The sequence below is a fragment of the Gouania willdenowi genome, chromosome 16, assembly GCF_900634775.1.
Source record: "Gouania willdenowi chromosome 16, fGouWil2.1, whole genome shotgun sequence".
NCBI lineage: Eukaryota > Metazoa > Chordata > Actinopteri > Blenniiformes > Gobiesocidae > Gouania > Gouania willdenowi.
In genome coordinates this window covers 29278846-29412529 of record NC_041059.1, presented here as the reverse complement: position 1 = coordinate 29412529, position 133684 = coordinate 29278846, and the positions used below count along the sequence as shown (strand labels likewise).

Here is a 133684-nt window from a genome sequence, read left to right as displayed (position 1 = left end):
ACAACCACTTCCTTGAAATAAACCAAGCCAATCAGGTCAAGACAGAAATACCGTCATATCTCCTGCGCCAAGCAGTGTGAAAACAAACATGGCGCCCGCCACGGAGAAGACGTTCGGAGCTGCGCTCTGCTCTGTTGGCCTGGAGATATTGTTGAATCCACAACAAGAAGAGGCTTTAAAACTGTAGGTCTGATTGGTTACTCTACGCGTGTTTGTCCGACCCCCCTCTGCCCCCCAGAACTCAAACGCCTTGTGAATACTTCCAGCTTAAACGCCTGTATTTAACATTAAATAAAACAAGGAGATTAGGATGGATTCCAGGCGATAACCCTGATACATGCCTGATACATACCGCTTCCATCACAGCAGGCTGATCTGGATGCAATGAGACCTCTAACATCTGACTCTGTCCCCTTTTATTGTTTTTCTTCAACAGTTCAAAATCCAAGGGGTGTGGAGTGGGCTACAGTAGAGTTCCTTGTCCTGTTGGCTGGTCTTCCTCTTAATAAGTCACAGGCAGGATGATGGTGATTTCGAGGGGCCTCTGTCCTCTCATCTGCTTCCTGCTCCAAAAGTCATTATATTTAATGAGCTCTTTGGACTAGAGTTTAGAGTCTTGGTCCTAGCCTGTCTTGACTTGGGCCTCATTTTCACGTTCAGCTGTCGGGCCGGGCTTCATTTTTTTTTTTTTTTTTAAATCTCTATTACATCAATCTCATTTTTTAAATGAACACAAAAACAATTCTATATTGTTGTGGTATCATTTCTAAAGTGATTTCTGCTAGTAGTGAGACGGGATATTGACGGCATTGTGTTGCATTTTGTTGTTCAGCGTTCACATTCACTGAATATTATTGCTCATTCCTCACTTGAACAAATATGATTGCATGCTTCAGTTAGGTCTGGTCTGCATACTGTAACGGACTGGGTTCTATGTTCTGGTTATGTTCCACTTGTGTGTATTCAATGGTTAACTGATGCTGCGATTTCCCATGGCCCAGAAGGCATCATGGTCACGTGCAGCTTTCTCTGCCAATGTGTGTCTTTGTGTGTTCTGAGTGTTGATTGGCTGGGAGGCTGGGGAAAGAGCGGGCGTAAGCGGGAAAAAGAGTGAACAATTTTTTTCCCACGGTAGTGTGTGTATGTCGGTGTCAGGCGGTTGATTGTTTATTTTTGACGTGTTACTACAACCTCCTTTAAGGCCTGTAAAACTGTGATAACGGCTCGATTTAATCTTTTAGCATACGTGATGGTAAGAGGGGAGGTGTCACAGCATCCATTACCACCAAACCTGTTTTATTTGTTTCTTATATTTCTTTGGATTTTCATGCTTTTATTTTTAACAGTCCTCCAATTTTATTTATCACTGTTTATAGATCCCCAAAAACTGTGCACTGTTTTTATTGACAAGTTTTCTGAGTTTTTATCAATTATTTAAAACAAATTTGATAGGATTCTTTTAATCAGTGATTTTAATCTACATGTGTAGATAAACTTTTTGATTCTTTTGCGAGGGACTTTTTACTTCTTAGTTTTATGGATTTTACCCAGCACGTCATGCAGCCAACTCACATCAGAGGACACCCTCTGGGCCTGGTTGTTGACTTGGCTGTCTCTGACCACTACTGTGTGTTTTTTTTTCATATTACTGGTGTTATCCAGGTGGAGACCTCAGCGAGAACAGTGAGGAGGCACTACATCACACCTGAAGTGGCTACAAATTTTAAGGAGGTTTTAAACAAATAACCAGCACCTGTTTTACCTTCCCCCTGTGATTTTATTGTGGATACTTTTGACAGTAAACTTCAGTCGTTTCTGGATTATGTGGCCCCACGTGTGACAAAAATGTTTCACTTCAGAGGAAAGATTGACACTATCAGATGTAATATTTTATCTAACCGTAACAGGTTTTTAACACTTCTGAGTGTCTATCTTTACCTGAGGAAACACTGAACAGTTTTGCCCTGGTTGATGCTGAGATGCTCATTACAGTCAAACCCACCACATGTATTTTAGATTCAATTCTGACTTTATTTTTTTAAAACATTTTATGGATCTTTCAGGGATGAACTTTTAAACATTATGAATTGCTCTCTTCATACAGGAACCATCCTTGCAGCCTTTAAAGCAGCAGTGGTGAGACCCCTTCTGAAGAAGAGCAATTTAGATTTGAATGATTTGAACAATTACTGACCAATATCCAACTTACCATTTTTAAGCAAAATTTTAGAAAAACTTGTTTTTATTCAACTGAATGACTTTTTAGCTGATTTTAATATTTTTGAAAAGTACAAGTCTGGTTTTAGGGTGAACTACAGCACAGACATTTCCATCCTGAAGATTTTTCATGACATTAGGAATAACCTGGACTTAAAAACAGTTAACAGTGTTGGTTCTACTAGACCTTAGTGCAGCCTATGATACCGTAGACCACACTATTATTTTAAACAGACTAAAGCACCTGGTGGGCCTCTCTGGTGTTGCTCACAAAGTTTTTATCCTACCTCACAGACAGGACTTTTATGGTAAGTTTGGATTTATTCTCCTTTAAGGTCCAAAAATAACATGTGGTGTTCCTCAGGGATCAATTTTAGGCCATTTTATTTCATCTGTATATGCTCCCTCTTGGTGATGTCATCAGGAGGCACGGAGTGAACTTCCACACTTACGCTGACGATACACAGCTGTACATCTGAGTGTTTCCTGATGACACCGGTCCAATGGATGCCATTTTTAACTGTATTTTAGATATAAACTCCTGGATGGCAGAAAACTTTCTCCAGCTCAATCAGGACAAAACTGAAGTTTAAGTTTTTTTTTTTGTTTTTTTGTCTGTGCATGCTGTCGAAGGTCAACACTACAAGGAGTGCAATCATTATGAGACAGCAATGCATGTTTTGTTATTGTAATTAAATAAATGTATTTATTTTTATTACCTAATTGTGACCATCACCAGCCCTCCCTAAGGATGGGTAAGAAACACTTTATCAAAGGGAGGATATAGAAAGAGAGGGCAGTGTTACATCGAGGTGAGGGGGAAGGGAACAGGGAAAAGGGAGTCAAAATAGGAAATGGATGGGGTGGGGAAGAGTTGACTGTTTTGAAGTGAGAGTGAGATGTGATGCTATAGTTGTAATCAAGTAGGTGTGTAATCAAGCCAAACTGGTTACAAGTGTGGAGAAATTGAGGTGGGTGACAAAGTTTTAGTTCTCGGTCCTGAGGCCCAGAGAGAGAAACTTTTACCTAAACTTCGAAAAGCATCTTTGATTCCCTCCACACAAGTTAAAAACCTGGGCATTATCTGACCTCACTTGTATCCCTCACATTATAAATATAACATTAGGTTTTTATCATTTGAAGAACATAGCCAGAGTCTGCCCCATTCTCTCTCAGGCCAACACAGAGACGTTAATGCATGCTTTTATCACCAGTCGAATTGACTACTGTACTGCCCTGCTTTCTGGTCTTCCCAAAAGAGTATTTGAAGTTTACAATTACTACAGAATTCAGGAGCACATGTCCTGATGAAGACAAGGAGGCAGGAACACATTACACCTTTTTCAAAGTTATTTCACTGGTGTCTTAATGGTCTTGGGCCTTCTTATCTTTCAAATCTACTATGAACCTTCCCAGGCCCTGAGGTCCTCCGGTGCTGGCCTTTTAATAATCCCTACAGTCAGGACACGCACACACGGTGAGGCGTCGTTCCAGTTTTACAGCCCTCGTCTGTGGAACGGTTTGCCGGAGAACCTCAGGGCTGCACAGAACGTTCATGTTTTTAAGAAGAGGCTAAAGACCCACCTTTTCAAATTAGCTTTCAACTAATTATTTATTCATTTTAGGATTATCTTTCATGTTTTCATTGTTATCTTTTGTTGTTTTTATTGTTTTAGGGTTGTTATCTTTTATGTTGTTCTTATAGTTTTAGGATTATCTTTTATGTTGTTTAGGATTGCTAACCCAATGTTTCCTCAGATAGAGCCCTCTGCACTAGGGGCTGTGATGGGCCATGGCCCCAGTAACGTGCCCCTTAGTGTTGGTGAATAGCTTTTGCTGTTTTGCTGGATTGGGGGCTCTGTCTCAGTGCCCTGTGCCATTGGTCTGTGTCCTGCTCCTGGTGCAGATGGCTACTTTTGATGTCTCCTTACCACTATCCTCTGTACCCAGCCATATGCCATTGTCCTTATTTTAACTTGTGTGTCTGTGTGTGGTGGACGGGCTTTGTATGGGTGGTTGTATTTTAAACTATGCAAAAGCACTTTGAGCTGCATGTCTACATAAAGAAGAACTCTTGTTTTGAAAGGCAACACATAAGAGTTGGGTTAAACGGACAAAAAAGTTGTGCCATCTGTTGAAATTCACAAGACCTTTCAACTTTCTAAATATTCTTTGTAAATAAGTGTTATATACTTGAAACACTGCACACACAATCAGCAAGTAGCACAAATAATGAGGTGCACGGTGTTAAATGTATCAGATTATATTTCAAAAACTCTCAATTTGGTTTTCAGGCAATCCCTGGAACTCTAAAAACCACCAAACTTGGGTATCAATATTCCTCTGATCACAAAGCCCACAAATTCTATGAACACTGAAAGAGAGGAAATGGTGATCGTCTAGTTCTTTTAGGTTTAAGACAGCAAACTGAATGGGGTGCTGATCAGGGCACAGGAATGAAGAGATGAGACATCCTTTCTCTTTAACTGGGATGTGTTCCAGCTGTATTTTATTCCCATTAACAGCAGATTAAATGCTAGTTGTTGGAGTAGTTCTAATATTGTATAGTCTGTAACAAACATGAGAAAAATAAACAATTATATGTAAAGCAAATACAAAGCTGTGAACAGCTGATATAAGTAACATTCTGTTACATCAACATCAAAAAAAGGTTCAATTACTCCAAATTATCTCTAATTTATAAAACAAAGGGGAAAAAAGTGACCCACATTCACTCTTCTGTATAAATAAAGCTCCACATTTAAACTGAATCAATGTGCAAGGTAATAGCACCCTCTCCTGGCCAAAAATATTATTGAACAGATTTCCCCCAGCAGTTATAACAGCAACGTGAACTCCGACACGGTAAACGGTGTTACATAAGTGGGTTAGCATGACATCATCCTAGCTGTTAGCCTATACACTTATTAACATAGCATGAACTTAAAACATAAATGGTGACTTACTTTCTGGTCATGGACTATAGACAAACTGGAGCACACAGGAACAGGAGTAAGAACTGCACACAACTCGGAAGAACGTTTTAAAGGACAGGAACTAGTTAAACATCCGAATCAGGCTCGTACTTGGACGACTGCCCAAACTAAACTACTGGTCACGTGCCCACTGCTCACTGAAACCGAGTGCCTCTTAAAGAGGCAGGCACTTAAATCAGAGCCTTTTAAACAGCCGCCCCCAAAAGTGCATTGAACTTTTGTTTGAAAGAAAGGCTATTCAACTAACGATAGAGGAGAAGGACTGAGAGGGATCTTCCTCGCTTGATGGAAGAGCTGGTAACACCACCAACCGAGCCACCGGCCGGGTGTAGACGTGTCCTTTAACATCCACTTCAGCAGACCTGATGAACCCATCATCACTGCGGTGAATCTTCACAACATGTCCGATGGGCCATAGGGCCCGAGGTAGCTGTGGATCAACCATCATGACAACTGCCTTTTCCAGGAGTTCGGGAGGAGAGGAATGCCATTTCTGCCTAGTCTGTAGGCTAGGAAGGTAATCTCTGATGAACCTACACCAGAACTGATCGGCGAGAATCTGTGAATGCCTCCAGCGTCTACGGGTCAAGATGTCAGTCCCTGGGTAGACCACTTGTGGAAGAGATCCATCTGGCCGCCCCATCAGCAGACTGTTGGGTGTTACAGGGTCGATATCTGCGATATCAGCAGATACGTAACCTAGGGGCTTCGAGTTCAGGACAGCCTCCACTTCTAGGAGTACTGTTTGGAGGACATCTTCAGGTAGAGGTTGTGATCCCACGCTAGTGTAGAGTGCGGACTTGACTGAGCGAACCTCTCTTTCCCACACTCCACCAAAGTGTGGGGCTGCTGGAGGGTTGAACCTGAACTGGATCCTTTGACGAGCGAGTTGATCTTGCAGGGTTTGTGCCATGCTTTCATAGGCTTCTCTGAGCTCCCGTTCACCTCCCCTAAAGTTCGTTCCATTGTCCGACCATATTTCTGCAGGGGTTCCTCTTCTAGCAATAAAGCGCCTCAGAGCCATCAGGTAGGCGTCTGCATCCATCGTCTTGAGTAGATCCAAATGTACGGCCCTGGTGGTTAAACACTTGAATATAATTCCCCAGCGCTTTTCCTGGCGTCTGCCCACTTTCACCACCATAGGCCCGAAGCAATCCACACCAGTGGAGTAGAAGGCTGGTTTGTGTAATTGAAGACGAGCAGTGGGTAAGTCAGCCATTCTGGGGATTGAGGGCCTAGCTCTCCAGCGCTGACACTCAGGACATGCATGTTGTTATCTTCTGATTGCCTCCCGCCCTCGAAGTACCCAGAATTTTCTACGCAGCTCTGCAAAGACCCGCTCTGGACCAGGGTGATGGAGATCTGCATCATACTTCTGAATGAGCAAGCCTGTAACTCGATGTGAAGGATCGAGGACAACCGGGTGCAGGGTTAAGTCGACTTGACCTTCCAATCGTCGGAGTCTGCCACCCACTCTTATCAGATTGGTGGACTCGTCCCAGTTGGGCGCTAGGGTGAGCAAACGACTTCCTGATGAGACAGGTTTCCCAGCTGCTAGGTGCTTATATTCATCCGGAAAGGATTGTCGTTGGGTTTGTTGGAGAGTGTGTATCTCCGCTTGACGATACTTCTCAGCACTTGGTGACGAAATTGAGGTGGAAGACCCCTGAAGTTTTTGAGCTGTAACATCCAGGAGTTCCTGCCAGGTGTTGCACATTTCTTCAGCCATGAGCGAAGTAGTAGGTGAGGTGGTCGTTAGGCCACAGAAAGCAGCCTTCCGCAACTCAGTCTCATCCTTCAGTGGTTCTGTGCAGGGCTTCTCCGGCCAGGTATCGGGGCTCTGAAGGAGAAACGGAGGTCCTTGTGACCATCGGTTTGGTGCTAGGAGGGCCTTTAAGGTCTTCCCTCGAGTCACGTCATCGGCAGGATTGTTTAAAGAGTCTACATAGCGCCATGTGCAGTTCTCAGTCAACTCCTGTATCTCGGCTACTCTGGCCCCGACGAACACCTTAAATTTGCAGGACTGGGAATGTAGCCAGGTTAACACAGTAGTGGAGTCTGACCACAACACGATGCGCTCAACCTTCAGGGTTAGTTCCTTCTTAAGGACTTGTGCCATCTGTGATGCTGCAAGTGCTGCACAGAGCTCCAAGCGAGGGATAGAATGCAGACGTTTTGGAGCCACTCTGGAACGAGCAAGAATGAAGGAGAGGTGAATGCGGCCTTTGGTCTCCTCTGTTCTCAAGTAGGCTACGGCCCCGTAGGCTTTCTCAGAGGCATCTGCAAAAATGTGCACCTCGCGGACAGCGTTCTTTAGGTTGGAGTCTGTAGGCACATATGCACGTGGAAAGGTGAGGAGAGGGAGGGACTCAAGCTCTTCCTCCCATTCAGACCAGGCCTGCAGGAGTTCTGATGGCAAGTTGCAGTCATCCCAACCACGCTGTTTGTCCCAAAGCTGTCGGACAATAAGCTTTGCTCGGGTAGTGAAGGGTAACAGGTAGCCCAATGGATCATATTGGGATGCTAGCACTCGATAAATGTTTCTCAGGGTGGGTGCCTCATAGGTTATCGGCCGGTGTTTGTAGCCTAAGAAGTCTAGTTCCCAGTTCCAGCTGAGGCCCAATGTTGACTCCAGAGGGTTGGACTTATCTTGTGCTAGCCAGAGGTCAAGGCTTTCTGATCTGGACTCTTGAGGCAGGTGGCTCAGGGCAGTGATTTCATTGCAGGCCCACTGACGTAACTCAAAGCCCGCAGAGGCCAGAAGCTCTCTGAGCCGGTCAACAAGTATCTTGGCTTCCCTTGGTGTAGGCACACTCTGTAGGCAGTTATCCACGTAGAAGCACTTCTCAACCGAAAATCTCAGGTCGTCGAGAGGTTGGGTGTGGTCGAGAACATGGAGCTGTAGGGCATAAGATGCACAGCAGGGGCTGCACGTGGTGCCAAAAGGTAAGACCTGCCACTCAAATATTTTAGGAGGCTCATTCATTTTCAAGTCACGCCACAGGAACCTTAGCAGGGGGCGATCTTCAGCTAAGAGGCGTACTTGGTGAAACATTCCCTTGATGTCTCCACTGACTGCTATCGGATGTTCACGAAACCTCAACAGGACTCCAAGTAGGGAGGAGCCAAGGGTAGGGCCAGGAAGTAGGTACTGGTTCAGGCTCTGTCCAAGGTAGGTGTGAGAACAGTTGAAAACAAGGCGATTCTTTCCATTATGACTGACAAGGTGATGGGGGATGTACCAGACCTCTTTGGGTGGGGAGTCCTCACTGACTTCACGCACCACTCCTGCAGTAATAAGCTTTTGCATTTCCTTCTTATAGGCTTCTGCTTGTTCGGGGCGCTTCTGGAGTCGCCTTTCGGTACTACGCAGCTGTGGCATGACTGACTCTTTTGGTGCGTGAAGCAGGGGCATGTCTGCGTGACGAACTAGTGGTGTAGCATACCTGAGGACACCATCAATCTCCACCCGAACAGTATTGGCTTTAAGACGTGCGACAGCCTGCTGATCCTGCTTAGACCGCGTAACCTCTTTCTCTGGTCTGTAAGTTACTGTATCTACTTGCCATAGCCTTTCGACGTGCTTGTACAGTTCATCTGGTGGTGGCGTTGTTGAGGTGAACAGACACTGCGCAGGGCCAGTTAGCCGCCCCATGCCCTGGATAGGGCCTTGAAGGGTCCACCCAAGTCTGGTGCAGACTGCTGCTGGGCCACCAGGTGGGCCAAGTCTGACGGGCTCCACTGGAGTTGTGAGGTGGGGATGGTCAGACCCGATAAGGAGTGAAGGTTTGGCTTCTCTAAAGGCAGGTATAGGGATGCCACGTAGGTGCTTAAACTTTCTTTGAAGGCGGTCGATAGGGTAGGTGTGGGGAGCTAGGCTGAGGCGACAAGCTGTGAAGGCACGATCAATCTTATAGCTTGTCTGAGGATTGACAGCTGAGGAGATGCTGAAAGACACAGTATGTCCCTTAAGCACCTGAATATCTTGGCGGACAGTCCTTAGTGGAAGATCTTCAGGGATGCCCTTCATACCTAGAGACTTAGCTGCATCTGGTAGAAGCATAGTCCTTTCTGACCCATCGTCGAGGATCGCGAAGGTGTCTAACGTCTGCTCTCCATAATGCACAAGCACCGGAACAATCTTTAACAAGACCCGATTCTCTGCTCCAGGTCGGTCGAGGTACAGCGAGTCGGAGGCTGAGCTGGTTAAGCAGCTCTCTTCCTTTGCTGGTGCGTTACTTTTCTCTGGTCTCAGGTTTATCTCGTGGAGGGCCAGGAGGTGTTTTCCCTGACAGATGTTGCAGGGTTTCTTCAACGTGCACTGGGCTGCCTGATGGGTTCGTGCACAGCGCCAGCACCGTCTGTTAACCTGGATCCACTCTCTGAGCTGGTCTTTGGACAATTTAGCAACATTGTTACACTGACTCAGGTAGTGTTCATTACTATCACAGTAGGCACAGTAGACTTTACTCTTGGCTTTATTATTAGCTGAACTCTCTCTTTGATACAGGGGGGTAGTCTTTGAGGCTTCTTCAGCACCATGCAGGACTGTCACTGTTTGTCGTGGAGGGCGTGAATCCATTCGCACGTTCTGCCTTTGTTTGGTGCATCTTTCCATGACATGGCTGTCGTAATCCTGGCACCATGACTCATAGCGGAGCCATTCTGATAAATCGATTAAGGAGTGGGGAGCCCCAGGCTGCTTGAATTGGTAACGACGGAAGTCAGCACGTTGTTCGGCAGGTAGTTTGCTCAAAAGTCGAGCTACATGTGAACCACACTTCAGTTCAACATTCCCTTCTGGACCTAAGGTTTGCAGCAGTCCCACTAGTGATTGTACTTGGAGAGAGAACCTTTGGAATGCGGTGATGTCACCACGCTTGACCTCGGGGGCTTCAAGGACGTTGGCTATCATAACGGCTACCGGAGCGAGTCTGAGGTGGCTGGAGGGGGGTCATCTGGACCGGACCCTCCCATGCGAGGTGTACTCTTCTCTCAGGGCTAGGAGATGGTAAATCCCACTGAAGCTGTTCTCTTGGATTATATCCTGCATAATCGACTTCAAAATCTTGTAATCTATCAGGTAGACGCGTGCGCCGCTTTGGTCTCACATCAGGGTCCATCTCTCCTTGGGGGTCCATCCTGGGTGCTGTCTATCCGGCTCGAAGGACCATTGAAAGAGAGGAAATGGTGATCGTCTAGTTCTTTTAGGTTTAAGACAGCAAACTGAATGGGGTGCTGATCAGGGCACAGGAATGAAGAGATGAGACGTCCTTTCTCTTTAACTGGGATGTGTTCCAGCTGTATTTTATTCCCATTAACAGCAGATTAAATGCTAGTTGTTGGAGTAGTTCTAATATTGTATAGTCTGTAACAAACATGAGAAAAATAAACAATTATATGTAAAGCAAATACAAAGCTGTGAACAGCTGATATAAGTAACATTCTGTTACATCAACATCAAAAAAAGGTTCAATTACTCCAAATTATCTCTAATTTATAAAACAAAGGGGAAAAAAGTGACCCACATTCACTCTTCTGTATAAATAAAGCTCCACATTTAAACTGAATCAATGTGCAAGGTAATAGCACCCTCTCCTGGCCAAAAATATTATTGAACAGATTTCCCCCAGCAGTTATAACAGCAACGTGAACTCCGACACGGTAAACGGTGTTACATAAGTGGGTTAGCATGACATCATCCTAGCTGTTAGCCTATACACTTATTAACATAGCATGAACTTAAAACATAAATGGTGACTTACTTTCTGGTCATGGACTATAGACAAACTGGAGCACACAGGAACAGGAGTAAGAACTGCACACAACTCGGAAGAACGTTTTAAAGGACAGGAACTAGTTAAACATCCGAATCAGGCTCGTACTTGGACGACTGCCCAAACTAAACTACTGGTCACGTGCCCACTGCTCACTGAAACCGAGTGCCTCTTAAAGAGGCAGGCACTTAAATCAGAGCCTTTTAAACAAACACCAACAACAAAGATGGAGAAGATGTCAGTAATGAAGACAAAGGGAAAAAGAAATCCGACAGTAACAGCCTGGCTGACTTTAAGAGCCCTCCCAGTGCAGGATACACCTGTGTGGACTGTACGAGCGCGTTCAGCACCAGAGGTAATGTCAAAGAGCTTTGAGCGTACATTGGATGTTTTTACTTCCCAAGCCTGTTTTTTTATTATCAAGCATTGATCATATCATCTTTTTTCTTACTGCAAATACTAATGCATCCGTGCCAACTGTCTGACAAGTCTTTCAGGTCCCTGCACAGTCTCTGCAGACACACCCGGCTCAAATGTAAGTGTTGAAAAGACCAGGTTGCCTCTGTTTATGCTGATTTGGCACCCCCTGGTGGCCAGTTTCATTAATATTTTGTTTTGAATTAGACATGTTTACCTAAAGCTTTAGGCCCTCACTTTGCTAATAAAAACGAGACATGCTCAAGTTCTCCATCAAAAAGCCAAGAAAGGAATGGTTTGTGGATGCATTAGAAATTAAGAGTCTCAATAGGACAACTTATTATCAATTGTTGGCTGTTTATGTGTTTAGAAATGTATGCTAGATGTTGTATTTATCTATTACGCATATTACAGCTAATTAGCATAGCACAGATAAGACATGCGTAATACTTGTTTATTGTTTTCTGTATTTCTGTATATTCTGTGTGTCACATAAACATTCAAAGTAAACCCATCAAAGCAACATATTGGCCTGGTCATTTTTCACACGGACGATTTTAGGTTCTAACCAGAAGCACCAGAAGCACTCCCATAATAATCCATATACACCAGCAAATATTTTTCATGGTTCTTCGAACCAGATGATAAATACTGCAGATAAAGATATCTGATCAAGAAGAAGAGCAAACTAGACTTAACCGCTCGACTCATCCTCCTCTCTACTTAAAGGACTATGAGGTGAGACTCGAAAATCATGAGGAAAATATAGAAAGGTTCGATGAAACAGAGGCAAGAAACAATTATGCTGCTGAAGACAGCTCATCAGAAAAATGCTCATCAGAAAACAACATTGTTTCTTGTTCTGCAAATGTGCAATCAACACTGGAAGCAGTGCAAGCCAATGATGAAACCACCGCTAAAGGGAAGTCATTCGGCCAAAGTCACCGTGAGTCTATGCCACCACCGTGAGTCCCATAGTCTACACCCTCACCTTGAGTCTCAGAGTCCACGTCGCCACCGTGACTTCCAGAGACCACGCCAACGCCGTTGTGAGTCTCCAAGTCCACGCCGCCGCCGTGAGTCCTAGAGTCTTCGCCGTCACCGTGAATCCCAGAGTCCACGCCGCCACCGTGAGTGCTAGTGTCCATGCCATCACCTTGAGTTTCAGAGTCCATGCCGCCACCTTGAGTCCCAGAGTCCATGCTGCCACCATGAGTCCCAGCGTCTACACCCTCACCTTGAGTCTCAGAGTCCACGTCGCCACCGTGACTTCCAGAGACCACACCAACGCCGTTGTGAGTCTCCAAGTCCACGCCGCCGCCGTGACTTCCAGAGACCACGCCAACGCCGTTGTGAGTCTCCAAGTCCACGCCGCCGCCGTGAGTCCTAGAGTCTTCGCCGTCACCGTGAATCCCAGAGTCCACGCCGCCACCGTGAGTGCTAGAGTCCATGCCATCACCTTGAGTCCCAGAGTCCATGCTGCCACCGTGAGTCCCAGAGTGCACGTCGCCACCGTGAGTTCCAGAGTCCACGCCAACACCGGCGTGGAGGACTCAGAAGCACTTAAGACACTAGCGGAGAGAACTGTCAGGGTTGAAGTAGATGAGGTCCAAAGATATGCTACACCTTTGCTGTGGAAAAAGAACCAACCTGTGCTTGAAGCCCCCAAAAAAGCTGTACTTCCCCATTTACGTAGTACAGAAAAAAGGCTGGAAAATGACACAAGCAAGATTGTAGCCTAAAAAGACGAAATCAATAAGCTTCTCACTTAGGGATATGTCAAGAAGATCACACCTGCTGAAACTGACTCCAATCCAGGGTGGTACATTCCCAAAAACATGGTAACTCACAATGCCAAGAACCAAATAGTATTTAACTGTTCACTCAAATACAAAGGACTGTCATTGAACAAGCATTTGCTCTCTGGCCCTACGCTCAGCTCAAGTGTTCTTGGAGTTTTGCTGCGATTCAGAGAAAATGTGGTGGCAACCAGTAGCGATGTAAAGGGGATGTCCACCAAGTCCGTCTCTTGCCTGAAGACCAGCCGTACCTGAGGTTTCTCCAGCAGAACAACAATACTGAACCTCCCAAAGTGTACCAGTGGTTAGTCCTGCCATTTGGAACAGTCTCAAGCCCCTGCTGTGCAACGTTTTCAATAGGGGCAGAGAAAAGTGTACACCTGCCCTTGAGTACAGTCACTGTGCAAATTCAGTTTGTATGATAAACACACATGGACTGATTAGGCACACGTCTAAATAAGCAAAATTACATGGGTCAATAACGTGACACCTAAATATTCTGTCCAACTACATTTATTTTAGTTAAAAATAGGTTTAAATGCATAATAAACCAAAAATGTAGTAACTTACTTCTGTATTTTATTCTGCTATTCAAAGTGTTACAATGTCATGTGGTGCGTCTGGCCTTCACTGCTGTTAATTTTGCCATTATTTTAGTTATATTATAGTCCTATAAAAGATTTTAAAGTATTTCTGTATTTATTTCCATCATAACATTCATGTAAACCTTCCCAAAAATGCCCATCTTATCAAATATGCAGCGAACTCCTTCACTCGCGTCATTGACTCATGTACTAAAAGTGTCATTCGACATAAAAGACTCATTGAATATTTGGGAAATATTCAACTATGTGTTGAACTCTAGATTTTGCTCTCTTTAGAGTAAAGAAGAAGTGTGTACAAGTTGTTTTGGAAAACTGTTTGCAAAAGGTTCAATATGCATCTGTCACGGGGCTACCCCGTGCCTTCTAAACTGTTTGTAAGGTTTTAATGTAAAAACAAATGCATTATTAGTAGTATAAGTGTGTCTCACCCATTGCTCCATGTGCTTTGTTTGTGAAACCAGGAAGTGGCAAACGGAATAGAAGCCGGTGGTTGGTTTATATAGTGGTGTGCTTCTTGGAAGGTACCACATGTAATAGAGTTGGAGGGGTGTTTCTTAGCAAATACAAATAACTATTTTTCAAGTATATGTCAAAATTTGCTCACCTCTTAACATTGCTAAAGTTAATATACAATTGTTTGGTAAATGTTAAATGCATTTTTGGTCATTAATTTGTCTGAGATTAATTAATTGATTTCTCCTCAGATCATGTGCTTTGGTACATCCCCCTCAGTACTATATAAGAGGTGGCTGGAGGCCTGGTGGGGAAGTTGGTTTTTGGAGTCAGAGTTGTCAGGTGGTATAACAAAGTTTGAGCTCAATCTTTATTTGTTTCCACTTTTTCCCCCTCTTTTGCAAGTTGGATGTCTTCTATTTTTTTTTCAGGCCTGCACTGTAAATAAATACACTTTGACTGCATTTTTGGGAACCTCGGACTACTTTTTGAGCCTACCCACTAGGCCATTCTTACAGCGTCATTCTGCATTATAGGCCTGCTCTTAGTCAGCCCTTAACCAAAACAGAGATGCTGGATCAGCAACTTAAGCTAATGCACGGAGGAGAGAAGCCTGATAAGGACATGGAAGAAGTACCTGAGAACAAAAAGGTACAGTAGAACCTTTTTTTAAATTATTATTAAGACATTTGGTGATCGTATTTATACCAACATCTAAACCAACCTCGTCACAATCCCTTTTGTAGAATCCCAAAAGGAGGTGAGAAGATGAGGAGTCTCCTGGCTTGAAGTGTAAGGGTTTGGACTTACAACCATTAAAGAGTGTAGCAGGACGAAGTCTGCTCTGTCCTCCCTGCTCCGTCTTTCCATCACGGCTGGTGCGCTGATTAGTGGGCGTTGCCCCTGACAGCACAGCGTATTTAAAGCTCGGCACACACACCTGCTCGGTACTTCCCACTTGGTGGATGCAGCGGCGTGGCTCACCGACGTAAGGCTGCAGTGAATTGTGCTGTGCGAGTTTCTCCGGCACCTGCTGGGAGTCCTGTACTGCTCCAAAGGTGAGCATTGTTTCCGCCTCCTCTTCTGATCACTGGTACACACGGACGCTCATTTCACGTGGTATGTCTGCAGCACGGAGCGCGTCTGAATGCTGATGGTGTGGCGGGCTCCCTGCTCCTGTCTGGCTCAGCACGAGTTTATCATCGTCTCCAAGGTAGGCTTGCTTGTTCTCTGGCAGCTGCTCCCATGTTAAATTAAGTTTTAAGTACCGTTATTGGCTTTCTTTCTATCTAGCTTTCTGTGCAGCTGTGAGCTGCTATCATTGCGGCTCCTGACTCCTCCCACTCCAGCTTGCCGTCTGCTCAAAGCCACGATATGCAGCCTATTAAAGGGGACATATCATGCTAAATCCACTTTTTTAGCCCTTAAATGCATTTTGTTGTATATTTAGAGTGTTTAGAAGTGCAGAAAAAGTTCAAATTAGTCTCTTCAGGTGCTCCGTTGATATCTTTATATTCTGTTTTGGTCATATTTTTCAATCTTTTTCGATTCTCTATTACGTATTTTGAACAATAACGTCACAGTATTTGCAGCAGAACTGCCAAATTAGGACATCAACTCCAGGTCCAACACTTCGAGCAATCCGCCATTTTTATTTCTCGCTTTTATTTTGTAGTCCAAGCTCAAGGATGCCGAAGTTACGAGAGGATAAGTCAAAATGTTCAGTTGTTGGATGTAGTAACCCACACGCTTCATTACACCGTCTCCCAGCATCAGAACCTTTTCAAAGTGCCTGGTTGAGTTTTATTTTTTATGGAAATGTACCCACATCTGTGGGTAAGGTCATTTTTGTGTGCGCGAAGCACTTCAAGGATGACTGCTTCAGCAACCGCCAGTATGAAGAAGGATTTGCCAAAGACTTTGTCTGATTGAGGGGTCAATTCCTTCTATCTTTGGAAACGACGAACAAAGCACTTCGGTAAGCTGTAAATAACGCTAAAAAGTGTGATAAGACGTCCCGGTCATTGTTTTGTTAGCAGTTGCACCGTCTAAATGTTAGCGCTGTGTGCTCGTTTTAGATCCTTGATGATATGACCTACGTGATTTAATTTAAGTCTAAAATTTTCATTAGTCATTTCATTTTGCCGTTTTTGTCTCCGAAAAGACTGTATTAATATGCATTTCGTGATGTTAGCTTGGTGCTTGTGTTAGCTCACTTGTTAGGGTTCTGCAGGTTCATCATCTTCATTTTAATCTCGCTCGGTCGGGTCAGACTCTGGCTCGAACATGTAAGGCTGGATGGACAAGTATTCCATTGTTGACATTTTGTAAACAACGTGTGAATAAACATTTTCTGCGCCGCTAAATAATTGTATCTCTTCTATCAAAATACAAAAATGGCCGAACAGGGTGGAGTTGAACAGAGTGTCACCTCTGCAACCTTGGAGAGGGGGCGGGGTATGAAGTGTCTCATTTGCATTTAAAGAGGCCGCACCAAAACGAGTTGCTCTCAGAAGCACATCAGAAAAGGGGCCTGTGGAGCTATAATAATGAGGAATTCAGACCCAAGCATTGCAAATCCGCTTTATATAGACCACAACTGTATGATGTATATGTAAAAAAAAAAAAAGAAAAAAGGAAGGACTTAAATGCATGATATGTCTCCTTTAAAACCGGCTGCCACTCCCCTCAGACCCGCTGTTTTGCTTCGCCATATTGGTGCTGCTGGAGTTGAACTACTTTCTAGGACTCTGTTATATCCAGCTCCACAAGATCGACTGGTTTTAATACCTGTGTTTTTATTAATGTTGTGGTGCGTTTTGTTTTACGCCCTGTCTTCATTGTCAGTCTGTCCAGGGATCAGCTCACGTCACCTTGCTGCTAGGCTGGGCTGCTCCCTCCAGCGTGCAACAGGCTAAGGTTGACATCGTCGTTGTCCGTGTGTTTTAATTGTATGGTCGTTTATAGTTTAGTGCTCTGTCTAGTTAATTGGATTGTTGGTTTCTTGATTTTTGCTTATTTCTCTGTATAAATGTATTTCTGTATTTTTATTTGATTCTTCCTTTTTCCCTTTGTTTATTTTCCTATTACTGGGGTATTTACTGTTATTTTGTGCCTGACAGGAGCTGTGGGCCTTTGGTGCGCGGCAGCCAGAACCCCTGGTGGCGGTGTCTCCCTCTTCTGTGCAGTACCACTCACATTTGGTGTCCTTGGTTTGGTGTGTCACGTGTTGTTTTAGGTTGGGCCCTTCTCGACTGGCTGCCTCGGTGAGACCAAACCCCTGCTCCATGTACAGTTATTCCTTTTTGTTCCTCCCCAGCAATAGCTAATTCACTGGTTTTAATGATTGATTGTCCTCTTCTTTTATTTAAACATTTTAATGAATAAACTTTGTAGTGTGGGAAATCACATCTCCAGCCCTGGTTTGTGAGCAAATGCGCGAGCCCTTCGAGTGTTTATTTTAGAACTATATGCGGGGGCGAAATTACCCATGTGGCATTGTCTGCTACCTTCTGAATGAACACACCCCTATCACCCCGCCATAAGAGGTTAAAGCTGAACAGCCCAAAAGTTAACAGGTGTACCATCTGCAACTTCAACACTGAAAACACCACAGCATTCCACAAACCGGACAGTTCCTCGGATCAGTGCCGGGAGTGTGGCCCCTGCTACACCTCGCACTGCTCACTGTTTCGACACCCCTTCGTCGTCCTTTAGCTGAAGGAGCCTCAGAGTCTGGGCCAATTCAGCAGGAAGGAAGACAAAGAGTGGAGAAAAACAAGTTGGATATTACCGACGAGAACAGTGAAGGGGCACCAAATGCAAAGTGTGCGGGGAGATGTTTGAAATGGAGGGAAACCTCAATGCCCACGAGGACACATGAGATGGTGTTTTATAAGGGCAAAGAGATGGAGCAATGCTTAAAAAAAAGAAGTATTTTTTATTTTTTTCTCAGCCATTGGTTGTCCCTATGTAACCAATGGGAAGGCAGGGGTTCCCTTTTGTGATTTAAATATCACCGCATTAGTCTGGCAAGAATATGGACAGAGGCCAAAGTGGTAACAAAATATATATTTATCTTAAACAATACATACATGCAACATAATAAAAACACTTTTATTTCATGATATGATTTAAAAGCTTGACATACAAAAATATAGTAAACTTTCAACACCAACAAAACTTTACCAAACAAGGTGAAGTTTAGAAAATGAATATCTTAAGGTTAGTAACTCAACCAAAAACAACCCAAATGTTAGAAAGATTAACAAAATCAAACTAATCAGCTAAACCTTACTTCATTCAGTTAAAGTGCATGGTGCTACGTTTAGTAAACATGATTTGAGAGCTTATTTGAACAGCAGTGGCAAACTTCCACACTTGGAAACCCGGTTTCCACAGGGGCTCAGGGCGCCTCACAAGAGCAGAATTTTCCCCTCAATGCAAACTCCATCGATAGCATTTAGCACCTGATAGTAGAGCCTCGGAGCCCCAAACACGCAGACGCAAAGGCGTGCACACCTGCTTATAGTCCTTCTAATCAGAGGGTGTGGTTAAGAAAGCGTCCGGTAGACGGGGATGATGTGTTCATGGGATATATGACAGTGGGAAACTACCACACTTTAACCGCCTGGTTACATCTACCTCCCCTAAATGAATAGGCGGCCCACCGATTAATAAAACGACCTATGACCATGGGCGAAATATGACAGTCGTTAGGCTGCTAGCACCTTCGGTCCGAGAGGCAGCAACCCCATTTTCCTTGCTCCGGACAGGGGTGTGTTTGAGTGCTTTCATGCAGTCTTCGGCGTTGACTTCCTTGGTAAAGACCCAGAGTGTTTCAACCGGCGTAGATGAAGCACTGACCGTTTCCCTGACCATCAGCCAAGCCCCTGACTCAAACTCATCACTGGCATCCTCATCTGCAGGTAGTCCTTGTGTCCAGACATCCTGGTTAGTGTCTTGAGGAGGGAGCACAGGCTTTAAGGCGGTACGGTGCACTTGCCTTACTTGGTCGAGCCTGTCGACTGGGGCAATGGAGTCGACCACACCTCCAGGGGTAGGAGCCTTTACAACCTGGTAGAACTCCAGGCATCTTGGATTTTTCTGCGTCCTGGGCCCACACCCCGGAGGTACACTCTTTGGCCTTCCACCAGTGACTCACATCCATAGCCACCTGCAAGCGCCTCTGACGCTCCACCACCCAATCACACACCCTTCTGGCTTCCGGCTTTTATTTAGGATGTCAGCTTTATTATAGGCGATACAAGGGTACTCCTAAAGCATTAAAAATGAAAGTGGTCTGTGGGGCTAATGAGGCCAATCAAATCTTTATTGATTTTCATGCAAGTCCCACTGTGGCCAGACGAAAACGAGATATGCTATCTCCAAGAAGTTTTATTGGCCTGGGATGTCAGTGGATATCAAAAAGTGGGTAAGTCAGCCCTAAATTAAAACCTTTTTCTGTTGCTGAAATTGCACAGTTAAAAAAAAAATCATCATAGTGTTAACTATAAATATGGTTATTTAAAAAGTGCTTCTCATGCATAATATGTCATAAGGTTTCCCAGTGCTCAGTGTGTCAGGCAAGCAGTGACTCTATTAAAAATCCCACAGAATGCATTCCCATCAAGGTGAGTTCAGCCAAAGAAGGCAAAAATGTTTTTAATTGATAGAAACCATATAAAAAGTGTTCTCAGTATTTTAAAAAAATGACAGAAAAGATGCTGAGTGCATGTTTTGTATCACAGAATAGTTTTGTTCACAAAGTCATTGTATATGAACTTATAAGACAATATACATTATTGCAATTTGTTGAATATACTGTAACTATAACATGAAAATCTTTTGCTACCAATGGTTTACCGGCCATTCGAGTTAGTGGGAATGGATCTAATTGGCAAACTGACTGAGACAAACAATGGACATAAATACATCTGTGTGATGATAGATTATTACACCAAATGGCCACAGGCTTACCCCCTGACCTCAAAGACAGTCAAGGAAGTGGCCCAGTGTATAATCAAGTTTGTCTATCAGTTTGAATCCCCAAAAATTATTCTGACAGACCAGGGGAAAGAATTTGTCAATGCAGTAAGTATTCAAATCCTTGGCAGAATTTCTCTTTCCTAAATATTAGTCAGCAACAATTTTTACAATTATATTTTAATACATGCAACCTTTCATTTGGTTGCAGATTCATTCTGTTACTGTAATATAGCCGTATTTATGAATTTTTTTTTTTTTTTTTGCCGGATGTTACTATTAATGTCATAATATATTTTGTCAAAAACACTTTTGCTTGTAGATCAACTCAAAAGTGTGTGAAATCCTCCACATCAAAAGAAGCCTCTGCTCTCCCTATCATCCTCAAACAAATGGGTTGGTGGAGAAAATCCAGAGGTGAGTTCTTTGTTATAATATTAAACTGATGACTCTAAATTTGCTTCTGAATTTCCTGTTGACAATAGAATGCTATTTGAGTTACACTCAAAGCTTGATGGCACATTGTGATGTTCCCTTCTGATTTGATCCTTGCTTGTGTTGTATTAATCCAAGATTCATTTCACTTTGAGTGTCGAGTAAATCAAATTGTAACATTTTTAAACTTTGTTACATAAATCATGTATGTACAGTATATACAGTATGTGTTTCATTGTGTGGCTTTCCAAGCCATGTGGAGAAATATGATGTCAAAGTCAGCTTCATAGTTTTGTTCTAAGTGATGAATGTCATTACTTTAAAATCACCTATTTTCTCAGAGCCCTGAGCAAAGTGGTCAGTGAGCATCCAGACACTTGGGATGATCATCTGGATGCAGTGATGTTTGGTCTCAGAACCAAGAAACAGATGACCACCAAATACTCCCCATACTTCTTGATGTTTGGCAGAGAGGCTCGTTACCCTTCACAAGTCCCAGAACACTACATGGTTGGTTTATGATCTACCTATCTATCTCTATGTCAGTCTATGTACACAATCAATCTGTATTTGTCTCTCTATCCATTTGTTAACTGTCCATCTCAATTTCTCTCTCTTTCATTTTTTTTTTTTTTAATTTAATGAGATTTATTGGCAGAACTGTTGATTTACAATATTGTCAGCAGATAGTGCTGGGGACAAGGAGCCCCAAGCCACCACCCCACGGCCGAGCAGCCCCCAGACGCCCCCAAGATCCCAAGCCTAGAGGCAGCCACCGCCCCCCCCCCATATACACGCCCTGATATCATGAGGAAAATATAGAAAGGTTCGATGAAACAGAGGCAAGAAACAATTATGCTGCTGAAGACAGCTCATCAGAAAAATGCTCATCAGAAAACAACATTGTTTCTTGTTCTGCAAATGTGCAATCAACACTGGAAGCAGTGCAAGCCAATGATGAAACCACCGCTAAAGGGAAGTCATTCGGCCAAAGTCACCGTGAGTCTATGCCACCACCGTGAGTCCCATAGTCTACACCCTCACCTTGAGTCTCAGAGTCCACGTCGCCACCGTGACTTCCAGAGACCACGCCAACGCCGTTGTGAGTCTCCAAGTCCACGCCGCCGCCGTGAGTCCTAGAGTCTTCGCCGTCACCGTGAATCCCAGAGTCCACGCCGCCACCGTGAGTGCTAGTGTCCATGCCATCACCTTGAGTTTCAGAGTCCATGCCGCCACCTTGAGTCCCAGAGTCCATGCTGCCACCATGAGTCCCAGCGTCTACACCCTCACCTTGAGTCTCAGAGTCCACGTCGCCACCGTGACTTCCAGAGACCACACCAACGCCGTTGTGAGTCTCCAAGTCCACGCCGCCGCCGTGACTTCCAGAGACCACGCCAACGCCGTTGTGAGTCTCCAAGTCCACGCCGCCGCCGTGAGTCCTAGAGTCTTCGCCGTCACCGTGAATCCCAGAGTCCACGCCGCCACCGTGAGTGCTAGAGTCCATGCCATCACCTTGAGTCCCAGAGTCCATGCTGCCACCGTGAGTCCCAGAGTGCACGTCGCCACCGTGAGTTCCAGAGTCCACGCCAACACCGGCGTGGAGGACTCAGAAGCACTTAAGACACTAGCGGAGAGAACTGTCAGGGTTGAAGTAGATGAGGTCCAAAGATATGCTACACCTTTGCTGTGGAAAAAGAACCAACCTGTGCTTGAAGCCCCCAAAAAAGCTGTACTTCCCCATTTACGTAGTACAGAAAAAAGGCTGGAAAATGACACAAGCAAGATTGTAGCCTAAAAAGACGAAATCAATAAGCTTCTCACTTAGGGATATGTCAAGAAGATCACACCTGCTGAAACTGACTCCAATCCAGGGTGGTACATTCCCAAAAACATGGTAACTCACAATGCCAAGAACCAAATAGTATTTAACTGTTCACTCAAATACAAAGGACTGTCATTGAACAAGCATTTGCTCTCTGGCCCTACGCTCAGCTCAAGTGTTCTTGGAGTTTTGCTGCGATTCAGAGAAAATGTGGTGGCAACCAGTAGCGATGTAAAGGGGATGTCCACCAAGTCCGTCTCTTGCCTGAAGACCAGCCGTACCTGAGGTTTCTCCAGCAGAACAACAATACTGAACCTCCCAAAGTGTACCAGTGGTTAGTCCTGCCATTTGGAACAGTCTCAAGCCCCTGCTGTGCAACGTTTTCAATAGGGGCAGAGAAAAGTGTACACCTGCCCTTGAGTACAGTCACTGTGCAAATTCAGTTTGTATGATAAACACACATGGACTGATTAGGCACACGTCTAAATAAGCAAAATTACATGGGTCAATAACGTGACACCTAAATATTCTGTCCAACTACATTTATTTTAGTTAAAAATAGGTTTAAATGCATAATAAACCAAAAATGTAGTAACTTACTTCTGTATTTTATTCTGCTATTCAAAGTGTTACAATGTCATGTGGTGCGTCTGGCCTTCACTGCTGTTAATTTTGCCATTATTTTAGTTATATTATAGTCCTATAAAAGATTTTAAAGTATTTCTGTATTTATTTCCATCATAACATTCATGTAAACCTTCCCAAAAATGCCCATCTTATCAAATATGCAGCGAACTCCTTCACTCGCGTCATTGACTCATGTACTAAAAGTGTCATTCGACATAAAAGACTCATTGAATATTTGGGAAATATTCAACTATGTGTTGAACTCTAGATTTTGCTCTCTTTAGAGTAAAGAAGAAGTGTGTACAAGTTGTTTTGGAAAACTGTTTGCAAAAGGTTCAATATGCATCTGTCACGGGGCTACCCCGTGCCTTCTAAACTGTTTGTAAGGTTTTAATGTAAAAACAAATGCATTATTAGTAGTATAAGTGTGTCTCACCCATTGCTCCATGTGCTTTGTTTGTGAAACCAGGAAGTGGCAAACGGAATAGAAGCCGGTGGTTGGTTTATATAGTGGTGTGCTTCTTGGAAGGTACCACATGTAATAGAGTTGGAGGGGTGTTTCTTAGCAAATACAAATAACTATTTTTCAAGTATATGTCAAAATTTGCTCACCTCTTAACATTGCTAAAGTTAATATACAATTGTTTGGTAAATGTTAACTGCATTTTTGGTCATTAATTTGTCTGAGATTAATGAATTGATTTCCCCTCAGATCATGTGCTTTGGTACATCCCCCTCAGTACTATATAAGAGGTGGCTGGAGGCCTGGTGGGGAAGTTGGTTTTTGGAGTCAGAGTTGTCAGGTGGTATAACAAAGTTTGAGCTCAATCTTTATTTGTTTCCACTTTTTCCCCCTCTTTTGCAAGTTGGATGTCTTCTATTTTTTTTCAGGCCTGCACTGTAAATAAATACACTTTGACTGCATTTTTGGGAACCTCGGACTACTTTTTGAGCCTACCCACTAGGCCATTCTTACAGCGTCATTCTGCATTATAGGCCTGCTCTTAGTCAGCCCTTAACCAAAACAGAGATGCTGGATCAGCAACTTAAGCTAATGCACGGAGGAGAGAAGCCTGATAAGGACATGGAAGAAGTACCTGAGAACAAAAAGGTACAGTAGAACCTTTTTTTAAATTATTATTAAGACATTTGGTGATCGTATTTATACCAACATCTAAACCAACCTCGTCACAATCCCTTTTGTAGAATCCCAAAAGGAGGTGAGAAGATGAGGAGTCTCCTGGCTTGAAGTGTAAGGGTTTGGACTTACAACCATTAAAGAGTGTAGCAGGACGAAGTCTGCTCTGTCCTCCCTGCTCCGTCTTTCCATCACGGCTGGTGCGCTGATTAGTGGGCGTTGCCCCTGACAGCACAGCGTATTTAAAGCTCGGCACACACACCTGCTCGGTACTTCCCACTTGGTGGATGCAGCGGCGTGGCTCACCGACGTAAGGCTGCAGTGAATTGTGCTGTGCGAGTTTCTCCGGCACCTGCTGGGAGTCCTGTACTGCTCCAAAGGTGAGCATTGTTTCCGCCTCCTCTTCTGATCACTGGTACACACGGACGCTCATTTCACGTGGTATGTCTGCAGCACGGAGCGCGTCTGAATGCTGATGGTGTGGCGGGCTCCCTGCTCCTGTCTGGCTCAGCACGAGTTTATCATCGTCTCCAAGGTAGGCTTGCTTGTTCTCTGGCAGCTGCTCCCATGTTAAATTAAGTTTTAAGTACCGTTATTGGCTTTCTTTCTATCTAGCTTTCTGTGCAGCTGTGAGCTGCTATCATTGCGGCTCCTGACTCCTCCCACTCCAGCTTGCCGTCTGCTCAAAGCCACGATATGCAGCCTATTAAAGGGGACATATCATGCTAAATCCACTTTTTTAGCCCTTAAATGCATTTTGTTGTATATTTAGAGTGTTTAGAAGTGCAGAAAAGTTCAAATTAGTCTCTTCAGGTGCTCCGTTGATATCTTTATATTCTGTTTTGGTCATATTTTTCAATCTTTTTCGATTCTCTATTACGTATTTTGAACAATAACGTCACAGTATTTGCAGCAGAACTGCCAAATTAGGACATCAACTCCAGGTCCAACACTTCGAGCAATCCGCCATTTTTATTTCTCGCTTTTATTTTGTAGTCCAAGCTCAAGGATGCCGAAGTTACGAGAGGATAAGTCAAAATGTTCAGTTGTTGGATGTAGTAACCCACACGCTTCATTACACCGTCTCCCAGCATCAGAACCTTTTCAAAGTGCCTGGTTGAGTTTTATTTTTTATGGAAATGTACCCACATCTGTGGGTAAGGTCATTTTTGTGTGCGCGAAGCACTTCAAGGATGACTGCTTCAGCAACCGCCAGTATGAAGAAGGATTTGCCAAAGACTTTGTCTGATTGAGGGGTCAATTCCTTCTATCTTTGGAAACGACGAACAAAGCACTTCGGTAAGCTGTAAATAACGCTAAAAAGTGTGATAAGACGTCCCGGTCATTGTTTTGTTAGCAGTTGCACCGTCTAAATGTTAGCGCTGTGTGCTCGTTTTAGATCCTTGATGATATGACCTACGTGATTTAATTTAAGTCTAAAATTTTCATTAGTCATTTCATTTTGCCGTTTTTGTCTCCGAAAAGACTGTATTAATATGCATTTCGTGATGTTAGCTTGGTGCTTGTGTTAGCTCACTTGTTAGGGTTCTGCAGGTTCATCATCTTCATTTTAATCTCGCTCGGTCGGGTCAGACTCTGGCTCGAACATGTAAGGCTGGATGGACAAGTATTCCATTGTTGACATTTTGTAAACAACGTGTGAATAAACATTTTCTGCGCCGCTAAATAATTGTATCTCTTCTATCAAAATACAAAAATGGCCGAACAGGGTGGAGTTGAACAGAGTGTCACCTCTGCAACCTTGGAGAGGGGGCGGGGTATGAAGTGTCTCATTTGCATTTAAAGAGGCCGCACCAAAACGAGTTGCTCTCAGAAGCACATCAGAAAAGGGGCCTGTGGAGCTATAATAATGAGGAATTCAGACCCAAGCATTGCAAATCCGCTTTATATAGACCACAACTGTATGATGTATATGTAAAAAAAAAAAAGAAAAAAGGAAGGACTTAAATGCATGATATGTCTCCTTTAAAACCGGCTGCCACTCCCCTCAGACCCGCTGTTTTGCTTCGCCATATTGGTGCTGCTGGAGTTGAACTACTTTCTAGGACTCTGTTATATCCAGCTCCACAAGATCGACTGGTTTTAATACCTGTGTTTTTATTAATGTTGTGGTGCGTTTTGTTTTACGCCCTGTCTTCATTGTCAGTCTGTCCAGGGATCAGCTCACGTCACCTTGCTGCTAGGCTGGGCTGCTCCCTCCAGCGTGCAACAGGCTAAGGTTGACATCGTCGTTGTCCGTGTGTTTTAATTGTATGGTCGTTTATAGTTTAGTGCTCTGTCTAGTTAATTGGATTGTTGGTTTCTTGATTTTTGCTTATTTCTCTGTATAAATGTATTTCTGTATTTTTATTTGATTCTTCCTTTTTCCCTTTGTTTATTTTCCTATTACTGGGGGTATTTACTGTTATTTTGTGCCTGACAGGAGCTGTGGGCCTTTGGTGCGCGGCAGCCAGAACCCCTGGTGGCGGTGTCTCCCTCTTCTGTGCAGTACCACTCACATTTGGTGTCCTTGGTTTGGTGTGTCACGTGTTGTTTTAGGTTGGGCCCTTCTCGACTGGCTGCCTCGGTGAGACCAAACCCCTGCTCCATGTACAGTTATTCCTTTTTGTTCCTCCCCAGCAATAGCTAATTCACTGGTTTTAATGATTGATTGTCCTCTTCTTTTATTTAAACATTTTAATGAATAAACTTTGTAGTGTGGGAAATCACATCTCCAGCCCTGGTTTGTGAGCAAATGCGCGAGCCCTTCGAGTGTTTATTTTAGAACTATATGCGGGGGCGAAATTACCCATGTGGCATTGTCTGCTACCTTCTGAATGAACACACCCCTATCACCCCGCCATAAGAGGTTAAAGCTGAACAGCCCAAAAGTTAACAGGTGTACCATCTGCAACTTCAACACTGAAAACACCACAGCATTCCACAAACCGGACAGTTCCTCGGATCAGTGCCGGGAGTGTGGCCCCTGCTACACCTCGCACTGCTCACTGTTTCGACACCCCTTCGTCGTCCTTTAGCTGAAGGAGCCTCAGAGTCTGGGCCAATTCAGCAGGAAGGAAGACAAAGAGTGGAGAAAAAACAAGTTGGATATTACCGACGAGAACAGTGAAGGGGCACCAAATGCAAAGTGTGCGGGGAGATGTTTGAAATGGAGGGAAACCTCAATGCCCACGAGGACACATGAGATGGTGTTTTATAAGGGCAAAGAGATGGAGCAATGCTTAAAAAAAAGAAGTATTTTTTATTTTTTTTCTCAGCCATTGGTTGTCCCTATGTAACCAATGGGAAGGCAGGGGTTCCCTTTTTGTGATTTAAATATCACCGCATTAGTCTGGCAAGAATATGGACAGAGGCCAAAGTGGTAACAAAATATATATTTATCTTAAACAATACATACATGCAACATAATAAAAACACTTTTATTTCATGATATGATTTAAAAGCTTGACATACAAAAATATAGTAAACTTTCAACACCAACAAAACTTTACCAAACAAGGTGAAGTTTAGAAAATGAATATCTTAAGGTTAGTAACTCAACCAAAAACAACCCAAATGTTAGAAAGATTAACAAAATCAAACTAATCAGCTAAACCTTACTTCATTCAGTTAAAGTGCATGGTGCTACGTTTAGTAAACATGATTTGAGAGCTTATTTGAACAGCAGTGGCAAACTTCCACACTTGGAAACCCGGTTTCCACAGGGGCTCAGGGCGCCTCACAAGAGCAGAATTTTCCCCTCAATGCAAACTCCATCGATAGCATTTAGCACCTGATAGTAGAGCCTCGGAGCCCCAAACACGCAGACGCAAAGGCGTGCACACCTGCTTATAGTCCTTCTAATCAGAGGGTGTGGTTAAGAAAGCGTCCGGTAGACGGGGATGATGTGTTCATGGGATATATGACAGTGGGAAACTACCACACTTTAACCGCCTGGTTACATCTACCTCCCCTAAATGAATAGGCGGCCCACCGATTAATAAAACGACCTATGACCATGGGCGAAATATGACAGTCGTTAGGCTGCTAGCACCTTCGGTCCGAGAGGCAGCAACCCCATTTTCCTTGCTCCGGACAGGGGTGTGTTTGAGTGCTTTCATGCAGTCTTCGGCGTTGACTTCCTTGGTAAAGACCCAGAGTGTTTCAACCGGCGTAGATGAAGCACTGACCGTTTCCCTGACCATCAGCCAAGCCCCTGACTCAAACTCATCACTGGCATCCTCATCTGCAGGTAGTCCTTGTGTCCAGACATCCTGGTTAGTGTCTTGAGGAGGGAGCACAGGCTTTAAGGCGGTACGGTGCACTTGCCTTACTTGGTCGAGCCTGTCGACTGGGGCAATGGAGTCGACCACACCTCCAGGGGTAGGAGCCTTTACAACCTGGTAGAACTCCAGGCATCTTGGATTTTTCTGCGTCCTGGGCCCACACCCCGGAGGTACACTCTTTGGCCTTCCACCAGTGACTCACATCCATAGCCACCTGCAAGCGCCTCTGACGCTCCACCACCCAATCACACACCCTTCTGGCTTCCGGCTTTTATTTAGGATGTCAGCTTTATTATAGGCGATACAAGGGTACTCCTAAAGCATTAAAAATGAAAGTGGTCTGTGGGGCTAATGAGGCCAATCAAATCTTTATTGATTTTCATGCAAGTCCCACTGTGGCCAGACGAAAACGAGATATGCTATCTCCAAGAAGTTTTATTGGCCTGGGATGTCAGTGGATATCAAAAAGTGGGTAAGTCAGCCCTAAATTAAAACCTTTTTCTGTTGCTGAAATTGCACAGTTAAAAAAAAAAATCATCATAGTGTTAACTATAAATATGGTTATTTAAAAAGTGCTTCTCATGCATAATATGTCATAAGGTTTCCCAGTGCTCAGTGTGTCAGGCAAGCAGTGACTCTATTAAAAATCCCACAGAATGCATTCCCATCAAGGTGAGTTCAGCCAAAGAAGGCAAAAATGTTTTTAATTGATAGAAACCATATAAAAAGTGTTCTCAGTATTTTAAAAAAATGACAGAAAAGATGCTGAGTGCATGTTTTGTATCACAGAATAGTTTTGTTCACAAAGTCATTGTATATGAACTTATAAGACAATATACATTATTGCAATTTGTTGAATATACTGTAACTATAACATGAAAATCTTTTGCTACCAATGGTTTACCGGCCATTCGAGTTAGTGGGAATGGATCTAATTGGCAAACTGACTGAGACAAACAATGGACATAAATACATCTGTGTGATGATAGATTATTACACCAAATGGCCACAGGCTTACCCCCTGACCTCAAAGACAGTCAAGGAAGTGGCCCAGTGTATAATCAAGTTTGTCTATCAGTTTGAATCCCCAAAAATTATTCTGACAGACCAGGGGAAAGAATTTGTCAATGCAGTAAGTATTCAAATCCTTGGCAGAATTTCTCTTTCCTAAATATTAGTCAGCAACAATTTTTACAATTATATTTTAATACATGCAACCTTTCATTTGGTTGCAGATTCATTCTGTTACTGTAATATAGCCGTATTTATGAATTTTTTTTTTTTTTTTTGCCGGATGTTACTATTAATGTCATAATATATTTTGTCAAAAACACTTTTGCTTGTAGATCAACTCAAAAGTGTGTGAAATCCTCCACATCAAAAGAAGCCTCTGCTCTCCCTATCATCCTCAAACAAATGGGTTGGTGGAGAAAATCCAGAGGTGAGTTCTTTGTTATAATATTAAACTGATGACTCTAAATTTGCTTCTGAATTTCCTGTTGACAATAGAATGCTATTTGAGTTACACTCAAAGCTTGATGGCACATTGTGATGTTCCCTTCTGATTTGATCCTTGCTTGTGTTGTATTAATCCAAGATTCATTTCACTTTGAGTGTCGAGTAAATCAAATTGTAACATTTTTAAACTTTGTTACATAAATCATGTATGTACAGTATATACAGTATGTGTTTCATTGTGTGGCTTTCCAAGCCATGTGGAGAAATATGATGTCAAAGTCAGCTTCATAGTTTTGTTCTAAGTGATGAATGTCATTACTTTAAAATCACCTATTTTCTCAGAGCCCTGAGCAAAGTGGTCAGTGAGCATCCAGACACTTGGGATGATCATCTGGATGCAGTGATGTTTGGTCTCAGAACCAAGAAACAGATGACCACCAAATACTCCCCATACTTCTTGATGTTTGGCAGAGAGGCTCGTTACCCTTCACAAGTCCCAGAACACTACATGGTTGGTTTATGATCTACCTATCTATCTCTATGTCAGTCTATGTACACAATCAATCTGTATTTGTCTCTCTATCCATTTGTTAACTGTCCATCTCAATTTCTCTCTCTTTCATTTTTTTTTTTTTAATTTAATGAGATTTATTGGCAGAACTGTTGATTTACAATATTGTCAGCAGATAGTGCTGGGGACAAGGAGCCCCAAGCCACCACCCCACGGCCGAGCAGCCCCCAGACGCCCCCAAGATCCCAAGCCTAGAGGCAGCCACCGCCCCCCCCCCATATACACGCCCTGATATCACAGACTACATCCAATTCAGGGTTATAATACACAACCCCATGGTGTGACCCATTAAGCTTCAAGACATTCTGATGTGTAGTTTCAAAATAAAAGCCCACCAAAGGTTCATATATGAGACTTATTAAATTTGATTTTGGATTCAATTTAAAAGGAAACTCCCTGATATTACAGGATATATCCACTTCAGGGTTATAGTACACGACCCCATTGTGTGACCCAATAGGTTTCAACACAATCTGATGTGCAAATTTCAAAATAAAAGCCTGTAAAAGTCAAATATGAGACTTATTACATAAGATTTTGGATTCAGTTAAAAAGGAAATGCCTTGATATTACAGAATAAGTGCACCTCAGGGTTATAGTACACAACCTTATGGTGTGACCCAATTAGTTTCAAAACATTCTGATGTGTAGTTTCAAAATAAAAGATTGTCAAAGTGAGACTTTTTACATATGCTTTTTATTCAATTTAAAAGAAAAAGCCCTATAATAACAGAATAATTCCACTTCGGGGTCATAGTACACGACCCCATGATGTGACCCAATAAGTTTCAAGACATTCTGATGTGTAGTTTCAAAATAAAAGCCCACCAAAGATTCATATGAGACATATTACATATGATTTTGAATTCAATTTAAAAGGAAACACCTTTATATTACAGATAAATTCTACTTCAGGTTTATAATACCCAACCCTGTGGTGTGACCTAAAAAATTTCAAGACATTCTGATGTGTAGTTTCAAAAGAAAAGCCCACCAAAGATTCATATATGAGACTTATTACATTTGATTTTGGATTCAATTTAAAAGGAAACTCCCTGATATCACAGAATAATTCCACTTCAGGGTTATAGTACACGTCCCCATGGTGTGACCCAATAGGTTTCAACACATTCTGATGTGCAAATTTCAAATGAAAAAATGTCAAATATGAGATGCGCAAAAAAGCCTCTTCCACCCCTCCCATCCCCTATCTCTCGTGCACACACACAGCTCTTCATCCCAGTGTTAATGCATAAAAAAACAACCATAGACAGTGGAATGCCATAACTTTATTATAACTTAACACATTTTGTATAAAACTAATTTTTTGAAACTAAAACAATGGTTTTAAAAAAGCACTTAAATAATGACGACCAGGTTAAGCTGATGAATGATGCACAGAGGAAGAAACACTCAGCCACGGATGATGCAGGCCAACGGAAAACTGCTCAACAAACTACAGCATCCCAGTGTTGTTATGGAAACCAGAAGAACAAAATACTCATTGTTTTTAAGTTGCTGATGATGTGCAAATCTGGATATGTAGGAAGTACCTGTAGGATTGTAGAGAGATGTTGGTTCTGTGTTTACTGGGAGGAGGCAGTGGTTCCTGCTCTGGCTGCCAGACTCTGCCTCAGCTCTCTGATCTCCCTCAGCAGATCCCGCTCACTGGTGTCCAGGTGGGCTCGGCCTCGGTCCAGAGAAACTGACAACAATGGAAACAGAGTCATAGTACAGAGCAGCTGCGATTATGGAACCAACACCAAAGTCATTCTGAATCACCTTAAGTAGTTGTCAGTAAAAGATTATTGTATTCATTATCATCTTTCTTCAAAAACATTATTTTTTATTTAGTAATAATAAACACAGCTATCCTAATAGACACGCCACAGTGAGGAATTTTTTTTTTTCATTTTTTACCAAAAACACAATCAAACATGCTGAAAGAATGTTTATATACACAGCAATGCATGCATGGAACATCTAATCCTGGTAGTTTACACAAAAACATTTAAATCAGCATTGAAACAATTTCTATTAAGTAAAACTATACTGAATTTTTATTAACTATGGCTTGAGGTTTGACACATAATTGTTGTATTATGCCAACACAGTGGGCACTCACAGTGGGTGGATGAGCTCTTCGAAGAGGAACCAGTACTGTTCAGACACACCATGTTGGTCCCAGTCCGCCGAGCAGTGACACATGGAGCAGCTACAGGTCCTTGATTCTCCACACAGGCAGACATGTGTGATTCATGAGGACGATCTGTTACTGATGACCTCATCGGCCTCAGCCCATCTGACACAAAGGAAACGCTGCGACGTTAGATCCATGTTTATGAAACAAAGTCTGCCTCCTAGTGTGTGGGTGTGTTACGGTACCTGTGTCTGCTGTAGACCAGTGTGGGTGAAGCTGCTGGGACTGAGCCTTCATAACTTCATCCCACTGCAAAGACATGAACCAATAAACACCTTTAAACCACAGAGTGCATCCATCACCTTTTATTTCTAATTGATCTTTTTTATCAGTGTTATATTGAAACAATGTCATATTTTTTTAACAATATGTATGATTTTATTTGTTCACCCTAAAGGAATTCTCAAGACAACTGACAAACACAGCTCCACTGACAGACTATTACACAGTAGGATTGAAACGCAATAAAAAGCACTTTAAAAACATGCTTTTGGACGTAGTAATTACTTAAGGAAGTGTTCCATTCATGTAACTCCAACTGGTTTTATTAAGTTAAACTAAACCCCAAACCTGCTGAATTGGCAGTATTTGGGTATGAAGTAGTGTTGTTGATTGATTTTTTCCCAGCTATGACACTTTAGTCAAAATATTTCAATTTGGCATATTACTTTGTTAAAAAAATGTAAGTGACTGCCCTCTATGGGTTGAAACCTGGGTATTACAATCAATGTTGCTAAAAAAACAAAACCAAAAAAAAAAAAAACAATCAATGTTGCTATTGTCTGAGATGGATTTTGTGGAAATATTCCTGGTATTGTTTAAGAAAAACATAACATCCAAGGAACTGTATGACACTTAACTAGGTGATAAAACATCAGATTGAAAAGCTGCTCCACTATAGACTCTTTATGGGAGCAGAAATATGAAGAGTAGACATGACGTCAATACTGATTGGATGAAATCTCCCAGTGTTTGAAGCTGAGAGTTGATAAAAATAACTCCAAAGGGTCATTCAAGGGCCCACACACTTTGGTCTAAAAACATTCAGAATTTTGTACCAATGGTTCCATGATTATTCCATAGGCACACTGTAAAGTTTTACCATTGTTTGATCGGATGAATGCTTTTTGTGATATGGCCAATTTAGTTAAGGGGGGTATGTGTCGATTTTCTTCCAATACCTCAGTAACGACATCACATAGGAAACAGAAAATTGGTATCGTAATACAGCTCCAAACATCTGCTATCTGGTGGGGATGCCAGCCCCTCAAAATTGGGGAAAAAAAAGTGTCTGGGTTTTGGGCTCAAACATGTTTGGGCGTTCAGTAAACCACTTAGGATATGCCTGAGATCCCTATAATTTGATCAGATTTTAGCTATGTACATAGACTGTTCATATCACTAATGATTAGTCGCATATATGCATTGGTTATTGGGTGACAGTCTCGCGAAATCTGAAAAAAATACCTTTTTTTTTTTTACAATTTTCATTAGTCCCTAACTGCATCTGAGAATGCAAGAAAAAAAATGATCTGTGTTTTAATTTATAGAATAAAGGTTTACTCTTTCTTGGGTTTATAAACAATTTTTCTTTTTAATTTTAGACCCCAACTTTGGGTTATATCATCACTCGCAAATATTGAAAATCCTTTACATGAGGCCATTGTAGCTTGCCGGTGTCTCTCATAATCATTTGTTGTTTATTAGTTTTTAATCCTTTAGTAAATTTAAAAATATGTATATTTTAGTTTTTTCATTCTCACCTTCCTTCCTGCCACGCCCCTCAGGGTGTCAGCCAGTCTCTGCTCCTCAGCGAGGGTTTTCCTGTAAAGCTGTTCCACTTCCTCCTTCCTGTTGTTCTGCTTCACACTGACCTGCTGCAGCCGCTCCTGTACCTCCATCTGCACCTGGGACTCCAGGCCCAGCAGACATGCCTCCACCAGGGACTCCTCCAGGGCCTGTCAGCGCCAGGTACACCAGGGAGTGAAGTTAGGATCTCTCATGTAAAGCCTGATGGAAACACATCCCTCACCTGGATGTTAGCCTGTGTGCTGTGCAGCAGCTCTGAGCAGCTCTCCTCTTCTCTGTCGACCTCCTCCATCCTCAGCTGCACCTCCTCCTCCACCTGACGCTCTGCGCGCCGCGCCTCCTTCAACAAATGCTGCAGCAGCAACAGTACATACATTACAACTTCTGACACAATGCACAGAATGAAAAGACTTCAATTTTTAAATGTGAATATAAAAGTAACATCAAACTAATAAAACAAACACACAGTTCAAACGGGAACTGTTCGAAGACAAAAATAAGAAGCAGGGTAGCATTATTCTGAAGGAGACAAACAGGAAGCTGCTGCCAACCTGTTCAAGATGCTTCCTCTGAACCTCAATTTCCATCTGTCTGATTTCTAGATCCTGAACCGCTGCAGCCGTTTCCTGCTCTCGCAGATCCATCTGTTGAACATTTCACACATCAACAAGACGAACATCACTGGACATCAAAGAGAAAGCCTGCTGGGCATTGAAGAACAGCGCATTTTGCTCCAGGAAACCTTGATAGTGTTGAGATTTCATTGTTCCCTAAACAGATTCAAGACACCCAGTGTCAGATGCAGCAAAGCAGCCCCGGAACATAACTGAGCCTCCTCCATGTTTCACAGTAGATACAGAGTTCTTTTCAAGGAATGCTTCATTTTATAATCTGTGAACATAGAGCTCACCAAAAAGCTCCAGTTTTGTCTCATCTGTCCCAAGGACATCCTCCATGAAGCTTTGTGGCTTGTCAATATACATTTTGGCAAATTTCAGCCTTGCTTTTTTAAAATTTGCTTTCAACAGTGTCGTCTTTCCATTAAAGGTCCCATATCATGCATTTTTCACCCATCTGTATTTGTTCTAAGAACCCCAAAAACATAGTATTTGAGCTTTATTTTCCGAAACTTTCCTGTTTTCCAGAGTTTAGACATTCTGAGCAATGGGCTGTTTGGTGCCTGCTTATATTCATGAGTGGGCGTGTCTATAGACGCTGACTTGCCTGCATGCCTTGCTCTAAGGGTGATCAGTGATCTTTTGCTATCTACAGACTGTTATTGTTTTCAGTCAAAAAACTGCACATTACAGTAAAACACATGGCTATTTAAGCGGCTATTGTTATTGTTATCAGCGCTTCAGGGTGTGTTTATCTCAGCAGCAGCAGTCATTCAGCTGCCTCAAACACTCACCAAGTGTTAAGGTGATAATTGACTTTCTTCTCCTCCTCTGCTCTTCTAACTACAGGAATAGTACATTTCAGGTGATAATCATTTGTTTTGTCAAACCGCTGTGTTGCATTGCATCACAAACGCGTCATATCAGCAATACGAGGCAATATAACAGGTATTAAAAATGTGTCTGCTCCCTGGGTGCTACACCATGGCTGCCCACTGCTCCTCAGGGAGGGGTTAAATGCAGAGAACACAATTGTGTAAGTAGCTTTACATATATGACAATAATGTATAATATATATTCATTTTCACTAGAATGGCAGGTTACACAGAAGTGCCTGAACACATAGCACTGAGCCAATGCACCAAGCCACAAGATGCGCTGGAAACCACAAAAGCGTAGTACACCTCCGCATGAATAAGTAGTGCTTACACTGCAGTGTATGTTCACTGTAGAGGAGCGGCACCGGCAGCAGGCACTTCCTGGAGGGGGCGGTTCAGACTCTCTTGACGTCACAAGAGTTTGAACCGGAGGAACTGCTCGTTATTCAGAAGAGTGCAGAGAAGCAGCTCAGAGAGCAGGATTAGTGAGGATTGCTCAGCGATGCAGGAAGGAAGCTCATTCATACTTTGGGTGTGTTGTTGATAAGGAATTAACATTGTAACAAGGTAAAAAGCACAAAAAAGTTGATTTGCATGATATAGGACCATAGACTAAAAAGAATAGACAAAGCATGCTCATGGGGAAGTGAAGCTTTTATTTTTAGAGCTCCCCCTGCTGACTGGCTGCAGTATAAGTCATAAACCCCACCTCCTCAATGATAATGGATGGGATTTGGGTCAAACTGTAAAGTTAAAACACTCGTCACGTAATTTTTTTTCCAAACCTAAACTCTGCTGTTATCATTTGTTATTATCACCCTCCATTGTGTTCAAGTGCTCATTTTTCTGTGAAGTTTGTTTTAAATAAGTTATTTGAGGTTGAAATACAGGATTTGAAGTCATATATGACAATGATTGACAGCCGATGACTGGGCAGGAGGCAAAATGGGCGGGGCGTGTTACCAGGGTTCCTCCCTCCGGACCCCACTGCGTTGACTCTGGCTCCAAATTACGTATTTTGGCTTCAAGAACGTTGAGTGGGAACAGCTACAGTGCACACCCACTGTATAGGACCTTTAAGTCCACTTTGGTTCAAACAGTGATGGGAGGTGGGATCTGATACTGATGTACCTTGACCTTGGGTTCACCTCTAATCTCTTTGGTAGTTCGTCTGGGCTCTTTGGTTACCATTCATATTATCTGTCTCTTCAATTTGGTATCAATTTTCCTCTTGCAGCCACATCCATAGATGTTGGCTATGGACACAGTCCTATGGATACAGTCCTATATCTGTCTCTTCAATTTGGTATCAATTTTCCTGTTGCAGCCACATCCATAGATGTTGGCTATGGATACAGTCCTATGGATACAGTCCTATGGATACAGTCCTATGGATACAGTCCTATGGATACGGTCCTATAAATACGGTCCTATAGATACGGTCCTATAGATACGGTCCTATAGATACGGTCCTATAGATACAGTCCTATGGATACAGTCCTATGGATACAGTCCTATGGATACAGTCCTATGGATACAGTCCTATAGATACAGTCCTATGGATACAGTCCTATGGATACAGTCCTGTGGATACAGTCCTGTGGATACAGTCCTGTGGATACAGTCCTATAGATACAGTCCTATGGATACAGTCCTATGGATACAGTCCTATGGATACAGTCCTATAGATACAGTCCTATAGATACAGTCCTATAGATACAGTCCTATGGATACAGTCCTATGGATACAGTCCTATGGATACAGTCCTATAGATACAGTCCTATGGATACAGTCCTATGGATACAGTCCTATGGATACAGTCCTATGGATACAGTCCTATGGATACAGTCCTGTGGATACAGTCCTATGGATACAGTCCTATGGATACAGTCCTATGGATACAGTCCTGTGGATACAGTCCTGTGGATACAGTCCTGTGGACCTTAAACTTGTGAATAACATGTGCAACTGCAGTCACAGGAACATCAGGTCTAATAGCCTTTACCTTTAACATTATTGCCTATCATTTTCTTTCTAATTTCTTGAGACACTTCTCTCCTTAGCTTTTTGTGGTCCATGATCAGTGTGGGACACACCACTATACCATACAACATAGTGACTACTTTTCACCTTTTTAAAAGGCAGACTGACTGAATACAAGCTTTAAAACGCCTGTGACGCTAATTACAAGACACACCTTAGTTGAACATGTCCCTAGGGTCAAATGACTTTTAATCTTTTCTAGGGGTACCATCATTTTTGTCCAGGCCAGTTTCATGATTTAGGTTTTTTTGTTTTTTTTAATTCAGTTGAACCACAATTCAAAAGCAATGTCTGATTTTCATTAATTAATGTTCAGTCATTTTTTAAAATTTATTATTACTTTGGTCAGTTTCAAGTTATTTTAGTGACTATTGTGTAATTTTCCTGATTTAACTGAAGGGTGACAACAATTTTCAATTTTATCAAATTGTTTTAGCAGCTCGGTTTCTTTCTGCAATAAAAATCCTCATATATGACTGGGGTTGCAAAGAGCGGAACATTTATGCTAAATGTTCACTGGAACTTAAGCTCTGGAATTTTGGGAGTATTCAAAAATATAAACTTTTCACGGGAATTATTTATTGGAATTACCTGAGTAATTTTGAATAACTGTATCATATCCAAACATAAATATTAGCATCCATGCAAAATAATATGAATAAAAAACTTTAGATTTCAACTAAGGTTGCAAAATTCTGGGAATTTTCAAAAATGGAAACTTTCCATGGGAATAAATCTGAAAAATGGGAAATTTATTGAATTAAAGTTTAGCCCTTAACAGATGTTAAATGTAGTTGGGAAACATTTATATTTTGGGTTATTTCTAAGCTGTGGAAATGTTGTGGCCCTTTGAACCCCTATACGTGTGACATGAATGAACAGAGCCGTGCTGACCTTTCTGCTTATTTCCTGCTCTAGTCTTTGTATTTGTGAGGCTCTCAGGTCATGTTCATGTTGGAGAAAACGTCTTCTCGTGGCGTCCAGCAGCTGCAGCTCCTTCACCTTCAGCTCTCTCTTCATGGCTGCCAGTCTAAAAACAGATCCACTATCAAAATGCGGCTTTTAAAACGCCCTTGGTTCCTGTTAATATTAATATCACGTCTTTTTGCTTACTTTGCTCTTTGCTGCGTTAGCTTTTCTTCCTCCTGTGCCAGCAGACCTCTACGCTGCACCTCTGCTTTCTGCAGCAACTCCTGAGTTCAAAGCAGAGTTCTTCACTGAGGAACTCTATGTGATCCTCGAGTTACAGTTACAACAAGAAGACATAGTCATCAACATCCCCCGTCAGATTGGTTGTAATTATAACTCACAACCTTGTCCTAAATCTAAGAACTTAGAAGAAAAGCTGTCCCTTTGAAGATAAGTGGAACAGAGTAAAAAAAACGGCACAAGGGCAATAACTCCAAAAAAAAAAAGTTGCGCACTTCTCATTTTCAAACTCCATCAAGGTATTGATACCCTGAAGCCACACACTGAACTTGGTTATCGTATCTTAAACAGTTTCTGAGAAAAGCTGTCCCCTTTAACTCAGACTGACGGATGGACAGAGTTCTTTGTAGCGGCAGATAATAAAAACCAACCCTAAAATAAATCACCTGTTGGGCATAAAAGGCCTTCTCCTCAGCTTCGCGCCGCACAAAATCTGCATGTGACGCTGACACCTCCTGTCTGAAACACACCAGGAAACATGTTTTCAATCAACTGATTTGTTAAAAATCTTAGATGAAAAACCAATAAATATATTTTAAATTTTATCTATGCATATTTATCTATTTTTAGATAGATAGATAGATAGATAGATAGATAGATAGATAGATAGATACTTTATTAATCCCAAAGGAAATTAAAAGTATTCAGCAGCTACACAGAGGCCAAAAGGCAGGTTAGTATAAACAATAAAATCAACAATAATAATAATGTTAGTGTACACATACAATAATAAAAAACATTGGTTTGTACACGTATTCCATTTGAATGAGATAAAAACTAAAGATAGTTTGTTAAATCCTAAATGTTCTCACCTCTCTCTGAGATACTCCATCTCCTGCAGTCGTATCCTCTCCCTCTCCTTGCTTTGGTACTCCACTATGAACTCTGGGTAATGATTGAAGACGGGGTACTGGCCTTTGGTCAGCGGTGTAAAGTCTGAGTGCAAAGTCCTGGGGTGGATCTCAGGTGGTGTGTTGCTCAGGAGTCGGTAGGTTTCCTTTATCATCGCTCCCACATCCAGGTTGTTCCGATGGTGGAAAAAATACTGAGCAAAAAGGAAGATTAGAGGATATTTTAATGGAAGTAAGTGGTCACTGAATGGAAAAAAGGGCTTCAATGATCACCTCAAAGTCTTGTTTTTGGGAGCAGAGCAGCAGAGGCCCACGGCAGCAGATGACATAGGACACGCACGCCATGAGCAGGAAGGAAGGAGAGTTGGAGAACACGTTGTCAAACAGACGCAGCCACTCGTCGCGGGTCAGAACCTCTGAGAACAAGGTCTCCAGCAGGGGCCACACGTACAGCTGAGACACAAACACACACACACACAGCAGAGACCTGTGATCTCCAAACGTGACGGGGTGAGGACATGGTGCTGGTCTCCCTCTTACCTGTGAGGTAACCCCACAGTCCACCAGGTGCTGTAGCAGCTCGTTGTCATGATGTGCCAGAACGTTCTCTGCCATGCTCAGAACATTCAGAGGAGGGTTGGGGAAATACTCAAACCAATGCTGGCAACAATTCACTGAACAAAACATTCACATTATTAAACATTATCACTAATAACTAAATTTCAGTGCAATGTAACACAGAACCCTGGCACAGAGAGCTGCTGAATGCCATTATTCAGATAAAACTACACCTGAGGTATTACATGTTACTTTGTTCCAGATCCAAGGGTCTAACTCAGAGATAAGCAACTTTGATCACAGCAGGGGCCACAAAAAAGTGATTGTCTGATATGAGGGCCATATTATCATCACGTCATGTCAGCATATAAAATAATGACCAATCTGAGCATTAAAACAAGAAGGAACAAAAGGGTTTGTGGGTTTGTGAGTCATTCATTTAAAATTTTGTTGTCATTTTGTATGTTTTTGGAGACATTGGCCTTCATTCATCAACCACTCGTATGTTAGGCCATATTACCGGTATGCTATCAGATCTCACATCAGGTCTGAGCTTGTGTACGTAAATCTGAGTGTGTGGACTTGTGGTTCAGCACAGCCAAATGTAAGTGAGACTGAAAGTAATTATTTAACAAGCCTCAGCTCAGCTGTCATTTAAGCATAAGGCAAACGTCACCTATGAGCTGCTTTCTACGGTGGTCGACAGGTACAAATGCGCAGCAAACAGCAAAACGCTGAAAACACAGGAATGCTGCAAAACTGTACCGTTATGTTAGACTGTCAAAAATCACATCTTTGTTTTGCTCCACCTCAGATGTGAGGATTTCCCTTTTTTCCTTGCCAGTGTTTGTTTGATCTCAGTGGGCGGGGCCTCCGAACCATGAAGAATTAAGGGCATAACATGTTATTGACGATCAAATTCAGCCGCCGCATTTATCAACACCCGATCATTTGAACGCTGGGATCGGTCCGATACGAATGTTTCATCAAACACACGTTGTTCCTGTCGTATGACCAAATGTTCACACGTTTTCACACAAGGTTGATAAATTAGGCCTTTTTGTGTGTCTCTGGAGTCATTTTGGTTGTTTTGTATATTTTGCAGTTATTTTGTTGTCATTTTGTGTGTTCTTGGAGTAATTTAAACATTTACTTTGTGAGCCGCATGTGGCCCCCAGGCCAACAGTTGCCCATGTCTATTTCTTTATTCATTAATTTTTGTTAGCATCAATAGCATGTTCAGCAACTGCTCTCCATCATTACTGAGTTATTCAATAACAGAATATCCAAGTTATGTTGAACACATAAAAAAAAAAACAGGGCTTATTTAAAATGATTGGCTTAATTTAAGTATTTAGCGGTAGTTACATGTCACTGAATCTATTGATAGATACCAATAAACTTAGCTCTAATCATGGAGGATTTTATTCAGGTCAGTACTAATCTGATTACATTTACCATGTCACTGCCACTACAAAGGCTTTATCACAATCACTAATCTAAAGAAATTAGTTCAACAGAAAATTCAGAAACAATCTATTAAACTAAATCTGTAGGAGATAAAAGGTTTTTTTTAGATCTGTGAGGAAACTAATATTCTTTAAACTGATCACTGTTACAAATGTTCAAAGCAGCACAGCTTTTATAGATATGCTGCTCCAATGTTAAAAACTAAGACTTGATGTATTGCAAGCGTACCTAAGACAGTGGCCACCACCTCGAAGCAGAGCATGGGATTGTTCTGGAAGAGTTTGACGAAAGGAAACGCGATCAGAGGAAGGTATTCCACCTCTCCAAAGATGGCCGACCAGTGAGCGAGTGCCGATAAAAGCCTGCAGAGAAAACAGCAGGAGCGTGTGGGGAATGTGCTGTGTGTGCATGCTTAGCATCCGTGTGTACCTCTGTAGGCCTCTCTGCAGCTTCTGACTCTTGATGGGGTACTTGTCGCTTAGGCTGAGATAAGCTGTGTGCAGGCCTTTGTCTGTCAGGCTGCTGTATGCAGCGTGATTCTCTGGGAGACACAGCAGGGAACGCCACACAAACATCCTGCAGCACACACGCACATATCATACAGTGAACTCACATTGGCTCAACTTCAGCACTCATTAGATACCAAAGGAAGTCCTCCTCGTACCTGTATTTAGCAGGATATTCTCCAAATCCCTTGAGCAGAGCCACCAACCTCTTCTTGTTCAGACCAGCAGGAAGATCATTCTGTTCAAACACAACAAACACTGTTCATGTTCCATTCCTTTTCTTTGGTAAACGTCCAGGATTCCCAGATAATTAAGTACATACAGCATTGACAACACCTCTAATCCCAATTTAATCACTATTATTAAAAATGCAACCCCAAACTTATAATGAACCTCCACCGTGCTTCACCATCACCTGCACTATTATCGTTCTAACCCTTTAGTAACAAAACAAAAGGTTTCATGCCCACTTCTGATATTTCCCTATGAAGTTGTATCTCTTTACCTGGTTTCTATGTTGTGGGTATGTTTAGAGTACGTCGGTTGACATTGGTTCAGTGTCGGAAATTAGCGAGGGCCACGGCCCATTTGGCCCTCAGTTTAGCCAAGAATGCCCACAAAAACCTTGTTCCACGTGCCAAAATAGCCCCCAAGTTTTTTGTCAACAACTTATTATTCTCCGCTCCGCTAAAGGTTTTGGATTCAGCAGCAGTTGTTCATATTTAATATTTATATTTAATATTTATAGTTAAAGAGTGAAAACACTTTTGTAGTTGTTTTTTCTTTATTTATTTTTTTAAGAAAAACAATTTGATTATAAATGAGGAAATAAATTAATTGCATACAATAAGACTAATAGAGTGACCCACATGCACAAATATATGCCATGAGCCTATGAGCTCTTTGAGTCAGCAGCTATTGTAGCTTTTTTTAATGTGTAAATGTTTTTATTGAAGCAGATTCTAATGTTGATGTATTTAATTTAGTTTGTGTTTGTAAGGAACCGGTTTACACTTTAAGTTGGGATTTTTTTATTTAAATTCCTTCAGAAAGTGTAGGTCTATTAAACTTCTATTATACTTCTGTTTGCATTTCACTGGGTGTTTTTGTGTAATATGTAAAGGTTGTTAAAAGCTAAATAAACCCATAGTTTCCCTACATCTGTCTTTTTCTTTCTGTAATAGCTACTGTCCTACTTACAAACTTCTCTCTAAAAAATAAAGGGTGTTCCTATCATTTACTTGCATTAGCAGAAGCTACTGTGCATTTTAATCTATATAATTATCCGAGGTGTAACTAAATTTTTTTCCATGGCCCCCAATCATTTTTAAAAATTCCCCCATTTTTTAGACTACGCGAGCCAAATTTGCCCCCATAATATTGTTCTGATTTCATACCTGCATTGGTTCCACTAGTTTCTCCCAGTTTTGTGTTTCCTGGGTGTTTCTTAGTGCTTATACACAGTAGTTTGATGAGCTCATTCTGAAACTCCAAATTCTGCTTTCAAACCCACCACAGATGCAGTATTATCTACTAAAGGTGTAAGAAAAAAATGGATTTTACTGCACAGTTATTGTATCAATCCAAAAAATTGTCCTAATTGATTATTTTAATAATGTTTACCAAAAAACCATTTAATGCATATGCATAGCATTTAAACGCCCGATCACTCCTCAATGCATTTTAAATTGGAAGTTGATTGCACATTATTTTCATAAAACATAGTGGGCCACACTTTTATAGAAATAATCTAAGAACTTAGCAGAATCAGAATCTATTGTTGAAGCAAAAGTTTAACTTTTTTTGAAAAATGTAATTTAGTTTGATAAACATACAACTTGTTTTTTGATGTTGGTACTTGAATTACGATTTGTGATTTACTTAATCTTGCAGGTTTAAAAATTTTTTTTTAATGAATTGTATTTCATACCATTTTGCACTTGTAAAGGTACAATTTGTAAATATTGATTTTGCAATGTATTGTTTAGTATCGGGATATATTGTGCTGTGACATGCAAATCGCATCGTATCGGCAGATTCATGGCAATGCAAACCCTTATTATCTACTTTGTGTCATGTTGCTGTGCTTAGTTTGTCTATAGTTTGTGACCTTTGACATAAACTAACTTTTACAAGTTTCAGTTTGAAGCCTCCTATACAGGTTCTGTTTTTCAGTGAACTACTGAAGTTTAACTATTAACTATTTGATGAGTTTCAGCTTTTGTGTGGTATTTATTTTTAATTTAATAATTTAAATTGATTAAGTTCCTAGATGTGTGCAGGTTTATTCTAAGAACTGATGCACTTCAAATGCACGTCACTGCTCTCACCTCTTTCTCCTCGGCTCCAGAGCCAAAAGGAGGTCTGAGTATCTTCACGTTGGTTCTTCTGTCTGAGCTCTTGGCTGCTCTGTGAATGTCTGACCTGACTTTGACCTTAATATTGGAAAAATCTTCATCCGCTTTACCTCCTGAGATGACCTTCACCTGGGATGGAGGAGGCTGAGGAGAAATATTAATAATAACATCATACAAACATCATTAATCCTGTCTCCTTATCCCGTTATTCCACATCATTAATGGTTACTTTGTTTAATTCCTGTGTGAGACTCTGAACACTGTAGATATTGATGCTCCCGTTATCCATGATAGCCACAATATGGCGCCCGCTGGGGCTGACTGCTGCAGCTGTGATCGCGTTGTCATGGGAACCCACGTGGAAGAGGAGTTTGCAGGTGTGAATGTTGATGAAACGCATCACGCCGTCCTGACTCAAAACCCCCAAAGTCTACAGGAATAAAAAAGCGTCTCTCACACATGATAGTTTGCCAATGGAAATCATTCAAACACACAAATGTGCAGGAAAACCCAACAGTCAAATGCCATTACACGATCAGAAAATTACAAATACGACTTAAAGCAGTGGTTCTCAAACTTTTTTGGCTCAAGTACCCCCTTTGTCTTAGTTTTGAATCCAAGTACCCCCTTATGTCCAACTACTGCATTTTGCTCAGAATTCTGTGAAAAAACCATTATAGAGCATAATGATAGAATGAATAAGTGATAACACACATTTTAAAGAATCTAATTTTGTAAATGAGTGGAAAGAAACAGTATTTAGTGCCTCCTGAATAGATTTATTTCCATAGTGTTTATCATTTCCAGTAACTCCCTCCAGGTGTGGGACCAAGACGGACTTGTATTTTTAGTTCATGTTCTAATCAAGATCATTTCCATCATCATTTTGTGTATTTTTGGTGTAATTTTGTATATTTTGTTGTTGTCTGTTGTTTTTATTATTCAGTATATTTTTCTGTTTTTGTTGTCGTTTTGTATGTTATTTTTGTGTATTTTGTTGTTGTTTGTTCTTTTCATTATTCAGTATATTTTCTCTTATTTTGTGTGTTGCTTGTAATATTCAGTGGGATTATCATTTTGATTAAAAATAAACATGATAAAACTATCTCAGAGAGAGAGATAGAGTTTTATCATGCTGCCACGTACCCCTAGGGGTACACATGCCCCCATTTGAGAAACACTGACTTAGAGAACAAACTAGTTGAGTAAGAAAGGCAGCTATAGGGTGTCTGCTTACCTGGTTGGCTCCTCCATCAAAGCTGTCAGGCACAAACTCCATTTGTCTGACTGTTCGAACTAGTGTGGGCATCTGAATCACCCTGATGAGCTGCTGGCTGCCCAGACACCACAGGTGGATCAGGTTGGAGCGCCCACCAGCAGCCAGACTCCTGCCGTCCCTGTCAAAACAACACACAATGGGCTTTTTTTTTTTTAAACACCTCTGATCTCTCATTTTTTTTAAATACTTTATCACTCTTGAAAAATCTGAATAAAAACACGGGCAGACTGATTGCGTCTATGGAGTGGGTGACGCACCGTGTGATGGCAAAGGCCTTGTAGGGGACCCTGGGTCCACTATCGGGAACAGGGAGCTGATATTTGCAGTCAAGTGTGTCGCTTTCCCAAGCAAATATGGAGTCATCACTGAAACAGCTTAGGATGGTGTTACTCAGAGGGAGGAAAAACACCTGGGAGGGAGGCAACAAAACAAAGGAGGGAAGAGTTAATGGAAGAAACAAGTAAACAACACCAAAGCTTTGAGGTTTAGATCAGTCTGTTGACCCGTTGTGTGTTTCTGAGCGTTGTGAGTGAGGTGAAGTGAAGGTATGCTAGCATAGTGTGCCCTCCAATGTATTTTTAATGGATGAAGAAATGTTCAGAAATAGGACATGATTTCATTGCATGTGGCAATGCATAAAAATCATTGTATTTGGGAGAAAGTCAAAAGAGCAATCCAACAAGTTATCTTTTAATGAACCCTGCTTTTGTATTTTAGGGTTCTACCCCACAGGTCATAAGTACACTAAGTGAGCAAACATTGATAGAACTGTGCCTTCTGCATTCTTAACAATCAATCACATTATTTTAGAAGAAGACAGATAGTCCAAGTATTATTTTTTGGATTAGGCAGTCATTAACAGCTTTGCTTATGGTCTAAAAATAACATGTGCAGATGGGGAAGTCAGACTTGTTTGAGAAAATTTGGGGACCAATTTGTTTGTAGAAAAAAAAACCTGTGGTTATGGAACTGTGCACTGACTGGAGAGTAGAGAAATGACAGCAAGAGTCTAAATAAGAAAGAAAGAGAAAACGGTAAGAAAAAGGTAGGAGAAAGAGAAGCAACCAACAGTGCACAGAAGAAGTAAAAAGATCTCATGTAGCATCGAGCAGATGGAGGTAAATTGTAAGAGTAAAATCCATCGGACAACTGTTACCCAGGCAGAAATTTAATCTTTATGCGAGAGCTGCAATGATGTTTGTTTGGAGTCAGTAGCTCTGTCTAAGAGACAGCAGGCTTAGCTGGAGAAGGCAGAGATTCTCTATTACCACAGAGGATATGATTACAAATCCTTCCATCAGAAGCAGCCAGAATGGTGCAGCCTTTGGGAAATCAGCTCAGTGGTTTATGAGAACATGTGCACAGGAGAGGATAATACAGATGAAGCTGCTGGGCAATAAAGCAGGATAAGTAGATAGTTGTTGTTTGTAGTGATTAGTCAAAGTGGGATATTGAGGGGTTGCAGATTCTTAACTGTTGACATTTAAAGTTACTTGAATATTGTTTTAAGAGCAGATTCCACTGTTCTTTAGGTCAGGACAACAAGTTTGATACCTCTGAAATGTTTGGGCACAAATATGATAAAACATGTAGTCATCTGGTCTTCAATAAACATGAGGATAAACACAGTGAACATTAGCGCTTTTACTAATTGGAAACAGTCAAATGTATTTATTTTAGCTTCACTCTGACAGTGTGAGGCTGTGTTTACCCTCTGTATGCCCACGGACTGCCTGATGTTGAGTTTCCTTTTTCTCTGGAAAGTGTCCAAGTCCCAGAGCTGTGCCGTGTCTGACGACGTGGTGATGGCGAAGCGACCTGAGCTGTGAACGGATATGGAGGAGACTGCTCCTTCGTGACCTCGCATCCAGCTGACCAGCTGCTTTGTGTCTGAGAGAAAAACACAAAGTTGATTTGAGATGGACAAATGTTCTGGATTTCCATCTGCTCTACTTCTGTGTGAAAATTAATCTGGGATCGCTGCTTGACTTGCTGTTTACTTGACTTGAATGTTTACTCTACCTTTGTCAAAGCATTTGACTGTGTAGTCGGCCAGAGCAACCAGAAACTCAGAGGTTCTACGAAGGCAGAATGCAAGGGCAGTGCAGGCCTGCCCAGTTCGCTGCACAAGACGAAATCTAATAACAGAAGACAGCAAAGAAGTGAGCTTTAGCATTAGCATTAGCGCCAAAACATTCAACATTCAACTCTGATTCTAATTCAACAATTTAACATCAAATAATAAACATTGTATGAAACTATGCAAAGACAGAAATACAAGCATCATTTATACTGTATGTCTGGCGCTTAAAGAGTCACTAAACCCCTGCTTTCTGCTGACATGGCACTAGGGGGGAAATTAATAAAATGCCTTGGTTATAGGCGTTACTCCCGAACCAGATAAGAGACGCCCAATCAGAGAGCTGGTCAACACTGCACAGTGAGTTTACAGCTGAGATGTGTTATAGAGCTGAGCAGTATACTGGTTCATACCAAATACAGGTATATATTTTCGTTATGATATGAATTTTTAATATACCGCCCTACGTATTTGATTACACAACTTTCGGATGCTACACTGCTCCGCGTTTCAGACCGGACCCTTTTCAGTGTTGCACTTCTAAATAGGAAGGTAAACGGTAGCGCTCTGGTGTTAGTTGTGGTGTAAATCATATGTGTAAATGAATAAAAAAGACACAATTGAAAGCTCTGAAGCTGCATGAGAGCATGTGCCTGCAGGAGAATGACACTCACGGACACAGAGGCACAGTTATGTCGGCAGTAAAAAGAGAGCAAAGGATCGCAATTTGTAATTCTTATAATGCAGAAAGAAGTCCTGGTGGCGCTACAAACTAAACGCTACTTTATTCACCATAAGAAACCACCACACCACTGAGTATGCAGCATTATAAAGCTAGAAATCAAGCTAATGCTAAAGCTAAGATAGCACGGCAAAAAGCCAAAGGCCTGCCGTTGCAAACTTGTATTACTACTAGTGTGGAATTATTCTACAATATTCACTTATCATGACAGTAAAATAGACCATCCTAAGTCAGTCTACTGAAGTAATTCCTCTCTCATCCTAATTATGCATTAAAAAGAAAGAAGAAAAAAAAACGTCACTTACCGTGAAACCGTTAGAATTTTAAAAAATACCGTGATGTTCATTTTTGGTCATACCGCCCAGCCCTAATGTGTCACTAAAATCACAGGCACACACAATCACAACGTAAAGGTCACACACAGCCCTACAGACAGCGTGCAACCCTTAGAACCCTAAAATACGTTAAATTAAAACATGTTTACTAAAATGTGAAGAGTGGGACTAGGATTAATAAAGAGCACTACCTAATACCAAACACATATGTATTCAGCAGAATAAAGTGGGTTTGGGGTTGAGTTACTCTTTAAACAGGTCACTATACGAGAGTCACCTGTTTCTACTGATGTCAAACACATAAATGTGACCATGGTGATCTCCAGCCAGGAAAGATTCCCCCGTGGTGTCGAAAGCAACGTGGAGAAAACGCACCGTCTTGGCCTGCTGAGTGGTGCGGACCACCGTCACTAAAACACTGATGGAAACAAACATGACAAGAAACGAATGCAGAAAGAAAGGCAACACGTGAGAGTAGCAGAGGTTCATCATTAAAATACAACTGAAAAATCAGACAATGTCATTACAACAGGCAACATTTAATAGGTTATAAAAATTATCTGTCACTACGTAAAAGACAAAATCACTTTCACTACTTCTATATATGTACATATCCATCCTTTATATTTATTATTATCATTATTATTGAACTTTTTCTGTTTTTTTGTTTTGTTTTTTCACACCATCCACCAAGTCACATTTGGCAAATAAAACTATTCTGATGCTCAATCAGAAAAGGTAAATATTAGGTTAACATTAAAAGGACCCAAACAACTTGTATTTGAGCATTTCTGATAGGGATGTCCCGATACAACTTTTTCACTTCCGATGAGATACCGATATTGCAGCCTTGAGTATTGACCGATACCGATAAAAATCCGCTATGAATCATACGTACTTTTATTACTTATTTTGTAGTGTGGAATGTTAAATAAAGCTTGATCAAGTGAAGTTACTCAAACAAAGAACAATAGTCAACAATTCAAGTTCACTTCAGTTATTTTTAAATGTCAGTATATGGTGGGAACAACTGAGGGCGGGGACAAAAACAACAAAAACTTGTTGAAGTGCTTATATCGGTGATTTTAGATGCAGTCCGACAAAATCTGATATTTGTTTTCTGGCTGATATCGGACCAATATTCAATATCAATATCAGATCGGGACACCCCTAATATCTGAGGCTGTCAAACAAAGCCAGAAGACTTTACACTTGTTTTAGTTTTTTTAGTTGTAAACCACTTCAAAATCTAACACAATATGTAGAAAAAGTAATAGATCAAACGCTGACTTTTAGGATTACAAAACATGTGTGATCCAGAAGAGGAAATTACTAAAATGTTGGGTTGGGCAAAAAATTGATGTAATCAATGTATCAAGTTTGTAGATAAAAACATTTTTTATTTTGCAAATTCGAGTTTTGTTTTTTTCCTACCACAGTTTTTTCAAAGTTTTCCGCATTACGGCCAGCCCCCTCTTTGTTTACGTGTTTACCCTTTGAGTAGGCTATATGTGTGCCACAGACATGTTTAATGTTTTATTCACACTATGCTGAGATGCTAAGGAAAAAGTTTATTTATTTATTTTTTTAATTGTAATGTTGTACGTTATAAAATATGTAGTTTTCTGATTTCTTTATCAGAAAATTTAAGCTACTGTGAGTTAAAGCTTGAAATTGTTGAATGAAAGAGCCTCATTTACTTTTTATTTTGGGATTGTTCTATGCATTTTAACCCTTGAGGACAATCACAGCAATAAAGTTGCATTTTTGACAATATATCTGATGTCCGCAGTCATTTTTAAGTGCTTTGAAGAAAAAAAAAATAATCAAAAATCGAATCAAAACTTACAAAATCTCCCAGCCCTACTAAACTGTTTATTTTCAAAGGTAACATTTAAACTAAAATGGTAAATCAAATATTCAGAAACACATGATTTAAAAACATGCCAGGGTCAGCTGACACATTGGTCAACTTGTACTGATTGATGTAAAAAATAAATAAATAAAAAAATTAAAAATTACAGAATGAAATAAACTGGTTAAAAGCAGTTGTACGTGGTGGTAAAATAGTGCACATATGGTTGCCAATGGAATGCATTTAATAATTACAGTATGAGTGTGGCTGATAATAAAAGCAGTGTTATAAATATTAGTTGTTTATAGTGGAAACAATACTGGAAATAAAATAGAATGATCCAAAGCATCCTAGAAAAGCTACCAATGGCATTCTTTAGAAGTGAATTATTCTTCAATTAAAAAGTGAATCACGAAACACAAATCGATCTGGGCATTTATTTCATTTGCTGAAACCAACCTAAATATGTAAGAAGTTATCTATTTCAGGTTGTTATTGCCTGTAAAGAAATGTATCTTTTTTTTTTTTTTTTTCTTTACCAAATATTTGAATAATTTTTAAATGCACGTTTCACAGTTAGCATGTCTTTTTTTGTACAGTTGTTAATAGAATAGTTAATATATTTGTTCACCAAATCCTGGTTCTTGAGTCACTGAATTATAAAATATAAACGTTTAGCTATATTCCTGAATGATCAAATCAACGATAACACACACAGCTATTGTATTTATAAAAGATTATCAATGGGAATAATGTGTAAAATCTTGCACAAACAGAACATTTATGGATAAAGCATCAATAATTCTCTAATATTGAGCTCACCTTTTCCCATGAGTTGGTTTTCGTTGCCAGACTTTACCCTCCTCCTTGTTACCGATGTCTGTCACATCCATTTCTAAGAATAAATATATAATTTGTTGTTTTTCTGTGATTTGACACAGGTCTCATCAATGCTAACAGGTTAGCCAGTTCATCGCTACCGGCGGAACAAGCAGCGCGAAATTCAAATGGTTTACTTTGTTAAAACCACGCAGAAGTTAAAAAGTTAAAAACAACCAAAATGTAGTCAAAATTACTTTTAAAAGTCCAGTTAGTCTGAGGTACATTAAGTTGAATAAATCTGCCCTGGGTTAAAGGAAGTTGTGTTTGTTGTGAAAGTTGTCGATTTTAATGACGGAGGATGGGGCGAATTGCATTGTGGGAGATGCAGTTCAGGGCTCAGCTCTGTGTCTGTGATTGGACACTAACTGCGATCAGGAACATTATACAGCTATGGTAGGAAAGTGACAAAGATGGCAAAAGTACCAGTCTTCATTTCTCAAGTAAAAAAAGCATAGATACTTGAATAAAAAAGGAGTCTGGTAAAAGTAAAAGTATTGAAGTTCTTCCCCTACTTGAGTAAAAGTAAAAAAGTACATGCTACCATATCTGAGTAAAAAAGTAAAACTAATGTCCCTTCAATAATGTTCCTTTTTAAGAGCTTATAGAATACTGGTACATGGAAACAAGTTAAATGTTGACTTTGAACACCTGGTTAATTTACCATTCATAATAAATACAAAGGGGAAATACAATGTGTCAAGAAAAAAAAAAAAAAAAAACATTTTTAAGAACTTGTAGAAAACTAGTACATGGAAATAAATTAAATATGCTACCCTATATGAACAACTGGATAATTTAGCACTCATTATTGATAAAAACTTGTAATTAAAATGTTTTAAAAAAAAAAAAAAATTTAGGCAAATGCTCAAAAAAACTCAGAGCAGAGTTTAACATTTCAAAAACTTGAAAATGTTAAAATAGTTTTATATTTTACAGTGCGTTGGAATCTCATTCTCAATAATCCTGAAATCCCCAACACAAGTTACTGGTTTTTAAATTCACAGTCATTAAATTAGATTCAAACAATATTTAATTATTTTAATAACCATTCAAATTCTGTCTTTTTGAAACACTTCTTCCGTTTTTTCCACTAGGGAGCAGCCTTTTACAGAACAAGAAATACATCTGAAACTTATAGTAGAAACGTAACATCTGTTTTAGCAATAATTTGTCATGAATATGTCAGATTATGACAGAAATGCCAATATGCATCCGTACTACCAAGGCAGGTAAAAAATGAATTTAGTAATAGGACAAAATAAGACAATAAATCACAATAAAAATATAATAAAACAGTGTACAAAGAAATTAAATGTCAGTTCCACACACATTCCATTCACACAACAACCAATATTGCTTAAATATCTTATTTACTCAAGCTGCGTGCCTTTCATACTCAACTCATCTGTTCTGTAAGTCAGTGTTTCTCAAATAGGGGGTACACGATGGCACTACAGGGGGTACTTGAGAGAGAGAGAGAGGAATATTAGCAAATAAAAGCATTAAAATATGGCGTTTTATAATGTTTATTTTTAGTTAAAAATATATATTCATACTAAAAAATACCAGCAACCGACAAAACAATAACAAAAACACACAAAATAAGAGAAAGATATACTGAATAATAAAAAGAAAACACACACACACACACACACACACACACACACACACACACACACACACACACACACACACACACACACACACACACACACACACACAGACACACACATACACAACAGAGAATATTTTAAATAATACCAACAACACACAAAACACCAACAAAAACACAAAATAAGACAAAAATACACTGAAAATAAAAACAGACAAACAACAACAAAATACACAAAATGACACCAAAAACACACAAAATGAAGACAGAAATGATCTTGATTAGAACTGAAAATACAAGGATTAGTCTTGGTCTTACATCAGGAGGGAGATGACTATGAAAGAAACCTATTTAGGAAACTAAATACTGTTTCATTCATCTTATTTACAAAATGAGATTCTTTAAAATGTCATCATTCATTTATTTCATCATTATGCTCTATAGTTGTTGTTCTGAGCAAAATGTTGTAGTTGGACAAAGAAGATATTTGGATTCAAAGTTAGAGAAAGGGGTACTTGGGCCACAAAAGTTTGAGAATCATTGATCTACAATGACTCAATTATTTTTTTCTTCTAATGGACAATGAAAACTTATTTAGTCAGAGTTTGCAAGTATGTTTACATCACCATTTTGATGCATTGTATGCTCAATTTTTGAATAATTCAAAAATCTGTGTGGAACGTTTGTTGAGAAAAGTCTGAAGATGAGCTGTAGCAAGTTTGGGTTCAATTGAGCAGCAACTGTGGTAGGAGAAATGGTTTTATAGGTTTTACAGTTTTGATTAAAAACAACAGAGTGATGGACTTCAGAATTTGCAATTATGTTTGAGTGTGCAAACGTTTCTTCAGTATTAGGCTAAATGTTGGTGAAAGTTGCAAAGCTGTAGCACTTATGGTTGATTGAACTTTAGAGGCCTAGGCTGCGTCCCAATAGTCCCTCCTATCTCCTTTCCTATCCACTGTTCCTTTACCCCCGGAAGTGTTTAAGTCGCGGCCATGATAAGGAGCGTTCCAATTCTCTAAGTTCCAATTATTCCTTTATGACCTCCTTTAGCCTATGAAACATTGGTGCATCCTTTACCAAAAGATACCAGTCGTCGGATTATTACGTCACCTAGAGGAAGTGCTTCTGATTGTCAAAACAAACTTGATTGCCTTTCCCTAGCTCCTTTAGGAAGTCTGCAAACCACGGGGTTAAGGAAAAGTGGATAAGAAAGGACATAGTGGCTGCGTACGAATAGTCCCTCCTATCTCCTTTCCTATCCACTTTTCCATAACCCTGTGGATGACGTCACAGGGTTAAGAAAAGATGTTAGGAGAGGAGTTAGGAAATGACCATCACGTTTGTTTTGACAATCAGACGCACTTCCACTAGGTGATGTAAAAATAAGACGGCAGCGAAGTTAGTGACGTCTGCCGTGGTGAGAAAACTACACATTTCCAAAAATGGACTAAAAGCATTTATAACACTTTTTTGCTGATATAATCTAAAAAATCATAAGGTTTGAATGTAAATCAAAGGAAAAGAGGTTACCAGGCTACGAAGAACAAAAGAGAAACTAAAAGATTGACATTAAGAATGGTTGCTCACACTCACCTTCCACTCACTAATATGAATTATGTTGAATAAAACATAATGTGGCTAAAAATGTCTTTGATCCCTTATTCTTGAACCACAGAGTGTCTGTTTTATGTCAGTTATAATCTGATAATATGGCTTACTTTATAATAAGATATGGGTTTTGGATTATTTATATAAAGTTGTTCAAGGCGATTGCATTAACAACTTACATGATCTCCGTCAGTCGTCGTGAGTTTCCGTAAGTGCTCGGGTGTGCGTTTCCCTTTAAATGTTGTCTCCACAAAGAACTGTGGGTCAGCATTATCTGGTCTCCTTTGGTAAAGGATGCGTCAGTGTTTCCTAGGCTGAAGGAGGTAAAAAACGAGGAATTGAGCCTCTTTTCCTAAGCTTAAAGAGAACTCGGACACTCTTTATCATGGCCACCACTTATGGAACAGTGAATAGGAAAGGAGATAGGAGGGACTATTCGAAGACAGCCTTGCTGTAGAGCCACCTTTAGGAGAATTGTTTTTGCAGCTGAGTTAATCTGGCATGTGATGGACCTTTGAGCAACTTTTGGTGATTGTTCGCTTAAAGAAAGTATGATTGCCTCAGAAGAAGAAAAGAACAACACTCAGGATAACAAATAGGTCTCGGCAGCTTTGAGTCGATCCCCATCAGCACAGCCATTGTGATCTTCTTCCTATCATTGCTTTATTGCAACCAAAAGCACCGTTGACATATTCAGGCATTATTGACTCCACTTGAAATTATATTTCCAGCACATCACACAGATGACATTATTGCTTATCTAAAGGAACCATTGTACAGATTCTTACTTCATTTGTATTATCATTTGACTTTCATGTTTTACTTTGTACTGTATGAAATGAACTTTTTCTGTAAATATCAATACTGTAAGTCAATATGTGTTACATTTCTGAATTTTGATGTCAGCAACTTGTGCATGGATAAATGTTGGCATCAATATTACTGTGTTAAATAGATGCTTAAAAAAGCTTGATACTAGTCTATAGTTAAATAAAAAAAAATCATTAGTTGAATGGAGAAAATCAATCCCCCAAAAATCTATGATTACAATCTTCTCCAATCATCACAAATAATGATTGATTCTGCCACTGCTAAACATTCATATTAGGTCAGGGTGTCAAACTCATCTTATTTCAGGGGCCAAATACGGACAAGTATGACCTCAAATGGGCCGCAGATCAGAGGTGGTAAATCAAACAATTTCAACATTAGTGCTACTTTGCTTTTCCATGATATAAAAGTATGTAGTATATAAAGCACTGACAGTATCCAAGAAATAGGTGTCAGGTAGTGACTATAAAATTTCAATTTGGGGAAATTTTGTCAAATAATTTGAGGATTGAGCAGGATTTTGGAAAAACTAAGTTTGTTCCAACAATTCAATAGTAAAAATTACTTCCATTGTGTTATGCAAGCATGGGAAACTGCCAATCCCTGCAAATATTGTAGAAATTTGTGACAAATTCAATGAAACTCCACTTTAATAATTAAATAAAGTTCGACTTTCAAATAAATCTTTTGAAATGTTTTTTTTTTTTTTTTTTTAAAGTGTATTATTTTGCATGAATGCTAATATGTATGTTTGGATACAATACAGTAATGTATAATTACTCTCAATTTCTAATTAATTTAAAAAAAAAAATATTCCCATTAAAAATGTCTACTTTATGAATATTGTCAAATATCCCAAGTTTAAGTTTCTGAGGAAATTTGCCAGATATTTTAAGCCCTTTTGCATCTCTACTGATATATTTATAACTTATAAATTTTATAACACACTAATTATGTGGTAATTTACACAATTATTCATGTTTTTCAGTCATTTTTACTTTACCTTGCAGGCCATATTGGATGTTTAAAAGGGCTGGATTTGGCCCCCGGGCCTTGTGTTTGACACCAGTGTATTAGGAAGTGTGCAATGTCAATTTCACAATTGTTTTACGATTGACTGATTGATTCATTATAAATTCGTGGATGCAGTCCTTCTCAAACAAGTAAAGATAGGCTGCAGTGTATTAGGCTTTTTTAAAAGAGGAATTTTATGCTGTAGTTCTCACAGTGTATTGTACCTATTAGTAATGCAACCGTTGTTTGTACTTTTACTTTGAAAAGCCGGGCAGGATGTTGTCCCTGTGCTCACAGTGACTATCACACAGTAGCTCTCTGATATTAGCCACGTCATGTTAACTTAGCAGAGCACAAGTAGCGTCTTAAAGGAAACTGGAGCTTGCTCTATTCACTATATCATCGTCATCTTGAGAGGAGGCGCTTGTATTACGTGTTTATAACTCAGTTGGAGTTCTATGGAAGAATGTCAGACATTGGGGACTGGTTCCGAAGCATCCCTCTCATCACCAGGACCTGGTTCGCTGCCTCCATTGCTGTCCCTTTTATTGGGAAGCTAGGACTGGTTAATATCAGGAACCTGCTGCTCTTCCCGGAGCTGATCTTCAGTAGATTTCATGTAAGCACAGTTTTATAATCAGCTGAATTGTAATTTCTTTGTAAATGGTTATGTTTATATTGTATGTTTGGGTAGAGGGAGGTTGAGTTAGCATGTAGCTAACAAGGCTCACTGCAGCAGGCCTCGAGCTGTGCAGCAGCCAATCAGAGGGCCAGACGTGTGTGTTTACATCCGGATACTGTCAAATTTTATCAACCAATAAAACATTGACAACTGAAATGCACAAGAGCAGCTTTACTGTAATTGATGCATGTGATCAGATCATCTATATAAACCAGTCCTTCTGATTAAATGTTTTGTTTTGATTCATGTTAAGAACTCCCATCCAATAAAGAGTGTAGTGTAGTTTTTCTGGGTTTTATGTTTAGGATAGAGTTGTTGATTTAATGTGTGTGAAAGACCCCAAAAATTATTCAATTTTTTGATTTTCTTCCCCACATTTATGTTTCGTTAGAACAATGATTCTGAGTAGAGCTGGGCAATATGACAGACAGCTATTCCTTGCTTTTATAGATATAGATACTGCTTAGTAGATGACAGCAGAGATTAGTCCTGCTCAAACCCTAAAACCATTATTTTAGCTTGAGATAGTTTTGATATAAACAATATTGTTTTGCATAAGCAGAGGATAGATAGATAGATAGATAGATAGATAGATATAGTGCTGGGCGATATGGACCAAGATGCATATCTTGATATTTTTTCTTAAAATGACTATAGATTTCAGTTATTGTAATTTTTAATTCAAATAAAGTCTGACCAAAAAGACAATTCAGGTTTAAATTTGCCGATGAAAGATGCCACACAGGCACAATTATGAACAGTTTCACGAAATGTTCCACTTTTGGCTTTTTCTCTTTTAAGGGACAGCATGTGTGAATGAGTTATTCAGTGTGGCTTGTTCAGGGGAAGGTTGCCATAACAATTGTTTGCTGGTGCTTAAAATCAAGAAATAATTTCAATTGGAAATGAAATGCCCACCCAAACTCTTCATAACAATAAACTATAAATGGGTCTGAACTTGGAAGTCAACGGTGCATCACATGAAGCTCCTTGGTATCATCGGTGAAAACAAATGTCCAGCATTAGCTTCTGATCGGTGTTCATCTAGAATATAATTAATGGTCTGCACACAAGTTTTGGCATCTTGTTACATTTTTTGCTGTCCTTTTTTTTTTCAGCTTTGGAGACCAGTAACAGCTACCCTGTTTTTCCCAATAAGCCCAAATACTGGTTTCCTGTACCTGGTAAACCTGTATTTTCTCTACCACTACTCCACACGGCTCGAGACAGGTCAGATGATCCACATTGTGCACCACTTGTCACAACTGTATTTTGTAAGTCATCTTTGTCCATGGGATAAGTCACCTCACTCTATTTGTGTTTTTTCTGTGTGTTTGTCAGGGGCGTTCGATGGCAGACCTGCAGACTATGTCTTCATGCTCCTCTTCAACTGGATCTGCATCGTTGTATCCTCTATATAAAAAAACAGAACAAAATATATTGACCGTCTCGAGATTCACGCCAACCACAATGTGTGTGACATATACACTAATGCAAAAATGATGAGTGACATAATTGATAATGTTGACGACAACATTTTGCGTTGCTTAATTAAGCCCTTAACGTCTACTGTCCCAAATACGGGTCAACATGCATGTTCTCACTCATTCACGCTTTTAAGGGATTAATATAGTGGTGCCCAATGCGTCGATCACGGAGGCATTTTGTTTCGATCGCGCTCGTGGGTCACAAGACCTCATAAATGAATGAGAATGGCACAGTCACATATACCAGAAATGAAACCTAACAAATCAGCTTCTGAAGGTGCAGTTATTTGTTTATTTACAACCTCTGATAATAAGTAGAAGTAGACCCTCCTCCAGCCCAAGGCCGCTTACAAAAGGTCACAGTCACACCGGCCTAACGCAGTCAATTATTTTGTCAATGATTTTTTTCTTTTACTTAAACAAGCCAGCGCTGCTCACCTTTAAAGTGACGCCATGTCTTACTGAATCCATATATTCCATCCAAAGTGGTCTCAAATTCTTCCTAAGACATTAAAAAAATCAATTTTGTTATTTTTTAAAATAATATATGAATTAATATGTATTTTGTACTGTGTTGTATGGCACTTAAAATATTTGTATGCATAGTTCCCATCTTTGAGGGCAAGCTTAGACCACACTTGTATTGTTTACCTGCTTCGCTGCATTCTACTCCACAAAAGACAGTTAAAATGTCTTACAAAACCAACACAAATGGCCGGTAAACCATCCAAACAGCGGTACAGAGATGGTTTAGATAAACAAACAGAGTTGCCCGTTCGCTACGACCCCTGGCGAAGGGGGCCGACAACGGAGGCAAGGCCAGGGAGTAGAGCAGGAGCGCCACCGACTGGGCGAGGTGGGCTGAGCACCGAGTCTCCGGCGGCGGGGAGAGGAGGGCGTCTGACCGACCCAGCCCTGAGATCCAATCGTTATCCCGAATTTACGGATCTGACTTGCCGACTTCCCTTACTAAAGAATCCACGTTTAACTGAACTATTACGGTGATTAATGCATCATTAACCCAACATGAAACTACCATATTGTGCTCTTTTGGCTGTAAACAGAGGCTAAACTCGTTTCAGCTGCCCACAACAATGACGCCGGGTCGGGAAATGCTTCTATGTTGTGACGTCACGTGGGAATTACGTATATTATGTACATTATATTAATATATATATATATTAATTTCTCAAATTAATTGAGGAAAACTGATGAAAACTCCTCACAAACTCTGCGTATGGCTGTGGGCGTGTCTTCTACTTTTGTCTCTGCAGCACTGGGCCATGTACCAGTGGCTCTGTGCCAGTGGCCCAGTGCCGCTGCACTCCTGCACAGCACAGAAACCTAATCTAGGTCACATTCTCACCAGCAGCAGCTTCCATCCCACAGCTCAGCTCTCAGCCCCGCAGGCTCCTCTCACACATTCCTTTGTTATTATGGTGGAATCCCACACCTTAGAAATCCTGGTGAAAATTAAATATCCAGGGTTGATATTTCAGATGGAAATCCCAGTAGAAAAATGAGATGAACACGTGTCATCCTTTACTCTGTCTGTAGATAACTGGGCTGCTAATGAACATGCAGGTGAGATTTCTCCTCCTCATTCATTTGTCAGTAGCTCAGTATTATTATCTTTTGTGTGTGTGTAGGGCTGGGCCATATATTAAGGATCAAAACTCATACCTCAATATTTTTTCTGAAAATAGCGATATACGATATAAATCTTGATCATTTTATTTCAAATAAAGTCTGACCAGAAAGACAATTCTGTGTTAAATTTGCTGATTCAAAATGCCACGGATGCACATTTATTAACAAACAGCTGATAAATATGTTCCACTTGAGTCTGTTTCTCCTCTAAGGGACAGCACATGTGAGTGAGTTCTGTATTGTGGCTTGTTTAGATGAAGGTCTGGGTTAGGACGCACTCAGAAATCCTTCTAACTTTGCTTTTAATGCTGTTCTGAGAAGTAGTGAAATCAGCGACTCCTAAAACAAGTATTTTAAAACAAAATTAGCTATAACAAAATGTGTACTGATATAGGCAATTTTGAAATTTTTTACATCCCCAAAATAGAAAATAGTTATATCTTGAATTTCAATATATCGCCCAGCTCTAGTGTGTAGACCAGTGGTTCTCAAACCTTTTTTGGGTGTTTCCAACTTTGAATGAAGGTGAACTTTACAGCCTCACCTGTACCCTTTGCCCCTGAATAATACCAACACATTTTCAAATTGAACTAACAGAGTAACATCAATATTTCATAATAAATCCAAAATTAATATCTAAATGAATTTAATTAACTGCATGAAACAACACACAAATGAAAAGTGCAGAAGTAAACAAAAAAGGAAATTCAGTCCCAGAATTAAATGAACTGACAGGGAACAAGTTATATTATGTTTATAAAATTATATATTATGTTTGTAAAAGTGCTGCAGTCAAAAATTCAGGAAAAAATGAAACATTGTTAGCAATCTGTGCCAAAAAGCTTAAGAAAACAAAAACAGAAATTCATGTTTGTTTATTGCTTTTCTTCACTTCACATGGTGTTTTGTAGTGTTAATGATCTTTATTGTCAATGAAGAACAGTTTTTAAGAAGATTGGCATGAAATTAAAACGTGCCCTCCTGTTTGTCGTGCCCCACCTGTTATACCTCCATTCCCCACCAGGGGGTGCGCCACGCACTTTGAGGAGCACTGGTATAGACGATGCACACACAGGGATCAGATTAAACCTTAGTGGCTGGAAACGTACAGAAGTAGTAAATGTTTGCCTGGTGAAGTTGTTGCAGATGTGATGTTGTTTTTATTTCCAGCTGCTGATGATCCCTCTGATAATGTCAGTGCTGTATGTCTGGGCTCAGTTCAACAAGGACATGATCGTTTCCTTTTGGTTTGGGACTCGATTCAAGGTAAAAAAAAAAACCCAATAAAAAAACAACTGTGAATAGTTCCAACTAATAGTCTATTGCTGGTCACTAGAAAAACACTATTGGCCACTGTTTGTTAATGAATCGAACATTATCCTTCCTATTATCGTGAGGGCCATTCATTGTTTATCAATCAAAAACAATAGTTGTCTATTGTTTTTGCTTTATATTTCATGACTTTTCCTAATTTGATGGGTACAATTGATGACGCATCACATTTTCATGATATTTTATCAATGTGCTGAACACGCATTGCACGCATTGGTGTTCCTCTGGGGACTTCCCCACACCGTGTGTGTGTGTGTGTGTGTGTGTGTGTGTGTGTGTGTGTGTGTGTGTGTGTGTGTGTGTGTGTGTGTGTGTGTGTGTGTGTGTGTGTGTGTGTGTGTGTGTGTGTGTGTGTGTGTGTGTGTGTGTGTGTGTGTGTGTGTGTGCGTGCGTGCGTGCGAGACCTACTACTCACACCTGCCAAAGTAGAACTGATATTCCCTGCGCTGTGGAGGGTGGGGTATTCCCATAAGGGCATTGGTAGCTCATGCAAACTAAGGGCGGAGCAAACACATAAAAGCTTATATGGCAGCCCTTTATCTAAATAATTCCTCATTGTGCTCTGTGTGTATTGCAATCTGCACGCCGTCTCTCTCTCTTTTTCTCTCTCTCTGTAAAATGTCATCTAGGAAAAGGTTTACTGTCGATGAGGTTTTGGAACAGCTCTTTCACAGTAAAAGTGACATAGAGGAGAATGTGTCTGAGACAGAGGATTGTGTTGAGGAGGACCCTGATTTTCAGGCATTCTCATCTGATGTCTTATGAGAGGAAGGGGGGGGGGGGGGGTGTCATGAATGTGCACCCCAAATTAGAAAAGATTTGGATGACATTTTTTCAAGATACACTAACTCTAAAACTAAAAGTTTGACCTGATGGTGGCGCTGCAGGAAAGGTCATATCACCACCACAACTAATAGGGTTCATACTCTTGTGGTCATTCATGTTGTCAGTAAATTTAAGAAAATTGTAATTTCAAAGTTTGGAGTGATGGTGGCGCTAGAGAACAGATTAATGTTTCATTATCAAGGGATTATTTATGTATTCAACAAACAAAGTGCCTGACACAAAAGTGTTTTGATTGAGCTTGACCCCAAGGGTAAGATGTGATAGTAATCTTTGAGGGTATTAGGAGGGTTACATTTGATCATCCTGCAGACTTTTGGACGTCAGTGATAATCAGCTTGATTATTATTTATTATTGAGCTTTATTCTTTGTGTCTGTGTGAAAATGAGCCGACTTGATCTTGATTTAGCAAATCACTCTTTCACATTTGAATTAGTTACTTTTACTCACCTGTCCGTGTGTGTGGTAGTCGAAGCTAATGCATCCACAAATGCAGGAAAGTGACTGGTTTTAAAAGGGTTCATAAAATATAGAATAAAGAGGACTTTATTCTGCTGCTGTTCCAGGCCTATTATCTACCCTGGGTCATCCTGGGATTCAACTTCATCATCGGAGGCTCGTAAGTTCACATGTTGGACAGTGTGAATAGATGTGATGTGCACTATTCTGTAAAGTTTGATCTGATTAATTACACGTTTGATTTTTTTATGCAGTTTTGTGAATGAACTGACTGGAAACCTGGTGGGTCACCTCTACTTCTTCCTCATGTTTAAGTACCCCATGGACCTCGGGGGACGCACCTTCCTGTCCACGCCGGAGTTTCTGTAAGTTGCTGCGTTAGTGTTGAGGTATTAGCACAGCTGTCAGACTACTAATGTTATGCTAATGTCATATCAAGTTTTTATACTACCTGTGAGTGAATCTTCACACCCGTACAGGTGGGAAGTGTTAGAGGTTAGTGGGGTATAGTTAGAATGTAATATAAGTTATTAAAATAGGGCAATACAAAGGGTAACAATACTGTACAGTGTCCGTATTCACAAAGCTTCTCAGAATCCCCTCAGAGAGCTCCTAACTTAGCCTAGAAATTCCTAGCAAGGAATCTTAGTTTGAAAGTGATTCAGGAAGTTAGTGAGGAGGTGTGGTTGACCTCGTTGCTGGGTATGATGCATTCTGCTAAAAGCTGTGATTTGGTTGTTAGAGAAAGGAAGAAAGTAAATAAAATCGCTCTCTGTAATGAATGGAAAGTAAAATCGACGGATCATACTTGGACTGCATTAAGAAATGTGTAATCATGAAATTAATTTCATTCAGCAAAATTAAATTAATTTGTACACAGCTTAGCATGTTTGAACCTCGTTCACATGCCAATTATTATATTGATTTACTTATTGTTGTTATCTGTCCACGATGGTAATTTTACCGCTTTATGTGTTTGATAATAATGATAGACGCAGACACAGCTGTCAGTGATTACTGTGATTGCTGGCGCTCTTTTATCAAGTTTGGATGAACTATGGCCGGGTCCGCGGAACGTCTCCGCGCCAAATAGCACGTAGCAGTTTCTCGAGATTTCGGTCAAATGACTCCGTTCCAACGAGTAAAAAAAGGTCTCCGAGAGGCTCTTGACATCCGCTCATAGAATATCCATGTCAAATTACAGCCCGATTCAACGAGCATTAACGGAGGAGTAGTCATTTAAAAAATGGGGTCCCTTGGCGCCCCCGTGGCACAATGGTATCAATGAGAAAATGACTTTAATGGAAATTGCGGGAAAAAGGGGGGGTGCAATTGTGCAAGGCATAATGGTAATCTATGTTGAATTATCTTTGAAACAATATATATCACGACTATGTTCCCATAAATTTGGAAATTACCGTAAATGGGGGGTGGGCCCCGTTTACAAAAAAAAAAAAAAAAGGGCTCTGAGAGTCTCATCATATTCATTCATAGAGTATTCATACCAAACTGCATTCCGATCAAACGAGACCAAACGGAGGATTAGTCATTTAAAAAACGGGGCCCCCTGGCACCCCCGTGACACGTACGGGGTAATGGACCCTATTTATATATTGGCATGTGCCAATGATTCGGTACCACCAGCCGTCGTAATATTTGACTCGCAAATAAATGAGAAATCGACTTTAATTTTTTTTTTCTTGGGCCCCAAATTAAAAATGGGGCTTCGAGCGTCCATGCGTACACATCCATAGATTTTAGCCCGATCCATTCTCGAATAACAGAGGAGTAGCGATTTTAACTAGTGTACACAACAACAAGAAGAAAGTAACGTCTTATTAAATCACTGTCGTTAAACATAGAGAGAATATCTCACCGTCTTCTCTGTTTAAGACTCTTTCAGGCTTCTTAAAAGTCCTCCTCACACCTCTTAACAGTTTTTCACCTCAGGAGCGAATTTCTTAAAATTTGAGGACTTTTCTTAGTGACGTCCCTTAGAGCTACTGTACTTTTAGCCTTAGGCTGCTTTGTGAATATAGGCTCTGATGGTTCGTACAAAGAGTTTGTAGCTATCGCTAAATTAATTTTTTGTCCATGTTTGGACTTTTACATAAGACATTGTAATAAACGCACTAAAACATACAATCATCACAACAGGCCTAATAACGATGAGCATGCACAATGCACCTAAATACATATTACATGAGAGTAGTGAAGCTCTTTTGTCCCATATGGGCTGTTTTTGAGCGCTACATAAATAAGTTAGTCGAATTGTAATTGAGAAAATAATTTTGTCTTTCAGGGGAAAAATTATCAGAAAAAATTGCAATCACCGTAATTGTAATTAAATTGTAATTGGATATGGATAATTGAAAACATAATTGAAACTGAAAACCCTGGCTAGGGATTTATAAAACAGAAGGTTTAGTTAGTGTTTGTATATTCTGAACGTCTCCTTTATTCTGCACACTCAGGGGAACGTCTGACCTTCATTTACTGAAATACAGCAGAAATATTGAACAAGCTACTTTATGCTAATATATATTAAATGCTGGTGCTGCAATTTTAGAGTTTTCTTCTCACAGCACGTTTTACTCTGAGCTCTTTGGGCCTGCTTCACTAACGTTAGTGTTCATTAAAACTTGAGTAAACCTCACTGCATGCGTTAATAGGTAATAATAATAATCGACACAATCAGGATTTTGTCCGTCATATAAGCAAAATAACACAAGCATTCCATTTAGCACGTTTGCCTCTGATGAAAATACATTCTGTGTGCTAAATAATAGAAAATGTAACTAGATTACAGTATTTTGTGTAATTATTTATTACATTTGGCAGGCAGGTGTAAGCAGCATTTTTGAAATTATTTAGTATTTCTAAAGGATGACATCATTACCAACCTCCATTAAGCATTTAAATACTGATTATTTTCTTAATCTAAATTGAATGAGATTAAGACTTATCACTGGACCTATTATGTCTACTAGTACAGTGCCCGTCAGAAGTATGTATTCATATAGTGGGAGGAGCTTAAGTAGAGCCAAATGTGTATGTGTTTCAAGGTAGGATGTACAAAGAGGTGTACATACTCTGTACTTTGTAGTGTTATAAAGTGGTACATTTGCAGGTGCAAAGTAAAATAGTGTGTGATTTCCCTGGTTTAATTCTATGGGACATGTGCATGATAAATTGGTAAATAAAGTTTGCACCAATGTTTGCTGGACTTAAGCAAATGAATAATAAATGTCATCCTTAGACCCTCCTTCTGCAAGGAAAAACAAAAAAAAAAACCCCAGTGGGAAAATGTATTCCACACAAACATGTCATGTACATCCAAGGTGCGCATTAGGTTATAAGTTTATACTTCTTCCCACTCCTTTTCGGACATGTACATTACATTTATATCGGAAGTATATGAGAGCTTGTTTGTATGATCTCATTCATTGATTGTCTACATGTTCAAAATAAACTAAACTAAACACGTGGTGATAATATCAGCGTTTTTAATACTGTGTTTGTGGAGAAATATACACGTTTTGCTGTTTGCTTTAAGCACAGCCGCTGCCATTAGCCGCCAATAACTTCCGGGAACTATTTGAGTCTATTTCGAACTTCCTTTGTCAAAACACTGTCTTTAAATGGTTCTGTGTGCGTGCGGCTATGACGCCCCTCCCCCCTCTCATGTCTCGTCCATAAATCAATGCAGTTATTGGCGATAAATTACCTAAAATCCCAGTTACAGTATGTCACTCGAAATGAATGGATTTGAATTGCCTGACAATAACTTCCAGGTTTGCTGTTGGCGTGAAACACAGCCGTTGCTATTGGCTGCCAATAACTTCCAGGAACTATTTGAGTCCCAGTTGTCGCAACTCTGTCTTTAAAGGATTCTGTGTGCGTGCGGCTATGATGCCCCTCCCCCCTCTCATGTCCCTAACGTAAATCAATGCAGTTATTGATGACAAAATACTTAAAATCACAGTTATGTCACTCGGAATCAATGGATTCGAATTGGCCGCCGATAACTTCCGGGAACTATTTAAGTCTCTATTTAACTATTTAAGTCTCCGGAACCGGAAGTACTTGAGGGAGCCGTAATCTCAAAATGAAATGAAAATAAACGTTTTGAAATGTTTTTAAAAAAAGTTTCAGGTCAACACTGCGTCAAGGAGATATGCATCCCACACACAGAGAAGTTTCTTGCTTTTATAGAGAGCTTTAATATAAAATAATTAGGTTGATACATTTGCTGTAATCTAAGAATGTGTTGATTTTCCTCTTCTAATAACTCCTCCAACATTACATATTCAATCTGTAAGTTATAAGAAAGCCCACTTTTTATTGAGATCATAGAATGTCACCTTTTAAACCTACGCAGCATTGTGTGACTACGTCATGATACTTCTCTATTTAATGCAGTGTTGCAGACTTTAACCTTTTTCAGTTTAGCTTTATTTCACTTTATTTGTTTCAGTCTAACAAAAACAAGACTGAAACAGGCAGATCAAAGATGCTCAACATAAACTATAACATTCCAGTTACTTTTCTCAATAATACACACAAAAGAAATGCAAGCATAAAAAAAGTGTATATATATATATATATATGTCACTCATTTTAATTTCTTTATCAACAGTATTCTACAAATTAATCCTGAGAACAGACATATTTGTTTAACTTCTAATCTTGCTTTTCGTAAAATAAACATACATTAATCTCTTGGTCTGTAGTGAGAAGTATTTTTTAACGGCTTCTGGAAGAGCTTTTATTTTTGCTTTGAACATTATCTATTAATTTATCACAAACAAGATCTTTAAATGAAAGGGTGAGAGTGAAATGTGATATTATCGTTGTGCGCATTGTGTCTAGTTTGGTGTTTTAAGCGTCTACTTTCTCCCTGCAGGTACCGGTTCTTCCCCAACAGGAGAGGAGGCGTGTCAGGCTTTGGAGTTCCTCCCAGTAGGAGACCAGCAGCCCAGGAACCAGCAGGAGGAAGACACAACTGGGGACAAGGCTTACGTTTGGGAGACGAATAAGAGCAAACTCCTGGTCTCAGAGGAGGGACAGGTTAAAGTGCTCGCTCACTCACATACTCTGCTTTATACTCGAGTGTAGACTAAAGTTTTATTCATACAGAAGTGTAAATAGTTGAGTGTGAGTGAGCGGTTATTTGACCCACAGCAAGGACTGAGTCATCAAAGCCACGTCACCGCAGCACACAAAGCCATTAGAAAAACTGTGATAACTTCCTCTCCTTCCCATTTCCTTTCGGTTCTACACTCTTCATCCAAGCTCCGCCCCCTCCTCCACCCCTCGCCATTGAGCTGTCAGGATTAGAGATGCTGCAGCTGCACGGTTAGCTTGATTCCATCTGCAACAGCATATCACATGACTGTGTAGCTAACGCACAGGTCAGGCGAGCTCGCAGGCTGCAGAAAAAGCTGGTCAGAGTTCTGTCTCCAGGTTTCGATTTTTGGGTGTGAAATATTTTCAGTCTCACTGATTGTTCTCAGATGTATGATTTGATCTGAAAGAAGTTTTCTTTTTTTGTAAATATAACAATTTATTAAACAAAGAAGAGTCTTGGTGTGCTGTTACCTCCTTGTGTTCATCATCACCACCACTTAGGGCTGCACGATTATGGCTAAAATGATCATCCCGATTATTTTTTATCAGTATTGTAATCATGATTATAATCACAATTTTTTTTTAATCATATTAGGGTAAAATCTAGGGTTTTTAGGGTTTTTTTTTTTTGCTCTACTTTTAAACAAACATGTACAGTTTACAGTGCAAAAATATGCTTTAAAATTAAAAATATATATTTTTTAAAATTAACCCGATATTTTAAAATGTACCAGAGGCTAACTGAGTAAATACACTATTACAGAGTGCAGAGCCTGTATTATAAATGCAAATGTTGCTGATGATCAGGTTAATTTAATCATGGCAACCAACATCGTGAACACGATTAAAATTAGATTAATTGTGCAACCCTACCATCACTTCCCTTGTCTATACACTCAGATCAGTATAAAGGATTAGTCTCTGAAGCTTTATAGGCTATATAAGTATATGCACATTTATATTCAGCCAGAAATATAGTTACATATGCAAATTTTAACACATTCTAACATCAGATTCCTTTAATAAAACAATTGTTTTACAGGCTTTGATCCAGGGCTGGCTTTAGGTCATTCAGGGCCCTAGACAAGAGTGGACTTTGATGAATGAATAAAAACAGATTAAGTTTTTTCTTTGTCTATACACAGTGTGTATGCATTATTATTTATCTTAAATGTAAATACAAAACAATGCAATTCAGCGACAAAAATCATTGAAAAAAAAAAAAACTACCTATTTTAAAATTTAGAATAATACACTATAATATAATAACATCTACAGGTATAGTGCAAATGTGTCGAGGGAACAATAACAAAAATGGTGCAAAAAGCAATACAAAGTGCAATTAAAGTTAAAATAAGAACAAGAATAAGAACATTTCTACTTTCCTGTTTGGTTTTACTAGTCAGTAACACAAATCTTAAAACCAAAGAACACAATGTGCAAACAACACAATAGAATTATATAGAATAGAACAAGAATTAAAATGAAATGCATATCAATATGGGCAGATGATTAGCAGGTATAGTTACAGATTTTTAATATTCAATTAAGAGAAAACATGTACAGTGATTGTAAAGAGTGTGTTTCACGTTTATTATGATTTTTAAAAAATAAAAAATGGGGGGTGTAATTTGGTGACCCTCCAGCAGATGGCGCCCTAGGGGCCGCCAGTGTTACCTGTCGGGAAGGCCGGCCCTGCTTTGATCCTACTCTGTATAGTATGGAAGTGTCTGTAGCTGCAGAACTGACTCACATCAGCCTTTATCAACAGATCATAGGGATCCTCTCATTGGCTCCTGCCTTTGACCAATGAGAAGACTGTATGTGAGCAACAGGGTTGGAGTCAATTACGTTTTTTCGTTACAACAAGTTTTCAATTACAATTTAATTATGATTACAGTGACTGTCACTTTTTCCGATTACAATTAAATTACATTTACTTTCTTTCTGAAAGTCAATTACAATTATTTTCATATATTACAATTTTACTAACTTTTATTTTTGTTGTGATTAAAAACAGCCCACATGTGACCAAAGTGCTTCACTACTGATCTCATGTAATATGTATTTAGGTGTACTGTGTCTGCTCATCATTCATAATGTGTTTGTATGATAGTTTTAGCATCTTTATGTTTACATTTTAGCGCATTGATTATAATGTCTTGTGTAAAAACCCAAATAGGGATAACAGATGGAATTTAGCAATACTTATAAACTCTTTGTACAAACCATCAGTACAGTTTTGTTACTCTATTTTAATAAATGACATTATATCCTACCTACCGTACACACTAACCCTTCTAACCCACTTGTATGGGTGTGAAGATTTACTCACAGGTAGTAGTAACATGGTTCAGTTTAATGTCAATTACTAAGTCAATTATCTGAACTCAATTACGATTACAACAGCAAAAATAATGACCCAATTACAATAATAACTGATCCCCAACCCTAATAAGCAAACTAATTTAGATAGAAAGGCTCTTTAATCTTCAGTGGGACCATCCCTCACATTTAAACCCTAATCTAAATATACATATATCAGAAAGACCCTACAAACCTCAAACAGATGCAGAACATGAACAAGAATTACTTTGAAGTTCAAGTGATGCATGCTGGGAAGGTATCAGGCCATTCAGTGCTGCCCATAGGATGCAGGGTTGGCCTGGAGTGTGTGGATCACACCTTGAGTCGCTTAATAAATGAGGTTCCACCAGATCTACAACTGAACTTCACATCCCTGATGAGCAGCAGCTGCTGAGTCATCACTAAATCATGACTAAGGTTTCCAGTGAACCTTATCATGGATTCTCACAATCAGTCGAGTTATAGAAAGTTGGTAACACGTTATAATAACTATCCATTATAAGTAATTAACGGACCATTAATAAACTGTTAGTTAATGAGTTATACATGGCTTGTATAACAGATTAAGGATTTATAACTTTGTCTTATAGATAACTTACAAGCTGTTAATTAACAATTTATGACATGTTAACTGTATGTTACTGCTTTATATCTATACCTTATAAATTAGTAAGAGATCATGAATAAGATATTAGTAAACTACTCACTGACTCACTAAGTATCAGTTAAAACTTTATATACGTTGTTAGGATGTTAAATGTTGCAACTTTAGAATAACATCCTGTGACGTATATAAAGTTTTAATTGATACTAGTCATTAGTAGTTTATTAATAGCTTATTCATGATCTATTAATAATTTACAAGGGATAATTATAAATCAATAACAAACAGTTGACATGTAATTTATAACTTGTTAACAGATTGTATGTTATCTATTGGCTATATATAAGGCACAGTTATATATTATTAACAAACTATTAACAAATATTCAACATGCAGTTTATAACTTGTTAACAGTTTATTAATGATCTATTAACTACATATAACAGATAGTTTTTATAAAGTGTTACCTTAAAGGGTATGATGGCTACGCGTTCACTTTGTGTTACACGTGGGCCGTATATCGTGAGATAAGATATTGTGATATTAAAACGGCACCAGATGTATTGTGGATACTACGAGTGATAAGGTCGCTGCCAAATAAACTGAGAACTTAAACATGAGCATAACCCTGGATTTCCACCGGATACGTATCTGCAGTCTTTCAATCCCCATCGCCTCCAGTTCTGCTACGTATCTGTTACAAGGTCTCAGGAGATCCCGCTAATCCATGCATAATTGTGATATATATATATATTTATATATGATTCAACCATGGTTAAATGCAATATATGCAAAATATGATTTTAAAAGTGCTCGCATCAGACAAAAATGTGGTATCAACGGAAAGGTCTGCGCCCCCCCGTCCAAGTATGTGCTTGGTTTTTGGGTAGAGTCCGAACTGTGCCCGCCAGAGCCAAAACTATTTTTGAGGCAAAAAAAGTGTTCATTTTGTGTAAAATGTAGTATCAGTGGACAGCTTTTATCCGCCCCACGAGTCCGAATATGTGCTCAGTTTTCGGGTAGAGTCTGAAATGGGCCCGCTGGAGGACCCAGAAGGTCGGTGTTTTCCTCCGTTTGAAGTAACCTCAGTCAATGGATGGAATTACGATCCGCCTTGAACACAGTATTTTATTTTGAAAATAATTCCAGATATTTTATTCTGTCTATGCACTACTTCCTGTCCCGCACGGGATTATTTTGCCGTACAGACAACCCCCGGTGCTATTGGTACGTTTACCGAAGTACACGTATGTAGCATCTTATGGTTAGGGTTAAAAACCTTTATCGCAATCATTTTCAGGGTTAAGGTTAGGTTTAGTCTTTGGCCAATGAGGGGCGCTGCAGATGAATAGCATGTTAGCAACCGTACGGATAGCCACTGCCTTTTTTTTGGTGCCAAACTGCTGCAGCACAGCATCCAGGAAAAATAGAAAGTCTGAGTATTTGCTGCAGCAGTTACACAGCAGTGCTGGAGCAGATTTGGACGTGGTGGAAATTGACACATTGACTTGAATGGAAACCTATCAGCGGCAGTTTGGGATGCAGTGGAAATTGGGGGTTAGACCTTTTAAGACGTTCAAGACATCAATTCTAAATTTGAATGTAACATTTAAAAGTGGATGACCATTACACAGAAAAAAACTCATGAGAGCTGGATGTGTCTTTATTGTGTTACAGCTGACCTAAATTAAAAAAAAAAAAATGCAAGCAGTATTCCATACTACCAACCAGTTGTACAGTATCAGATATTAGTCTGAAAATGAAAGGAGAAGCAGCAGAAATGCACATTCAGCAGCGCACATACACCAGGTGTTCAAACCAGGCTTTCTTTTCTTTTTTTTATTTATAAAGTCAGAGCTCTTCTTCACTTTGCTGCACAAATACTGCATGGATGTACAGTTTGTGTCTGGACACACAAACATCCCTTTGAATCACTGAAGAAGTGAAAAATGAAAACGACTGAAGCACATGCAGGCAGCTCATGGGACATTCGAAATGCTTTTTGGTCATTTTTCTCAGAATCTCAGACATTCATTAGCTCTGGATTTGTGTGTCGGAGTCGGCTGCACCGGTCCTACTTTTTAAGGAAACAGATCCGCCTGAAGAAAAGACAAATAAATGTGTCCCAATGGAAAAAAAAAATAAAAAATGATTTCATACAAAATTTTTCAGCCAAATTCTTTTCCAGAGTTCAGTCATTTTTTTAAAAAAAGAAGTGGTCTAGAAATAAACATAAATGATGAACCAGAGGAAAAGTCAAATATGGGAGTTTAAAGGCAGCACGGTGCGACCCAACACACTCCTCTGAGAAGGATTCCCATTTATCTCATGGAAGTAAACATTCTGTACTCGGCCTCGGGTCAGCTGATCAGCTGAGATTCTTGGGCTCGGCTCAGGATGTACAAGGGAACACACTTTTAGTCTTCGTCACCCTGCAATCTGTTTGACTGACCAAAGCACCGTTAGAAATGTGCACCTCTACAGCTAGAACACTAAAGGGTGAGTTCAGGTAAAATAGTCGACTTTGCGTGAGAAAATCTATCTCTAACATGGAGAAAGAAATGCAAGTGCCATTAAAAGCTACTCGTTACAAGTACGGCGTGAGCTTGAAAAAGATTATTATTTTTTTGTTTTTTTTATCAAAGAACAGACTATATTACACTTTGATCACCATCAACAAAAACATTTCAGGTTTTTCAACAAAAGTGGACTTAAAAAACCCGTCCCAAACCCTTCACGTGAAACTGTACAAACAACAATATTTACAGCCGTGTGTCGATAAAAGACGAGAAGCAGAAACGTAACCAGTCCAGCTTTGGCACTCCTCCTCCTCCTCCTCCTCCTCCTCTTCCTCTTCCTCCTCCTCCTCCTCCTCCTCCTCCTCTGTGTGCACGTGCCCATGCACCTCTTACTAAAGCTCAAACAGTGGAACAGTCCACGGTCCTGGAGCATGACGCTCACATTGCCGCTTCCACGTTTGGTCGTGTAACGCTTGTTTCATGGTGACCCAGCACACACTCACTCGATGAACTCGCTCTGAACAGACAGGAAAAAAAACACATGAAAAACAAACATTAGCTCCATCTTTATGCAGAGCATCACTCATCTACAGCTAAGCGTTAAAACTGCCCAGTCCCCATTCCTACTGGCACATATTATTTTAAATACTCTCTTAATCAGGCAAATCAAACCATTTTCTTTTTTTGTTAAAGCTGCAGTATGTATGTTCTGAGTGGACAGTGAATCTCTGCTCCTTCTCTTGACCCTGTAAATGAGGTTTGGGCGATACTATTGGCTGCTCAACCGAAGTCAATGCACGTTCATGTACCATCTATAGAAAAAGTGCACTGGCGGACATTCCAGCTTAAGTCCCCATCGCGGCGTTAGTCACAGCGGTTACACGGCAAAGCAAAAGGAAAACGGAAGACCGACGTGGAGAGGCAACAGGAACGGACTCCATGGAGGTCCCTCTGACTCGGTATGTGGGGCGGACTGTGCGCGGTCTGTTTTCACTCTCCTGACTCGGTACAGCAGACGGGATAAATCACTTGTAAACCTAAAAAAAAAAAAAGCATATCCAAGGTGGAAAGAACTGAGAATGCATCTACAGTCTGGACGTGAAGTGGAGTGTCCGTCTGTCTGCTGGGATTGCTTATGTGTGAGCTTTGTGGAAGGTGCTGCTGTATTTAGTTACTGTCCTCACAGCAGCGAGTGATACGTGCTTTCATGTCTCTAAAACATCAGAAAACTCTCCAATAACACAAGATAAAGTCCATTTATTTGTCACTAGTCGCTATTGAGAAAGATGTTGCTAACAGCTCCACAGTTGTGCTTGTTCAGGATACCGTTAAGGAACGATAGGTTTAGAAACAGGGAGGCGAGGGGGGGAGCGTGATTGCTTCTATACAAGTCTCATGATTCTACATACTGCAGCTTTAAATTGGGGTTCTCGTGCCAATTAAATTTCAAAGCACAGCTTGAGACTTGCATTTTCAAGACGCAATACGTTACGATGCCACTTTAATGCATGGAACAGTCTGTGACAAATGTAGAACACAACATCTGAATTTAGCATCTTTAGCGTATTCAGTAACTCCATAAAAGTTAAAAATGATGAATTGTATAGAAAGGTGGAAAAATAACTATTACATTTAATAAATATACTGGAAAAAAACTTGGGAGCGTTACAGAAATGTCATTAATAATGATGATCATTGATTCTACCCTTTAATATCATGTCCCTCTAACTCTCCTTACATACAGTGGGTACCTCTGATCACTGAGTGTTTGACTCCATTTGAAACATGTTAACAGCTGCAGCACAACTGCTTACGCTACAATAGCTCAAACAGTTACAAACATAGAACACGTTTAATCGCATTCTGTCCTTCTTAGATTCAAACAGTATCTGCACACATGAAGCTAATGACAGCTAAGGCCATCTTTCAAGGACTAATCAGAGGTAATTATAGGCCGATAACTTCCTGGGCAGCTGGAGGATGCAGCAGTGCAATCTTAAAAAGGGAGAGTCCTTCAATTATCCTGAAAACCAGTGAAGCCTCTAAATCCACCCCAGTCCTTTTCAAACTGCTAATTAACAGAAGCTCCTAAAGACCTGAAAGCACGCTGCAGTTATCAGTGGGACTCAAAGATGAGCCGTCGCCATGGCAGCCATGGCTCGTGTATCACAGTCTGCTCTGAAAAGTGACCAAAACTCAAAAAAGGAGAAGGATCTGAATGTTTTATGCTAATGAGAAGGGGTGCACAACACCCTTTTTTTGTTCTGGTCTCCAGAGGAGCACCTCATGTTTTTTTAGACAGTGTTTTCTGTAACACTAACAACAGGAACAAAACACAGGGATGTGAGGAAAACGTGACATTTCAAATGAATAGAAAATGCACATCTCAATGTTTATTCTTTAACAGACAATAAAACTAATATGGTGCATAATGAGGCATTTACTTTAACACAGATCTTATAATAAGTACATTTAGAAGCTTTTAGGCCAAACCTGTAAAAACAATGGAGGGTCATTTTAAAATAAAGCATCACAGGATATGAAGCTTTCTATTGAAATGACTGAAAACTAAATAAAATGACAGCATTTATAAGCACTTAAAACAGATACTATTTTAAACCACTAAACATCCTTTTCTTCTACAGAATGTCATCATCATCATCATCATCATCATCATCATCACTCTCCTTCTGGCCGTCTTCCTCTTTTTCAAAAACAGTAGATTATTTCAGCTCCTCAGGTATTTGTATTTTACACTAATTATTACTCAATTATAGTTAAAAAAAATATTTGAAAAAATAAATGACACCACCTTGTTTACATTGTTTTATTTGTATAGTTATCATTCAGTAAAAGTTTCAGTTAATGAAACCTTTTTCGGCCGTGACCCCATTTTGATATCACGTATTTCTGGCGACCCCAGAGGCATTTTTCCTCATGTTTGTTAAACTAGGTTATAATTACAGATGCGCCTGCTCAGATCATTTCTAATACTGCATTTTATTTATATTTGTTAAAAGTGAAAGTATAGAACACAGTGGTTTGTGGTTTAATTTAAAAAGGAATAATTATTTTTTTTATTTTAATCTGTAAGTTGTTTTTTTTTTTTTTATTATTAATTACTCAGAATTTCAGATGATTTCATTTTGATTTCAGGCACCTCCACCACCCCAAGGATGAAAACCCCTGAGGGGGCGGGACCCAGATAAGCAAACTGCTTCTCTCGTCTTCTTTTTTGGCATGTACAAAAAAATGTAAAAAAAAAAAAGTGAATGTAACCATGTCGGAAATAAACTGAATAAATAAAATAAAAAATAAAAATGTCACTAATGGATGGATGGACTGCTCTCATGTGTCTCTAAGGTTGTGTGATATGAAATGTTGGGATGGTGTTTTCTTTCATTCATTGTACTCTCCTCAACCATGTACTTTCTGTTTGAAAAAAAAAAATATATATATAAAAAAAATATATGTATATATATATATATATATATATAAATAAAATACGTAAAAAAAACAAAACAAAAACAAAAAACAGAACAGCACAAGTTTAAAAGAAATACATAAAAGAAAAGGGACAATAAATAAAAAGGATAAGTGCCTTTTTGTCACATCTTTTGACGCAATTATGTCATTGTGTAGTCTACTTAGTCTATTTTTAGAGTCAATTATATCCAGTTTTTTTTTCCAAAGGACTACAGATGATAAATAGCATTCTGGCTAAATCTGGTACATTCTCTATCTGAATATAAATGTACACTGTCCCTGTTAAATAAAACAATAAATAAAACAAATAGTTATCTCTCATTTTTATGTTATTTTTTCATCATCTAAAGTTTCGTCTCCCGTTCTCAACCACAGATTTTCCATGTCCTTGTCACCTGCTTCATGGCTGGTGACAAAGACATGATAAATTAATTCCCAAAAGGTTTTCTTTATTTCTTTTTTTTGTTTTTTATTCCATTCTTGTTTAAAAAAGTCACTTTATGAGTTTGCAGCTGAACATTTTTTGTGGCAAATTAAAGAAAATTAAGATGTGATGGAATAAAGACATTTCTCTCTCAACTCTGACTCAATTATTTGCAAAGGATTCATAATAGTCATTTATCTAAATATACCTTCTGCTTAAATGCATCTTCCTTTGATTCTGCAATAGCCAAAAGGTAACTGGCCCTAACATCACTCAGCTCAATCAGAAGGCAAACATGAGTGAGTTACCATAGCAACTCCAACACAAGCTGGTGTACATTTATCAGCTTCACAATCTGTCCTGCATTTAAAAACTCATTTTCTGAACAGTGCCCCAGATGAATATCCCAGCATGCAGTGCAACTAAAAACACAACAATAGAGCCGACACAGCAGTGATCTTGTGCAATATGTCCTGATTTGACAGTTATTAACATAGCTGATAAATCTTCAGATGCAATAAAAACTTTACAGCAGTCTTTAAAGCTGCACTGGTGACTGTTTAGTTTGTGTTTTTTCCAACACTGATAGATCCTGGGGGAATGTTGCTACCTGGAAAGATGATTACATGGAGATAATTAACGCTAATGCTTTCATTGAAATGAAACAATAACTAATCCTGCCAACTGTCTATGTTATTTCTGTCTGTTGTTCAGGTTTTTAACATGTCCTCCTGTAAACATGTCGTCTCACATATGAAATCCTTCGACTGGTTTAACCTACCGTCACCCAGTGACTCTCCCCGACTGCTCCACGCTCAGCACGTCTGTGTCTGTCGCTATCCTCTGTTTCTCAGCTGCTTTTTCACTCTCCTCCCCCACTGCCACCGTCACCTTCACCCACCTGTAGGACACACACACACACACACACACGGTCAAACACACACAACCAGTCAAAAAATACTACTGTAATGTCTACATTTTTCACATTGGCCACGGTGACATGTTTTTTAATTCGGAATTAGTTATTCCAAATGAAATTATTAGAATTAAAGTGTTCTTCTTTGTGTTTACATGGAAATAGTAATTCCGAATTGAGGTTTACATGGAAAACCGATTTATTCGGCTTTATTTCATTCCGCTTTAGGTCTGGGGGTTGGGAAAGATTCTGATTGGTCAGGGGGCCAACGTGACACATCACGCGTATCGGGAAAAAAACACAACAAACTTTTCTTTTCTGCTACAACATAGAAGACCACATGAGAACTGTTTTCACTCTTATTTTATAGTAGTTTAAAGCAGCAGCTCAACAATAACACACGGTTTCACTTTGGTCCACGGAGAAGAGAGATGGAGCAGCAGAGAACGGAGATAGAAGTCCGTACTTTGGCCAATCAAAGCCAGCGGTTAATACAACAGCTGCTCTACCTCCACTACACAGGACATTTAGTGAAAAATTGACTTTATAATTACATCTGCACGTCATTAGTAAAGCTCTGTGGGTCTGTTGCTTCATGCCCCGGTGAAGGCTTCCCTGTGTGTGTGTAATAAATCCATGTGTCCTTGTGAATGTCCAACTGTTTATGCTTCCGTCCATCCACTCTTCATTATACCCATGTCTTTTAAAGCTCTTATTAAATAAATAGTCTCAGCTCTAGTCCGGGTGGCCATCTTGGATTGCATAGTCACATGCGCGTCATTGCAATTGGCCGAGCATGAGCAGAATGACTGGAATTAACTTAAGTGGAATTAAACATTTACAAAATAGAGGAATTAGTTACTTTGGAATTAAAATCGGAATAAACCAGCCGCCTAATTTGGATTTAAGTTTAATTTGGAGTTACATTTGCATTTGGAATCAAGTGTTTACAAGGTCAGTTTAAAGAGGATTTCACTTTTATTCTGAATCAAAGCTCCCATGTAAACATGGCCTGTGAAGAGAACTCCAACTTCTCTGAAATGACTCTAGAAACATCAGTGTAGTTATTTCACTGAGCCTCTGCTCTGTCCACCCACCTGCCTTTATCAGCACCGTTAGAGTTGCTGTGTTCTGGCCTGGTCCAGCTCAGGTTTGTCCCACAGTGGCTGATTCTCTCCGGCAGCCGCTGCCCTTTGTCTTTAGCTGCTACTTTCTCCTTAGCCTGATCCGCTTTGGCCTCTAACAGCTCACTATTCTCCAAGGGCTTCTCTGAACTCTGGCCGTTTTGTTGTTGTCCTGCTTTCTGCTGCTCGACGACGCTCTGAAAGCCTTCCATCCAGTCCAGAGTGTCTCCATTCTTTAGCGCAGAGCGGTGGTCCTTGAACCAGCGGACAATGTCGGTGCGTCCCAGACTTGTTTGGACCTCCAGCTGGCTGTACTCTTCAGGAGAAGGCCACTGAGTCCGACAAAACATCTGAGAGGATAAAAAATGTTAAAGTAACAGTTAGTTCTGATCACGTAATTTGATTGACCGACAGACATTCCAAGAGTGCTGATATAGAGCAACAACAGTACTGGGGCTTGTTACGGATCATATCACTCTGCTGTACAGCTGATCTAAATACCGTCACGTCTTGGGCTACACACCGCAGTACACTGTCATTACGTTCACACTGCAGGTCTTAATGCACAATTAGGCTTTTTTTTCATTTTTAAATCTGATTTGTGTGTGTGTGAACATTCATATTACATTTTAAATGTATCTTTAATCAGTTTGGAAAATGAACAGAATGGAGCACTGAAGTGACCCGCATGCGCAGAAAAGGCACGTACGGTGTTTACGGAAGTAAAGATGGAGGCGTCTAGTGTAGGACTGTGTGTCGCTCTGAGAAATGTTCTTTCCAACAAAAGTCAGCACTTCATAACTTGAAGGAGACTGAAAAAGAAAAGATCCAGGTTTGCTGCTCTAACCATTTGCTGCTACATCTTTATAGCAAAGTGTTGGGAAGCAGAGTCGGAGTCAACAGTGGTGGGACAAGGATGTCAGCGGCTTCAATGATGCAAAGTTCATTAAATAGGTGCTGTTCAGATTGTCTTTAACAGACTGGATACAGGACACATATGGGCAAAAAGATTGGATTTGGGTCGCATTTGCCTGCAGTGCGAACATAGCGTGTGTGCGTGTGTGTGCTCTCCACTTGTGGAACTATTTTTGTTAGCGGAGCCAAATTATTAAACAAAAATATGAATCTCTTGTCACTTATTGCTGTTAACTCATAAAATGCTCTTGTAGATCTGTGGTATAAACGATGATCACGACTGAATCACACCAGTGCTGATATTTCAGCACAACAGCACTCCCTCTAGAGTGATATTGCTTAATTAAAGCAACAGTGAATACTAAAGAAAGCATGAAGAAATTATGCAAATGGATAAAAAATTAAAAAAAATTAGAGCGGAAAAGATGCTAAATTCAGGATGGTAGAACATAGTTAAAAACAGCTGTGATGGATGCTTCACGCAAGACACAAGGTAGCGCTACTGCATCATCGTCTGTAACCGAGTGTATGGACAATAACTGATTTTAACGCAATCAAATTAATTGTTTTTTCTTCAAAGATTTATTTTTAGTATTCTGTTGACTAAATGCTCCTCATTTGTCATGATGCATTCTTATTAACCTTTAGACATCCACACTTCTGTACTGTACATCAACGACAATACCTTTTAATACTGAATGTTTTGTTCCACAACACTTTAAAATCTAAATTTATATATGTGGACAGAGGCAGGTTCTCCTACCTCCCTAAGAAGAGCCAGTGAGCGGCTAGAGATGGGAGCTGGGCTCATGGAGGCTGACAGGACTGGAGGATGTGGAGAGGAGGAGCAGGACGAGGTGAGGATGGGAGGAGAGGCGGAGGAGGAGTGGGTGGGCAGTTGAGGGGAGGAGGCAGCAAGCACAGGAGGGGAGGAAGCAAAAGAGGAAGAGGAGGAGGAAGAGGGGGTTTTTGCGTCGTGCTCTCGATGAGCGGCGCCATTGAGCAGCGCTCCTGGCCGCTCCGCTCTGTCCTCTGGGTTCTTGGAGGTGATGCTGAGCAGAGCTTTCTCCATGTTGTCCCTCAGAGCTCTGCGCTCCGAGAACCAGCAGTCCACCTCGGTCTTAGACAGCCTGGTATCCTGAGCCAGCTGGTCTGCACGAGAACAAAGTACCAGCAAAGATCACATGAGCTGCGCCACCTTCAAGTGGACGTTTTTTCCCTCACATAGAAACCTGGGAATCCTGAGGGTCTCCAGGGGACTTCAAATGAGCTCATTAAAAATACTTCTGCTATTTCTGTCCCACTGATGTAGAGGAAAGGATGCTGAGCAGCTCCACTGAGGGAGAAACTATTATGTAGCATGCTGTGAAGTAGTGTCAACAAAAGAAAATACTGGAGTATCGGGAGGTCATTTTGAACATCCAAACATGTAACGAGGATATTTAATTCAGCAGGAACACAAGTATCCACTCCTTCCACTCTAAGCTTAAGAGCTACAGTCAGGGTTTCTTCAGGAACTTCACCAGCATTGTGGAACAATGGACGCTTCTATGTAGAACTCTGGTTCTGTATGATGCACTCTCATAAAGTAGCTGGATTTAAAGTAAAAGCCTTGACTCACCACACACACATTAACAAATAACAGGTTTGAGAATATTATTCTGCTTAAAGAGTACTAAAGCCTGAGGTTTTCACATAATCTAGGCTGGATATTTAAAAAAAATGCCTTGATTATGGGCGGGGCTCCTGCAGCAGTTAAGACACACCCACTCTATACTAATAAACCTCCAAAGAACAATCTATGCTATGCTAACTAGATACTCAATACTCACTATAGTTCTCTATTCACAATTGTCTTACACAGATTACAGAGTCCACAGGTGCTAGTTTTTACAGGAGGGGCGGGGCTAACAGTGGTGGTTTGTGATAAAAGCTGATTTTAAAACGTCATCGGCCTACATCTCAGCCAATAAATATATTTGACTGTAATAACAGAGTTTCAACCTATAGAGGGCAGTCACTCTTACATTGTTACAACAAAATACACCAAATTAAAATACTTTGACTAAAATGTCAAGAGTTGGAGTAGAAATCAATCAACAACACTACTTCATACCCAAATACATTTGTTTTAATTTAGTTACTTTAAAAATGTATTGTTAGCTTGAGGCATCAAAGAGGATGAAAACTACTACTTGTTAATGTTGTGAAGTACAACTTTTTCACTTGCTCAACATACAGAAGAATGTGTCCTCAGATGACATGATTTGAGTGAAAAATATCCCAACAAGCCAAACAATATTAAAATTAAAATGAGAGCTATATTGGTACTGGTTTTACTTAATATACACTATTAAAAAAAACAGGTATTTTTCATACAACTTTGCAAACCTCTAAGTTCAATGATTTCCCTCCCCCTTTAACCAGAAACTGACAGTAGTTTGTCAGTTGCTCTCTGTGTTTCTTACCTAGTTCTGTTGCTGTGGGGCTGCTGCTTCTCTGGAAACTTTCTTCCAGTGCTTTCAGTTGCTCTGATGATTTGCCCTTTACCCTCTCCAGCAGTGGGAACTGGTTGGGCACAGCTTTCCTTACAGAGACATCTTTAGGCAACGGTGTAACCTCTGCATTGACTGGTACAGGAGATGGAGCTACACCTTTGAAAAAATACACAAATGAAACAAACAGTCATAAGCAGAGAGACTCAAATGTCACGTAAATGATGTTATACTGTTACAAGAAGTGTTTATGTGGGTTATGAACATTCACAAATAAGGGATGTGTTTCATCAAAGTCTTCTTAGTAGAGCCAGGACTACGGTTTAAACCTGGTTTATCCAAGCTGTCCGTGACCATTCTATCAAACTCTTCTCAGCTTGGAGCTCTCCAGCTGAACCAAGCCAGCTGATAGTGTTTAGCTTAAGTGCACGTCTTCCTAAGACCCACAAGAACGATCACAAATTTAATGATCAGAGATGCAAGGACGCATGCGCTGCAGTTTTTACGATGAATAAGCAGCCAATAGAAACCAATGATGAGACCATAAAGGACAGACACGTTTAAGAAGTTTCTGTGGCTTGAACTGTTTAAAAGTAGTAAAGGGTTAAAGTTGGTGTTTATTAAATTTACCATAGAGAACAACTAAAGCATGTGATCACACACTGATCATGTGAGTTTGATAAGTTTTTTTAATACCTGTCAGCATTTAATAAAAGACAATACTGTAACTCACAATTAAATAATATGTAATTTATGAGACTTGAGTGTTTGTTGTTATTAATCTCTGATCAATGAATGGATCATATACTGTGCGGTAAACGGAGGCGATGATATGTACGTATCCATAGACTTTATTACTGATGGTTTAAACACATGGAGACTGATCATCTCATTAAAAAGTACGAGACACATTATACATGTAAAAAGAGTGATTCTATAGTCATTTATTTGTATCAATTCAATCCCATATGTAATCATTTACCATGATATTTTGTTTAATTTCATTTTAAAATACATATAACAGAAGTCTTTGACTCATTTTTTCTTTGGAAGATCTTTGTTGAGTGTTTAAAAAAATCAATAAATTACTTCTTTAATAACGATGACGTGCTTTAATGAGAGTGCGTCTGCAGCTTAAGCCAAGCCTGTTGCTTAAACATGGTCGGGAACAGGTTTATGTTACTATGGTAACCAAGGTGTTTTCTCGTTCCAGTTAGAACCCAGCTTAAAGGAGCTGGACTTTCAGGTTAAACCTGGACTTAACCCTGAGCTGGGTTTGATGAAATACCCCTCTGGTCAGACTGAGACAGTGAATCATTTTTCCTCTACCTTTTAGATTGAGGAGCCTTTGTTCACTGAACCACTTCTTTATTTCCCCTCTGGACAGCCCGGTGGTCTCAATCAGCCTGTAGATCTATTACAAACACAAAATACCACATTCACACACAAATTAAAGTCATATCTACAGTAGGTGGGCACAGGAAACCATTACGGATGCACCAGAATGAACATTTTCGACAAAAACCAAAAAAAAAAGGGCGAAAACCGGAAAACCAAAAAAAATAATTATGCAAATGATTATTACCAATTCATTTATGGGTATAAATGTGTACTAACCATTGCAATTGTATTAATCAACATTAATGCTTCAAAGAATAAATAAAAAAAAAAAAACATGAAAATATTTAACACTGACATTCCAATAATGCACAATGTAAAATAGTCCACAGACAAGTTGGACTGTTTCCAGACAAGCGCATGCGCTGACTGCGGTGTCACAACATCCTTTTTCCGTGAAAAAAGTGTTTTGGACTAAAACCGAAAATGTACTTTTGGGCCATTTTCGGTGCATCACTAGAAACCATCGCTTATCCCTACCTCATCTTCTTCAGGGAAAGGACAGTGTGTGTAGCTGGACCTCAGCACCGTTAGCTGCTCTGCTGTTTTGTTGGGATCGACGGTGAAGTTCAGCACTTTCTGAGACACCAGTTTGGAGCCCGTTGGTGCAGAGATGGTCTGAATAATGGATGGTCGTTTACACTCGGAGGCGATCACAGGTGATGCTAGGGGTCGTTTGAGAGACTGGGCCACCTGTAAAACACAAAGGTAGACTCCATCAGCTCCAACATTGGGCTCAAACTCAACCTTCACCATGACATTTCAGCTCTGGCTTGTACCTGGCTTGCCACTGTGAGTGCCAGGGGTGCACAGGTGGTGATAGAGCCATTGGCCACAGGGGTAAGAACCAGGCTAGTCTGTCCCAGTAGCTGGCAGGGCAGAGACTGGAGGAGCGGCGCTGCTGGCTGTGTGGCTTTGGAGCCTGATGTGAAGATGGGAGACTGAGAGGAGGAAACCACAGTAAAAGCCTGAGGGATGGAAGAGATGGTCCCGTTGAACATTTTTTTTCTGGCTTCTTCAACCTGTCCCAGGAATAAAAGAATAGACTTTAAAATGTATTTCTGAAATAACATTTCTAGCATCTTGTCAGTATATAAAGATTTAGTGCTTGAAAGTGTGGGTAAGTTATCAGGAGAACTCAATAGAGTATCTTTATTGATCCCTCAGTGGGAAATTTACTGTTATGACAGCTCAAAGTGCAATAAAAAAAGACAACAGAAGGCAACACACCTGAAAAAATTGTGCAATGAAGATAAAACACAATTCAATAATATATATATATATATATATATATATATACATAGAAATATAAATAGAAAATATATATAAAAAGTATAAAGAATACAGATGATAAACCTTTATCCCCATAGGAGAAATTCAGATGCTGCAGCAACACCATTGAACAGAAAAACTAAACAGTACGAACAAGACTAAATACAAACATGGGATATTTGTGCAAATATACAACTGTGGGACGAACATAATTAAAAAAAGACAAAAATTAAAAAAGTGTTGTTGCAGTTGTTGAGTTAAACAGTGACTAGGAATGGGAATTGATAAGAATTTAGCGATTTCGATTCCATTATCGATACTGCTTATCGATTCGATTCCTTACCGATTCTCATTGGGTGAGGAAATTAAATAATACAAATGGATTTGTTTGCTTTAACTCTTTATTATATTATCTTTGTCTTTGTTAATTTCCTGCAGGGATATCATCTCTCTTTTAATCCACCAGGTATAGATTGTTTTCACTGGATAATAACATATACAAAAGCACTACAAATAATTGGTGAATTATTATTATTACAACATATGACACATTTTGGCTACAAACCTTTGGGAATGTTTACAGCGCTCCTTCTGAACTTGAACAACTTGATCCAAAACTAATTCAGACATAAAACAAATAATTATTCTGTAAAAAAAGAACATATCTACCAAAAGTACAGCTGCACTTATTGTTATGTATTTAAACGGTAAAGCTTTACTTTAGCCTTTGTTTACATTTCTATAAAAGGACCTTCAGCGACGCCGTCCCCGTTGTTACATGTGAGCTGTGTGTGTGAACGTGTGAAAGAGCAAACTAAAAACAATGATCAGTCCCAGTCCGTTTCCCGTGTCTGATTACTTGTTATGAGGACATAAACTGGCAATGAGGTGTGTGTTCTTGCTGAAGTTTGTTGTTAAGTCCGTGCAAGAAGCAACTTTTGCGCGAGTCAACAGAACCCGGAAGTGAGTAGCGTAGCAACGGAGACGCTACAAACGGCACAGAGGGCAGCACAGCTGTAGGTAGAGGAGGTGGATTCTCTGCGGTGGAAAGCAAACAACTGTATGGTGGAAGGAGCTTCACTTGGCGCTAGCATAAACACAATATACAGGACCTGGAAGAGTTTATCGTTATGTATTTGCGATGTAAGAGGAACTGATAAGCGGAATTGACAGGCAAGCAAACAAACGATTCCTAGCAATTGAATTACTGGGAACCTGTTCTCAGAAGAACCAGTTTTCGATTCCCATCTTTAACAGTGCTCGTACCTCCTCTGGTGACCAGCTGATGCCTTGTTTGAGCCTCTGTGTGGTGAACCACACTTTGATCTGCTCCTCAGGATGCTTGGAGGCAGCAGTGAGCCAGGACAGCTCGGCCTGTGTGGGGTAGGGGAACTTGTTGAAGGACGAGATGAGCGTCAGGTTGTCGTCCAGAGACGGATTGTATTTAGTTGTGTTGAGGGGAACTGCAATTTTGGGCACCTGGAAGAAAAGAGTTAACAAGAATAATGCATAAGACTCGCATGAAGTGGAAAACACTAGGAATGGGAACAGCTGAACGTTTGAGGCATTTGTTAGTAGGGAAAGATTTCCTGAAAAAATTATAGTACAAATAAATAAAACTATCTTCTTAAGGTTACTTTAAAGGACACATATGCTTTTAAATCCTTCCTTTTTACATATAAATCATACAGTTGTGGTCTATATAAAGCGGACTGCAATACTTGGGTCTGAATTCCTCATTATTATAGCTCCACAGGCCCCTTTTCTACCTCTTTTCTGATGTGCTTCTGAGAGCAACTCGTTTTGGTGTGGTCTCTTTAAATGCAAATGAGACACTTCATACTCCGCCCCCTCTCCAGGCTGCAGAGGTGACACTCTGTTCAACTCCACCCTGTTCGGCCATTTTTGTAGTTTGATAGAAGAGATACGATTATTTAGCGGCGCAGAAAATGTTTATTCACACGTTATTTACAAAATGTCAACAACAGAAGACTTGTCCATCCAGCCTTACACGTTTGAGCCAGAGTCTGACCCGGCGGAGTGAGATGAAAATGAAGATGATGAACATGCAGAACCCTAACAAGTGAGCTAACACAAGCACCGCGCTAACGCTAGCATCAAGCTAACATCACGAAATACATTTTAATAGTCTTTTCGGAGACAAAAACGGCAAAATGAAATGACTAATGAAAACTTTAGACTTAAATTAAATCACGTAGGCCATATCATCAAGGATCTAAAATGAGCACACAGCGCTAACATATGAAAATAAAACTCTTAGAAAAGGTTCTGATGCTGGGAGACGGTGTAATGAAGCGTGTGGGTTACTACATCCAACAACCGAACATTTTGACTTATCCTCTCGTAACTTTGGCATCCTGGAGCTTGGATGACAAAATAAAAGCGAGAAATAAAAATGGCGGATTGCTCGAAGTGTTGGGCCCGGACTCGATGTCCTAATTTGGCAGTTCCGCTGCAAATACTGTGATGTTATTGTTCAAAAAACGTAATAGAGAATAGAAAAATAGAAACAGATTGAAAAAATGAACAAAACAGAATATAAAGATATCAACGGAGCACCTGAAGAGACTAATTTGAATTTTTCTGTACTTCTAAACACTCTAAATATACAACAAAATGCATTTAATGGCTAAAAAAGTTGATTTAGCATGATATGTCCCCTTTAAAAAAAAATTAAAATTCTTTCTAAAATTTAATTCTAAAAACTCAAGGTTGATTTAAAGCAGAGTTCTGTCGTCCTGAAGCCTTTTCAAGCTCAACCACGACACAGGGTCAGATGCATCCTCAGTCTGTTGGTTAGACTAACACTGGTATTGTAGGAACTCAATCCTAAAATAAAATCTTAACCTGTTAGTTTGATCAGTTTCAATACAACACAGGCAGGTAACTTTCGAAACAGATTGTTCATATGGTGACGGGACAAAATTAAAACTTGTAATTAGGCGCGGCCGAAATCCAAGTCTCATGTAAATTAAGCTATATCACATGAGAGGCAGTGCTGATATTCAGCACTAGTGTGCATCGGTCATAGGTAATAGTAGACAATCACACCAGTGCTGATGATATGCAGCACAAAGCACAACCTCCAGTGTGATAGATATACACAACATTTCTACAAACATTATTTCAGTCAACAGTGTTATGTGACAAGAGATTATGATTTGTTTATTTAACCATTTATTTTACCCCGCCAAAACAAATAGGTCCATAACTAGAAGGGAGACAAGGCTGTTGCCAAGGAAACACAAACATTTCCTAAATGAAAGTTGACTAACGCCTGAACAGCAGAGTGATACTGTCTGTCAAAAGTCCCAGTGCTGTTGTTACTCTACATTAGCACTCATGGAACGTCTCTTGTCCAATCAAATTACTTGGTTGGAACTAACAGTTGTATAATATAATTACTGTATATAATCATACATTCAATTTAAGTTACGTTATGGTCATGTTTACGGTTAAAGTTATGTGTTTGCATTTATTAAATAGACGTAAATAGAAACCTTCTGTCTGGGGTTGTTGCTATTGTGTCATTGATTGGATTCACACACACACACACACATGCACGCACGCGCGCACACACACAAAGTGGTATCTAATCATGAAATCAGAAACTTTTAGAGTGTACATTTGTGTTGTTTATAATGTGTAGATATTAAAAGTGCATTTACAAACAGCTAAATTAAATCAATGGGGCAATTATTCATTTACTCATAAGATTAGGAAACATTCATCACTGCAGACTCCTCTTGTGGTAATTGTTTGTCCTTAATGAACCATTTATCTTAATATTGTATGACTAATGCTACAGACATTCCATTTCACCAACATTATTTTACTTTTACCACTTTAACAAAGTCCCCGTTCTGCTTTTTGTGGACATTAAAAAGCAAAACTGAAGAATTTGGCTGGATTTTTAAAGAAAGTGTTACAACATAAGGAAAACTGTGATTGTATTTAGTTAAAAAAAAATAGAAAAATAAAATAAAAAAAGGTTTGCATTGCTAGAGTGATTTGTGCACACCTGGGTATAGTTGAGAGGTCTCTGTAGGGAAGGCATGATGTGAGAAAGGCCGTCTGCTTTGAGGAGGGACGACTCTGGGATGATGACCGTCCCGTTTACATTGACCGCTGTGATTGGTTTCTTGGTGAGATCAGACGTCTGCTTAATGTCAGATGAAACAGTTTTGGGTTTACTGATCTTAACCGTGGTGGGTTTGCTCTTTGTCGGCCCACCTGCTTCATCCCCTTTGCCTGTAGAAGCACCAGACGCATTGTAGATAACTGCACTGTTGCTGCAGCCTTCTATCGTTTGTTCAAGAATAGTCTGGTTGTTCATTTTGATCCGTTTGAACTTAAAGTTGCTCTCTCCAGGGTGCGATCTGTCATTGTGTTCTGTCAAGTTGTCAAACTTCTTTGTGTTAAAGTTACAGACGGCGCAGACGTACAGGGGATTGAGGATGACGTTTGGATGGTTAGCATCCACGTGTTCTTTGAAAGAGTTGAGGTTCTGTGTGGAGAAGGGGCAGTATTTGCACTCATAGCCGCCCTGCTGTTTGCGCGCCGGCTTGGACGGGTCTGGTGGTTCTGATGCAGGTTTGTCAGGATCTTCTGGTGGGTCCAAGTCCATAGATGGCTCTGATACAGCCTTTTCCATAGGTAACTGATGATTGTGATTCTCCATCGTAGTCTGGAAAATAGACATTGAAAAATTATTTATAACCCCATACAATTTGTCTTATGATTCCCAGTAGGGCTGGACGATATATCAAGATTCAAATTACAGTATACTGATAATTGCAATATCGCTTATTTCGATATATATTTTCTATGGCTTATTTTGTATTAAAATACTTGTTTTAGGAGTTGTTGCTTTAACCAAAAGTTGCACATTTTGTGCAACCATTTATTATTAAATGTGTCTGTGTGGCATTTTGCATCAGCAAATCTAACCAAGAATTGTCATTCTGGTCAGGCTTTGTACTCTATAAAGTCTACGTTAACGGAATCGACCAATGAAAACTGTTGAAAGTGGAAATTGATAGAATGAGGACAAAAAGCCGTCCCTGTGGGGAAAGGAACGATCTTTTTTTAATGGGGAAATGTTTCCAAGGACTACTAGGGTTAGGGTTATGTGCACTCCCCTCCCCCCTCCTGCCATGGCTGCTTCAAACACTATCTAAACCACACTAAACACCGTCTAAACTGCCAAAAAACTATGCAACTCATCCCTCACTCTAAAATACGGAGCCACCAGTGCCCGCTTAACGTTAATGCCTTTGTGAAACTCCGCCCGTTCCTTGTGAAACGCTGAGCGGCGCTCCATAAAACATGAGCAGCTTCAGCTGCTCAGAGTGTTTGAACAACATCTAATCACAGCTACAGAAGATCCGTGAATAAGTTGTTCTGTTGTTGTGGACGAGACCAGCGATGCCAGTGATTATAGCGTCTGGAACATCGTAGTTTAATGATAACTTCTGATACTGGAATTTAAGAAAATAAATACGGAAAACACAAAATTTGGAAAAAAATAAAATGAAATTTGGAAAAAATTTAATGGATTTCATAGAGCCCTGCATATCGCCCAGCCCTAATTCCCAGTATTTACAACATCAGTGAATTACTATTTTTCCAACAGGCAAGTAATCAAAATTTTAGAAAGATAAAACACAGACCAACAATTACAAAATTCAGCAAAAATATTTTTATCTAGTATGCAACCAGATAGAGTTGGTTTTTTAACTTAACGATACTGGATTAAAGGCTGTATGGCTAACGTCAGCGCCCTTGGATCTAATTTTGTGAGAATTCCAGCTTGTCACTAGCTGGGTTTACATTACAGATTTGTGCAAAATAAAGCGATATTTCTAAATGTCGACAAAGTATAATTGCGCTTTGAACATTGAAGGTTGTTTGGGCAGCAGCCTCGTAACTCTCATGAAATCTCATCCCGCGAGACTTCGCTACAGGAAGACTGACACTCAGATCGTCTTTAAAACACTCTACATTCCTTTGCTGTTTCACTTCTATGTGGCAGTAATAATTGTGTAATGCTAATAAACGTCTCGGTCTCCTTTTCTGTTTACACGTAATACGCCATGTTTTCTCAGAGAGAAGTGGTCATGTGACCAGGTACGTCACGTTCTATGATGTGTGTTTGTGGAAAAAGTGTTTCCATTGCGCTTTTGCAACACATTTCAATATTGAAACTTCTGAAATTCCTCCTCATGCAAGCGTAGAAACTTTCTAGCATTATTTGAGTGTTTTCTGAAATTCAGGCATTTCCGTTACCAAGGGTGATGGAAACGCAGCTAATGATTGCAGCTTTTTAGTCATGACTTAAACACAAAGGTCTCCCTGATACCCAGTGTACCTCCATATTATGGGATTCCTCCTCATCATCATCGTCCAGTTGCACCATGGTCTGCTCTGGTCGGATCATACAGGGAGTGGATGCCTTCCGTCGACTGGACATGGTGAATAAGGGTTAGTTCCAAAACAGATGCAAGTGATTTTGTAAAGGAGCTGCCAAGTCCCCTTCACTGCATGTACAGCTCAGTCCAAAGAGCTGCAGAGTATCAGGGAGAACTGGATTATTCCAGAAAGATGCCAGTCTTTATTATTATTCTGTGGCTGGTTTCAGTGGTCGAGACATCAAAAACACAGCCCAGCGCTGGGGAGATCGAGGTGCAGGTGGAGGTGAAGGTCTGGTAGAAAAAGTATTGCTGTACTGTAATGTGGGCGGGGCTTCTTGACTGCATCAGCTCCAGTGCTGGCTGACCTGGTAGTGCATGACCTAGAGAAAAGAGGAAAGCATGTTACTGCTGCGCTCTGCACAATGGGACATTTGGTCAAATTAACTTTTTAAAACTTTGTATGTACAGTATATAATTTGTAAATATTGTTTAGACATTTTAAATATCTCTGTAAATAAAAAAAAAAAATCGCTCTGAATCCATGCGGAAAAAACAAACACAAAAGTGTTCCCTCCTTTGGCTCCTATAGCTGGTGACAGCGCCTGCACAGTGGATCTCCTATTGTTTTACCGTCTCTGCCTTGTTTAAAGCCAAAATAGTTTCAAATGGGATTTTTGGAGTTTGGCTTTTTTTTTTAACAAAATTAGTGATGCCACTGACAACGATGCCGCCGCGGTAGACCCGGTGCTTCTGCCATGTGTTGTCTTGTGTTTGTCACTCTAAGTTGTGCACGCGTCCAGGCCAAACAGATTTTTAACTTGTTTTGAAGGGAGTTTCTGTCGAAGCGGAGCTGTCTTCAGTTCCTCCATGACAGCAAAAACACACGAACAGCCAATCAGCGAACAGACGGGCGGACCCAGTAACCGGCAAACAGCCAATCATTCAACAACTGTGGAGTTTGGTTGCCATGTTGGTTTGTTTTCAAATAAATAACATGCAGTGAGCTTAGACTGTGCAGTGAGAAGCCGAGAGGAGAGTAGAGGCAGCTGCTATGTAGCGGAAACTGGCACCGGTAGTATCGTAATCCACTGTAGTACCGTCGTGTAGAATTTCTAGTATAGTAGAAACCGTTACAACTTGGTATCGCGGGGTACCGTGGGTATTTTGCAACTATAATTAGAATAGTGAATTAAAGAAATTTAACCATATAATGAAAGAGAAGATTAGGAGAGAAAGCTTGTCGGGCTGAATGTGCATTGATATTCAGGGGAATTTGTGGGGAAAAAAAAGGATTCATATGTATGCAACACTTCCTACTTCGGTGATGCAGTGTGTGGTGGAGCACTGTATGAAGCATATGACCTTCAACTTCGTTTTCAGATTCTCACTTCATAATCACAGAGTTACATCAAACCGTAATGAATCATTAATGTGAATTTGTAAACGACAAACTGAATAAGCAAGTTATTTGTGGTTATTTTCTGATGTATTTAACTTAAATATGTAATAGCATTTGTCTTCACAAAGACAACATATACCATACCAAAATAACCAAGATTCAAATAAAGTTCACAAAGAATCTAACTTCTAGCCGAGTTGTTTTCCCCTTCAGATTCCAACATGCTGACTGTCTACCCTCTAATGGTGGTTTTCTTTTAGTAGACTAGATGCAGCAGAGGCATGTTTCTGCCCCCACAACTCTACAAAGGAAGTGTGTTTGGACCATAAACTGTCTATGGTGGAGTACAGGCTTTCCCAACTTTTATTTTCCCATGTACCCCTTATACTTTCTACTAAGTCACAACCCCCCATAGACAGTGTTGTGCATTGTTCATTTGTCAGTACCCTTCCCTGCATATGGTTGAACATAAACCTCAAACTAAAGCTCTTTTCTCCACTTTTTGTGATGTTTTGGTTATTTCCTATTTTGAACTTCACCTTTTGACATATTTTAAAGAGTTGTGCCACAATTTATAATCAATTGGTGAGGAAAACGTCTGTAAGCGTGTAAAAAAAAAAAAAATCTGTCCTATAGAGTAGAAAATAATTAGGGCCCGAGGACCAAATGCGGTGCGAATGCCGTATCGTTTCTGTATATCGATCTTCTGACGCTTTTTCCGGGGGTGCAATTTCATGAAATTTGGCAGAACAGTATAGTTTGGTGAAATATTTAATCTGTAGTTCTTTGATGCAATTTTGGAACAAGTTAGCGCCACCTAGTTTGAGAATTATTTCTGTCAACCCCCATAGATATGTTCAAGTACCCCTAAGAGTAGACAAAACCCTGGTTATGGAATAAGATTTATTTAAAGTGCAAAGCATTTGATTTGTACTTATGTGATTAAGCAAATAATTATTAAAAAAAAATGGATAGACTAATGGATTACTAAAATAATGTAGTGCAGCCCTACTTGAGACTAAACCTTACATTTCTGTCTCGTCTATGAAACAGACTTAATACCAGATATAACTCTTATCTTTTTAAAGGTATTGTGGAGGATGTTTTTTTGGCTTCTAATTCCGGGTGGATCATCAAGACTATTGTTCCTCCTAATTCAAACATTTTGACGAAAGGCCGTCGTACGTGCTCATCCCTAGCTAGTTTTCACTTGCTGCGCATACCCACTTTCAAGTGTTTAAAAGAGGACGAATCACTAACTGGAAACAAACTCAGAAGAGGATGGTAGTGGTATGCTTTTAATTCAGATTTGATAATAATCAACCTAGTAGTTATTAGCAGAGAAGTTTATCTTAATGTAAACTATGATTAGCGATGCAAGCTATGGCACAAGTCACGCACCGGGCTAGTGCACGCTCTCTCACACAGGTTTAATAGGCGTTTCCTCTTGGGAGCAGGTAGAGTGTTGCGCATGTGCATTTTTTCAAAAAGTCGAGAGGGCGTTTCTTTTCTAAACTTTGGGAAAATCCTCCTCTATACCTTTAAGTTAAATGTCCTTTATTGGTGTTCTTTTAAATCGGTAAAAACCAGCTGCTTAAAAAGATTTGTCTTTTTAGTATGATTGTGTGACCATGTTGTGCAAATGCATGCAGCTGACAGGTCTGCTGTGTCACTTTGTAACACGTTGTCCTGAGAGAAACTGACTAATCATAAATCACACCGCGTCACCAAGTGTGACCGTGAGTGAGAAAACTTTTTTAGATACACACCTCAAACCAGGAGTCTTTGGGTTGTATAGAAATCACTGAAAAGTTAGAGACACCGAGTTGGAGAAACTGTGAAAAAAAAAGGCTTCATATGTATGCAACACTTCCTACTTAGGTGATGCAGTGTATGGTGGAGCACTGTTTGAAGCCTATGACCTTCAACTTCATTTTCAGATTCGAACTTCATAATCACAGAAGTCTGACGCTATTAGTTTTAGGCTCTTTCACAGACTCACATTTATCAAACGTAACCGTCCCCCTCAAGGCTCCAACGCCGTTACGCGCCCGTCGACTCATTGTCCCGAGATATCACAACTCCTCAAACAACCCGCTAAGGCATCATTAGAATGCAGACTCATTACCACTGTGTCGCTATAGCAACTGTGGAAGTAGAGCTGAAGTTAAGTGGTGGCTACACTTGTCAGACACAAGTCTGCATATATAATATACAGGCATTGATACACTGATGGAAGTGAAATAAAGACTGTGTATAAAGCCTTTTTAAAACTATACAAAGAAAGTGTGGGAAGGCTCTGGTTATGCAATATTTACAACAAGTTATGAGAAACAGATCCCTCAGCACACCTTTTCATTACTAAATTACTCCCTTTGGAATAATGGCTATAATTTCCTGCCAGGGCTCATACGCATGGAGACTAAAAGGCGGTAAATCAAACATCTTGTTGCACCACATGCCACCAGTGTCCACCAAAGTCAGGCTTTCCCTAAAACCATAAGTCATGTGGGAAACGTCTGGTGCTCAGGGGGGATGTAAATGTGACGGCTGTATTCGAGCGTCACTTTGTCCGACCTACATGACTTCTGTTGCGTCGCCGCTGACGCAGTCTTATTGTTTGGATTTGCTGATCGGTGGTTGAAAATAGAAGTGGAGAAAATCACAGCTCTAGCTGGATATTAAACCTCCTACTAGCGTTATGAACCCACGCGAGGAGTGAAAATGACCAACTTCTTTTATACAACAGCTGCCAGGGCACATTTTTGTAACTCCTTCACCAATAAGAATGAAAATATTTGCTAAGTGTTGCTCATATATACGCTCACTGGGAGATATCATATGCTATAGAGATGTGTACGGAGTCACTCGCCTAAAAAAGTTCCCAGCTAAGCACTGAATTGAATAAACAAACAGGATCTTACATAAAAAAAAAAGCCAGAGTAACAGACGAGTTATGAAAATGTAGCACAAAGAGCTTTTTCCTTTGTTGTTGTTTTTTTTTATCCAATTCCAATAGAAGCAGGAGGGAGAGAGCTTTCACCATCCTGTGAACTCAGCCCAGTACTGGGAAGGCCATGAATGTTATTATTGACAGTAGAAGCATGGTTTGGAATTGGAAACCTCACTAATGTCTCACAAAACATCCTCCACAGTTTGAACTGTGGGTATTTTACAGCACAGCTGAAAGAATTTGATTTCATATTTTTCCGTGTTCCAGATGAGTTAATTAACCGAACATCTGGAGTGAATCTAGTCTTCTTTGGTAATGTGGGTCAAACAGTCAGTCTCCCACCTGTTTGTTGGTGTGTCTAACCTCGACAGCCGGTCAGCTTCTGTGTGCAGAGTGAGCTCTACGCTGGAGCCACTAAACTCCCTGCTGTCTGGATGCTCATTAAACTTGTATGAATTCTCTGGCAGGCCCGTCTACCCATCAGTCTGTGTGTGTGTGTCTGTAATCATGGTGCACATTCTGAGGGAGTTTCCTTTATTACTAGCACTAGCAGGCAGCGAGCACATTTCTTAGTTAGTAATCTAAAAAACTGGCACACATAGTTGGGGGACACACAAGGAAATCCATGCAAATCCAGTACCCCATCCCATGTGATAATTCTGGTGACAACAACCTGATATGAGGAAAATATAACATCTGCTACACAGGAAGGAAGGAGTAGCAGTGGAGAGAGGAATAGCACTGAGCAGATGACTCACAGCAGTTCCTATTTATAAGTGTTATTAGCTTATACTGAAAAACCAGTACAAGAATTAACCAACTGGCACTGAATGTTAATGTAATGCTACTGATAAGGTTATGCAATTAATTAAAATTTGATTATTACACTTAACGATTACAAAAATGATTACTTAAACAAACAAAAAAAAAAAATATATATATATACTGTATATATTAGGGCTGGGTGATTTTGCCTAAAAAAATTCTGATTTTTTTAAAGAAAAATTTGAGTTTCGATTCGATTCTCGATTTGTTTTTTTTAATGCACTTAAGAATGACTGCAGACATCAGATATATTGTCAAAGGTGCAACTGTATTGCTGTGATTGTCCTCAAGAGTTAAAATGCATAGAACAATCCCAAAATAAAAAGTAAATGAGGCTATGTCATTCAACAATTTCAAGCTTTAACTCAGGTTTAAGCAAAAGTGAAACAGTAACTTCACAGTAGCTGAAATTTCCTGATTAAGAAAACATAACTACATATTTTATAACATTACAATTAAAAACATAAACTCTTTCCTTAGCATCTCAACATAGTGCAAATAAAAAATTGAACATGCCTGTGGCACACATATAGCCTACTCATATCGGAACGTGAAAGTAATAATTAAAAATTGATTAATTGAATTTTTAAACAAATTCGATTAAATAGATGTTTTGCCCAGCCCTAATATATATAATTCTATGTTTTATTTGGTAAATAAAACAAACTTCCACAATTTTGGATGTCTACAAATAATAAGGCATGGCAAACACTGATAATGGGCGACCGTGGCTCAGGTGGTAGTGGGTCGTCCTCTGATCGAGAGGTTGGGGGTTCGATCCCAGTACCTGACTATGTGTCGAAGTGTCCTTGGGCAAGACACTGAACCCTAAGTTGCTCCCAGTGGTTGACTAGCGCCTTGCATGGCAGTCCTGTCCCATTGGTGTGTGAATGTGAGAGTGACTGGGTGAATGAGCTGATGTGTAAAGCGCTTTGAGACTGCTTCAGTGTGGGGATAAAGCGCTATATAAATCAAGTCCATTTACCATTTACCATAATAATACTAACTGAGTTGTTTAATGCACGAGCATTCTCCTCTGCCCCGCCCCTCTCAAAGCTAAAGCTAGCCTGCAGGCTAACACAAGGAAAGTTGTTGCTAACGGTCTTGAAACATGACAGAAGAATCACAGCAAAAACACTTGGTAAACAAGCATTGCATGTCAAATTCTCTTATATGGAAACACTTTAGGTTTGACTATGAAGAACTAAAAGACACATCATGTGCAAGAAGTGTTTGAAGAATTTTATTTATGTTTAAAGACTATATTTCACATTGTTTTGTACAAAAAATAAATCGCTTTTTGATTGACAAATAATCGTGATTATAATTTTGGACAAAATAAGGTACACTATGATACAGACAAAGATTTAAAGTGAGATTCACTGGGGTTTGAGAGGAAAGAAATAGACCAACTAAAGCAGTGGAGTGCGGGCCACAGTGGTCAGGCATGCAGTATGAACACAAACGTATGAATAGAAACCTCTGCGGTTCTTGCACTTGAAGCCATGCATGAAGAACAAACCAGCCAGTCACAGTGGAGCTTAAAAAAGGACAAGGCAAAAATGGCAGCACAAACACTCCCTCCCCCCAGCTGCACCATCACAGAGTGGAATGAGGACACGTCTTAGAAGCGACCTCAACCAAAAACTCAATCAGAGGAGCATGCCTGGCTCAGCTGCACAGGGTATGTCCCCCTCTCTTGCTCTTGTTATGGGTGTTTTCACGCTGGTAACTGCTTGTTCCAAAACTCTGTCACTGCAGTGGAGAGAACAAAGTGTGCGTTGGCATTGTTTGGGTGAGGAGAAGTGCCATCTCCATTAATGGACACGTCCCCAAAGAAGGGAAGAGGCAAAATTTAAGACTGTTGCAGAATTAATTCAAACCTCATCACGCAGCCTCTTTAGAGCAGAGCAAAGAGGTGCACTGTGAGTGCTGGGTACGTTCTGCATAGCAACAGAGCAAAGCTAAGCCCGAGCTGCTGCATAGACTACATAGAGGTAGGGCTTGGGCGATTTTGCCTAAAAAAAAAACTCAGATTTTTTAAAGAAAATTTTGAGTTTCGATTCTCAATTTTTTTTTTTTTTTCATTGCACTAAATGTAAAGTAAATGAGGTTCTGTCATTCAACAATTTTAAGCAAAAGTGAAACAGCAACTTCACAGTAGCTGAAATTTTCTGATTAAGAATTCAGATAACTACATATTTTATAACATTAATAACATTTAAAAAAAGTAAGTTCCTCCCTTAACATCTCAACATAGCGTGAATAAAAAATTAAACATGTCTGTGGCACACATATAGCCTACTCAAAGAGTAAACACATGTAAACAAAGAGGGGGCTGGCTCACGATAACCCACAAGGACGGAATGCAAAAAATTCAGGAAAAACTGTGGTGGGGACAAAAGAAAACAAAAACCTAACTTTAAAAAAAACTTTAAACTCAAATTTGCAAAATAAAAATCGTCTTTATCGACAAATTCGATAAATCGATTAAATCTTATTTCTTGCCCAGCCCTACATGGAGGACTGTCTTCTGCTCTTCCACTAGTACCTTAACTTAGCACTCATGGTTTTTCATGAGGAGGAATTTCAGACGTTTCGATATTGAAATGTGTCGCAAAAGCGCTATGGTAACACTTTTTCCACAAACGAACATCACAGAACGTGATGTACATGGTCACATGACCACTGCTCTCTGAATAAACATGGCGCGGTACGCATAAACAAAAGGAGACATTTCTTAGCTTTATACTTTAAAATTATTACTGCCACATTACATGTGAAACAACAAAGGAATACAAAGTGTTATAAGGTTACGAGGCTTCCTCTCAAAACAACCTTCAATGGAAACAAGTTCAAAGTGCAATTATACTTTGTCGACATTTAGAAATATCGCTTCTATTTAGCAAAAATCTGTAATGGAAACCCAGCTACAGTGAAGTATGCTGAAAGACCAGTGCGTTAGTCTATAGTGTGAACAACATACATCAATAAAACACACTAAAGTGATGATGGCAGAAAAATGAATTGTCTGTTTGATCACAGCATTGGGAAATCATTGCTACACAATTATGTGATTGTTGTAAATAATAATGGATATTTGTAGCTGCTGTGGTGAAATCTGATGGGTCACCCTGGCCTGGCCAACATGTCAACTCCAGCAGAGTAGGTACATGATCAAAAGACACTTTAATAAGATACTGAACAAAGTAGAGTCAAAATAACATACTGGTGGAAAAGGGAACATTTGAGTAACAGCAAAAACTCCTGCTTGAACCTTGAAAGTGTTGACGCTGCACTGCTCTAACGATTACAGAATAACATTGCTATTAAAAAAAGCCTAACCCTTACTTAGCCACTGACGCCCTTGTGGATAAAAGAATAAATGTTCAGTCAGCAATTATATTCAGGGCCAAATAAAGCAGAATCATTGTTACTGAGTGCTAAGTACCTGGTTAATGCAGCCTCATTTTACTCTCGATCAGTGATGAGCAACTGTTATCACAGCGTGGGCCAAAAAAAATAAATAAATAAATAAATCTACTGTAATTGTCTGTTCCGAGGCCCACATTATCAACATTCATGTAAGCATTTAGAATAATGACTAATCTGAGTGTTAATGCTGGAAAGAACAAAAGGTGTTTGTCGTCATTTGTTTTGCGTGTCATTTTGTGTGATTTTGAAATTAATACATTTTCCTCTGTGTTTTTTTGTTGTTTTGGGAGTAAATGTGTGTATTTCTGCTGTTGTTTTGAGTATTTTTCAATCATTCTCTATGTTTTTGGAGTCGTTTTGTTCGTTTACTTATTGAGGTCACAAAATTAGAGAGCTGCCAGGTGCCCATTTCTGCTATGGATGTTTAAATCATGTGACAGTTTTAATATACTGTGATCTACATCTTGTTTTTTTTCTTACTTTTTATCAACTGCATTATGCCTGATATTAGACGTTGACCACAAAATGATAACTAGTGTATATCAGGGTTGGGTCAATTACATTTGAAAATTAAAAATGTGTCTTCAATTTACCCATGTTCAATTGCAACTCAATTCCGATTACGTTGACCAACATTTTTTCCAATTGCAATTAAAATTACGATAATTTCCCCCACCCAGAAAGTCAATTACAACCACATTCTCAATTACTAAAGTTCAAATTCAATTACTGAGCCTTTAATAAATAATTCCATTAAAAGTCACCTTCCTCTTGTGTTAGCATCTCTTATGATAATGGGTCAGTTTTGACCCATGTCTTGAATCAGCTGTAAAATACACTAAAATATATTATCTATCATCTAATTTGTTTCTCAACTCTTGGCTACCTTGTTAGGCTTCTTTATCAATGAGAATTGAAACACCCCTAGATTTATATATAAACTGTATATATATTTTTTTTAATGGTAATATGATCCTGAAGAGAAGCAACAGGTAAACGTGATATAAAAGATATTTTAATTATGTTAACTATACGCATGTGTATGCCTGTGTGTCCGTGGAGTGAATCTCTCCCGACGCAGTGTCTGATCGACCTGAAACTTTGTCAACAGCTTGTGCAAACCCAGAGTGTGTGCATCTGTAATTTTGGAGAAATTTGGTCTTTCCAAAACCAATTTAAAACCAATTTGAAATAATTCACATTGTGGAACTCCTGTCAAACATTGTTTTAGAACACTGACGATGTCATCAACAGTGACTTCATCATCAGTGTTCTATTCTATGCTAATGCAGCGCTACGCTGTCTGTACACAACAACTTAAAAAGTTATGAACAGATTTTGATGAAATTTTCAGCAAATGTTGATAATGGGTGAAGGAACAGCTGATTAAATGTTGGTGATGTTCTGGCAACCAAAATAAAATATACATAGATATATCAATCCCATTCCTTTTCCCATCCACACTGTGGAACTCCTGTTAATGTCAATATGAATACAGTACATACCTCCGACGGGCACTATACTAGTTTAATTAAATTGTAAATTATAACTGTGACATAATTTCTCTGCCAATTACAATGACAAAGTCAATTATCTGAACTCCATAGCAATTCAATTATTACAACTGCAACATATTTTGTCAATTACAATTACAGTTATAATTACATTGTAATTGATTACCAATTAAAATTATAATTGACCCCATCTCTGGTGTATATACAGTGTTGCCTATAGCCAATAAAACAAATCTTGAAGAAGAAGGAATCCAAAAATACATTTTTGGCTTCAGGCTAGAGTTGGTGAAGCAGTAGACTAGCGTTAGCCCTGAGGTACTTTGCTCATTAGATATCTACTACCCTGTCTCTCAATTTGCTGTGTTCAGTCTAGCCAAAACCTCCTCCTAAAACAGTTTTCCACAAAATTGCAGCAACATCTTCCTTTCCAATAAATATATGGAACAGGTTTTGATGGTTCTCCTTCATTATAGAACATTAGTAGTTATTCTCCCGTGCCTCAGGGGGTTGTTGCCCCCGTCATACACTTGGCCTAATCTTGTGTGATGGCAGGCAGACAGTCCAGAAGATGTGGTAAATGAGCTTTCCTATTACTGCTACAACAGATTCAGAGCAAATATATCGAGTTCAATCCAGATTCCTCCTAAAATTAGGTTCACTCTGGATTAAAACACACACCGGGCTTTCCCTGAACACATGCACAGTCCCACACACACGCATAAAGGGCACGATATAAAAATAACCATGTATCACCCACTCTGCGCCTGACAGCTGTGTTACTATGGTAACAAAGAAACCAACAGCTGGCATGAGCAAGACATCAAGACTCAGCAGAGGTCAATCAGTGTCACTAAGACAATTCTATCTATTAACATGGCTCATAACTGTAGAAACAATCATTTATGTTGACAAGTCTTTGACAATATCTATTTTTCAACACAATCAAAGATCAAAAAGTGTGTCTGGCATTACTTGAACTGTAAGCGCATTTCATTTGAAATAAAAAATGGACTTACATGGAATCATTTCCAAACAAAAAAGTAGTGTAATGTTTTGGTTACATGTGACTTCATTGATGATGCTTTTGAGGTGCTCCTTTTTAGAGGGACATTCAAACTATTTTACAAGTTTTACTCCCCCTTGTGGCCTTAAACCTAGAAAACTACACAATCTTCCACTATATGAATGCTAAAGTTTTCAAAAATGCTCCTGTATTGATTAAATGTGTATTTATATAACACTAGTCAATAGTTTACCACTGTGATCAACTTTTTAACCAAGTGCTTCCATCTAAAAGGTAAAAGGAGCTCATTTATCATACAAAACCCAAACTGTAGCCAAGCATTAAGCGATTGATGACCCTCGGTGCTTGTGTGCAGCTGGATTAGCCTTCAGTCAATCCTTCCCTTTCTCTGCAGTGGGTGTGGTTATCCATCCATTCCTGGCGGTTTTTCATTGGTCCCAGGCTACCATGAGGGATGTGACTGAAGCAGAGCTCTTCCACTGGTTGACGTGGTGCAGTGCAGAAAGCCTCTCAGCGAGCTCCTCCTCTTCCCTCACATGTTTCTTTTTATCTACACACTTGAAGTTTGGAGGAGACTTTAGGAATATGAGTAGGGGAAGCCTGCGACACACAAGCTGGGGCATGAATCACCTATTTGACTCACACTCCCACCGTGTGCATTAGTAACAGGAAAACTTTATTCAGTCTGTACTACTTGCCAAGTTAGGAACTTTACCATTGAATGTTTTAATTTGGGATGAAAAGCTCAGGGTTATTTAACACTGCAGTGGCTCTCCCTCCACTACACACCCCACTCAATCACACTGATCTTGTGACCTGAATGCAATGTCATCTAACATTTTGCTTTTAAAGATCTAAAATTATGACTTAGAAGTCATTCGTTTTTTTTTTTTTGGCTTTGTGAGTCACCAGGATTTTTGGCAAAGAATGTTGTGCTCTTAAAATGTAATAAACTCATGTTTAGTTACCAACCTAATAAATGAAAATCACTACATACAGCAGCTACTGTTTAATGAAAAACATATTTGATAGAGTTGTCCCAATCCGATACTGATATCGGTTCGATATCAGCCACAAAACGAATATCTGATTTTATCGCACTGCATCTAAAATCTCAGAAAAGCGCTCCGATAAGTTTTGGCTGTTTTTGTCCCTGCTCTCAGTTGTTCCCACCATATCCTGACAGTAAAAACTAACTGAAGTGAACCTGAATTGTTGACTATTGTTCTCTGTTTGAGTAACATCACTTGATCAAGCCTTTTCTAACATTTCACACTACAAAATAAGTAAAAAGTATGTATGATTTGTGTTGATATTATATTGAATCGGTATCGGCCAATACTCAAGGCGGCAATATCGGTACCATATTGGAAGTGAAAAGGTTGTATCGGGACATCCTTAATATTTGATTCAGCCATTTGTGTCCCAAGAATTACTGTTAGGTTTTACCCCAAAGTTGGGACTTTGATTTATTAACTGTAATCACAGAAAACTGATGAGCAATGTGGAATTCACTTTCTGAAAACAGTAAGAGGGATCTGAACCATATTGTAATACTTAAAATCAGGTCTAACCCTATATGAGTGGGTGAATGTCCAGCAATGTAGCAAAAGGACATGTCAAATTTCTCGCAACGCAATCGCATGTGATTTCAGCATAACCTTCCTGGTTTCTCTGAGTCATCTGAAGCATAGAAAGGTTAATAACAGTAGGTGATTCAAATAACTCTATTTGCCATGCTTCGTACAACTTCTCAAAGTTAAATAGCTAATAAATCTACATAGAGAAAGACCATGAAACCGAAACAAAACAAAAATGGGTAAACTGAAATGAAACTGAGGAACATTTTCTTTGCATCACTAATTTTTCCCACTTTCGCCGTTATCTCTCCTTTGTACCGTGGCCACATGTTAATCATGCATCATTACATGTTGAGCAAGTTCTTGTGTGTGAGTTTATGTGGAGAGTAGGTGAGGATATGTACGACTCTCTTTGTGCTGTGCACGTATGTCTCAGTGGGCCCGTTTGTGTGCAGTCTTGTCTGTTGATAAACTATGTCATGCATGTCCTGTTGTATCTTTTACTATTGGGTTTAGTAATGGAATAACAGTGCAGTAAGTGGTTATGAAAGATGTAGTCCCATTGCAACTCGTGTGGTTTGGGAAAACTTTCATATCCAACCATTAAACTTTTACAAGTGCACAAGACTTTAGGTCGCTCTTTCCAATGCTCTTACACTGCATCATTTATTTGTTGAATTCTCTGTATCACTCATTCTCATCACACAACTCTTGAATAGGTTGATTTATTGCTCCCTTTCCCTCTACGTCCTTGCATAACTTCCATTCCCAGCCTCTCTGATTGCATCCTCTCCTACACAAGCACAGGTGATGATCTCATCTGTATGGTTGCCTTAGTCACATAACAACAGAGAGAAGCCAGTCGAGGCTGTGAATTAGAGGAGGGGGTAAAATGACAACACTGAACACATCAGAGGAAAAAGGTTTGTGATGTCGTCAGAGAGCCAAGCTGAGCGCCACAGGCTGTGATGACGGTATCCGTCGTCGTCCAACCCAACGATGACTCATTTTAGAGCATCTCTAGAATGCACAGCACTTAGAAAGCTGTGGACTGGGTGGAGAAATGCAATGTATGTTCAGAAATACATCTTTAGATTTAATTCTATATAAAAAACCAGGTTCAAATAAAAAGAAGTTTGCCAGGCACAAACATTTGACTGTCTGAAATGGGATGTGATGTTTTAGAGCAGTTATTGCTGACCTAGTACACCATGGGGTACCTTGGCATATTGCATATTATCAATGCATTTCAAAGAAAAAAATGCAACTTTCTTGGATATTTAAAAGCCTATTTCAAACCAGGTATTTGGAGATCTCACATTTTCTCTCAATACGATAAAGTAACTGTTGCGCTAGTCTAGGGCTAGGCCATTTGGACCAAAACTCATACCTCAATATTTTTTTCCCTCAAAATGCTCATATATCTCAATATTTTCAACTCAATGAAGACAATTGTAAGTGAAATTTTCTGATGAAAAATGCCACACATGCACATTTAATAACACAAATAGCTGCAGAATATGTTCAACTTTTGGCTTTTTCTCCTTTCAGGGACAGGACATGTGAGTGAGTTCTATAGTGTGGCTTGTTTAGGGGAAGGTCTGGGTTAGTACACACTCAGTAATCCATTTAACTGTTCTTTTCATGCTGTGATGAGAAGTAGAGAAAGCAGCGATTCCTAAAACGAGTATTTTAATACAAAATAACCAAAGAAAATAATATATATCTAAGAGATATGGAAAATTGTAAAGGACACTGTATGACTGTACTATATGAATAATATTAAATACTTGTATGATGTGATTTGCACTGTGTGATTGTATAAATAAAAACAAGTTAAAAATTATAGATGTATCTCGGCAACATTGTCATTTTTAACATCACCAAAATAGAAAATCCGATATATTTTGAATCACAATACGACCACAAGTCACCAACAGACAGAGTGTGATCTAAGTCATGACCCACATGGGGGGCCCATGTGGACACGGATCTACAGACAAAACAGGAGTTATGAATTGAAACTTAATGTAGCACTTTAATGTTTTGCCTGTGCAGCTATCCCAGTCTTTATGGTAGCAATCCAGCCAACACAATAAACATGCAAACCAAGTGCGTGCAAATTCTGCTGTTCCACGTGATATGGCTCAACTAATAAGGTTTGCACATGGCCATCGGTAAATATTACAACTCCGACCAGAGCATCACACAAGAAAGATGGAAATAGAGGAAAAGTAAAAGAAACAGACAACATCTGGCAAAAGGGAGGGACTCAGAATAAGTTAAGACAGAGATGGTGAGAAAAAGCAGTGAATAAAATAGAGACCAAACAGCTCTGATTCAAAAAAGTGGATGAACAAAAATGAGACAAACAAAGGTTTTGAACAAACATGAACTCAATTTGAAGCAATATCTCAGAAATTAAGCTGTCCCAGTACAACCAGTCTACCAGGATTCTGAGCCATACATTTATACATTTAATGAGTCCAGACCGTTAACATGCACAATTTTCACTTTCAATTTATTCTCTCTTAATTTCAACTGCAGCGCTATTTTTATTTTGTAAATGGAAGGGCATTGTGCCTGTAGTTATCATATGTACAGTGACAGTAAACCAATCACTGATGTTATGAACACAAAGGTAGGATGACGACATCTGCGTGTTTTTGTTAATCCTATGTGCAACTGCAAGCCTAGCCCTCCCAAATGAATTAAGAATAATACAAAAAAACCCCGCAGATTTAAACATTTCATCTGTTAGTAAAAACAATTCAGTAATCTAACATGACGGGACTTGGGTAGAAAAACACAAATTTAATCATCTCTTACAGTCACCTTTACATCAGTGCACAGATTGTTGGGATCACACAAGGATCAGACTCACAAACGGATTCAGATTTTTTCAAAGGTACCGTTTAGAACTTGTTGACAATTTTGTTTAATTTCATTTGCCTTTAAAAGCCCAAGGTAGCTGCTGCATTCCCCCATTGTTCGACAACACACGTCAGCATGAGATAGCGCGCTTTCATCACCACATCTAGGTATGTGCACTTTTGATCGTTCAGCCACTGATAAACTGATCTAGCTGTCACTGCTCATAATATAACTTTAGCTTTGATTTGGCAGATCATAAGAAAAACCCATGTAAGAAACAGAAGAGTTTAATTTATCTTCACGTGCAAACAGCTAGAGAGCACAGAGCCGTGTATTCATGGAGAGCCATCAATGGGAAGAGGTCTGACAGGAGGGTTAACTGCACTACCATCAAAACGTCTTACATCTTTAACATGAGAGGGTGAGGAGGGAGTCCTGAGAAATAAAAAAATATTGGCTCTTTCCTCAGTTAAAAACACCAGGATATAGCGCTGCATGTGTGCCAAAGGAAAGATATGATAGACAAGCAGGAGTTTATAGGAGACTGCCAGGGGTGGGATGATACGCTAAGTTCACAAGACGATACTAGGCTCACAACAACAATACAGGACAATATTTTGGAAAGGAAAAAAAAAACAAACAAAAATCTTACTCTTGGTCGAGCCTTTTCAACTTAAAGTAAGTGAATGTAAAATATACAATAAGATAAATAAGACCAATTTCTTCTATCTAAACTTAAAGTGCAAAGTGTGCCACTCAGCAATACAACACACAAACACAATCTGACAATTCACACCAGGCAGGTATTTTTCCACAATGAAAATCAGTGTTTCTCAAAAAGGGGTAGGCGATGTTGTGAGAGAAAAAGGGGTAAATAAACAAATGAAAGCATGAAAAATATGGGGTTATGTTTATTTTAAGTTAAAAATGATAATCATAATTAATGTGGAATCTGATTAAGAACATGAACTGAAAATACAAAGGTCAGTCTTGGTCCCACACCAGGAGGGAGATGACTGGAAATTATAAAAACTATTGAGATAAATCCATTCATGGGATTCTTTAAAATGTGTTTTAACACTCATTTATTAACACATTAATTAGATTTTCAGAGAATCTTGAGTCACTGAATCGCTCTAAATTACACAACATCATCCTTAAATCGAATCGACAAAAATGAATAGTTACCCCCCTAGTTAGCAAGAGTACGGCAAAAGTACGAAACAGTTATGAATAACATTTTTAAGCTTTTTTTAACCTTGGCTGCTCCACTAGGACTTTTTAAGAAGGTTACTAGTACCTCGTCACACCCATCACCCGCACTGAGCACTGAACCATGGGGGACCGAGCCTTTGCTGCTCCCCACCCCCACCCTCTGGAACTCACTCCTACAACCTATTAAGAATGTAAACTCATTACAGAACTTTAAAGGCAGTGGCTATCCGTACGGTTGACATATCAATATACCGACATTCTATCCGTACGCAGCACCCCTCATTGGCCAGTTTAGGTCATGTGACTAAGACTAAACCTAACTGTAAACCTATCCCTAAAAATTGTTGCAATATAGGGTTATAACCTAGCCCTAAGACGCCACATACGTAGACTTCAGTAAATGTACTAATAGTACCCGGGGTTGTCCGTACGGCAACCGTACAAAAAGACACTTTAACTTTAAAACACTCCTTAAAACCCACCTTTTCACTTTTGTGATTTCTTTATTTTTTCTGTATTATATAAAATTGATGTATCATTATGAATTAGTGATAGACCAATACATCGGCCGACTTTTGCGTTTTTTACGTGTATCAGCAATGCCCGATAAGGATTGCTGCATTCTCCGATTCATATTATTTACAGAGAGCAAAAATATGTTTTACTTGTTCTTCTATATGACCTGTTTTTAATATTTGTTAAATATTTTTTACTGGTCATCATTTTACCTCACCTTTGCTAATTTCAATAAATGTTCCTTTTTTCAGAAAATTGAGAATTGTACCATTTGTTTTTAACATTGTGTAAACTATATGATGTAAACTCAGGGAGCAAAAGTAGTATCCGCTCATGAAAATCAGCAGTCCGTATCGGTCATCGGCTAAGGTTGATAGAAAAAAAAAATCCACATCAGTCTATCCCTAATTATTATTATTATTACCACTAGACTGGGGAAATATATCGAGAACCAAGATATATCGAGAATTCTATTTTAGCGATATAGAAAATTACAATAACGCCTATATCGATATATTTTATAGCTCATTTTGTATTAAAATATACATTTTAGGACAGACCTAAATAAACCATGCTACAGATCTTACTCACATATGCTGTCTCTTTTGTTGTTGTTTTTTTTTTTTATTATAAAATTGTCAGCAAAACGTTTTAGTCCGGCAAAGGGGTTACTTGGATTCAGAAATAAGAGAAAGGGGTTAATTGGATGGAAAAAAAAAAGATCGAGAACCACTGGACTAAATCAATAATAAAAATAAAACAAACAGCTCTGGTTGGTGTTTATGTCCCTGATTTCTCACAACCTTGTGTTACCTTGTCCTCACTTAGCATGAACATAGTCTAACACCATCCCAAAGGTCCACATTCACTCACTCACTGTTTTCTTCCAGTGAACCTCGTGGTCTGATGTGTCCTAAGTGAACCTAGTGGTGGAATCACTTTACTGCTAGTCCTCCATAGGGTGCATTAAGGACACGGTCCCTGGGACTGGGTGCAGCACAGGCTGGACCATGGAGTGTTTACTATCAAAGTTCACATCAGCTCAATAGACAACGACAAGACGATGAAGTTGTAGTTGATGCGGTGATAATAAGTGAGCAGAAGCCCGTGTGTGTAGGACCAGGCTGGGTCTGTGAGGGGGCGTCACCGGGGGGAAAAACGTTACGTCTACGTCGCAAAAACCAAAGTGTTTGCACGACGTCCGAGTGTGAAAGTTGCTGTGAGTGTTAACCCGGCTCAGTGTGAGCACATACACCGGGGACTGTGTTGACTTTCAGCAGCGTTTCCATCGGTCAAACACTAATATAAAGCGAGGGTCGCAGGAAACAACAACACTCTCCCCAAATATCCCCCCCCTCCTCCTCTCGCCATCGACGTAACAACATGTCGGCAGAGGACGGCCATGTTTAGCTGGTTATGTCGACACGGGGAGGAGGAAAAGTAGACACGATGTCTCTCCTCTCTGGCTCACCTCGTCACGGTCACAACAAATCAAAGTGGAACTCGCACACAGCAGGTGAAACAGGCTCAATTCACTACTTATGTGTCCCAGTGTCAGGTGTGCGCGGTGAGGCCAGGCAAAGTTCACACGGATAGACAAGTTAAAATGTGTCTACAGAGGCGTGTGTGTGTGTGCTGAGGAGGGACAGACAGAAGCAGCACCAACAGCTGCATACAGTCCAACTCACAGCACTTCTGACAGACAGGAGGGGGACACACGGGGGAGAGTTGGCCGTCTCTTACCTGCCCCCGTTTGGGCGACTCGCTCCGGTTCTGCCGAAATATCCCGAAGCGAACTGCCAGAGCCGAACCCGGAGCTCACGCGCTCTCCCGATGGCTCGATAATCGAGCAGACAACAGGCGACAACAGGGCAGGAGAAATCGGCGATCACAAGGAGGATCTACACCAAAAGCCACATGACCGCCGACGTCAGAGTACGTATTTGCATGCCGTACCGAGACGCCCGTGTCCGTCCGTGGCGGGTCCATGGTCCCACGGCTGGGGAAAGTTGAGCAGCGAGGGTGAAGAAAGTGCAGTAAGTGTGAGTGTAAAGAGCAGGAGGAGAGCTGGTGTCCACCCGCAGCGCAGCAGCTGCTCTTATAATGAATGAAACGCATCCAGGGCTGTAAACTTGCCCTGGTCTGACGCCTGCCTGTCGGAGCTACTTGGATATGCAAGCATCAGTGGAGGCGGGGTTTTAGTAGAAAGCTCCGCCCTTGTTCATCCAGCCCCGCCCACCGCTCTCGCTGCTTGTGGTTCTCTGCACTGAGCTACTGCAGTGCTTCTCCCTGCTGAGGAAAAGCTGCATTCACTTCTAACTGCGCATCCCACTCAATCACATGCCTATGTAGAGGTTAGTTTGAGGTCAGCTCACAAATAGAACTCCATAGCAACCACTGGATCTACCACACTGATCTGACCTTGACCTATTCACGCATTCACCAGAATGGTGTCAAACTAACTAGAACTTATCCTTTCAGAACAAATGGTACCACCGTGATATTTGTTAGCTGTGTTGTTGTATGTACTTCATGTGTATTTAAAAAAAAGAAAAGAAAATGTTTAAAACAACAAAATGTATGAAAATATGGTAAACATTATAATAACCTCCCACTTATAAAGTGTCATATTGACATCAAAGCAACTTGTTTACTGCCTCCTGTTCTCAAAAATTGATGAATTAAATAAATAAAAAGTGGCTTTGTATTACACCAGTGGTCCTCAAACTTTTTTGGCTCAAGTAATAATAATAATAATAATAATAATGCATTAATTTTATATAGAGCTTTTTTGGACACTCAGTCACTTTACGGAATTAAGGGATTATTCTTTCACTTCACACTTAGTGGTGGTAAGCTACTGTTGTATCCACAGCTGCCCTGGGGCAGACTGACGGAAGCGAGGCTGCCAAAGTGCGCCATCGGCCCCTCCGACCACCAACACTCACTCACACACTACATTCATACAAGTGCCCCCTTGGTCCGGCTACAACACTGAGTACTGAGTATTTTGCTCAGAATGCTATGGAAAAAACAGCTCCAGAGCACAGTGATGGAATGGAGGAGGGTTAACACACATTAAAATTGTTTTTAACTTTATAAATAAGTGGAATAATACAGCATTTAGTGACTCATCAATAGTTTTGTATCATTTATGGTCATCTCCCACCTGGTGTGGGACCAAGACTGACCCTTGTATTTTCAGTTCATGTTCTAATCAAGATCAATTTCATCATTATTATGCTCAATATTTTAAACCAAAAATAAACATTTTAAAATCCCCATGTTTTTCAAGCTTTTATTTGTTAATTTCTCTCTCTCTCTCTCTCTTAAGTACCCACTGTAGTGTCATTGCGTACCCCCATTTGAGAAACACTGTATTACACAATAGACTAGTACAGCACATGTTCATAAACTCATAATGTACATGTGTTGTTGTGGTGGCAGCCTTGGTAGAGGCGTCTTTAGTTACTTCAGGTCACAAAGTTTCCTCAAGATAAACTTTGAACTTTCATAAAAGCAACTCATTTACAGTAACTTGAGCACTTGTAATCGATTACTTTAACCACGCCTCTAGTATACATTTTCGTTGGATAAATACCCCTGCTAAAGAAATGTGTATCTTGTATATCCCTAATAATAAGGTCAAGGAACACCTTGAACAGAAGGGCTGAAGTCAGGAAACATGCAAACTCCACACAGAAAAGACGGAGGAAGGTTTCACGCTCAAGAATTACACCTGTGTTCTTAAAGCTGACATCTACAGTTTCTGAAAAATCTATGTTTATACATCATTCTTTTGAAATGCAAAAAAATACCCAACTCGTCTTTGCCGGGGGTCATTCATTAATATTAATGTATTTAAGTCCCTCCTTCGTCCTATAGACCCCTATACAAATGGAAACGGTCGCTGAGTGCACCCAGCCAATAGGCTTCGACTCCCTGTTTTTGAGACTGTCAATCAAAGTGAACGCGGAACTGTGCATGGAAACAAGGCCAAACGTCACAACAGCAAACAGATAAATATGATTTTGGCTCTTACCTGACCCATAGACCTATATCAATGCGACCTGACGCAATCTTGTTAAGTAGAGGCGTGGCTTCTGGTAGTTTGACAGAGGCAGTGGGAGGAAGTGAGGCTGTTTAGGGCGGGACATCGAGACGTTTCTCAGAAACTCCGCATATCAGCTTTAATGTCTCCACCAGGACAATTAGTTTCTTATTGTAATGCTCTACCTGTGCTTTTCAGGTTGTTGCATACGGAAGCAGATTAGGGCCAATTTTGATGGAGAAAATAATTTCAGGCAAATCAATGCAAAAATGTCATTTATAAACATCATTTTTTTTATTTATGAAGCCATCTCCATGCTGTATAGATGCAATATACTGTATGTATTTTTGAATTTTTGTCTTGATTACGGAATATTTGGCAGGCGTTTGAGATCTGCCTTTAAACGCTAACAGCTGCTGTCTTGCACACAGGTGACAGGTTAGTCAATCAGTGAAGCTACAGGTTCAATGTGCTAATTAGCTCTGTGACATAGAGATTGTTCCACCATGAAATAGTTGTTGATTAATTATGTGTTTGACTTATTGACTAATCATTGCAGCTGTAGAATTTCTATAATGAAGTTTTAAACAGATGTCTCATAGAGTTGTCTAACTCAGTGACATAGAGCATCGTCTCTTGTGCCAGAAATTGTGAGTTCAAGCCTCAACTTATGTAAAAGTCTCATTATAATGCCACCTTTTTTTTCATCTTCCTAAACTCTACGTAGTAAAGGAGTCGTCTTCTGATCGAGAGGTTATGAGTTCAATCCCTTTACCTGTTAATGTGTTGAAGTACTCTGTCATAAAAGCGCTATTTAAATCCAGTTCATTTGACCATTTACCATTTACTCAGAATTGTCTAATTTTCTTTTACATCTTGATATTTCAATTAGTGACCTCACATTTCAGTTTTGCTCTTTTTGATGGCAGCTCCTCAGCACAACCCTTTGAATACGAGGGTACATTTTCTTGAGTTCAATAGTCAGTTTCAAGATAATGCAATTTTTAGACTCACTTTATTTTTCTTATTGTTCTTCTTGTTGTGTACACTAGTTAAAATCGCTACTCCTCTGTTATTCATCAATGAATCGGGCTGAAATTTGGTAGGTATAATCTACAGATGTGTACGCATAGACTCTTGGAGCCCAATTTTGATTTGGGGCCCCAAAAGAAAAAACAAACGAAAGTCGATTTCTCATTTATAAATATTACGACGGTTGGTGGTACCAAATCATTGGCACATACCAATATATAAATGGGGCACATTATCCCGTATGTGTCACAGGGTCGCCAGGGTGTCCCCGGGGGCCCCATTTTTCAAATGACTTGTTAGATCGGAATGCAGTTTGGTATGAACACTCTATGAATGAATATGATGAGATGCTCAAAGCCCTTTTTTTAAAAAATGGGGCCCAGGGACCCACCCCCCATTTTCATTAATTAGTCGTGTGACATATCATTTCAAAGGTAATTCAACGTAGATTGCGATTATGCCTCGCATCATTTTCCGGTAATTTCTAAATTCATCGGACCATAGTTTTGTGATATATTGTTTCAAAAGCAATTCAACGTAGATTAAGATTTTACGTCTCACAATTTCATTTGTTTTACTCGGTGGAACAGAGTAATTTGACTGAATTCTCGGGAACGTGGTACGTGCTATTTGGTGCGATGTTCCACGGGACCGGCCGTAGTTCATTTGAATTTGTTTTACACACTGCATGCCTTGGGTTTCTTCCATAAAATACCTTCCCAACTGTTTGAACAGTTAAAGGCCTTACATTTTCTTTAAAGATACATTTCAAAATGAAGCTGCATCTAAATTTTATGATTTCTTAAAAGCATAACTTGTTTTGTTCAAATATTTAGTCAAATATCCTAAATATAACTATTTGTTATTTAAAGGTTATTACATCAGAGGGACAGCTCATGGTGGATAGTTTGTTGGGAAAGTGAGAGATGAGGCAGAGATGATTTTATCATGTATGTAGGAGGGATGATCACTAAGAAGGGAAAATGATGCAAAGGATAGAGCTGCCAGGCAAGAGAAGCAGAGGAAGACCAGTGAGGAGGTTGATGAATATGGGAAGGGAGGAAATGAAAAGGAGGACAAAGGAGAAAAAGAGGATTGGAGGAAAGTAGGACTACCTCGATTACAAAAAATATGAATTAATTTTCTCTGCCCCGAAGCCTCGTTTATTTAAGTATAATGAACCTTCAGCTTTGGTGTCTACCTGCTAAAGATATCGTCGTCATCACTGATGTATGCTTCTTCATCAGGTTGACGCCGTAACCGCACGTAGCCCTCTACGTTGACTAGGCGTCTAGGCGACATGGAACGTAAGGGCTGGTCACTGCCTTTTCCAGTCAACACCACCATATTTTAACTTTTTATGGAGCGATACAAGAGTTCACGGATTGAGTCAAAGAGAGAAACAATCCGGACAAAAAGTGCCAGAGTTTTATTATTTGCTTTCATGGCTGCAGCACACGTGAACTGTTGAAATATGGATTGTTATTCACATACTATAATTAAATGTCCAGTAGCTCTTATTTAACCATAATAAAATATATTCAGGTCAACTTTCTCAAAGCCTATTTGTTAGAACAAACAGTTTCCGAACATCTGATTTCAACTTAATCTAAATCTAATAATAACACAAGCAAGTACGTAAACGATGAGACAAATCAGACTTAAATAACTAGGACACTCAGATTAACACTGAAAAAAAGAGAGTTTGACCAAAATGCACAAAATCTAAATCATTAACAAATAAGAATAATTTTATTTTAAATATTAAACTTAATGCACAGTAAACAACTCATATACATACCTAATGAATCAATAAAGCAGACACAATAGACCCCTAAATGATCAATAATAATAATAATTGATGAATCAATAATCTTGAACGTCATTTGTATTGCTTTATTTCAGCAGTAAATGTCATCTTTAACTAACTGTAAAAAGTGATTGTTTGATCTGCAAATGTAAAACATCTTCTATTTAAAAGAGTACTGTTAGATTTAAATTATTGAAAACTGTGCTTTGGCTGATATAATTAGTGTATGTATCACAATCACAAATGTTTAACGTATCATAACAAAAGAAGACACATGTCCCAGCCATGTGTGAGCCAAGGGAGGAGAAACACCAGATAACAACAAAACTACGTTCAAAGCCCAGGGAGTGAGACGACCCATGAGTACATGTTCTCCTATTGATTGATATTGTTGTTGATTCATTTTCTGTTCATCTGTAATAAATTGATGATTCAGCAAAGGAAAACCTCTGACTATGTCTCTCTGTATGCAATCTCAGGTACTGAATACGAGAGTATCTCAAGACTCTAACACTATTCTGCCTACGTTTATTTCATGCCACAGTTATTCTAACTATTTTGCTCTGTTCAGTTTGAACGTTTCTGGAATGTTCTGTACTAAATGCTACATTTTTTAATACACAAAAACACATTTGTTTGAGAAAGTTTACTTAAAATTCTGAAAATCATGCTTATAGCTTAGTTGAATTTAAGTTTTTTTCTTTGTGAACAATGCAATCATAATATCTATTCATATTGCACATTATGTTAGCACTCAGTGATGGAAATAATAAACACACAAACATATTTAGTTGTTTAAACTCATTTATTGTTTTTCATTGATTCAGTCATATACCAAAATCAATTTAAATGAGGAAAACGTTGCTTCTCGTGTCAAATATTGTTATGCCATAAATTTAGATTGATCGAGTCCTGTATGTTTTATGTATATATATATTTGAGTGAGGTCTGTTCCTCTCACTCTCTGTGAGAACCCTAAATATGTCTCTAACATTAGTTTCCTAAGGCTTAATCTGCAAATTCAAAACGAGTGCATTTTAAAGTAGATTTAGTTAAACTACAACTGTTATGTGATTATACTTCAATACTTAAATACAATTAAATACAATAATTAAATACAGTATCCTTTGTAAAATGTCACTATATTGTCTCCTATTGTCATAGCAAAGTGTGATAAAAAATGACCTCTACAGCATAAAATAATCCTGTTTCAATAAATTACAAGAAAATGTAGTATTTTATTGAGCAATAGTACGGTTAGTTTGTGGTGAAGGAACTAGGAGCATTTCCTAATTATTTTTTAAATTATTTGTTAAATCTTTCCGAGTACCCCCTGCATGTGCTCCTGTACCCATCGGAGTACACGTACCGCTGTTTGGGAACCACTGCTTTAGTGCACTGTGTCAGCTACATTCCTGGCTGCGTTAAACAATGGGTCAGATCAGTCATATCAATTGAAAAAGACGAGTTTTAGCATCTGAGTCACAACAGAGTGATCCACCAATTTGCTGCCCTTGTGACATTCTTTGATGCCTCCATCCACCAAGTAACTCGTAATTGTAGCCTTTTTTTTTTTGTTGATGCTGTAAACACACTGTTGCAAACCTATGTTTATTGTTGCACTGTATTAAAAAAGACAGACTGAATTAATAATTAATAATTTCTCAGGCTTTGTTAGCTGTGAATCAGTGAGTGAATATGGTTTGGCTCCCTCTCCAGGATGTTCAATGACCAGCAGACCCCAAAACTATTTAAGGATGAATCACTTTCAATGAATGAACAAATAACTGAAGCTGTTTGAGGTTTGTTCGTGGTCTCTGCCCTGGTGAGTCAAAGGATAGGACTCAAAATTTCTGTCCTATTTCCTAGAAGCTCATCTGTAAGAATGTTTTTTTTGTTTTTTTCTCGATTGTTCTTCATAAATCAGGATAAAAGTGTGGTTGCTTCAAGCAATAACCAACCTATCACAAGAATGCACTTCAGATGATCGATGTAAAGCTGAAAAATAAAACTTTGTTACTAATCTGTTTAAAGCCAATCAGCGTTCACAGCATGAATACAGTATGGAGACCCCCTACAGACTGTTGACCACGTCTTGACCAGTTGCCCCAAACACTGGTCACCAAATGGCGACCTAGGCCTAATGACGAGATGCTGGAATTGTTTGCTGCAACAGAGCTGAGGATCTGAAGACATACGCAAGAAGAAAAAGAAGAAGAAGCGTTCGCATAATATGTGCTTGTAACATCAGCGGTACTTTTCCAATGTGTAGTTCCTAGGGAGAGTTTACATTTTAATCTGACCTTTAAGAACTTTATGTTTGATCCTGTTCCTTGAATGACGTCATAACGTTGTTCCGAAGAATACCAGGAAGATCACGGTGGATGGATTTTGAACTTGCTCTTACCACGAAATAAATGGATGCAGGCAGAGACAAAATTAGGCCTACATCACCTTTGAGGATTTTCTTTACTTACTTTAAACACCCGTTAGCACTGCTAACTGAAAAGTTAGGATCAAAACACCCAGAAACCCCCCATCTTTTTAGACTGGGTTCTTTCAACGGCTCCTCACGTAACGTTTCTCACTCTGTCCGTCCAACTGCACACTTTTTCAAGTATGCTGTAGGAAGTTCCCCAGAATGCCTGTGGATCTTCTTTTGAGGTCATTCTCTGAATCGAGGCTGCTGGAGGTGTCCATGATGGACTACCAGCAGCCCTTGAATGTGGTAAGAGGTGCTCGTGGCTCAAGACCTGCTGATGAGTCTGGTCTTTATCTCATCTACTCCTTCTGCACAGCAACCACCTGCTCATCTACCATGTTGCTTGCCCGATGTACTGAACTGTAACATCTCTGCTGCTCAGGTAAGGGTTCTGGCATCATGAGAAAACCAGGAACATGTTGGCCAGATGGCGTTTTGAGTTATTTACGGATTCTGTAAGTGTGGTTTCTAAGCTTTCCACAATAGTGAAACAGATAGAAATCAACGAGTACTTGAAGAAGTGATGGTCATTTGAATGTTGGCAGTGTCCAACGTATTTGGGAGAAATTCTCCCTCGAAGATTAACAAGGTTTTGTCATTTGAAGAAATATCATTATCCAACACTCCAGGAATTGTTGTCAATAGCTGTTTTAACCATTTGAATGCAATTCACATCTACAATTAATACCTTTACTCTTAGTTTTGTGTTCATCAACTGTGAATTTTCCACAACCCCAAACAGAGAAGCTGCTAAAACATGCTGTTTTCAAAGTTGACTGTTTTACAATACTGTTATTTGAAGCATGGGGTGCTTTCTCGTCCTTTCAACTAGCATATTTTGCAAAAACAAAACAATTTTTACAGAAAATTAAGGCTTTTGAGCTTTTTCTTTGTTTCTCACATGCCGACTTGCTCCTGGTTTTCTCATGACATCACTAATGCGAACACTTGCATACTTGAAAACAATCCACACCAATGAATATCCCCACTGACACTAGGTCTGTCTCTGCAGACTTTGTTGTCCAAGTGTCAGTCCGCTTCAGCAGCCCTGTTGACAGCGTCTTGTGTTGTGCTATGCTTTATATTCCAGTTGCTCACTGGAATATAAAGCTAAGCTCTAAATAATTAACCTGCTACAGATACAATCAATCAGACAAGCAGTGTCCCTGAATCACTTCCCTTTGAGTCTCTCAGCATGCCAACACACCCCTCACAGTGTGATTACAAATATTAGCATCAGTCACCTCCTCAACAATCTGTCGGTAGGGTAGTTGTGGTCTACTGGAAAGCCATCGGAGCTCAGTGCATGCAAGGCCAAACATCTGCAGCCACGTACATAAATAACCGTCCAACTGTTCTCAAACCCTGGCTAGCCTTGTATCTCCTTAATTTCCTTGAAACTGTGCTGGGAGACAGTAAACTAATCAGCCTCAGCCAGGGTTGGACTGGCCACCTGGCATACTGGGCATTGTCCCGGTGGGCTGGTGTAGTCTGTTAGTTTTTGTTTTTTTTGACAAACGAGTGGAGGCATTAAATGGTAACAGGTGGCCAAAAATGGTCCAATAGTGGCAAAAACGTGGCAAGAAAAGAGTGAAAAGTGACCAAGTGGCCAAAAAATGTGCAAATAAAGAGAAACCAGGTGGTATGTAATGGCAAAGGGTAGCCTTATCAAGCAAAATGTGCAAACAATGATAAAGTGAGAAAGGGCAAAAATGTGGAACAAAAAGAGGCAAAATGTAGTGGAAAAAAGGAAGAAAAGGCATTTATTGGGCAAACGTTAGATTATTTGGATGAAAAGTGGCACAAGAGAGGAAGAAAAATGGATAAAAAGTGTCAAAAAGAACTTGCAAAAAATTGATATAAATAAGGAAATAAGGGATATTTATTGGCAAAATGTAGCTAAATTCTGAAAAAAGTGTGGCAAAAATGGGACAAAAAGGAAGTTGCAAAATGGCCTAAGAAAATAGGTAAACGGGGGTTAAAAAGTTTCCCCGTTTAAAGGTTTTATGGGTAATAATAAATAAAATTAAGACATAAACAGCCACATAAGCATAAGCATCACTGACTTAATAACAGCTTCTATGTGGTGTCACTGATAATGTGGTGGGCTGGTCTGGATAGAAAATGCCAGGACTGGTCCCAGCCAGTGTTGGGTAAGTTACTCTAAACTTGTAATATATTTATATTACTAGTTACTCGGATAAAAATGTAATATATTTGTACTACAATATTACTGTTTTTTAAAATGTAACTGTTACACTACTTTGAGTTACTTTTGGTCCAGAACACTAATTATATCACACTGATAGTGTTTGAATAACATCTGTACAAGTTTTGTTTCAAATACTTCTGCTGTTTCAGGAGCAGAAAGCTCTTTTTTGTTCCCCATAAGTTATATTTAACGAGAGTGATCATCTTTTTTTCCTCAAATAATTGCAAACAGTGCAGAAAACAAAGCAAATATGCACTTAAATTAAATATGCATGTAACTTGAGTTACTTTAATTGTAACTAGTAATATATTACCACTTTTCACTTTTGTATTGAGTTACACTACTGAGTTACTTCAAAAATGAATATATTACTGTAATATATTACAGAAATAACTAGTTACTCCCAACACTGGTCCCAGCACATTTAGTAGAGACATCCTGGTGAAGCTGCTCCCTAACAACTCCTAAACTATACTAAACTGAGCCAATGTTAGAGATTGTCTGTGCTCTCTGAAAAACATAAACAAAGTAGTGAAAATTCATTAGTTTCTTTTATAAAAATGTACTTGTTTAAAGAACATTAAACACATTTTGGAATGGATCATTACCTTCATTTGATTTTTTACTGTTTTCTTTATCTACCTACATACAGTAAAATATATGTCCTTATATTGTTGCTCATTAACCTCATTGCCCTATGAAAAGCCCCTTTTCTGAAGGCAAATGCAATTAAAACATAAAGTCAGCAGGTGGCGCCAAACAGCTGTGTCATAAAACATAAACACAGCTCAGCATTTGATGTCATCTAACAGTGACATCAATTGGCACAATGTTACAATAATAGCACACAATATCAAAATCATGGGTCTCCAACCTTTCTGAACCTGTGAACTTCAAAGATATGAATAATCCAAAGAGCAAATAGTTTGAAAAGCACATTTTGAACACTTAACTAATGCTAAAACATGTAATGTTTGCACAATTTAACAATATCTTATCATCACAACCAACACACCAAATCTGTGACACTTAAAAACTTTTATCATAATGTTTCAGTGAAAACAAACTTTAAAGATGGTTAAAGGTGCAGTCTGCAACTCTTATAAAAGTGACTTTTTGTCATATTTACTAAAGCTGTCACTATGTACGGACAGATTTACATCAAACTAGTAGTTTGTGTGAAAAAAAGAGGCTCATTCAGTCCCACCCCCTGCTGCTCCTGAAGCCTTTGGCAGATTGGCAGAATGCACCGCGACCGAGCAAAAAGAACCAATCAGAGCCAGGATTATGTTTGATGGACTGCCTGACAGCTGTTGCTCACAGGCCCCGCCCCTTTCCCGGGGCTGTAGCACAGTCTTTTTAACAGTGTATTGTCTGGAGGAGTAGAAGATGGAATTGGTGACTTTAATGATTGAAAGGTAATTACTGCTGCTTGATTTACATTATGTTTGATTTGTAATTGTTACACCAGAACTCTATAGTGCATGTGTTCATGTGCTCGCAGCAGCCTCCGTGTAGCTGCTGTAATTGACACTGTGTTGTTATTGCTGCTGCTGCTGCTGAAGTGTGTGCACATTGAGAGAGAGAAGCGCTGCAGTAATATGCTTTTAACAGATCATGTTATATTACTGTGATGTTTCTGTCAGACTATTGTTAACTTGTTAGCTCCTCTGAGGGAGGGACTTTGGAAAGTTTGGAGGCAGGGCAAGAGAGCAGTGGGGAGGGAGGGTGAGAGAGGGATCTTAGAGTTGCGGATTGCACCTTGAATTATAATGCAAAAATGTGCCGCAGTATGTAACTTTACTAAATCTCTGACTACGTCTGTCATCGGTAGTTTGACGCCTGGAAAGTGAATCAGATTTTAGACGTTGTTCATTGGTGAGTATAATGCTCCTGTTAGAAGGAACAGGCCTGAAGGCACCACATGGTGCCTGGTATGGATATGTCTCTTGAAAGTAAAAATCCCAGGCTGAGGCATAAGAAAGTAATGAGAGAGCTGGAAGAGTTAAAGTCTAACAGGGTGAAACACAGGCCATAGCTCAGGAGGGTTGAGTTATATAGCAGTCTTACCTGAAAATTAAATAAATAAAAAACAAATAATATGAAAAGCACATTTTAAAACTTTTTGTTTTTTCAGGTAAATCTCTGACACCTGATGAGAACCTCGCTGGACTTGGTATGGACTCTGGTATGCTAAAGCAGTGGTACCCCCTTACTTTTACTTTTAAATCTGCATGTACCCCCTTTGTCCGACTACTGCAGTTTGCTCAGAATTCTGTGAAAACATCAATAGAGGGTTTTCACCGACGTCACTTTCTAAGCATTAACCCGGATGCGCGGCCATGTTAGAGGTAAGGGGATGTTGACACTACATGTTGGAGGCTCACAGAAGTGTTCTCTGTGATGGATAAACCACAGAAAAACTACATTATATATGCAAAGACATACAGGGAAGGACTTGATCCGCAGAAAAGGACAAAAATACAGTTTATTGGTGATGCAGATTCATACGAGTCGGCTTCCTCATCTTAGATCAATGACGACCCAGAGAGTCTTCCGTCTATTATGTATCCTAATATCGCCAACTACCTGGATTTCACCAAGCCCATACACAGCGGAAGACCATACATTTTATAGAAGATTTGGAGACTCATGTTAGCAACTGATATATATCGGCAGAAAACTCAGTCAGTTCTAGCAATTTCACAGTGAACCTGCAGCGTAGTTAGTCTAAAATAGTTTATGACCGCCAGGAAATCCTAGATTGAGGCAAATCAAACAGTTATAGTCCGGTAGATGTGACTACTCTGGACCTCAAGCCTCGGATTCCTACGCCGACTACATCCAGTGGCCTGTGAAGCAGCGGAGCCTCGTACCAGCGGTGTCCGCCAGCGGAGGAGTCGGAAGCGGTGTGATCGGAAGCAGGAGCGGGGCTAGCAACCAAGCTAAAAGCTAATTCTCACAAAACGCTTCTTCCTTCCATCCTGTGTTCTAATGTCCGCTCCCTGGAGAACAAAGTGAACTACCTGAAGCTGGATTTAAATGCAAGACGGGAGATGAGGGCGGCGGTGTTTGCATATACACTAATAACAACTGGTGCAACAACAGTGAGCTAGTCTCATGTCACTGCTCTCCTGATGTAGAACTATTGACTATAAAATGCAGACATTGTTCTCACTGATTTGTTATAACTTTTGACAGTCTATAAAACACGTTTTTCACGGTCTGACCAATTAGTGCAGCCAAAAACACAGCAATAGTTCACCATATCCTCTTGAAATTCGGGATTTGCTCGTTTGTGTGCCGTTTGTAAACCGGCTGCTTACCTCCAAAATGGCAACTTCGAGGTTGATGGCGCGCCGTGAAAACCCTCTATAGAACATAATGATGAAATGAATGAGTTATAACACATTTTAAAGAATCTAACTTTGTAAATAAGTAGAATTAATTCTAGAGGCACTAAATACTGTTTCATTCTATTGTTTTGATCATTTATGGTCATCTCCCTCCTGATGTGGGACCAAGAGGTTCTAATCAAGATAATTTCTATCAATTCAATTCAGCTTAACAATATACAATTCATAGTAAGAAAGAACCCAATATGATCCACATGGACAAGCATTTAGTGACAGTGGGAAGAAAAAACTCCTTTATTTTGTTTTTACAACAGGAAGAAATCTCCAGCAGAACCAGGTTCAGATGTGACAGTCATCTGCCTCGACTGGTTGGGGTTAGTGGACAGAAGAACAGGATGGAGGGATAGAACATCAGAGTGTCCCAGACCAGTTTAGCCATGAACCATTGACCAAGAACTATCAGTATTTTGTATGTTTTTTGTGCCATTTTGTTGGTGTTGGTCTGTTGTTTTTATGGTTCAGTATATATTTTTTGTCTTAATTTGTGTTTTTGTTATCGTTTTGTGAGTTGGTGTTAATATTTAGTATGATTATCATTTTTAACTAATAATAAACATTATTGTATGAAACTGGATATTTTAAATGCTTTCATCTGTTTAATTTTCCTCTCCCTCTCTCTCTCTCAAGTACCCCCAGTAGTGCCATCACGTACCTCCATTTGAAAAACACTGTGCTAAAGTATAGCATAATGTTCACATTGAAATCACATTGAAAGCATTTTGCACTTCTTTGAAGTTACATTTCTTTATATCTATGTTGTATTATTTTTAACTCTGTTTAAGATAAGGTGAGACAAGAGGTTAAGCAGTGTAGCTTACACTACGTGTTAGGTTGATTGAGTTTCTAAATTGACTGTAGGAATAAATGAGTGGTTGTGTGTCTTTGGTGTTGCCCTGCGATGGACTGGCGCCCTGGTAAGGGTGTACCCCCACCTAATGCCACATGAGCACTGGCGATAGACACCAGCAGACCCCCGCTAGCCTGGAAAAAGGAATAAGCAGGTCAGGAAATGGATGGATGGATGGATGTCGTACAAAAGAGAAATTTTATATTAATTAACAACTGATAAGCGCGCATAAGATTGTAAACATTTACAAATATACTATATATACTGTAATAATGAATAATTAATGCCTAATAAGAACATAGCAACTGTTAATAAGCACTTATATGATGGTATATTAACAGTTAATAAGCACTTGTAAATGATGCTTATTGAAAATGACTATACAAGCATATATTAAGGTACTGTAATAACTGTTAATTAATGATAAATGAGCACATACTAGCAGTTATTGAGCGTTTATAATGTGGTAAATGAACAGTTATGAGCACTAATAAGATGCATAAGATGTTTTCTAAAATTGATAAAAATTACATGTTTTATTAGGCACTGTAATAATGGTATTTTAATGAAATACTAATAAGATTTCAATTTGAAATAATTATAACTTATAAAGAATGATAAAAAATATGTTAAAAATAAATAACGTGTAAATAAGTGTCCTTTATTACTAGCACTAGCGAGCACATTTCTTAGTGTGTGTGTGAGACAGATGTTAACGTGTGAGAAAGATTTACTGCTAATAAGTGAATATTTATTAGTCATTACCTTAAATAAGTGCATAATGAAGGGTTGATGAAGGGTTTTATGTCTGTTCGACACTTTCACAATTAGTTCCAGTAGCTGCAATATGCATTATAAGTTGTTAAAGTGTTTTTTTTAAACAACTTATTAACCCCTAAAATTACCGTAACTGTTAAAACTCACTTTTTTGGAAAAATTGTTTCTGAAAGCTTAGATGTTGTACTTTTTTAAACTGATATTACACTAGAACATGTAATAAATTGTATTAAAAAAAATGAAAAATAGGGTAAAAACACTTCCTATGACACTGACCATTTTAAGGATAAAATAAGCAAAAAAAAAAAAAAAAACCCAGTCGGAGATGTTAATATTACAGGTGTTAAAGGGTTAACCTTGAAGAGCACTGTTTCCACTTTAGATCCAGTAGCAGCAAAATGCATTGTTACCTATTAATATGTGCATAATTAATCATTTAATAACTGAAATAGGGCATTCACATTAACTTCTTAAAGGCTCACATTAAGTGCTTAACTGTAAATATACCATCATATAAGTGCCTATTAACTATTAATTTGTGCTTATTAGGCATAATTATCCATTATTACAGTATGTACATATTTACAACAAGCATCTTAAAAGTACTTATTAGCTGTAATTTGTGCCTATTATGCATTAATTAACCATTATTACAGTACCTTAATGAAAAGTGTTACCAAAATGTGTAATGAAAACTGATATTTAAAAAAAATGGTAGTAATGAAAAATACTGTTTTCCTTTACTATTTGTTATCTTTTCTTTTGTGTTGTCAAGATGTATAAAATTGATCAAGGGATCATAAAGTAATCCTGTTTTTGAGCCCTGAGGCCCATCTTTGGCCCTGTGACAAACTAGCGTCATGTAAAGACTGTACCCAGAGTCATCAGGGATAGACTCTAGCCCCCCCCCCCCCACAAAACAAATGGGTGTAGAAGAAACTTAAACCTCTTACCTCTTTTCCCTCAGCTTTCTTTGATTTCAAAACTACAAAATGCTATTGTTTAGTGAGGCCAAAGCAGCCTTGTTTCTAATCGAGCCAGGCAACAGTACAATGCACAAAGCCTGGCAAGGAGGATTTCCTAAGGCACACACACACACACACACACGGAGCAGTTTAGCCGACCATTTATTACCTCGTTCACATTTCTGTGCAGTATCCTGTGGACTACAGTGGTGTCACTGGTGAAGCTTTCGTTGAAACCAAGACCAAGAGAGACAGTTAAACACGTTTTATTCAAGAAAAATATAGAAATCTGAAAAAACTACTGCACATCAGGAAAAACAAGATATAATAATGGCTATAACTGAGTGAACATGCGGTCTTGAGGGAACAATAACAATGGTGCAAAATCCAAAAGCAATGCTAAACAATGCATTCAAAAGTTAAAATGAGATATAAAAGTTTCAGTGCAAGGACATTTCTACTTTCCTGTTTGGTTTAACTAGTCAGTAAGACAAATCTTAAAACCGTAGAACACAATGTGCAAACAATACAATAGAATTATATAGAATAGACCAACAATTAAAATAAAATAATTATAAATATGGGCAGAATATTAGGAGGTATATTCAATTAAGAAAAAAACATGTACGGTGATGGTAAAGGGCGTGTTTCACATTTATTATACCTTTTAAAGTTATTATTAAAAAAAATTTGGCGCCTCTCCAGCAAATGGCGGCCACCTGTGTTGCCCTGTGGGTGTGGGGGAGAGAGGGAGTCATTATCTGGCCTCTTTGTGTTCCCACATGATTGTCAAGGATGTGAGTGCAGCTCTGTGTAGTCTGCTATCATTAGAAAGATAAGATAAAGGCAGATATATTGAGGTGTATTTTCTTTTTATTAGCTTGGGAAACACAGTAGACTAAAACAAGGCTGTAAGGAAAAAGAAAACATACGCTTTGGCACTATAAATCACATATAACAAAGAATTAAAATACAGTTACGGGTAACTGTTTTATGTAATACCCCTTCGGAATTTTGAATACTGGAATTATTTCCTCTTTAAAGACATGACTGAAAGTACCATGAGGTCACAGATGTAAAACATGCACATTTTACAGCATCAGCGTTGGCAGCATGATCAGTTATAACTTAAGCATTTCAAAGTAGGAAATAACAAAATAAAAAACAGAATCATCCAAACACGTGAAAGACATGCAAAAAAATAAAAAAAAACAAAAATCTAACTTTACAGCAGTGTTAGCTCCCATCATTGCTGGTCACAACACACCATCTTCACACCTCTCTCTCCATCCTCATCCATGTTGCTCAAAATGATTGCCATATTTTGTCAATCTACCTTTTATAGGGTACCAACCAGGGGTGGACTGGGGAAAAAAAAATCAGCCCTCGCATTTTCTATCCAGACCAGCCCACTACATTATCAGCGACACCACATAGAAGCTATTAAGTCAGTGATGCTCAACATGTGGGTCTTTACGTCTTAATTTGAATTATTTTCCCCCCAGAAAACCTTAAAAGGGGGAAACTTTTTAACCCCAGTTTACCTAGTTTCTTTGGCCATTTTGCAACTTCCTTTGTCCCATTTTTGTCACACTTTTTTCAGACTTAAGCTACCTTTTGCCATTAAATATACCTTATTTCCTATTTTTTTTTTGTCAAGTTTTGCAAGTCATCTGATACTTTTACTTTACGTTTACCCAATAAATGCCTTTCCTTCCTTTTTTCCTGTACATTTTGCCTCTTCTGTTCCACATTTTTCACTATTTTATACTGCATTTTGCTCATTAAAACTACCCTTTGCCATTACATACCACCTGGTTCCTCTTTATTTGTCCATTTTTTGGCCACTCTTGACAACTTTTGGCACATTTTAGTCACTTGACACTCTTTTCTTGCCATGTTTTTGCCACTTTTGGACCATTTTTGGCCACCTGTTAGCATGTAATGCCTCCACTCACTTGTCAAAAAAAAAAAAAACAAAAAAAAAAAAACTAGCAGACTAGACTAGCCCACCGGGATGATGCCCAGTATGCCAGGTGGCCAGTCCACCCCTGGTAAAGACTGGTCTCTTCTGCTCACACAGACAACACTCAATAAGGCTGAACTGATCGTTCCAGTTTGGGCATAATAAGCTATCAAATAGAAGTTGTATCATTAGACTGGAACAAATTAGCCCAAGAAAATCCCAACAGACTCAAAACTTTAAGTCATATAGTCATAGTATAAGATTAGTTATACAATGAAATTGTCACGGTCCGGTGTGGGTGTGGACCCAAATGCAAGGAGAGATGGAGGCAGGATAGACGAGTAGCGTTCTTGGAACCAGTCCATGTTTATTCTTTAAGGCAAACTCCAAAATCCAAACTAAAATCCAAAAACAGGGGAGCAGGAACAGGGAGCAAGACCAGACACAAATGTACACGAAGAGGGAGACAACGAACCTGACAACATTACACAACGAACCAGCAACCACACAGTTAAATAGTGGAGGGCCTGATTAGGAATGGACCACACCTGGGTGAAAACATGAGGGACCTAATCAATCACCAACCAAGCACACAGACATCACTGGGGGGTGGAGCCACAAGCAGGAATCCCTGAAACACAGACAAGAGTTAACACAAGACTAGACTCAAAATAAACACAGACACAGAATAACTAAACTTAACCAACAGAACATGACATAACCCCCCCTTTAAGGAGCGGGTTCCAAACGCTCTCAAAACAAAAAAAATCTAACCACCCAAACACCAAACCAGGGTGGGTGGACGGGGGACCCGGAGGAGGGTCAAAACAGTTCTGGCGGCCTCCCATGAGGCGGAGCCGGCGAAGTAGGGGACCAGGAGTCCGCCGGACTCCTGGTCCCCTACTTCGCCGGCTCCGCCTCATGGGAGGCCGCCGGGCTCCTGGTTCCCCTGCCTGCTTGCCTCGCCGGCTACGCCTCATGGGAGGCCGCCGGACTCCTGGTCTCCAGCTTCGCCGGCCCCGCCTCATGGGAGGCTGCCTTTACTAAGGGTCAGACCCTCCTCCGGGCCCCCGTCCGCCCACCCTGGTTTGGTGTTTATATGGGTTAATTTTCGGTTTTGGAGCGTTTGGAACCGGCTCCTTAAGGGGGGGGCTATGTCACGATGGGGTTTTATTTTGGAGGGCAGGCAGGAGATCGTGGACTCCCTTCCAGCAGCTTTCTCCTGCTGATTGCCCTCCAGCTGCAATGGATTAGTGGAGTATAAATGTGGAGGCTTGGGTTCACTTCAGTGCTGGGACATTGCTACTTGCTGTTGCTTCTGGCTGTGACTTTGGTTCTTGGTTTTACTTTTGCTGTTTTTCTTGGGTGCTTCCCTGGACTGACCATGCCTTTGAGAACAATAAATACTGGTATGATGCACCTGAGCTCCGCCTCTGTCCCTGCATTTGGGTCTGCACCCACACATGCCCGTGACAGAAATAGTATAACCAGAGCAGCACAGGAGCAAATCTGAAAAAAGTATATTGTTTAGCAATAATTAATGCAGACAAAATATATTTAGGCTACAGAGTAGAAAACAAGGGGTTTCTAACATTTTATGTTGACTATTGATAAAGTACATGATTTTTTTTTTATTTTAATTTTCATATTTTTATCCAGTAATCAACATAAATAACCACTTTTACTTGTTTCATCCTTTGACAGCCCTTTGGGACATCTTGTTGTATCCAAACATACAATGTCAGTCAAAGCAGACAAAACCAACAGGATTGTTAATTGTGTACGTACAGATATCTATAACTTTCTTTGGTATCAGTGTTTACATATGCACAACACTTCCAGTTTTTAGGTTTGAAATCAGAGTTTACAGTACCAGGCAGTGTTATTATGTCATAATTGAAAACTTATTTCCAGGCTGTTTCTTTTTATTTTCTTGTATAGAGCAGATGGATGAACTGTTGTGGAATGGTCAGAGCATGTGTTATTGTTGTGTAGGGAAGTGATATCTGGGGCACTGTAGATGTTTTTACATACTTGGTACAATAGTTAAGGTTTGGCTTTTTTTTTCTGGGCTCGAGCCTCTATAAACAGCGAGTCTCTGTCCTGTCATTTCTCCTGAGTACTCATTGGTGTCCTTAAGTTGAAACTTAAACGTCTCCTACCTTTTTAAGTTACTGCTATAGCCTTATTATCTTATAGCCTCTAATTAAAGTGAAACCATGAACATTTACTATTTAAGAAGTTCTTGTCAAACTGGTAGCCCAGACTATACAGTACCTATGAAGTAGCTCACAGTTTGAGAAATGTTTCTGACCCCTGCACTAGACCAGTGGTTCTCAAACTTTTGTGACTCACGTCCCCCTTTTTCTTGTTTCTGAATCCAAGTACCCCCTTTGTCCTACTGCAACATTTTGCTTAGAATTCTACGAAAAAACAAACTACAGAGTATAATGATGGAATGAATGAGTGATAACACACATTTTAAAGAATGTCATTCATAAACAAGTGGAATGACAGTATTTAGTGCCTCCTGAATTGAATTATTTCTAGGGATGCACCGAAATGAAAATTCTTTGCCGAAACCAGAATTATTAGTATCATTGCATTTATGGCCGAGTGTGTAATAACCTTACTAAAATCAAAGCATTGCAATTGTATGAATTAATAGTAATGCTTCAAAGACAATAACAATCATCCAGACTCACACGTTCTGACTGTGGTACTTGAAACATCCTGTTCCAGTTGGTTGTTTTGGTAAATGAAAGCATTCTGGCCAAGAATCGAAAATGCACTTTTGGGCCATTTTCGGCCGCAAATTCTTAGTTGGCCTATTTTTTGGTGCATCACTAATTATTATTTCTATAGTTTTTTTTATCATTTCTGGTCATCTCCCGCCACATAATCAAGATAATTTCCATCATCATTATTATAAACACCATGTTTTTAATGCTTTCATTTGTTAATTTTCCACTCTCTCGCTCAAGTACACCCTGTGTTGCCATTGTGTGGGGGTACACGTACCCCCATTTGAGACACACTGCACTAGACTATAACTGAAACTAAATCAATTTGCTGTAAAAATTAACACTGCTGAACACCGGCCCAAAAATTAATAAAGTAAACATTGGTCCTCACGTCTTAAACATCAAACCGGACCACCGGATTTGTCCCCATCCTCCCGAGCCACTCCAGGCCTGATGGTAAAATACTTCCTCCATCTTATTTCTCTTTTACGCTTGCATTCCCTCTTCTCTTGTTGAAACTTAAGCAGCCTTCCAGCTGGGTGTGTTGCGTGTCAAGGAAAGTTAATCAGCCCAAAGTGGCATAACAACTCTGGCTGCTAATACGGTTCGTTTACAGCCAAATGAACCAAACCCAATGAAGGAGTGAATGAGGCACTGCTGTGACCACAGTGTGAGCTGATCAACTTGAATTGGCCTGATGTCCTATAGAGGAGCCGGAGGGTTTCCAATTTTCCAAGTTGACATCATTTTAAAAAGTAATTTACACTTACCGGAAAAATCGTATTCTTTCAGTGCTAGTTTTTTCCAAACTCCAACCAAGATGGCTGGAAGCGTGAGTTGACACTATTTCTATTTAATCTTTTTGGTCATCCGTCATTGTCTGCAGTAGCATTTTGTCCGTTCTACCTTTAGGTTCCTGTGTGTATCTTTTTAATGTTCATACTTCATACATAAACACATTCATTCTTATACAGGGTTTATTTCCTAGTCTTAAACATTTCAATAGTTACTGTAAAGGAGCCATGTTCTCAAAAAGGTAACCTTTGTTATCTTTCACAGTGAAAATAAAATAAAACAAATGTTGCAAATGTTCCACATGGGCAAACTTAAGGGAAGATAGTACAGTGATGCAGCAAAGAGTACGTGCACAAATGTTCCTGTCTTAAAGTAGCTAAGTAGAACTA

General features: G+C 39.6%; 3 protein-coding genes and 1 long non-coding RNA gene across 6 annotated transcripts in view; 2 read left to right on the top strand and 2 right to left on the bottom strand.

The window, feature by feature from the left end:
• Window positions 1-31855: 31855 nt before the first annotated feature.
• On the bottom strand, window positions 31856-52542 carry tbc1d31 (TBC1 domain family, member 31). Of its 2 annotated transcripts, XM_028471459.1 has the most exons (24): window positions 52198-52542; window positions 49798-49938; window positions 48386-48501; window positions 48075-48253; window positions 46621-46772; window positions 46322-46481; window positions 45314-45514; window positions 45058-45228; window positions 42886-42965; window positions 42651-42797; window positions 42450-42583; window positions 40734-40867; window positions 40467-40646; window positions 40155-40387; window positions 39729-39801; window positions 39247-39326; window positions 39028-39163; window positions 35147-35239; window positions 34819-34947; window positions 34550-34744; window positions 32972-33035; window positions 32712-32888; window positions 32140-32291; window positions 31856-32042 (listed from the first exon to the last, which is right to left on the bottom strand). In XM_028471459.1, exons 1-23 carry the CDS (start codon window positions 52266-52268, stop codon window positions 32173-32175), a joined length of 3165 nt encoding a protein of 1054 aa, XP_028327260.1. In that variant the 5' UTR covers window positions 52269-52542; the 3' UTR covers window positions 31856-32042; window positions 32140-32172. The 2 variants fall into 2 exon arrangements, with proteins under 2 accessions (XP_028327260.1, XP_028327258.1); XM_028471457.1 differs by having other exon boundaries at window positions 31856-32291.
• Window positions 52543-57600: 5058 nt separating this feature from the next.
• On the top strand, window positions 57601-69367 carry derl1 (derlin 1). Its single transcript, XM_028471339.1, has 8 exons — window positions 57601-57944; window positions 59126-59237; window positions 59349-59413; window positions 61052-61078; window positions 62315-62410; window positions 63887-63939; window positions 64034-64144; window positions 68686-69367. Exons 1-8 carry the CDS (start codon window positions 57792-57794, stop codon window positions 68816-68818), a joined length of 750 nt encoding a protein of 249 aa, XP_028327140.1. The 5' UTR covers window positions 57601-57791; the 3' UTR covers window positions 68819-69367.
• A 5144-nt stretch (window positions 69368-74511) lies between these two features.
• Window positions 74512-112356, bottom strand: zhx2a (zinc fingers and homeoboxes 2a). 2 transcript variants are annotated; one of them, XM_028471070.1, is made up of 12 exons: window positions 111942-112356; window positions 92821-93243; window positions 90472-91137; window positions 87696-87908; window positions 85937-86179; window positions 85638-85850; window positions 85089-85173; window positions 83733-83918; window positions 82028-82416; window positions 80323-80699; window positions 79091-79210; window positions 74512-74916 (listed from the first exon to the last, which is right to left on the bottom strand). In XM_028471070.1, exons 2-11 carry the CDS (start codon window positions 92920-92922, stop codon window positions 79093-79095), a joined length of 2592 nt encoding a protein of 863 aa, XP_028326871.1. In that variant the 5' UTR covers window positions 92923-93243; window positions 111942-112356; the 3' UTR covers window positions 74512-74916; window positions 79091-79092. The 2 variants fall into 2 exon arrangements, with proteins under 2 accessions (XP_028326871.1, XP_028326872.1); XM_028471071.1 differs by having other exon boundaries at window positions 112155-112356.
• A 19599-nt stretch (window positions 112357-131955) lies between these two features.
• LOC114478537 (uncharacterized) overlaps window positions 131956-133684 on the top strand; it is a 15885-nt gene continuing 14156 nt past the window's right edge. Inside the window, exon 1 of the long non-coding RNA XR_003675866.1 lies at window positions 131956-132085. This is a non-coding gene — a long non-coding RNA (uncharacterized LOC114478537). The remainder of the gene's footprint in view (window positions 132086-133684) is intronic.

Coding starts and splice junctions, on each gene's coding strand:
- zhx2a (XM_028471070.1), bottom strand. CDS start 92,922: ATGTCCAGTCGACGGAAGGCATCCACTCCCTGTATGATCCGACCAGAG. Junction 85,851..85,936: donor CACTCACAGTGGCAAGCCAG/GTACAAGCCAGA, acceptor TGTGTTTTACAG/GTGGCCCAGTCTCTCAAACG. Junction 85,174..85,637: donor CTTTCCCTGAAGAAGATGAG/GTAGGGATAAGC, acceptor TGTTTGTAATAG/ATCTACAGGCTGATTGAGAC.
- tbc1d31 (XM_028471457.1), bottom strand. CDS start 52,268: ATGGATGTGACAGACATCGGTAACAAGGAGGAGGGTAAAGTCTGGCAA. Junction 39,164..39,246: donor CTAACGCAGCAAAGAGCAAA/GTAAGCAAAAAG, acceptor ATCTGTTTTTAG/ACTGGCAGCCATGAAGAGAG. Junction 32,889..32,971: donor CTGGTCTACAGCAGACACAG/GTACCGTAACAC, acceptor CCTTTGTGTCAG/ATGGGCTGAGGCCGATGAGG.
- derl1 (XM_028471339.1), top strand. CDS start 57,792: ATGTCAGACATTGGGGACTGGTTCCGAAGCATCCCTCTCATCACCAGG. Junction 61,079..62,314: donor GGCTGCTAATGAACATGCAG/GTGAGATTTCTC, acceptor TTTTATTTCCAG/CTGCTGATGATCCCTCTGAT. Junction 63,940..64,033: donor AACTTCATCATCGGAGGCTC/GTAAGTTCACAT, acceptor TTTTTTATGCAG/TTTTGTGAATGAACTGACTG.